The sequence below is a fragment of the Somniosus microcephalus genome, chromosome 5 (genome assembly GCF_052327205.1).
Source record: "Somniosus microcephalus isolate GS21.2 chromosome 5, FLI_Smic_1.0, whole genome shotgun sequence".
In the NCBI taxonomy this organism is placed as follows: domain Eukaryota; kingdom Metazoa; phylum Chordata; class Chondrichthyes; order Squaliformes; family Somniosidae; genus Somniosus; species Somniosus microcephalus.
The window spans coordinates 290,000,007-290,144,185 of NC_140991.1; positions in this window are offsets into that span (position 1 = coordinate 290,000,007).

Below are 144,179 nucleotides of genomic sequence, written 5' to 3' on the forward strand. Positions count from 1 at the left end.
TTCATCATGTTCTATCTGTGCTCGGTGTAAACCGAATTTCTTTAAGCCTCAACGAGCTCATCTTATAAAGGCTACTTCTCCTTTTGAACGTTTGAATGTTGATTTTAAGGGACCTCTTCCTTCAGCTCCTCAAAACCGATATATATTTACTGTTGTGGCCGAGTTTTCAAGGTTCCCTTTTGCTTTTCCTTGTGCAGATGTATCAGCTGCTACAGTTATTAAATGTTTGACTCAACTTTTTGTCATCTTTGGGATGCCTGCGTATATCCATTCAGATCAGGGAAGTTTTTTTATGTCTTCCCAGTTGAAGGAATACCTTCAGAGTCGGGGAATTTCTACTAGTAGAACTACCCCGTATAATCCCCAGGGTAATGGACAGTGCGAACGATACAATGGGGTGATCTGGAAGGCAGTTATGTTGGCGTTGACATCCCGGAACCTTAAGAATACACAGTGGGAAATGGTGCTGCCTGATGCCCTGCATTCCATTAGATCATTGCTTTCAATGGCTACTAATGTGACCCCCCATGAAAGGCTCTTTTACTATCCGCGGAGATCTACTACGGGATATTCGGTACCTTCATGGCTTACTATGCAGGGACCTGTGTTGCTTCGACGTCATGTTAGATTGTCAAAATATGACCCCTTGGTGGAGGAGGTGGAGCTGTTGGAGGCAAATTCCCAATATGCTCATATTTGATTCCAAGATGAGAAAGAAAGTACTGTTTCAATTAAAGACTTGGCTCCTTGTGGGGGCCAGCCCTCTTCTGAGAATATTAATAATGGTTATGATTCGGATAATGTGGATGCTGTTACAGATACTATGAATATTTCCAATCTGATTGCAGATAATCATACTTCTATTAGCCAGCCTTTGATAGATGTTTATGACCATCCTAGTTCATCTTCTGATGGGATTTCTAATCCGGAAACCGTTGAGAATCGGGATATGGATAGCCTTCCTGTTGAAGATACTTCTGTGCCTTCTGGCGTGGGAGGGCAAGGAATTTCACCAAGGTTAAGAAGGTCGACACGAACAAGATATCTGGTCGACCGATTGAAAATGGACTTTTAAATTGATAGTAATGTTTTAAAAATTGTTGAAATATTATAGTATATTGTTTTAGTTGAGAGATACTTAATACTTATGCGTAATGTTATTATTTGTTGTTGTTCATTTAGTATTGTGTTATGCAAATAGTTGTATTCTCGTGCATAGTTTAGTTGTAAATAATTAATTGTAAATTGTAAAAGTTATTAGGTTGGAGTATATTTTAAAAGGAAGGGTGAATGTGGTGGTTATTCCTTGATTAGTAAAAGTATTGTGATTCGTTGTTTGTTAACTGCCTTGGGATATGTGTTGTAATCTCATTGGTAGTTGATGATCACATGATGTGTTGTGGCTGCCTTAAATTCAGTCCTTTTCTAGCTTAGTTGGGACTGGATGTGGAAAGATATGCTGCTGATTTTAAAGTTAATAAAGCCTAGCTTTGGAAGGCAAATCTATTCTTTATTTCAACCATATTGGCCGCAAGCTTTGGCTCGCAAAGGCCCTTTACCTTCAGATCCATCTGTGAGAGGAGAAGGGTCCAGCGTGCAATGCGGATGCTGCTGACTGTCCCATCTTTAATCCTCCCATCCAAAAGCATCTGAGTGGGTGTGTGGTGTGTGAGGAGGGTGATGGGAGAGGTGCCTGCGAAGATCCGGGATTTCTTCACAGCCCAATATGTGGCTAAAAGGTGCCTTTCACATATTGAGTAGCTCCTCTCTACATCGGTGAGTATTCTGGAGGAATAGACCATGGGTCTCAGCCTACCGTGCCACTCTTGGAGCAGCACAGCACTCAGGCTACCCCACTGGCTGCTACCTCCAGAAAAAACTCCCTTTTCCCATCTATCACTCCGAGGGCTGGTGCGGTCTGCAGGTCTCCCTTTAACTTAACAAATGCCACCTGGCACCCCTCATCCCAGGACCACTCCATTCCCTTGTGTAGGAGATGGAGCTCTGTTACTTCTGAGGTGAGGCAGGCATTCTCTTCCCGCAGTCTCATCTCGTTACTCTTAGCTTCTGTAATTTGGCACTTTAGGAACTCTATCTTGTGCCTCGCATGGCTTTTGCCCTCACTAGCTTCTTGGCTGAGGTGTGCGTTTTCCTCCTGTGGCCTCATCTCACTGTCCCTAGCCTCTGTGACTTTCTGCACAAGGCGCTCTATCTGTGCCTGGCCTTTCGTGACCTCTAGTGTGAGGCGTGCATTTTCTTCTCGCACCCTCATCCCACTATCTCTGGCCTCATACATCTCTTTTATGAGGCGTTGTACCTCCGCCTGGCATTTTTCAAACTCTGACTCCCGATTCTTGGCCTCTGTAACCTCCTCCCGCATCCAATTCTCACCCTTCTTAACCCAGCCACCTATACCATAATAGGTCAGCTTACACGCTGCCACTAACTTCTGCAGAGCTACCCACAGACTGAAAGCAAGAAAAGCAGGAGCTGATGCTTTCTCCAGATCCAGACCACTTATCATATCAAAAACTGCCTCCAGTCCTGCTGCGGTCGCCAATTTGTAGGAGGGCATCCTTTACCTGGTTTACGGTAATTTACCTGGTCAGGCAGCCTTTTTCCACTGCACTGTGACCAATTCCAATCAGCAGTTTCGAATCAATAAACCACCCCTTCCAGTTCTGACTGGAGGAACTTATAATTAATGATATATTAAAACGGACAAATGGTCTGGATGCAAGAAAGTCAAATTTTATTAAAGCTATGAAACTACACCACACGATAAAAGTAATCACGGTAAAATTGCTTAAATAGGGGAGGAAAAACAGACACAACGAGGGAAATCGACTAAAATACAATTCTAATGAAATCCCCACTTTACTCCCACCCCTAAGCCTATCCTAAGTCGCCTTGTGGAAGGCCAGAAAAATATATGCTCACCACTGCAATGCCAGCTCCGTGTCCCACGAGATCTTCACTGCCCTGAAGTAAAGAAACACCCCAGTGTTTTAAAAGTAAACTGCTGGTGTTTTACTTCTTCAGACAGACTCCATGCTGTAGAGGGCACACGGAGGCAAGCCAGAGAGAGAGAGATGCCCCTGAGAAGCTATCTCTTATACCCCAATTTTGGGGCCGAAATGTTCCCGCCCAGATCCGGAAGTTTCTGGGCTAAAACAAAAGGGATACAACTGTCCCCATTGTCCAGTAATGGGTGATTCAAACCCATTCAATTTTAAACTGTTCCTTTCCTCAGTCCAAATGTCTCTTCTGTGCTGAGTTCATTGTGTGTGATGGGCTATTGAACCATTTCTGTTCATCCTGTTGGGTTTTGAATGGGGCTGTATTACTATGTAAGCAGCCTGGAAGGCTATAGTAAACAGAAGCCATTGTCCTGTGGTCACTGAAACCACAGCCTAAGTGGTTTAATCCCTTGTGTACACAAAGTAGCAGTTTCTGTAAACAAACATCGATTGTCTCTGCAGGGAGGGGAAACTCCCCTTTTGATTGACAGAATTTGACTGCCATTGCTTCACAGACACAGAAAACTGCTTCCAGGTCCTTTGTCCTTGGCCACGCAGTCTGACGGCCATTTTATCCCTGGGCAATTTACCAAACTCAAGAGTACATTTTTAAAATAAAAATGTACTGTCTTAAGTTGTGCGTTTTTTATTACAAAGTTGTTTGATTCCGGTGTTGTCCAACTGCTGCCTAGCTTAACGCAGCCTTCTTGCGGTTCTGGGTATGTTTTAAAACATTGTCCAACCCAGAGACAATTTTAATCAAGCAAAGTCTTCATCCACGATGTGGATTAATATTTCCCGATCTTCAGGGGCTGAGGGGATTTTGTGAACCCCTACACAGCACTGGCTGACACAACGCAACGGCTTAGTGCTGCAATTCAGTCACTGGCTGCTGCAATCCAATCTCAGACCACTCTCATGCAGTCTCAGATTGATATAACGCAAGCACTGACTGCTGCCATCGTCGCTGGTTCGGCCACATTGACCCGGGTCTCTCACAGTGCCACAGCAGGCCAGCAATCTTTGCTCCAGCAGATTGCTCCAGATGCTGAGGTGCTGCCCCGTGGGAGTGCCAGTGTGTCGGTCAAGCAGGAAGGTGCTGTCCTCTCTCAGGGTGACAGTATTCCTGCTCCCACCACTGTCACTTCCCCATTGCACTTGCCACTGCCTGCAACACAGCCAGCCCAGACTGCTGCCGCCTCCTTTTTATAGAGGGCATTTGTCACCTCCCGAATACAGAAATGGACAGTGAACTGGGATATATTGGTGATATCCCCAGCAGCTGCTTGAAAGGAGCCAGTGGCATAAAAATTCAGAGCCACTGTCACCTTCACTGCCACCGACAGAGACGTCCTGGTCCTCAGTTGAGGCTGAAGATCTGGTTGCAGCAGGTGGCAGAGCTCAGTGACCACTTCCTTGGTGAAGCACAGCCTGTGCAAACACTGCTTCTCAGACAAATGAATGTAGGAGAATTGTTCCCAGAACACCCTGGGAGGGTAAGGTCTCCTGTGCAGAGGCCTGTTGGCCCTCCTCCCTCTGGCCATGTTTGCCACTCTCTCTCTGTGAGCTCGATTTTGCCATTGGGGGTGGGTTCAATCTGATCCCCATCGCCTCTCCTCACCAGCACTCTGCTTTGCCAACCTCTTCCTCCACATCCTACTTGACCCTTATATTCCTGCACCCTTACCCATTCCCTCTCTCTCTATGGTCACATTCACTTAACTATTCGACCATGCAATCCTCACACTCCCTATCACTGTGATGCACTGACAATAACTTACAACACACAGGGAGGGCCATTTGTCTCATTCTAAGCATCTATACTATGGATCCTCTACAGTCACTCCTTCATTCTCACTCAAACTCCACTTGTGTCCCTCATTGCAGGAAAAGAGAGCCCACAATAAGAGGGAAAGAGCGAGGACAGGAGGCGGGCCACCCTCAGAAGCCCAGCTCACCAGTTCAGAGGAGATCGCCGGAGTGGAGGATGATTCGCAAGTGGGGGACGGACAGACGGGCGCATCACAGCAAGCTGGTGACAGAATAGTTTAGCATCTCTCTCATAGGCATTGCATCAGTGACTGATAATGATTCTGATGCTATAACAGGTTGACTTATGATCATCTGCACAATTCAATGTGCATGCAACCTTTACCACACATCTCTAACTCTTTCCTTTACTCCCCCACAGGACCATCGAGAGCCCCCGTCCCCACTGTCCAGGAGGAACAGCCTGAAGGTCTGTTTTCTATGCTCAATAGCTGACCATCGCTCCTCAAGAGATGTCAGACTATTCTGAACAATGACCATGTTTTCAATACCCTGGCAACTAAGCTCCTCCATGGCCATAGCCATCCTCTCCTCTACGGTAGCCATCCTCTCCTCTACGGTAGCCAGCCTTACCACAGAGTTTGCCATCCTTTCCATGGTGATGCGTTCATGTGCGAATGCCTCCACAAAGGCTCTGTTCATGTTCGCGATGGACTCCTCCATTCGCTCCACACTCGCAGCGACCCTGGAGACAAAACCTGCCAGAGACTCCTGCACCTGTTCCTGGAGTTCCAGTACCGCTCTCCTTCTGGGTGGACCCAGAGGCACAGGGTCGACATGCAGCTGAGCTGAGCTGGCAGAGTCCTGCACCCTCCGACGAAGACTCTCCACTGCTGTCCCTGTCTCCCCCATCTGCTGATGCTCACTTGTGATCTGTGATACACCAGGTAACAACATACTCTATCTCACGAAGGTCCCACCGAGGTGTGTTTGCACTGGTGCTGGGTGCACTGAATTCTGCTGATGCTGCGCCCTCAGAGGTTGCAGCTTCCTCTGAGGAGTCTTGAGGCTCAGGCTGTTCATCATTCTGTCATCTCAAGTTCACCTGCCATCTATTACATCAGCATCAGTGCCATTGAAACTATTTCACCTTGGTCCACAAAATCCCACAAGGATCAGCCCCAACACCAGCAGCACCAGGCGCACCAACAACACCCGCCTTATCCGCAATCAACTGATGCTACACAGGACACAGGGCATCAGCACCCGACCACATTGCTGCCCGGGAAGCCAGGGATGGCCTCACCGTGGCCAGGTTTACTTCACTTGAGGCTGCCACATGATGCGCTAAGTTGGCACCACCCCACACCAACACCATAAAGCATCCCTACAATGCCCAAGCCATTCCTTTCACACTCATCACCATTGCGGGGGTGTACCGTTATGTCTTACCATTCATTGCAACTCACTAAGCCACTTCCAAAGATGCACACAAATCTGTCCAAGAACGCAAAATGTTGAAAATAAAGGTTTCAATGTTTGACACCACATTAACAGAAACTTTACATGAACATTGCATATAACACCCAAGTGCCTACCCTTGCATTGTGTTCGTTGGTATGATTGCACTAGGATGAGTGTGAGTGTGAGGGTGGCTAGTGAGATGAGGATGTGATAATGTAGATAGAGAGGGATGGGTGGAGGTGCAAGGTAAGTTGGTGTGAGTATGGATGAGCAAGAGTAGGGTAGGGAAGGCAGGATAAGGTTGAGTGTGGCTTTGTACTAACGTTTCGTGATCGACTGAGATCATTGAAATGTTTGTGGTACTGCACCCAGGTCTTCCTGACCACATCCCAGCTTGTGCCCTCCTCTGCAATGTGCAACCAGGCTGTGTTGATCTCCTGGGAAGGTCTCTTCCGTCCATAGGAAGGGAAGAGGACCTCCTTGTGTGCTGTGACTCCCTCCATATGCTTATATATGAGAGAAACTGGGTGCAGCACTGTAGAACACTGACAGCACCAATGTCAAATAAAAGTTGGTCATGGTCCCTTTAAGGAAACCAGCTGATGACATGTCATCAAATTATGTCACCAGACCGGCTTCCTCTAATTGGCCAGGAAACTCACTGGGCGGGCTTAAACAGCCCCATCAAGGGAAATTCATTCTACAGAGCGGGATGGAGTGAGCAGTGGGGTCGGGACGTTGCCCGCCACGGACCCACCGATGTTCATAAAATTGCAGCCTTGGAATGGTGTCAGCACAGAAGGAGGCCATTCGGCCTGTTGAGCCCATGCCAGCTCTCTGCAGGGGCAGTTCAGCTAGTCCCACTCCCCCGCCCTTTCCCCGTAGCTCTGCAAATTTTTTCCTTCAGGTACTTATTCAATTCACTTTTGAAAGCCACGATTGAGTCTACCTCCACCACCCTTTCAGGCAGTGCATTTCAGACCCTAACCGCTTGCTGCATAAAAAAGTTTTTCCTCATGTCACCTTTGGTTCTTCTGCCAGTCACCTTCAACCTGTGTCCTCTCCTTCTCGATCCTTCCACCAATGGGAACAGTTTCTCTCTGTCTACTCTGTCTAGCCCCCTCATGATTTTGAACACCTCTATCAGTTCTCCTCTCAACCTTCTCTGCTCTAAGGAGAACAACCCTAGCTTCTCCAGTCTATCCACATAACTGAAGTCCCTCATCCCTGGAACCATTCTTGTAAATCTTTTCCGCACCCTCTCTAAGTCCTTCACATCCTTCCTAAAGTGCGGTGCCCAGAATTGGACACAATACTCCAGTTGAGGCCAAACCAGTGTTTTATAAAGGCTCATCATAACTTCCTGGCTTTTGTACTGTCTCTATTTATAAAGCCCAGGATCCCGTATGCTTTTAAACTGCTTTCTCAACCTGCCCTGCCACCTTCAACGATTTGTGCACATATACTCCCAGGTCTCTCTGTTCATGCACCCACTTTAGAATTGTATCCTTTAGTTTATATTGACTCTCCTCATTCTTCCTACCAAAATGTATCACTTTGCACTTTTCTGCGTTAAATTTCATCTGCCACATGTCCCCCATTTCACCAACCTGTCTGTGTCCTCTTGAAGTCTATCACTATCCTCCTCACTGTTCGTTATACTTCCAAGTTTTGGGTCATCTACAAATTTTGAAATTGTGCCCTGTACACCCAAGTCCAAGTCATTAATATGTATCAAGAAAAGCAGTGGTCCTAGTACCGACCCCTGGGGAACACCACTGTGTACATTCCTCCAGTCCGATAAACAACCATTCATCACTACTCTCTGTTTCCTGTCACTTAGCCAATTTCATATCCATGCTGCCACTGTCCCTTTTATTCCATTAGCTTCAACTTTGCTGGCAAGCCTATTATGTGGCACCTCATCAAATACCTTTTGGAAGTCCATGTACATCATGTCAACCACATTGCCTCTCTGTTGCCTCATCAAAAAACTCGATCAAGTTAGTTAAACATGATTTGCCTTTAACAAATCCATGCTGGCTTTCCTTAATTAATCCACACGTGTCCAAGTGACTGTTAATTTTGTCCCAGATTATCGTTTCTAAAAGCTTCCCCACTACCGAGGTTAAACTGACTGGCCTGTAGTTGCTGGGTTTATCCTTACACCCTTTTTTGAACAAGGGTGTAACATTTGCAATTCTCCAGTCCTCTGGCACCACCCCCGTATCTAAGGAGGATTGGAATATTATGGCCAGTACCTCCGCAATTTCCACCTTTACTTCCCTCAGCATCCTAGGATCTGGAGACTTATCTACTTTAATACAGCCAGCCTTTCTAGCACCTCCTCTATCAATTTTTATCCCATCCAATATCTCAACTACCTCCTCTTTCTCTATGACTTTGGCAGCATCTTCTTCCTTCGTAAAGACAGATGCAAAGTACTCATTTAGTGCCTCAGCCATGCCCTCTGCCAGGTCTCCATTTGCTCCTAATCAGCCCCACCCCTCCTTTTATTACCTGTTTACTATTTATATGCCTATGGAAGACTTTTGGATTCCCTTTTATGTTAGCTGCCAAACTATTCTCATACCCTCTCTTTGCCCCTCTTATTTCCTTTTTTCTTTCCCCTTTCTATATTCAACCTGGTTCTCACTTGTATTCTCAACCTAACATTTGTCATATGCCCCCTTTTTCTGCTTCATCTTGCTCTCTATCACTTTCATCAACCAGAGAGCTCTGACTTTGGTTGCCCTACCTTTCCCTCTCGTGGGAATGTACCTCGACTGTACTGGAACCATCCCCTCTTTAAAGGCCTATTGTTCGATTACAGTTTTGCCTGCCAATCTTTGATTCCAATTTACCTGGGCCAGATCCATTCTCAACCCACTGAAATTGACCTTCCTCCAGTTAAATAATTTTCATAGCTAATCTAAACCTTATGATACTAAGATCACTGTTCCCTAAATGTTCCCCTACTGACACTTGCTCCACTTGCTCCACCTCATTCCCTAGAACCAGATCCAGCAATGCTTCCTCTCTCGTTGGGCTGGAAATGTACTGACCAAGAAAGTTCTCCTGAACACACTTTAGAAATTCTTTCCCCGCTCTGCCCTTTACTATCCCAGTCTATATTAGGACAGTTGAAATCCCCCATTATCACTACTCTATAGTTCTTGCACCTCTATATCCTTCAAATTTGCTCCTCTATATCCTTCCCACTCATTAGTGACCTATAGAATACACCTAGTAGTGTAATGGTGCCTCTATTATTTCTTAACTCTAACCAAATAGGTTCTGTTCTTGACCCCTCCAGAACATCCAGCACTAATATTCTCCTTAATCAATACTGCCATCCCACCTCCTTTCTTTCCTTCCCTATCTTTCCTGAACAACTTACATGCAGGAATATTTAATACCTAATCCTGCCCTTTTTTGAGCCAGGTCTCCGTTATCGCCATGACATCATATTCCCATGTGGCTATTTGCGCCTGCAGCTCACCACCTTATTTACCATGCTTCGTGCATTTACACACACGCACTGTAAACCTATCTTAGACCTTCTTGTATTCCCTCTTAGTGTGATGGTATACTCTCCACTTGCCTGGATGAGTGCAGCTGCAACAACACTCAAGAAGCTCGACACCATGCAGGACAAAGCAGCCCGTTTGATTGGCACCCCAGAGGAACCATCACCCTCCCCAGTATTCAGTACTGAGGGCTGGAAATTACTGTACTGAATACTTTCTCCTGCTTATGTTTTATTTTTTTTCCAGATAAGAAGGGCACTACCTGAAACCTCATTCCTTTTATTACTCTTCACAGATTCTGACTGACCTGCTGGGTGCTTCCAGCATTTTCAGTTTTTAATTGCGATCTAATTATATGTCACACAAACCAACTTCCCCAGTGCTTTCAGCTTTAATGAACACCAGACAATTACCTCACACTGCATCCATTTGTGCCACCACTTGTTAATGACCATATTCCACGCTCACCACCAAATAAACAGACTGCTTCAAACCCCCTCCCCAACACTGCAACATTAAAAATCCATGACCTCCGTAAATTTACGACAAACATGCCACAAATCCCAGACTAGCCGGCCACATTCCATCCCCAACTCCACTGCTGCACACAGGCCACCGATCTTGGGTTGCCAATTTTGGTTGGACATATTCCTGGAGGCCTTGTCAGATGACCTCCTGCCTCCAACCGGCCTGCCCCCGCACTCCTGTCATTGGCCGCCTGACATGTCAATCCTCGCGGTGCACCGCCTTCCCACGCCAATCGGAAAGCGAATTGACTCTTCATTATCTGATTGGATGATTCTTGACCATCAGTCAAGCAGCCTTTGTCCCCCCCCGCCTCATGTCCAATATTTTTTTATAACAATAAACAAAAGTGTTCCAAGAAATGTTTTAGTTTTTTAAATAAAAGCACAATTTTTTTTAATGCCCTTATGATTTTCTCCAGGGTTGCTGGAGACTCCAAGGCAATCCCAGAGGGTTGGCAACCCGACACCTCCCCAATCTCTACCTGTATATAAAATACTGGGTTATTTTAGGGTGGACCCTCGCAGTCTCCCGATACACGTTCCTCCTACATCATGAATTTTAAGGACAGAAGATGGAAAGTGGTTTGGTACATCAGTATTCTATGACTGCTTTTATCTGAAATCAACTGAATTCTAAAAGGATTTTCTAATGCCTCACAGTATATTGCATTACTAATTAGTATTTAAATGCTCTCTCGTACTTGTACAGATACGCCAGTATTTAGTCTATCTTGCAATAAAATTGTGCTGCACTTCATTCAGGAAACAATGAGGTAAACTGGTATGATGTAAAGAGTGTAGCGTTTCTGTTTAAGGCAATTAATCAGGAGTAATATCTGAAATGAAAGAAAATGCTTTAGTCGGGGAACAGACGAGACTCTTGGCAATAAAGAAGTGATGAACACATGCTACGAGGTACTGAGTCCAGTGCAAGCTGCTGCATATAATACTCTGATTGATTGCTTATAGATTTTAGCATGGCCAGCTTTTATCTCCTTCTCTGACCCATTATAAATATTCAGGCAGTGCAGCCCACTTTCTACTTGTGTTGTGTCGGGATAATTGATAACTTAATCACTCACTCAAAAAGCAACAAAACTAGCTGGGAGAACCTGCCGCTTCAGGGTTGCTGTTCCAACCAGCGCCAAGTGTAGACTGGCACACAAGGAGAAGTTGATTGCAAGGATATCAAATGGACAGATAACCGCTGTGTAACAATAAGGATTTTCACAGCCAGCCCCAAAAAAGCCAGCATTTCCATTTAAATTCATCTACACACACACAATACTAATCAAGAACTGGCTCCAGACAATTTAAGAGAGTCATATAGTGTACTGAGAATGTTTTTGCCAAGCTGAATGAACCCCATACATTATTGAAGTGCGACAGGATTAGAAAGCTTACAAGAAACCTTACTTCCAAATCAGTCAAACTGTCGCTATTCCATTAACAGCAGGGTTTACGTTAACTGATTGTATTATTTCAGAAAAGTACAGCATACTGCTCATTTTTCAGCCTTTTCGCAAATAAAATATCTATTGTAATGTTAGAACGCAGGAAATAATGCACATAAATTTTCTCCAGCTTAATCACAAACCATCATAACTTTCCAGAAGGGAAGGAGCCAATAATGGGGATGCAGTTGGGGCAGTGTGGTCTTGGGTTTGCAGCAGGTAACTACAGACTGCGGGAAGGGAATTCTCCTCTTCAGGGAGGAGATCCTGTGTCAGGATTCATTCCATCCGTGGACTCCCCGAGCCACTCCCTCCATCAAGAGAGAGCCCACCAATGCAATGGGGATGCCGCTGAAGGACCAGAAGAGGTGGTGAGGGGCCCTAAAGGGTCAGAAGTGTCCCACAGATCCCACAGTGGAGGCTCCCACTGAAGGACTCAGCCAAGACCGAGGGGCCGACTGCAGGGAGAGGAGCTACAAGGCCTTCTCCCTCCATTGTGGGAACTCAGGGCCTTTACCACCACTCCTGGGGCCTAGCGCCACCCTCCACATGGCAGCACCAGGAAGCAGCGCTAAGTAGGAAGAACAGGAGGCCAATTTGTCAGGATCTCATTCCTACCTCCCCCCCCACCCCACCTCGTTGCATTTGCATATAGCGGTTGAGGAAGAAGTGAGTAGCTGCAGTCTCTGCTGGGACTGGAAGGGAAACCCCCATCAGGGCAGAAGGCCTCACCACCTGAATTTCTCATCATTCTCAGCTGTGGTCCACAGCTCTCCAATATGTACAAATTAAATAATGAATACATCAAGGCCGATAGAAGTTTCTGCCAAGCCGAGAAGTCTATGTTCGCGGATCCTATCACTCTTAAACCTAAAATTAACATCTGAATGAGGAGATGAAAATTGCATCACTCCCATAGAAAGCTTTGTCCATTTATCATTAACTACTTTCTACAGTCAAGATAGCATTCAATCTAGCCAATTAATTTGTCATTAAATCTTCATCAGAAGCCTGAAATTCAGAATCTCACTAAAAGCCTTCTAAAATCCAAGTATATTACATCCACTGTTACAGTAATTTCTTCAAGAATTCCAATAGATTTGAGAGCCGCAACCTATCCCTTCTAAAACCATTGGTTAGTACCTTTCCTGAAGATAGAAGGATCTATCTAATTTGGCCAATGAAGATGCTTGGAGCCATATATTTAAACGTATGGGTATTCAAGCACTTCAGACAACTCTGCAGTAACAAATGCTGAAACCTATCAACTATAGTTCAATAAACAGCACATTAAATTACCAGAGAATTGGGAAGAACAAAAAGGGATTTCACACTCTTCATGCTATGGATGTATCTTTCAAACCACATAGGCTTTCCTTTCAAGACGTAACTTACCAGCGGTGGCAAACTACCAGTAAATCACCTGCTTGTCCTTGTTTCCTGACAGTAACTACCAGGTTACAATGGTTGAATATCCAACCAGTGACCATGTGCTAGTGTTAAAAGCTCAGGAGGCAGCCAGTGCTGGTAGGAAAAGGAGGAATCTTATTTGGACAGAAAATAAGGCCACTTTTAAATACAAAAATGTTTCAGTTACCTTTTGATAAGATTAATTCAGGTGGAAAAGACCCATCAGCCCATTTGACCTCGTCATTCCAGGACAATATTGGCCCAAAGGTTGTTGTGGGGGGCCAATGAATGGCACCTGCTGTTAGTCAGACTTGCCCTTGCCCATTTAATGTCAACATTGGCCCAGAAATTCGGGTCGGGGGCTTCCCGCGGGTGCAAGCCCCCGACCTGCACTTAACTAGCACGCTGGCCGTTGAGCTGTGGGGCCCCGTGGAATTCCGATCCTGGGCCTGCTCCAACTGCCGGCGCGCAGTGCTTGCATATCCCAGGGGTGCAATTAGTTTGATGCATCCCCTGGGATCACGTGGGCCATGGGGAGCCAATCGGAGCAGGGAATGCCCATTCATAAGTTTGACAGGAAGTGCTGTCAAAGCTTATAAATACTATGGGCCCCAAAAAACACTAAATCTTCAAATAATTTTTTTTTTTAATCACATTTTTAAAATAAACTATAAATTACATGAAATAACTATTTTAAACAATAATTTAAATTTTTGAAAAAATTAATTTTATTTTCTAACGGGGCTAAAAATAAACTTACCTTGCTTTAAATTATTTAAAAATAATAAACCTGTGGAAAAAATGTTTTAATTTTAATTAATTCACCACTTACCTTGTAAAAAGCAGGCCTTACGCCTACTTTTTAAATGTATAACTTCTGCAGACTTACCCTCCCGGGAAAACCTGCAAAAAAAACTTAAGTTCAATGCGCACGCGCAGCCTCTCCTGCGCACACGTTTGACTTCTGAACCCCTTCTTTCAGGGGAATGGAAGTGCCGGTTTCCCACGCATGCGCAGTGCATGCAGGAAACCGGCACTTCCATTGGGCTTACGGGTGAGTACCCCGTGCGTACTCACCCGTGGAGACCCGAATTTCTGGGCCAATATTTGTCCCTGCAAGTTGCTGGAAGTGAGAGATAGAAACAGTGCAGCGCCCTCTACAGGGCATCTGGGATCTGAGTGGACAGGGAAAGCAATTGTGTATCTCCTTAACCAATCAGATTGAAGGACTGTGAAAAGTAACAACAAAACTTTAATTTTAATATTTTGTTTCACATCTCCAACAATGATTAAAACCTGAAGGAATGAGACTCCGCAGTTGTAAGAGTTAATTTTCAGTGCCAGAGAGGTTGACTGGCAGTAATTAACATTTATCATGCCATGAACAGAGTACTTAGACTGAAATGGACAAGCCCTAACTTTCTGTGGTGAATTCAGTTTGTATCGAGTTTGCAAGTACACCAAATTCACGCCGCTCAATGCATTTGAATGGTGAGGCAAACAGTGAGATGACATTTCTGCGAAGCCAATGATGGAGCGGCGCATCTCTTACGGCAACTTTTGGATTTCTGCAGTTAATCGCACAGCTGCCCTCGCCTGAGGTTGCTGTAGCACTTGCGCACAAATAACAGCAGGTGCCATTAGCCTCACTGTTATTTTGACAGCAAATTAAGGGCCATTACTATATCTAACTGTTGTATCCGTGTGTTAATAGAGACACGGAAGGCAGGAGTTGGTTTCACAGGTGTTTACTGAACAAAGTCTGGAGGTGAACTAACAGATACAAGACAATATACAGGCTTATATAGCCCGAGTGGCCATTACCGGCATTACAGTACACAGGGGGCTCTTAAAGGCACATACACCACACTAGCAGTTTCTAAAATGAGGATGGTATCCTGACCATCTCCCCTCCTGCCCACCTGAATAAGGCTGTTTTAAACTATGCTTGGAATCCCAGCTAGCAGAGGATGGCTCCATCCAAGTGGGAGTGAGTGGAAAGAGAAGGTAGACTGAAGAAGACCAATGGCCACCTGTGCTAAGTATCTGCTCCAGGGAGGAATTAATGTAAAGCATTGAACACCAGCCTTTGATGTGACTCTGATTCAAGCCTGGAAATCTATAGCCCAGGGAGGCCCAGGCAACTAGAATCCCAACAGGCTAACAAGGAAACTCACAGTCAGACAGTACATTTACCCCTTACTGAGGGGGATCAGTTAGAAGGAATGGTAGTAGTCTCAACATCTGACAGTAAGCACTAAGCATGGCGGGGTGGCACTGTACCAGGTCCAGCTGCCAATATTCGCACACTAGATGATGCATGAAATAAATAGCCTATACCTGATGAACGCTGAGCTGAGGTTTAGTTTTTCCTTGGTTACAGGAGCCCAGCATAAGGTGGCAATAGATGAAGAATTGAGCATGTATGTGTAGGGCAGCATGGTTAGGACATGGTTACTTGGTACATGTGGTTTCATCCTTTAGGAAACGGTGTAGATGTGGCACTCCTTGGAATTGGTGAGAGGACACCAGCCTTTCCTGCTGCACCACTGATGCTGATGCTAGTTCATTGGCATTCTCACCCTCTTAACTTGACATGGCTTTGCCAACCTTATAGTCGAGCTGCCTGCTGAAGGCTCTGTTCAGGGTGAAGCTACGGAGCATGCAGCTAATGACAATTATTCTGGAAACCCTGGAGAGTTATCTATCGTAAGGCTGCTCTTATTGGTCCAGATATATTCAAAATATCCATGAATATATTCATGTTTGATAATTCTGGTTGCAGAATGACCTTTGTTGCACCTGTATTCTGTTTCTGGTTGTAGTCAGCACATGGAGGTCAGGAGCTAGGGCTCTCATCGTATTGGTGCCATCCGTCCACTTTCCATTGCCTTTCAAATAAGGATGGCACAGATAACTGGCGCAAAATGAAGGCAATCTGGGAGATCCTGGGGAAGCAGGTATTGTCCTGTATGATTCAGGGCTGGTGGGCACATGTCAATTCCACACTGAGATAAAAACAAAACCTCACCATTGTGCACAAGACTTTAACTATTAGCATGGATTGTAAGGAAAGGGCCTCTGGAAATAAACAGTAGATCTACAGAAGTGTTTTATCTTCTCAGCTTGCTGTTGGTCGGTTTCAAGAGTGATGAATTCAATGATCCTGCTGAATAATGTCCTCGAGACATCTCTGAATAGAAGACTGGTTGACGGTGCTGATGCACCCTGGAATAGACTGGAAGGAGCCAATGGCAGAAAAGTGGAGGGTGTTTGTTAGCTTGACAGTCACTGGAAACGCCGTCCCAATGTTTGCGGTCGTCTGAAGCTCTACTTGGAACAAATCTCATAGTCGTTCAACTGCCTTTCCGCTAAATCTGAGCCTCTTGTGACCATGAACCTCAATTGTCAGGAAGTCTGTGGGTGGCATGGTAGGAGGGACAGAATTCCTCTGGTCCCTCTTATGTCTCTAGGAGCACCTCTCTGCCTTTGTTTGCCCTCTTCCCACGATTTCCATCAGCACAATGCTGGACACCAATAGCAATTACTAGGGAGCTTGATTGGCTTGAGAACCACATCCAGAATTCATGATACAACACATGCAGTAGTTGTTAATAATACAGTTACAGAAACGTGTTACAGGTTACATTCAAGAAGTCGACTGAGGACGGTAACTGTAGATATCAATAAGCACCAAGCTCCTAAATTTCAATGTTTCAGTTCATACATAGCAAAGTCATCTCTGGAAGTATCCCAGTTGTGTTTTCACAATCAGTAACAGTTCTCATACCGCTGTTTGCCTGAGGCAAGAATCCAAATCCTCAGCCATGCAAATCCAACATCTCAAATTGCAAAAAGAAATTGGATGGTCTCCAACACTCATTTCACATGGGCACGTTGAAGAGGCAATGCGTTAAAATGGCAATTTAGTTTACTCTCTTTATGCGCCAATAATGGGACTCATTTTCCTTTTTGCTTTCAAGGAATGTCCATTGCCTGAATATAAAGGTCAGAAAAAAGGGGGTGAAGTCCCCTTAAACAGTGCCTCTGCCCCTTTATATTGCACCTGGTCCGGGCCAAGCAGCAGCGAGCTGAAGAGGAGCCCCAGCGTCAGTTTTAAATTGCTTTCATTCTCCCAGTGGACCTTCCGGCCTTTGGGCTCTTCTAGCTGCTGCTCTCCAACAGGCAAGGTCAGCGTCCCAGGTCTAGGCAGGTGCAGTGACCTTTAGGTGCGCTGACCCTGCCCAGTGTTGGGACAGGGTGAGAGGCAATTGGTCCTAACGCGTGGATATGCATTGCTAATGTCATTAGCACACCTTCAGGTTGAGAATGTTCTCCATACGCTGGGTAACGCAGCAGCACTCAGCGAGTGGGAAGTACACTGGGAAATCACGCCCCTGCTTACAAGTGGCGGAAGACTGCAGTTTCTGAGCTAAGAGGTGGAAGTTTTTTAAATTGTCATCCTTGTTTTCAAATCCCTCCATGGCTTAGCCCCTTCCTACTTCTTTAACCTCCTCCAGCCCTACAGCCCTCCGAGATCTCTACGTTCCTCCAATTCTGGCCGCTTGCGCATCCCCAATTTTAATCGCTCCACCATTGATGGCCGTGGCTTCAGCTGCCTGGACCCTAAGCTCTGCAATCCCCTCCCTAAGCCTTTCCACCTCAGTACCTCTCTCTCCTCCTTTAAAATGCTCCTTAAAACCTATCTCTTTAACCAAGCTTTTGGTCATCTGTCCTAATATCTCCTTATGTGGCTCGCTGTCAAACTTTGTTTGATAATGCTCCTGTGAAGCGCCTTGGGACATTTTACCATGTGGAATGCGCTACATAAATACAAGCTGTTGTATACGATGAGCACTCTGAAGGGAAGTATGAAAGATTTCATTAACATAGCCTGATTTATGTAGCTGTAGGCTATTAAATTGTGTTTACAGTTGAATGATGCACTGGTAAGACTATTGGCTAGAACTTATAGTTTCATGGGTCTCTGATAAGGGAGCTGGCTGTAATTCTGTAAAAGTGGGGAGCAGGTGCATGACTATCACTGTCCCAAAATCCAAACTACAGAAGTAGGAAATGTGCAAGTGCCATATGAGACTGAGATACACACCTGGGATGATTCTCCTGCATAATTTCAATGGGTCTGTTGAGGTTCTCAGCCAGCTGCTGGTGATAGCTAGAATGCTGTAGTAGAAATCTAGAGCTCTCTCCCCACAAAAAGGCTGACAATGCTGAGGGACAATTGGAGCTTTCAAGACTGAGGTCGATAGATTTTTGTTAGGTAAGGATATCGAGGGATATGGATCAAAGGCGGGTAAGTGGGGTAGAGGTAGAGATCAATCATGATCTGATTGAATGGCGGGTTGAATGGATTACTCCTGCTCTTAAAAATAAAAGAAAGACCTGCATTTATATAGCGCTTTTCACAACCTCAGGACATCCCACAGTGCTTTACAGCCAACCAAGTATGTTTGAAGTGTAGTCCCTGCTGTAATGTAGGAAATGCAGCAGCCAATTTGTTCATAGCAAGGTCCCACAAACAGCAATGTGATAATAACCAGATAATCTGTCTTTTTAGTGATGTTGGTTGAGGGATAACTATTGGCCAGGACACTAGGAAGAACACTCCTGCCCTTCTTCGAAATAGTGCCGTGGGAACTTTTACGTCACCTCAGCGGGCAGACGAGGCCTCAGTTTAACGTCTCATGTGAAACAGGGCACCTGCGACAGTGCAGCACTCCCTCAGTACAGGAAACTCTTTTTTATCCGACACTGACAGGACCAGCGTGGTGCCAGTTGATCAAAAAGTCCGGATTACAGAGAGGTATACTTACCAAGGTACGAGAGCCCTGTACACGGCCACAGGTGCAGGAGCCCCGGTTACACGGCACTTGTGTAGGAGTTCCGGTTACACGGCCACAGATCCAGGAGTCCCTGTTGCACGGCAACAGGTGCAGGAACCCCGGTTACACAGCCACAGATCCAGGAACCCCGGTCACACGGCCACTAATATACAGTAAAACTCACCTGAACCTACTCCTGAATTTTGACGGTTAAGATAGATTTCCAGATATTTAGGTGCCAGTTAAAAGAGAGTTTCCTGTACTGCCCTGGAGTGTCAGCCCAGGTTTTGTGCTCAAGTCTCTGGAGTGGGACTTGAACCCACAACCTTCTGACTCAGAGGCGAGAGTGCTACTGACTGAGCAAGTGGGAGAAGGTCAGTGTCAGCAATCTGACAAACTCCATTGCAGGTCGCATGCGGGCACCTAGAATCACTGCCTCCTGGCGAACCGTGGCTGAGTCATTACTTTGACTGCAGTACTGCCAGCTGTAGCTCAGGCTGATGGGCTGCTGCAAAGCTCTTACATATCAAAAATGACAAATTTATCTGAATGTAATTGCCTCATTAAATTGTTTGGAGGTCCACATTACTGATTCATTGACAAAAAATGATGAAAAAGGAGCACAATTGACTGTCACTGGTAAATTGAATGTGAAGAATTGCAAGCGTTGCAAACCCAAAAGAATTGGCGAATGTTTTGAAATCTGAGATAAAAGAACATTTGGTATTTTGAGCTGTTTTACAGTATTCAGTTCCTGTGAAGTTTCTCCAGTAATCTCTTTGTTTTGCTGGTAGAAATGGTGAACTGCAAACCAGGTCTCAGATTAATCAGAATTAAATGAGGATAACAGGCGCAATCACATCCCCTTATGACAAATCTCAGCTGAGCTGAACAAATATTCCCCTTCGGACGTGGGTGGCATTGATCAGTTGGAGATGAACCTTGAATAATTCAGGATGCTCATTGATGTTCCTGCTTCTAAAAAAAAGGTTGGAAACTTCTGCTGGCTGTCAGACAAAAGAGTAATTGGTTCGGGCGACTTTACTGTCACGCTGTGTCTGTTCATCCAGCGACTGGAAATCTGCATTGAAAGTAAGAAGCTACTGCAGCAAGTGTCCTCGGCTGCACCGAGACTGGAAGCTGAGACAGCCATAGATCAAGCCTGATGTTTCCTTTTACCAGAATGCCCAAGATGTCTGTTTGGCGCGGAAATAGGCTGAAATAAAAAGAGACTTTGTGTTCACCCACCCTCTTCTGGTTAGTCTCATAACAGAGCGTGAAACGGCTTTGCGACAGTCTTACCTACCTGTCATTCTGCCCACCAGTCTTTCTGCCCACCTATCCACTGGTCTACCTTTCTTTCTGCCCATCTGCCTTTCTACCTAACAGTCTACCTATCTTTCTGCAGTTCTGCCCATCTGTCTACCTGTCTTTCTGAGGAAAAGTCTGTTTTACTGATGATCAGACTACCTGTCTACCTGTCTTTATGATGACGAGTCTAGCTGTCTTTCTGATGACCAGTCTAGCTGTCTTTCTGATGTCCAGTCTAGCTGTCTTTCTGATGACGAGTCTAGCTCTCTTTCTGATGACCAGTCTAGCTGTCTTTCTGATGAGCAGTCTAGCTGTCTTTCTGATGACCAGTCTAGCTGTCTTTCTGATGAGCAGTCTAGCTGTCTTTCTGATGACCAGTCTAGCTGTCTTTCTGATGACCAGTCCAGCTGTCTCTCTGATGACCAGTCTAGCTGTCTTTCTGATGAGCAGTCTAGCTGTCTTTCTGATGACCAGTCTAGCTGTCTTTCTGATGAGCAGTCTAGCTGTCTTTCTGATGACCAGTCTAGCTGTCTTTCTGATGACCAGTCCAGCTGTCTCTCTGATGACCAGTCTAGCTGTCTTTCTGATAACCAGTCTAGCTGTCTTTCTGATGACAAGTCTAGCTGTCTTTCTGATGACCAGTCTAGCTGTCTTTCTGATGACCAGTCTAGCTGTCTTTCTGATGACCAGTCTAGCTGTCTTTCTGATGACCAGTCTAGCTGTCTTTCTGATGACCAGTCTAGCTGTCTTTCTGATGACCAGTCTAGCTGTCTTTGTGATGACCAGTCTAGCTGTCTTTCTGATGACCAGTCTAGCTGTCTCTCCGATGACCAGTCTAGCTGTCTTTCTGATGACCAGTCTAGCTGTCTTTCTGATGACCATTCTAGCTGTCTTTCTGATGACCAGTCTACCTGTCTTTCTGATGAGCAGTCTACCTGTCTTTCTGATGACCAGTCTAGCTGTCTTTCTGATGACCAGTCTAGCTGTCATTCTGATGACCATTCTAGCTGTCTTTCTGATGACCAGTCTACCTGTCCTTCTGATGACGTCTAGCTGTCTTTCTGATGACCAGTCTAGCTGTCTCTCTGATGACCAGTCTAGCTGTTTTTCTGATGACCAGTCTAGCTGTCTTTCTGATGACCAGTCTAGCTATCTTTCTGATGACCAGTCTAGCTGTCTTTCTGATGACCATTCCACCTGTCTCTATGATGACCAGTCTAACTGTCTTTCTGATGACCAGTCTAGCTGTCATTCTGATGACGAGTCTAGCTGTCTTTCTGATGACCAGTCTAGCTGTGTTTCTGATGACCATTCTACCTGTCTTTCTGATGACCATTCTACCTGTCTTTCTGATGACCAGTCTAGCTGTCTTTCTGATGACCAGTCTACCTGTCTTTCTGATGACCAGTCGACCTGTCTCTCCGATGACAAGTCTAGCTGTCTTTCTGATGACCAGTCTAGCTGTCTTTCTGGTGACCAGTCTAGCTGTCTCTCTGATGATCAGTCTAGCTCTCTTTCTGATGACCAGTCTAGCTGTCTTTCTGATGACCAGTCTAGCTGTCTTTCTGATGACCAGTCTAGCTGTCTCTCTGATGACCAGTCTAGCTGTCTTTCTGATGACCAGTCTAGCTGTCTTTCTGATGACCAGTCTAGCTGTCTCTCTGATGACCAGTCTAGCTGTCTTTCTGATGACCATTCTAGCTGTCTTTCTGATGACCAGTCTACCTGTCCTTCTGATGACGTCTAGCTGTCTTTCTGATGACCATTCTACCTGTCTTTCTGATGACCAGTCTAAATGTCTTTCTGATGACCAGTCTAGCTGTCTTTCTGATGACCAGTCTAGCTGTCTTTCTGATGACCAGTCTAGCTGTCTTTCTGGTGACCAGTCTAGCTGTCTTTCTGATGACCATTCTACCTGTCTCTCTGATGACCAGTCTAACTGTCTTTCTGATGACCAGTCTAGCTGTCTTTCTGATGACCAGTCTAGCTGTCTTTCTGATGACCAGTCCAGCTGTCTTTCTGATGACCAGTCTAGCTGTCTTTCTGATGACCATTCTATCTGTCTTTCTGATGACCATTCTACCTGTCTTTCTGATGACCAGTCTAGCTGTCTTTCTTATGACCAGTCTAGCTGTCTTTCTGATGACCAGTCTAGCTGTCATTCTGATGACCAGTCTAGCTGTCCTTCTGAGAACCAGCCGAACTGCCTTTCTGATGACCAGCCTAGCTGTCTCTCTGATGACCAGTCTAGCTGTCTTTCTGATGACCAGTCTAGCTGTCTTTCTGATGACCAGTCTAGCTTTCTTTCTGAAGGCCAGTCTAGCTGTTTTGCTGATGACCAGTCTAGCTGTCTTTCTGATGACCAGTCTAGCAGTCCTTGTGATGACCAGTCTAGCTGTCTTTCTGATGACCAGTCTAGCTGTCTTTCTGATGACCAGTCTAGCTGTCATTCCAATGAGCAGTCTAGCTGTCTTTCTGATGACCAGTCTACCTATCTATCTGATGACCAGTCTAGCTGTCTCTCCAATGACCAGTCTAGCTGTCTTTCTGATGACCAGTCTAGCTGTCTTTCTGATGACCAGCCTAGCTGCCTTTCTGATGACCAGTCTAGCTGTCTCTCTGATGACCAGTCTAGCTGTCTTTCTGATGACCATTCTAGCTGTCTTTCTGATGACCAGTCTACCTGTCCTTCTGATGACGCCTAGCTGTCTTTCTGATGAACATTCTATCTGTCTTTCTGATGACCAGTCTAACTGTCTTTCTGATGACCAGTCTAGCTGTCTTTCTGATGACCAGTCTAGCTGTCTTTCTGATGACCAGTCTAGCTGTCTTTCTGATGACCAGTCTAGCTGTCTTTCTGGTGACCAGTCTAGCTGTCTTTCTGATGACCATTCTACCTGTCTCTCTGATGACCAGTCTAACTGTCTTTCTGATGACCAGTCTACCTGTCTTTCTCATGACCAGTCTAGCTGTCTTTCTGATGACCAGTCTAGCTGTCTTTCTGATGACCAGTCTAGCTATCTTTCTGATGGCCAGTCCAGCTGTCTCTCTGATGACCAGTCTAGCTGTCTTTCTGATGACCAGTCTAGCTGTCTTTCTGATGACCAGTCATGCTGTCTTTCTGATGACCAGCCTAGCTGTTTTTCTGATGACGAGTCTAGCTGTCTTTCTGATGACCAGTCTAGCTGTCTTTCCGATGAGCAGTCTAGCTGTCTTTCTGATGACCAGTCTAGCTGTCTTTATGATGACCAGTCTAGCTGTCTTTCTGATGACCAGTCTAGCTCTCGTTCTGATGACCAGTCTAGCTGTCTCTCTGATGACCAGTCTAGCTGTCTTTCTGATGACCAGTCTAGCTGTCTTTCTGATGACGAGTCGAGCTCTCTTTCTGATGACCAGTCTAGCTGTCTTTCTGATGAGCAGTCTAGCTGTCTTTCTGATGACTAGCCTAGCTGTCTTTCTGATGTCCAGTCTAGCTGTCTTTCTGATGACCAGTCTAGCTGTCTTTCTGATGACCAGTCTAGCAGTCTTTCTGATGACCAGTCTAGCTGTCTTTCTGATGACCAGTCTAGCTGTCTTTCTGATGACCAGTCTAGCTGTCTTTCTGATGACCAGTCTAGCTCTCTTTGTGATGACCAGCCTAGCGGTCTTTATGATGACCAGTCTAGCTGTCTGTCCGATGACCAGTCTAGCTGTCTTTCTGATGACCAGTCTAGCTGTCTTTCCGATGACCATTCTAGCTGTCTTTCTGATGACCAGTTTACCTGTCTTTCTGATGACCAGTCTACCTGTCTTTCTGATGACCAGTCTACATGTCTCTCCGATGACCAGTCTAGCTGTCTTACTGATGACCAGTCTAGCTGTCTTTCTGATGACCAGTCTAGCTGTCTTTCTGATGACCAGTCTACCTGTCTTTCTGATGACCAGTCTACCTGTCTTTCTGATGACCAGTCTACCTGTCTCTCCGATGACCACTCTAGCTGTCTTTCTGATGACCTGTCGAGCTGTCTTTCTGATGACCATTCTAGCTGTCTTGCTGATGACCAGTCTTCCTGTCCTTCTGATGACGTCTAGCTGTCATTCTGATGGCCAGTCTAGCTCTCTCTCTGATGACCAGTCTAGCTGTCCTTCTGATGACCAATCTAGCTGTCTTTCTGATGACCAGTCTAGCTTTCTTTCTGATGACCAATCTAGCTGTCTTTCTGATGACCAGTCTAGCTGTCTTTCTGATGACCATTCTACCTTTCTCTATGATGACCAGTCTAACTCTCTTTCTGATGACCAGTCTAGCTGTCTTTCTGATGACCAGTCTAGCTGTCTTTCTGATGACCAGTCTAGCTGTCTTTCTGATGACCAGTCTAGCTGTCTTTCTGATGACCATTCTACCTGTCTTTCTGATGACCAGTCTAGCTGTCTTTCTGATGACCAGTCTACCTGTCTATCTGATGACCAGTCTACCTGTCTCTCCGATGACCAATCTAGCTGTCTTTCTGATGACCAGTCTAGCTGTCTTTCTGATGACCAGTCTAGCTGTCTCTCTGATGACCAGTCTAGCTCTCTTTCTGATGACCAGTCTAGCTGCCTTTCTGATGACAAGTCGAGCTGTCTTTCTGATGACCAGCCTAGCTGTCTTTCTGATGACCAGTCTTGCTGTCTTTCCGATGACCAGTCTAGCTGTCTCTCTGATGACCAGTGTAGCTGTCTTTCTGATGAACATTCTAGCTGTCTTTCTGATGACCAGTCTACCTATCCTTCTGATGACGTCTAGCTGTCTTTCTGATGACCATTCTACCTGTCTTTCTGATGACCAGTCTAACTGTCTTTCTGATGACCAGTCTAGCTGTCTTTCTGATGACCAGTCTAGCTGTCTTTCTGATGACCAGTCTAGCTGTCTTTCTGATGACCAGTCTAGCTCTCTTTCTGGTGACCAGTCCAGCTGTCTTTCTGATGAACATTCTACCTGTCTCTCTGATGAACAGTCTAACTCTCTTTATGATGACCAGTCTAGCTGTCTTTATGATGACCAGTCTAGCTGCCTTTCTGATGACCAGTCTAGCTGTCTTTCTGATGACCAGTCTAGCTGTCTCTCCGATGACCAGTCTAGCTGTCTTTCTGATGACCAGTCTAGCTGTCTTTCTGATGACCAGTCTAGCTGTCATTCTGATGACCATTCTAGCTGTCTTTCTGATGACCAGTCTACCTGTCCTTCTGATGACGTCTAGCTGTCTTTCTGATGACCAGTCTTGCTGTCTCTCTGATGACCAGTCTAGCTGTTTTTCTGATGACCAGTCTAGCTGTGTTTCTGATGACCATTCTACCTGTCTTTCTGATGAACATTCTACCTGTCTTTCTGATGACCAGTCTAGCTGTCCTTCTGATGACCAGTCTACCTGTCTTTCTGATGACCAGTCTACCTGTCTCTCCGATGACATGTCTAGCTGTCTTTCTGATGACCAGTCTAGCTGTCTTTCTGGTGACCAGTCTAGCTGTCTCTCTGATGATCAGTCTAGCTCTCTTTCTGATGACCAGTCGAGCTGTCTTTCTGATGACCAGTCTAGCTGTCTTTCTGATGACCAGTCTAGCTGTCTCTCTGATGACCAGTCTAGCTGTCTTTCTGATGACCAGTCTAGCTGTCTTTCTGATGACCAGTCTAGCTGTCTCTCTGATGACCAGTCTAGCTGTCTTTCTGATGACCATTCTAGCTGTCTTTCTGATGACCAGTCTACCTGTCCTTCTGATGACGTCTAGCTGTCTTTCTGATGACCATTCTACCTGTCTTTCTGATGACCAATCTAACTGTCTTTCTGATGACCAGTCTAGCTGTCTTTCTGATGACCAGTCTAGCTGTCTTTCTGATGACCAGTCTAGCTGTCTTTCTGATGACCAGTCTAGCTGTCTTTCTGGTGACCAGTCTAGCTGTCTTTCTGATGAGCATTCTACCTGTCTCTCTGATGACCAGTCTAACTGTCTTTCTGATGACCAGTCTAGCTGTCTTTCTGATGACCAGTCTAGCTGTCTTTCTGATGACCAGTCCAGCTGTCTTTCTGATGACCAGTCTAGCTGTCTTTCTGATGACCATTCTATCTGTCTTTCTGATGACCATTCTACCTGTCTTTCTGATGACCAGTCTAGCTGTCTTTCTTATGACCAGTCTAGCTGTCTTTCTGATGACCAGTCTAGCTGTCATTCTGATGACCAGTCTAGCTGTCCTTCTGAGAACCAGCCTAACTGTCTTTCTGATGACCAGCCTAGCTGTCTCTCTGATGACCAATCTAGCTGTCTTTCTGATGACCAGTCTAGCTGTCTTTCTGATGACCAGTCTAGCTTTCTTTCTGAAGGCCAGTCTAGCTGTTTTGCTGATGACCAGTCTAGCTGTCTTTCTGATGACCAGTCTAGCTGTCCTTGTGATGACCAGTCTAGCTGTCTTTCTGATGACCAGTCTAGCTGTCTTTCTGATGACCAGTCTAGCTGTCATTCCAATGAGCAGTCTAGCTGTCTTTCTGATGACCAGTCTACCTATCTATCTGATGACCAGTCTAGCTGTCTCTCCAATGACCAGTCTAGCTGTCTTTCTGATGACCAGTCTAGCTGTCTTTCTGATGACCAGCCTAGCTGCCTTTCTGATGACCAGTCTAGCTGTCTCTCTGATGACCAGTCTAGCTGTCTTTCTGATGACCATTCTAGCTGTCTTTCTGATGACCATTCTAACTGTCCTTCTGATGACGTCGAGCTGTCTTTATGATGACCATTCTATCTGTCTTTCTGATGACCAGTGTAACTGTCTTTCTGATGACCAGTCTAGCTGTCTTTCTGATGACCAGTCTAGCTGTCTTTCTGATGACCAGTCTAGCTGTCTTTCTGATGACCAGTCTAGCTTTCTTTCTGGTGACCAGTCTAGCTGTCTTTCTGATGACCATTCTACCTGTCTCTCTGATGACCAGTCTAACTGTCTTTCTGATGACCAGTCTACCTGTCTTTCTCATGACCAGTCTAGCTGTCTTTCTGATGACCAGTCTAGCTGTCTTTCTGATGACCAGTCCAGCTGTCTTTCTGATGGCCATTCCAGCTGTCTCTCTGATGACCAGTCTTGCTGTCTTTCTGATGACCAGTCTAGCTGTCTTTCTGATGACCAGTCTTGCTGTCTTTCTGATGACCAGCCTAGCTGTTTTTCTGATGACGAGTCTAGCTGTCTTTCTGATGACCAGTCTAGCTGTCTTTCCAATGATCAGTCTAGCTGTCTTTCTGATGACCAGTCTAGCTGTCTTTATGATGACCAGTCTAGCTGTCTTTCTGATGACCAGTCTAGCTCTCGTTCTGATGACCAGTCTAGCTGTCTCTCTGATGATCAGTCTAGCTGTCTTTCTGATGACCAGTCTAGCTGTCTTTCTGATGACGAGTCGAGCTCACTTTCTGATGACCAGTCTAGCTGTCTTTCTGATGAGCAGTCTAGCTGTCTTTCTGATGACTAGCCTAGCTGTCTTTCTGATGTCCAGTCTAGCTGTCTTTCTGATGACCAGTCTAGCTGTCTTTCTGATGACCAGTCTAGCTGTCTTTCTGATGACCAGTCTAGCTGTCTTTCTGATGACCAGTCTAGCTGTCTTTCTGATGACAAGTCTAGCTGTCTTTGTGATGGCCAGTCTAGCTGTCTTTCTGATGACCAGTCTAGCTGTCTTTCTGATGACCAGTCTAGCTCTCTTTGTGATGACCAGCCTAGCGGTCTTTATGATGACCAGTCTAGCTGTCTGTCCGATGACCAGTCTAGCTGTCTTTCTGATGACCAGTCTAGCTGTCTTTCCGATGACCATTCTAGCTGTCTTTCTGATGACCAGTCTACCTGTCTTTCTGATGACCAGTCTACCTGTCTTTCTGATGACCAGTCTACATGTCTCTCCGATGACCAGTCTAGCTGTCTTACTGATGACCAGTCTAGCTGTCTTTCTGATGACCAGTCTAGCTGTCTTTCTGATGACCAGTCTACCTGTCTTTCTGATGACCAGTCTACCTGTCTTTCTGATGACCAGTCTACCTGTCTCTCCGATGACCAGTCTAGCTGTCTTTCTGATGACCAGTCTAGCTGTCTTTCTGATGACCATTCTAGCTGTCTTTCTGATGACCAGTCTACCTGTCCTTCTGATGACGTCTAGCTGTCATTCTGATGGCCAGTCTAGCTCTCTCTCTGATGACCAGTCTAGCTGTCCTTCTGATGACCAATCTAGCTGTCTTTCTGATGACCAGTCTAGCTTTCTTTCTGATGACCAATCTAGCTGTCTTTCTGATGACCAGTCTAGCTGTCTTTCTGATGACCATTCTACCTATCTCTATGATGACCAGTCTAACTGTCTTTCTGATGACCAGTCTAGCTGTCTTTCTGATGACCAGTCTAGCTGTCTTTCTGATGACCAGTCTAGCTGTCTTTCTGATGACCAGTCTAGCTGTCTTTCTGATGACCATTCTACCTGTCTTTCTGATGACCATTCTAGCTGTCTTTCTGATGACCATTCTACCTGTCTATCTGATGACCAGTCTACCTGTCTCTCCGATGACCAGTCTAGCTGTCTTTCTGATGACCAGTCTAGCTGTCTTTCTGATGACCAGTCTAGCTGTCTCTCTGATGACCAGTCTAGCTTTCTTTCTGAAGGCCAGTCTAGCTGTTTTGCTGATGACCAGTCTAGCTGTCTTTCTGATGACCAGTCTAGCTGTCCTTGTGATGACCAGTCTAGCTGTCTTTCTGATGACCAGTCTAGCTGTCTTTCTGATGACCAGTCTAGCTGTCATTCCAATGAGCAGTCTAGCTGTCCTTCTGAGAACCAGCCTAACTGTCTTTCTGATGACCAGCCTAGCTGTCTCTCTGATGACCAATCTAGCTGTCTTTCTGATGACCAGTCTAGCTGTCTTTCTGATGACCAGTCTAGCTTTCTTTCTGAAGGCCAGTCTAGCTGTTTTGCTGATGACCAGTCTAGCTGTCTTTCTGATGACCAGTCTAGCTGTCCTTGTGATGACCAGTCTAGCTGTCTTTCTGATGACCAGTCTAGCTGTCTTTCTGATGACCAGTCTAGCTGTCATTCCAATGAGCAGTCTAGCTGTCTTTCTGATGACCAGTCTACCTATCTATCTGATGACCAGTCTAGCTGTCTCTCCAATGACCAGTCTAGCTGTCTTTCTGATGACCAGTCTAGCTGTCTTTCTGATGACCAGCCTAGCTGCCTTTCTGATGACCAGTCTAGCTGTCTCTCTGATGACCAGTCTAGCTGTCTTTCTGATGACCATTCTAGCTGTCTTTCTGATGACCAGTCTAACTGTCATTCTGATGACGTCGAGCTGTCTTTATGATGACCATTCTATCTGTCTTTCTGATGACCAGTGTAACTGTCTTTCTGATGACCAGTCTAGCTGTCTTTCTGATGACCAGTCTAGCTGTCTTTCTGATGACCAGTCTAGCTGTCTTTCTGATGACCAGTCTAGCTTTCTTTCTGGTGACCAGTCTAGCTGTCTTTCTGATTACCATTCTACCTGTCTCTCTGATGACCAGTCTAACTGTCTTTCTGATGACCAGTCTACCTGTCTTTCTCATGACCAGTCTAGCTGTCTTTCTGATGACCAGTCTAGCTGTCTTTCTGATGACCAGTCCAGCTGTCTTTCTGATGGCCATTCCAGCTGTCTCTCCGATGACCAGTCTTGCTGTCTTTCTGATGACCAGTCTAGCTGTCTTTCTGATGACCAGTCTTGCTGTCTTTCTGATGACCAGCCTAGCTGTTTTTCTGATGACGAGTCTAGCTGTCTTTCTGATGACCAGTCTAGCTGTCTTTCCAATGATCAGTCTAGCTGTCTTTCTGATGACCAGTCTAGCTGTCTTTATGATGACCAGTCTAGCTGTCTTTCTGATGACCAGTCTAGCTCTCGTTCTGATGACCAGTCTAGCTGTCTCTCTGATGACCAGTCTAGCTGTCTTTCTGATGACCAGTCTAGCTGTCTTTCTGATGACGAGTCGAGCTCACTTTCTGATGACCAGTCTAGCTGTCTTTCTGATGAGCAGTCTAGCTGTCTTTCTGATGACTAGCCTAGCTGTCTTTCTGATGTCCAGTCTAGCTGTCTTTCTGATGACCAGTCTAGCTGTCTTTCTGATGACCAGTCTAGCTGTCTTTCTGATGACCAGTCTAGCTGTCTTTCTGATGACCAGTCTAGCTGTCTTTCTGATGACAAGTCTAGCTGTCTTTGTGATGGCCAGTCTAGCTGTCTTTCTGATGACCAGTCTAGCTGTCTTTCTGATGACCAGTCTAGCTCTCTTTGTGATGACCAGCCTAGCGGACTTTATGATGACCAGTCTAGCTGTCTGTCCGATGACCAGTCTAGCTGTCTTTCTGATGACCAGTCTAGCTGTCTTTCCGATGACCATTCTAGCTGTCTTTCTGATGACCAGTCTACCTGTCTTTCTGATGACCAGTCTACCTGTCTTTCTGATGACCAGTCTACATGTCTCTCCGATGACCAGTCTAGCTGTCTTACTGATGACCAGTCTAGCTGTCTTTCTGATGACCAGTCTAGCTGTCTTTCTGATGACCAGTCTACCTGTCTTTCTGATGACCAGTCTACCTGTCTTTCTGATGACCAGTCTACCTGTCTCTCCGATGACCAGTCCAGCTGTCTTTCTGATGACCAGTCTAGCTGTCTTTCTGATGACCATTCTAGCTGTCTTTCTGATGACCAGTCTACCTGTCCTTCTGATGACGTCTAGCTGTCATTCTGATGGCCAGTCTAGCTCTCTCTCTGATGACCAGTCTAGCTGTCCTTCTGATGACCAATCTAGCTGTCTTTCTGATGACCAGTCTAGCTTTCTTTCTGATGACCAATCTAGCTGTCTTTCTGATGACCAGTCTAGCTGTCTTTCTGATGACCATTCTACCTATCTCTATGATGACCAGTCTAACTGTCTTTCTGATGACCAGTCTAGCTGTCTTTCTGATGACCAGTCTAGCTGTCTTTCTGATGACCAGTCTAGCTGTCTTTCTGATGACCAGTCTAGCTGTCTTTCTGATGACCATTCTACCTGTCTTTCTGATGACCATTCTAGCTGTCTTTCTGATGACCAGTCTACCTGTCTATCTGATGACCAGTCTACCTGTCTCTCCGATGACCAGTCTAGCTGTCTTTCTGATGACCAGTCTAGCTGTCTTTCTGATGACCAGTCTAGCTGTCTCTCTGATGACCAATCTAGCTCTCTTTCTGATGACCAGTCTAGCTGTCTTTCTGATGACAAGTCGAGCTGTCTTTCTGATGACCAGCCTAGCTGTCTTTCTGATGACCAGTCTTGCTGTCTTTCCGATGACCAGTCTAGCTGTCTCTCTGATGACCAGTGTAGCTGTCTTTCTGATGAACATTCTAGCTGTCTTTCTGATGACCAGTCTACCTGTCCTTCTGATGACGTCTAGCTGTCTTTCTGATGGCCATTCTACCTGTCTTTCTGATGACCAGTCTAACTGTCTTTCTGATGACCAGTCTAGCTGTCTTTCTGATGACCAGTCTAGCTGTCTTTCTGATGAGCAGTCTAGCTGTCTTTCTGATGACCAGTCTAGCTGTCTTTCTGGTGACCAGTCCAGCTGTCTTTCTGATGAACATTCTACCTGTCTCTCTGATGAACAGTCTAACTCTCTTTATGATGACCAGTCTAGCTGTCTTTCTGATGACCAGTCTAGCTGTCTTTCTGATGACCAGTCTAGCTGTCTTTCTGATGACCAGTCTAGCTGTCTCTCCGATGACCAGTCTAGCTGTCTTTCTGATGGCCAGTCTACCTGTCTTTCTGATGACCAGACTAGCTGTCTTTCTGATGACCAGTCTAGCTGTCATTCTGATGACCATTCTAGCTGTCTTTCTGATGACCAGTCTACCTGTCCTTCTGATGACGTCTAGCTGTCTTTCTGATGACCAGTCTTGCTGTCTCTCTGATGACCAGTCTAGCTGTTTTTCTGATGACCGGTCTAGCTGTCTTTCTGATGACCATTCTAGCTGTCTTTCTGATGACCAGTCTAGCTGTCTTCCTGATGACCAGTCTAGCTGTCTTTCTGATGACCAGTCTAGCTGTCTTTCTGATGACCATTCCACCTGTCTCTATGATGACCAGTCTAACTGTCTTTCTGATGACCAGTCTAGCTGTCGTTCTGATGACGAGTCTAGCTGTCTTTCTGATGACCAGTCTAGCTGTGTTCCTGATGACCATTCTACCTGTCTTTCTGATGACCATTCTACCTGTCTTTCTGATGACCAGTCTAGCTGTCTTTCTGATGACCAGTCTACCTGTCTTTCTGATGACCAGTCTACCTGTCTCTCCGATGACAAGTCTAGCTGTCTTTCTGATGACCAGTCTAGCTGTCTTTCTGATGACCAGTCTAGCTGTCTTTCTGATGACCAGTCTAGCTGTCTTTCTGATGACCAGTCTAGCTGTCTCTCTGATGACCAGTCTAGCTGTCTTTCTGATGACCAGTCTAGCTGTCTTTCTGATGACCAGTCTAGCTGTCTCTCTGATGACCAGTCTAGCTGTCTTTCTGATGACCATTCTAGCTGTCTTTCTGATGACCAGTCTACCTGTCCTTCTGATGACGTCTAGCTGTCTTTCTGATGACCATTCTACCTGTCTTTCTGATGAGCATTCTAACTGTCTTTCTGATGACCAGTCTAGCTGTCTTTCTGATGACCAGTCTAGCTGTCTTTCTGATGCCCAGTCTAGCTGTCTTTCTGATGAGCAGTCTACCTGTCTTTCTGATGACCAGTCTACCTGTCTTTCTGATGACCAGTCTACCTGTCTCTCCGATGACCAGTCTAGCTGTCTTTCTGATGTCCAGTCTAGATGTCTTTCTGATGACCATTCTAGCTGTCTTTCTGATGACCAGTCTACTTGTCATTCTGATGACGTCTAGCTGTCATTCTGATGGCCAGTCTAGCTCTCTCTCTGATGACCAGTCTAGCTGTTTTTCTGATGACCAGTCTAGCTGTCCTTCTGATGACCAATCTAGCTGTCTTTCTGATGACCAGTCTAGCTTTCTTTCTGATGACCAATCTAGCTGTCTTTCTGATGACGAGTCTAGCTGTCTTTCTGATGACCATTCTATCTGTCTCTATGATGACCAGTCTAACTGTCTTTCTGATGACCAGTCTAGCTGTCTTTCTGATGACCAGTCTAGCTGTCTTTCTGATGACCAGTCTAGCTGTCTTTCTGATGACCAGTCTAGCTGTCTTTCTGATGACCATTCTACCTGTCTTTCTGATGACCAGTCTAGCTGTCCTTCTGATGACCAGTCTACCTGTCTTTCTGATGACCAGTCTACCTGTCTCTCCGATGACCAGTCTAGCTGTCTTTCTGATGACCAGTCTAGCTGTCTTTCTGATGACCAGTCTAGCTGTCTCTCTGATGACCAGTCTAGCTCTCTTTCTGATGACCAGTCTAGCTGTCTTTCTGATGACCAGTCGAGCTGTCTTTCTGATGACCAGCCTAGCTGTCTTTCTGATGACCAGTCTTGCTGTCTTTCTGATGACCAGTCTAGCTATCTCTCTGATGACCAGTCTAGCTGTCTTTCTGATGACCAGTCTAGCTGTCTTTCTGATGACCAGTCTAGCTGTCTCTCTGATGACCAGTGTAGCTGTCTATCTGATGACCATTCCAGCTGTCTTTCTGATGACCAGTCTACCTGTCCTTCTGATGACGTCTAGCTGTCTTTCTGATGACCATTCTACCTGTCTTTCTGATAACCAGTCTAACTGTCTTTCTGATGACCAGTCTAGCTGTCGTTCTGATGACCAGTCTAGCTGTCTTTCTGATGAGCACTCTAGCTGTCTTTCTGATGACCAGTCTAGCTGTCTTTCTGGTGACCAGACCAGCTGTCTTTCTGATGAACATTCTACCTGTCTCTCTGATGAACAGTCTAACTCTCTTTATGATGACCAGTCTAGCTGTCTTTCTGATGACCAGTCTAGCTGTCTTTCTGATGACCAGTCTAGCTGTCTTTCTGATGACCAGTCTAGCTGTCTTTCTGATGACCAGTCTAGCTCTCTTTGTGATGACCAGTCTAGCTGTCTTTCTGATGACCAGTCTAGCTGTCTGTCCGATGACCAGTCTAGCTTTCTTTCTGATGACCAGTCTAGCTGTCTTTCTGATGACCATTCTAGCTGTCTTTCTGACGACCAGTCTACCTGTCTTTCTGATGACCAGTCTACCTGTCTTTCTGATGACCAGTCTACATGTCTGTCCGACGACCAGTCTAGCTGTCTTACTGATGACCAGTCTAGCTGTCTTTCTGATGACCATTCTAGCTGTCTTTCTGATGACCAGTCTACCTGTCTTTCTGAAGACCAGTCTACCTGCCTTTCTGATGACCAGTCTACCTGTCCCTCCGATGACCAGTCTAGCTGTCTTTCTGATGACCAGTCCAGCTATCTTTCTGATGACCATTCTAGCTGTCTTTCTGATGACCAGTCTTCCTGTCCTTCTGATGACGTCTAGCTGTCATTCTGATGGCCAGTCTAGCTGTCTTTCTGATGACCAGTCTAGCTGTCTTTCTGATGACCAGTCTAGCTGTCTTTCAGATGACCAGTCTAGCTGTGTTTCTGATGACCAGTCTAGCTGTCTTTCTGATGACCATTCTATCTGTCTTTCTGATGACCAGTCTAGCTGTCTTTCTGATGACCAGTCTACCTGTCTTTCTGATGACCAGTCTACCTGTCTCTCCGATGACCAGCCTAGCTATCTTTATGATGACCAGTCTAGCTGTCTTTCTGATGATCAGTCTAGCTGTGTCTCTGATGACCAGTCTAGCTCTCTTTCTGATGACCAGTCTAGCTGTCTTTCTGATGACCAGTCGAGCTGTCTTTCTGATGACCAGCCTAGCTGTCTTTCTGATGACGAGTCTAGCTGTCTTTCTGATGACCAGTCTAGCTGTCTCTCTGATGACCAGTCTAGCTGTCTTTCTGATGACCAGTCTAGCTGTCTTTCTGATGACCAGTCTAGCTGTCTCTCTGATGACCAATCTAGCAGTCTTTCTGATGACCATTCTAGCTGTCTTTCTGATGACCAGTCTACCTGTCCTTCTGATGACGTCTAGCTGTCTTTCTGATGACCATTCTACCTGTCTTTCTGATGACCAGTCTAACTGTCTTTCTGATGACCAGTCTAGCTGTCTTTCTGATGACCAGTCTAGCTGTCTTTCTGATGACCAGTCTAGCTGTCTTTCTGATGACCAGTCTAGCTGTCTTTCTGGTGACCAGTCTAGCTGTCTTTCTGATGACCATTCTACCTGTCTCTCTGATGACCAGCCTAACTGTCTTTCTGATGACCAGTCTAGCTGTCTTTCTGGTGACCAGTCTCGCTGTCTTTCTGATGACCAGTCTAGCTGTCTTTCTGATGACCAGTCTAGCTGCGTTTCTGATGACCATTCTACCTGTCTTTCTGATGACCATTCTAGTAGTCTTTCCGATGACCAGGCTACCTGTCTTTCTGATGGCCAGTCTAGCTTTCTTTCTGATGACCAGTCTAGCTGTCTTTCTGATGACCAATCTAGCTTTCTTTCTGATGGCCAGTCTAGCTGTTTTGCTGATGACCAATCTAGCTGTCTTTCTGATGACCAGTCTAGCTGTCTTTCTGATGACCAGTCTAGCTGTCTTTCTGATGACCAGTCTAGCTGTCATTCTGATGACCAGTCTAGCTTTCATTCCAATGAGCAGTCTAGCTGTCATTCTGATGACCAGTCTACCTGTCTTTCTGATGACCAGTCTAGCTGTCTTTCTGATGACCGGTCTAGCTGTCTTTCTGATGACCAGTCTAGTTGTCTTTCTGATGACCAGTCTAGCTGTCTCTCTGATGACCAGGCTAGCTGTCTTTCTGAAGACCAGTCTAGCTGTCTTTCTGAAGACCAGTCTAGTTGTCTTTCTAATGACCAGCCTAGCTGTCTTTCTGATGACGAGTCTAGCTGTCTTTCCGATGAGCAGTCTAGCTCTCTTTCTGATGACCAGTCTAGTTGTCTCTCTGATGACCAGTCTAGCTGTCTTTCTGATGACCAGTCTAGCTATCTTTCTGATGACGAGTCTAGCTCTCTTTCTGATGACCAGTCTAGCTGTCCTTCTGATGACCAGTCTAGCTGTCTTTCTGATGACCAGTCTAGCTGTCTTTCTGATGACCAGTCTCGCTGTCTTTCTGATGATCAGTCTAGCTGTCTTTCTGATGACCAGTCAAGATGTCTTTCTGATGACCAGTCTAGCTGTCTTTGTGATGACCAGTCTAGCTGTCTTTCTGATGACCAGTCTAGCTGTCTTTCTGCTGACCAGTCTAGCTGTCTTTGTGATGACCAGTCTAGCTGTCTTTCTGATGACCAGTCTAGCTGTCTCTCCGATGACCAGTCTAGCTGTCTTTCTGATAACCAGTCTAGCTGTCTTTCTGATGACCATTCTATCTGTCATTCTGATGACCAGTCTACCTGTCTTTCTGATGACCAGTCTACCTGTCTTTCTGATGACCAGTCTACCTGTCTCTCCGATAACCAGTCTAGCTGTCTTTCTGATGACCAGTCTAGCTGTCTTTCTGATGACCAGTCTAGCTGTCTCTCTGATGACCAGTCTAGCGGTTTTTCTGATGACCAGTCTAGCTGTCTTTCTGATGACCAGTCTAGCTGTCTTTCTGATGACCAGTCTAGCTGTCTTTGTGATGACCAGTCTAGCTGTCTTTCTGATGACCATTCTACCTGTCTCTATGATGACCAGTCGAACTGTCTTTCTGATGACCAGTCTAGCTGTCTTTCTGATGACCAGTCTAGCTGTTTTTCTGATGACCAGTCTAGCTGTCTTTCTGATGACCATTCTACCTGTCTTTCTGATGACCAGTCTAGCTGTCTTTCTGATGACCAGTCTACCTGTCTTTCTGATGACCAGTCTACCTGTCTCTCCGATGACCAGTCTAGCTGTCTTTCTGATGACCAGTCTAGCTGTCTCTCTGATGACCAGTCTAGCTCTCTTTCTGATGACCAGTCTAGCTGTCTTTCTGATGACCAGTCGAGCTGTCTTTCTGATGACCAGCCTAGCTGTCTTTCTGATGACCAGTCTTGCTCTCTTTCTGATGACCAGTCTTGCTCTCTTTCTGATGACCAGTCTAGCTGTCTCTCTGATGACCAGTCTAGCTGTCTCTCTGATGACCAGTGTAGCTGTCTATCTGATGACCATTCTAGCTGTCTTTCTGATGACCAGTCTACCTGTCCTTCTGATGACGTCTAGCTGTCTTTCTGATGACCATTCTACCTGTCTCTCTGATGACCAGCCTAACTGTCTTTCTGATGACCAGTCTAGCTGTCTTTCTGATGACCAGTCTAGCTGTCTCTCTGATGACCAGTGTAGCTGTCTATCTGATGACCATTCTAGCTGTCTTTCTGATAACCAGTCTAACTGTCTTTCTGCTGACCAGTCTAGCTGTCTTTCTGATGACCTGTCTAGCTGTCTTTCTGATGAGCACTCTAGCTGTCTTTCTGATGACCAGTCTAGCTGTCTTTCTGGTGACCAGTCCAGCTGTCTTTCTGATGAACATTCTACCTGTCTCTCTGATGAACAGTCTAAATCTCTTTATGATGACCAGTCTAGCTGTCTTTCTGATGACCAGTCTAGCTGTCTTTCTGATGACCAGTCTAGCTGTCTTTCTGATGACCAGTCTAGCTGTCTTTCTGATGACCAGTCTAGCTCTCTTTGTGATGACCAGTCCAGCTGTCTTTCTGATGACCAGTCTAGCTGTCTGTCCGATGACCAGTCTAGCTGTCTTTCTGATGACCAGTCTAGCTGTCTTTCTGATGACCATTCTAGCTGTCTTTCTGACGACCAGTCTACCTGTCTTTCTGATGACCAGTCTAGCTGTCTTTCTGATGACCAGTCTAGCTGTCTTTCTGGTGACCAGTCTAGCTGTCTTTCTGATGACCATTCTACCTGTCTCTCTGATGACCAGCCTAACTGTCTTTCTGATGACCAGTCTAGCTGTCTTTCTGATGACCAGTCTACCTGTCTCTCCGATAACCAGTCTAGCTGTCTTTCTGATGACCAGTCTAGCTGTCTTTCTGATGACCAGTCTAGCTGTCTCTCTGATGACCAGTCTAGCGGTTTTTCTGATGACCAGTCTAGCTGTCTTTCTGATGACCAGTCTAGCTGTCTTTCTGATGACCAGTCTAGCTGTCTTTGTGATGACCAGTCTAGCTGTCTTTCTGATGACCATTCTACCTGTCTCTATGATGACCAGTCGAACTGTCTTTCTGATGACCAGTCTAGCTGTCTTTCTGATGACCAGTCTAGCTGTCTTTCTGATGACCAGTCTAGCTGTCTTTCTGATGACCATTCTACCTGTCTTTCTGATGACCAGTCTAGCTGTCTTTCTGATGACCAGTCTACCTGTCTTTCTGATGACCAGTCTACCTGTCTCTCCGATGACCAGTCTAGCTGTCTTTCTGATGACCAGTCTAGCTGTCTCTCTGATGACCAGTCTAGCTCTCTTTCTGATGACCAGTCTAGCTGTCTTTCTGATGACCAGTCGAGCTGTCTTTCTGATGACCAGCCTAGCTGTCTTTCTGATGACCAGTCTTGCTCTCTTTCTGATGACCAGTCTTGCTCTCTTTCTGATGACCAGTCTAGCTGTCTCTCTGATGACCAGTCTAGCTGTCTCTCTGATGACCAGTGTAGCTGTCTATCTGATGACCATTCTAGCTGTCTTTCTGATGACCAGTCTACCTGTCCTTCTGATGACGTCTAGCTGTCTTTCTGATGACCATTCTACCTGTCTCTCTGATGACCAGCCTAACTGTCTTTCTGATGACCAGTCTAGCTGTCTTTCTGATGACCAGTCTAGCTGTCTCTCTGATGACCAGTGTAGCTGTCTATCTGATGACCATTCTAGCTGTCTTTCTGATAACCAGTCTAACTGTCTTTCTGCTGACCAGTCTAGCTGTCTTTCTGATGACCTGTCTAGCTGTCTTTCTGATGAGCACTCTAGCTGTCTTTCTGATGACCAGTCTAGCTGTCTTTCTGGTGACCAGTCCAGCTGTCTTTCTGATGAACATTCTACCTGTCTCTCTGATGAACAGTCTAAATCTCTTTATGATGACCAGTCTAGCTGTCTTTCTGATGACCAGTCTAGCTGTCTTTCTGATGACCAGTCTAGCTGTCTTTCTGATGACAAGTCTAGCTGTCTTTCTGATGACCAGTCTAGCTCTCTTTGTGATGACCAGTCCAGCTGTCTTTCTGATGACCAGTCTAGCTGTCTGTCCGATGACCAGTCTAGCTGTCTTTCTGATGACCAGTCTAGCTGTCTTTCTGATGACCATTCTAGCTGTCTTTCTGACGACCAGTCTACCTGTCTTTCTGATGACCAGTCTAGCTGTCTTTCTGATGACCAGTCTAGCTGTCTTTCTGGTGACCAGTCTAGCTGTCTTTCTGATGACCATTCTACCTGTCTCTCTGATGACCAGCCTAACTGTCTTTCTGATGACCAGTCTAGCTGTCTTTCTGATGACCAGTCTCGCTGTCTTTCTGATGACCAGTCTAGCTGTCTTTCTGATGACCAGTCTAGCTTCGTTTCTGATCACCATTCTACCTGTCTTTCTGATGACCATTCTACCTGTCTTTCTGATGACCAGTCTAGCTGTCTTTCTGATGACCAGTCTAGCTGTCTTTCAGAAGACCAGTCTTGCTGTCTTTCTGATGAGCAGTCTAGCTGTCTATCTGATGACCAGTCTAGCTGTCTTTCTGATGACCATTCTAGTAGTCTTTCCGATGACCAGTCTACCTGTCTTTCTGATGGCCAGTCTAGCTTTCTTTCTGATGACCAGTCTAGCTGTCTTTCTGATGATCAATCTAGCTTTCTTTCTGATGGCCAGTCTAGCTGTTTTGCTGATGACCAGTCTAGCTGTCTTTCTGATGACCAGTCTAGCTGTCTTTGTGATGACCAGTCTAGCTGTCTTTCTGATGACCAGTCTAGCTGTCATTCTGATGACCAGTCTAGCTGTCATTCCAATGAGCAGTCTAGCTGTCATTCTGATGACCAGTCTACCTGTCTTTCTGATGACCAGTCTAGCTGTCTTTCTGATGACCAGTCTAGCTGTCTTTCTGATGACCAGTCTAGTTGTCTTTCTGATGACCAGTCTAGCTGTCTCTCTGATGACCAGTCTAGCTGTCTTTCTGAAGACCAGTCTAGCTGTCTTTCTGATGACCAGTCTAGCTGTCTCTCTGATGACCAGTCTAGCTCTCTTTCTGATGACCAGTCTAGCTGTCTTTCTGATGACCAGTCGAGCTGTCTTTCTGATGACCAGCCTAGCTGTCTTTCTGATGACCAGTCTTGCTCTCTTTCTGATGACCAGTCTAGCTGTCTCTCTGATGACCAGTCTAGCTGTCTCTCTGATGACCAGTGTAGCTGTCTATCTGATGACCGTTCTAGCTGTCTTTCTGATGACCAGTCTACCTGTCCTTCTGATGACGTCTAGCTGTCTTTCTGATGACCATTCTACCTGTCTTTCTGATAACCAGTCTAACTGTCTTTCTGCTGACCAGTCTAGCTGTCTTTCTGATGACCTGTCTAGCTGTCTTTCTGATGAGCACTCTAGCTGTCTTTCTGATGACCAGTCTAGCTGTCTTTCTGGTGACCAGTCCAGCTGTCTTTCTGATGAACATTCTACCTGTCTCTCTGATGAACAGTCTAAATCTCTTTATGATGACCAGTCTAGCTGTCTTTCTGATGACCAGTCTAGCTGTCTTTCTGATGACCAGTCTAGCTGTCTTTCTGATGACCATTCTATCTGTCTTTCTGATGACCAGTCTAGCTCTCTTTGTGATGACCAGTCTAGCTGTCTTTCTGATGACCAGTCTAGCTGTCTGTCCGATGACCAGTCTAGCTGTCTTTCTGATGACCAGTCTAGCTGTCTTTCTGATGACCATTCTAGCTGTCTTTCTGACGACCAGTCTACCTGTCTTTCTGATGACCAGTCTAGCTGTCTTTCTGATGACCAGTCTAGCTGTCTTTCTGGTGACCAGTCTAGCTGTCTTTCTGATGACCATTCTACCTGTCTCTCTGATGACCAGCCTAACTCTCTTTCTGATGACCAGTCTAGCTGTCTTTCTGATGACCAGTCTCGCTGTCTTTCTGATGACCAGTCTAGCTGTCTTTCTGATGACCAGTCTAGCTGCGTTTCTGATCACCATTCTACCTGTCTTTCTGATGACCATTCTACCTGTCTTTCTGATGACCAGTCTAGCTGTCTTTCTGATGACCAGTCTAGCTGTCTTTCAGAAGACCAGTCTTGCTGTCTTTCTGATGACCAGTCTAGCTGTCTATCTGATGACCAGTCTAGCTGTCTTTCTGATGACCATTCTAGTAGTCTTTCCGATGACCAGTCTACCTGTCTTTCTGATGGCCAGTCTAGCTTTCTTTCTGATGACCAGTCTAGCTGTCTTTCTGATGACCAATCTAGCTTTCTTTCTGATGGCCAGTCTAGCTGTTTTGCTGATGACCAGTCTAGCTGTCTTTCTGATGACCAGTCTAGCTGTCTTTGTGATGAGCAGTCTAGCTGTCTTTCTGATGACCAGTCTAGCTGTCATTCTGATGACCAGTCTAGCTGTCATTCCAATGAGCAGTCTAGCTGTCATTCTGATGACCAGTCTACCTGTCTTTCTGATGACCAGTCTAGCTGTCTTTCTGATGACCGGTCTAGCTGTCTTTCTGATCACCAGTCTAGTTGTCTTTCTGATGACCAGTCTAGCTGTCTCTCTGATGACCAGTCTAGCTGTCTTTCTGAAGACCAGTCTAGCTGTCTTTCTGCTGACCAGTCTCGTTGTCTTTCTGATGACCAGCCTAGCTGTCTTTCTGATAACGAGTCTAGCTGTCTTTCCGCTGAGCAGTCTAGCTGTCTTTCTGATGACCAGTCTAGCTGTGTTTCTGATGACGAGTCTAGCTGTCTTTCTGATGACAATCTAGCTCTCTTTCTGATGACCAGTCTAGTTGTCTCTCTGATGACAAGTCTAGCTGTCTTTCTGATGACCAGTCTAGCTGTCTTTCTGATGATGAGTCTAGCTCTCTTTCTGATGACCAGTCTAGCTGTCTTTCTGATGAGCAGTCTAGCTGTCTTTCTGATGACCAGTCTAGCTGTCCTTCTGATGACCAGTCTAGCTGTCTTTCTGATGACCAGTCTAGCTGTCTTTCTGATGACCAGTCTCGCTGTCTTTCTGATGACCAGTCTAGCTGTCTTTCTGCTGACCAGTCTAGCTGTCTTTGTGATGATCAGTCTAGCTGTCTTTCTGATGACCAGTCTTGCTGTCTCTTCGATGACCAGTCTAGCTGTCTTTCTGATAACCAGTCAAGCTGTCTTTCTGATGACCATTCTATCTGTCTTTCTGATGACCAGTCTACCTGTCTCTCCGATAACCAGTCTAGCTGTCTTTCTGATGACCATTCTAGCTGTCTTTCTGATGACCAGTCTAGCTGTCTCTCTGATGACCAGTCTAGCGGTTTTTCTGATGACCAGTCTAGCTGTCTTTCTGATGACCAGTCTAGCTGTCTTTCTGATGACCAGTCTAGCTGTCTTTGTGATGACCAGTCTAGCTGTCTTTCTGATGACCATTCTACCTGTCTCGATGATGACCAGTCGAACTGTCTTTCTGATGACCAGTCTAGCTGTCTTTCTGATGACCAATCTAGCTGTCTTTCTGATGACTAGTCTAGCTGTCTTTCTGATGACCATTCTACCTGTCTTTCTGATGACCAGTCTAGCTGTCTTTCTGATGACCAGTGTACCTGTCTTTCTGATGACCAGTCTACCTGTCTCTCCGATGACCAGTCTAGCTGTCTTTCTGATGACCAGTCTAGCTGTCTCTCTGATGACCAGTCTAGCTCTCTTTCTGATGACCAGTCTAGCTGTCTTTCTGATGACCAGTCGAGCTGTCTTTCTGATGACCAGCCTAGCTGTCTTTCTGATGACCAGTCTTGCTGTTTTTCTGATGACCAGTCTAGCTGTCTCTCTGATGACCAGTCTAGCTGTCTTTCTGATGACCAGTCTAGCTGTCTCTCTGATGACCAGTGTAGCTGTCTATCTGATGACCATTCTAGCTGTCTTTCTGATGACCAGTCTACCTGTCCTTCTGATGACGTCTAGCTGTCTTTCTGATGACCATTCTACCTGTCTTTCTGATAACCAGTCTAACTGTCTTTCTGCTGACCAGTCTAGCTGTCTTTCTGATGACCAGTCTAGCTGTCTTTCTGATGAGCACTCTAGCTGTCTTTCTGATGACCAGTCTAGCTGTCTTTCTGGTGACCAGTCCAGCTGTCTTTCTGATGAACATTCTACCTGTCTCTCTGATGAACAGTCTAACTCTCTTTATGATGACCAATCCAGCTGTCTTTCTGATGACCAGTCTAGCTGTCTTTCTGATGACCAGTCTAGCTGTCTTTCTGATGACCAGTCTAGCTGTCTTTCTGATGACCAGTCTAGCTCTCTTTGTGATGACCAGTCTACCTGTCTTTCTGATGACCAGTCTACCTGTCTTTCTGATGACCAGTCTACATGTCTGTCCGACGACCAGTCTAGCTGTCTTACTGATGACCAGTCTAGCTGTCTTTCTGATGACCATTCTAGCTGTCTTTCTGATGACCAGTGTACCTGTCTTTCTGAAGACCAGTCTACCTGTCTTTCTGATGACCAGTCTACCTGTCTCTCCGATGACCAGTCTAGCTGTCTTTCTGATGACCAGTCTAGCTATCTTTCTGATGACCATTCTCGCTGTCTTTCTGATGACCAGTCTTCCTGTCCTTCTGATGACGTCTAGCTGTCATTCTGATGGCCAGTCTAGCTCTCTCTCTGATGACCAGTCTAGCTGTTTTTCTGATGACCAGTCTGGCTGTCCTTCTGATGACCAGTCGAGCTGTCTTTCTGATGACCAGTCTAGCTTTCTTTCTGATGACCATTCTAGCTGTCTTTCTGATGACCAGTCTAGCTGTCTTTCTGATGACCATTCTACCTGTCTCTATGATGACCATTCTAACTGTCTTTCTGATGACCAGTCTAGCTGTCTTTCTGATGACCAGTCTAGCTGTCTTTCAGATGACCAGTCTAGCTGTCTTTCTGATGACCAGTCTAGCTGTCTTTCTGATGACCAGTCTACCTGTCTTTCTGATGACCAGTCTACCTGTCTCTCCGATGACCAGCCTAGCTGTCTTTCTGATGACCAGTCTAGCTGTCTTTCTGATGATCAGTCTAGCTGTGTCTCTGATGACCAGTCTAGCTCTCTTTCTGATGACCAGTCTAGCTGTCTTTCTGATGACCAGTCGAGCTGTCTTTCTGATGACCAGCCTAGCTGTCTTTCTGATGACGAGTCTAGCTGTCTTTCTGATGACCAGTCTAGCTGTCTTTCTGATGACCAGTCTACCTGTCTTTCTGATGACCAGTCTACCTGTCTCTCCGATAACCAGTCTAGCTGTCTTTCTGATGACCAGTCTAGCTGTCTTTCTGATGACCAGTCTAGCTGTCTCTCTGATGACCAGTCTAGCGGTTTTTCTGATGACCAGTCTAGCTGTCTTTCTGATGACCAGTCTAGCTGTCTTTCTGATGACCAGTCTAGCTGTCTTTCTGATGACCAGTCTACCTGTCTTTCTGATGACCAGTCTACCTGTCTCTCCGATAACCAGTCTAGCTGTCTTTCTGATGACCATTCTAGCTGTCTTTCTGATGACCAGTCTAGCTGTCTTTCTGATGACCATTCTACCTGTCTCTATGATGACCATTCTAACTGTCTTTCTGATGACCAGTCTAGCTGTCTTTCTGATGACCAGTCTAGCTGTCTTTCAGATGACCAGTCTAGCTGTCTTTCTGATGACCAGTCTAGCTGTCTTTCTGATGACCAGTCTACCTGTCTTTCTGATGACCAGTCTACCTGTCTCTCCGATGACCAGCCTAGCTGTCTTTCTGATGACCAGTCTAGCTGTCTTTCTGATGATCAGTCTAGCTGTGTCTCTGATGACCAGTCTAGCTCTCTTTCTGATGACCAGTCTAGCTGTCATTCTGATGACCAGTCGAGCTGTCTTTCTGATGACCAGCCTAGCTGTCTTTCTGATGACGAGTCGAGCTGTCTTTCTGATGACCAGTCTAGCTGTCTTTCTGATGACCAGTCTACCTGTCTTTCTGATGACCAGTCTACCTGTCTCTCCGATAACCAGTCTAGCTGTCTTTCTGATGACCAGTCTAGCTGTCTTTCTGATGACCAGTCTAGCTGTCTCTCTGATGACCAGTCTAGCGGTTTTTCTGATGACCAGTCTAGCTGTCTTTCTGATGACCAGTCTAGCTGTCTTTCTGATGACCAGTCTAGCTGTCTTTGTGATGACCAGTCTAGCTGTCTTTCTGATGACCATTCTACCTGTCTCGATGATGACCAGTCGAACTGTCTTTCTGATGACCAGTCTAGCTGTCTTTCTGATGACCAGTCTAGCTGTCTTTCTGATGACCATTCTACATGTCTTTCTGATGACCAGTCTAGCTGTCTTTCTGATGACCAGTCTACCTGTCTTTCTGATGACCAGTCTACCTGTCTCTCCGATGACCAGTCTAGCTGTCTTTCTGATGACCAGTCTAGCTGTCTTTCTGATGACCAGTCTAGCTGTCTCTCTGATGACCAGTCTAGCTCTCTTTCTGATGACCAGTCTAGCTGTCTTTCTGATGACCAGTCGAGCTGTCTTTCTGATGACCAGCCTAGCTGTCTTTCTGATGACCAGTCTTGCTGTTTTTCTGATAACCAGTCTAGCTGTCTCTCTGATGACCAGTCTAGCTGTCTTTCTGATGACCAGTCTAGCTGTCTCTCTGATGACCAGTGTAGCTGTCTATCTGATGACCATTCTAGCTGTCTTTCTGATGACCAGTCTACCTGTCCTTCTGATGACGTCTAGCTGTCTTTCTGATGACCATTCTACCTGTCTTTCTAATAACCAGTCTAACTGTCTTTCTGCTGACCAGTCTAGCTGTCTTTCTGATGACCAGTCTAGCTGTCTTTCTGATGAGCACTCTAGCTGTCTTTCTGATGACCAGTCTAGCTGTCTTTCTGGTGACCAGTCCAGCTGTCTTTCTGATGAACATTCTACCTGTCTCTCTGATGAACAGTCTAACTCTCTTTATGATGACCAGTCCAGCTGTCTTTCTGATGACCAGTCTAGCTGTCTTTCTGATGACCAGTCTAGCTGTCTTTCTGATGACCAGTCTAGCTGTCTGTCCGATGACCAGTCTAGCTGTTTTCTGATGACCAGTCTAGCTGTCTTTCTGATGACCATTCTAGCTGTCTTTCTGACGACCAGTCTACCTGTCTTTCTGATGACCAGTCTACCTGTCTTTCTGATGACCAGTCCACATGTCTGTCCGACGACCAGTCTAGCTGTCTTACTGATGACCAGTCTAGCTGTCTTTCTGATGACCATTCTAGCTGTCTTTCTGATGACCAGTCTACCTGTCTTTCTGAAGACCAGTCTACCTGTCTTTCTGATGACCAGTCTACCTGTCTCTCCGATGACCAGTCTAGCTGTCTTTCTGATGACCAGTCTAGCTATCTTTCTGATGACCATTCTAGCTGTCTTTCTGATGACCAGTCTTCCTGTCCTTCTGATGACGTCTAGCTGTCATTCTGATGGCCAATCTAGCTCTCTCTCTGATGACCAGTCTAGCTGTTTTTCTGATGACCAGTCTGGCTGTCCTTCTGATGACCAGTCGAGCTATCTTTCTGATGACCAGTCTAGCTTTCTTTCTGATGACCATTCTAGCTGTCTTTCTGATGACCAGTCTAGCTGTCTTTCTGATGACCATTCTACCTGTCTCTATGATGACCATTCTAACTGTCTTTCTGATGACCAGTCTAGCTGTCTTTCTGATGACCAGTCTAGCTGTCTTTCAGATGCCCAGTCTAGCTGTCTTTCTGATGACCAGTCTAGCTGTCTTTCTGATGACCAGTCTACCTGTCTTTCTGATGACCAGTCTAGCTGTCTTTCTGATGACCAGTCTACCTGTCTTTCTGATGACCAGTCTACCTGTCTCTATGATGACCATTCTAACTGTCTTTCTGATGACCAGTCTAGCTGTCTTTCTGACGACCAGTCTAGCTGTCTTTCTGATGATCAGTCTAGCTGTGTCTCTGATGACCAGTCTAGCTCTCTTTCTGATGACCAGTCTAGCTGTCTTTCTGATGACCAGTCGAGCTGTCTTTTTGATGACCAGCCTAGCTGTCTTTCTGATGACGAGTCTAGCTGTCTTTCTGATGAACAGTCTAGCTGTCTCTCTGATGACCAGTCTAGCTGTCTTTCTGATGACCAGTCTAGCTGTCTTTCTGATGACCAGTCTAGCTGTCTCTCTGATGACCAGTCTAGCAGTCTTTCTGATGACCATTCTAGCTGTCTTTCTGATGACCAGTCTACCTGTCCTTCTGATGACGTCTAGCTGTCTTTCTGATGAACATTCTACCTGTCTTTCTGATGACCAGTCTAACTCTCTTTCTGATGACCAGTCTAGCTGTCTTTCTGATGACCAGTCTAGCTGTCTTTCTGATGACCAGTCTAGCTGTCTTTCTGATGACCAGTCTAGCTGTCTTTCTGGTGACCAGTCTAGCTGTCTTTCTGATGATCTTCTACCTGTCTCTCTGATGACCAGCCTAACTGTCTTTCTGATGACCAGTCTAGCTGTCTTTCTGATGACCAGTCTCGCTGTCTTTCTGATGACCAGTCTAGCTGTCTTTCTGATGACCAGTCTAGCTGCGTTTCTGATGACCATTCCACCTGTCTTTCTGATGACTATTCTACCTGTCTTTCTGATGACCAGTCTAGCTGTCTTTCTGATGACCAGTCTAGCTGTCTTTCAGAAGACCAGTCTTGCTGTCTTTCTGATGACCAGTCTAGCTGTCTATCTGATGACCAGTCTAGCTGTCTTTTTGATGACCATTCTAGTAGTCTTTCCGATGACCAGTCTACCTGTCTTTCTGATGGCCAGTCTAGATTTCTTTCTGATGACCAGTCTAGCTGTCTTTCTGATGACCAATCTAGCTTTCTTTCTGATGGCCAGTCTAGCTCTTTTGCTGATGACCAGTCTAGCTGTCTTTCTGATGACCAGTCTAGCTGTCTTTGTGATGACCAGTCTAGCTGTCTTTCTGATGACCAGTCTAGCTGTCATTCTGATGACCAGTCTAGCTGTCATTCCAATGAGCAGTCTAGCTGTCATTCTGATGACCAGTCTACCTGTCTTTCTGATGACCAGTCTAGCTGTCTTTCTGATGACCGGTCTAGCTGTCTTTCTGATGACCAGTCTAGTTTTCTTTCTGATGACCAGTCTAGCTGTCTCTCTGATGACCAGTCTAGCTGTCTTTCTGAAGACCAGTCTAGCTGTCTTTCTGATGACCAGTCCAGTTGTCTTTCTGATGACCAGCCTAGCTGTCTTTCTGATGACGAGTCTAGCTGTCTTTCAGATGAGCAGTCTAGCTGTCTTTCTGATGACCAGTCTAGCTGTCTTTCTGATGATGAGTCTAGCTGTCTTTCTGATGACAATCTAGCTCTCTTTCTGATGACCAGTCTAGCTGTCTCTCTGATGACCAGTCTAGCTGTCTTTCTGATGACCAGTCTAGCTGTCTTTCTGATGACGAGTCTAGCTCTCTTTCTGATGACCAGTCGAGCTGTCTTTCTGATGAGCAGTCTAGCTGTCTTTCTGATGACCAGTCTAGCTGTCCTTCTGATGACCAGTCTAGCTGTCTTTCTGATGACCAGTCTAGCTGGCTTTCTGATGACCTGTCTCGCTGTCTTTCTGATGACCAGTCTAGCTGTCTTTCTGATGACCAGTCTAGATGTCTTTCTGATGACCAGTCTAGCTGTCTTTGTGATGACCAGTCTAGCTGTCTTTCTGATGATCAGTCTAGCTGTCTTTCTGCTGACATGTCTAGCTGTCTTTGTGATGACCAGTCTAGCTGTCTTTCTGGTGACCAGTCTAGCTGTCTCTCCGATGACCAGTCTAGCTGTCTTTCTGATAACCAGTCTAGCTGTCTTTCTGATGACCATTCTATCTGTCATTCTGATGACCAGTCTACCTGTCTTTCTGATGACCAGTCTACCTGTCTTTCTGATGACCAGTCTACCTGTCTCTCCGATAACCAGTCTAGCTGTCTTTCTGATGACCAGTCTAGCTGTCTTTCTGATGACCAGTCTCGCTGTCTTTCTGATGACCAGTCTAGCTGTCTTTGTGATGACCAGTCTAGCTGTCTTTCTGATGACCATTCTACCTGTCTCTATGATGACCATTCCACCTGTTTTTCTGATGACCATTCTACCTGTCTTTCTGATGACCAGTCTAGCTGTCTTTCTGCTGACCAGTCTACATTTCTTTCTGATGACCAGTCTACCTGTCTCTCTGATGTACAGTCTAGCTGTCTTTCTGATGACCAGTGTAGCTGTCTTTCTGATGACCAGTCTAGCTGTCCCTCTGATGACCAGTCTAGCTCTCTTTCTGATGACCAGTCTAGCTTTCTTTCTGATGACCAGTCTAGCTGTCTTTCTGATGACCAGCCTAGTTGTCTTTCTGATGACGAGTCTAGCTGTCTTTCTGATGACCATTCTAGCTGTCTTTCTGAAGACCAGTCTACCTGTCCTTCTGATGACGTCTAGCTGTCTTTCTGATGACCATTCTACCTGTCTTTCTGATGACCAGTCTAACTGTCTTTCTGATGACCAGTCTCGCTGTCTTTCTGATGAGCAGTCTAGCTGTCTTTCTGATGACCAGTCTAGCTGTCTTTCTGATGACCAGTCTAGCTGTCTTTCTGATGACCAGTCTAGCTGTCTTTCTGATGACCATTCTACCTGTCTCTCTGATGACCAGTCTAACTGTCTTTCTGATGACCATTCTACCTGTCTTTCTGATGACCATTCTACCTGTCTTTCTGATGACCAGTCTAGCTGTCTTTCTGATGACCAGTCTAGCTGCCTTTCTGATGACCAGTCTAGCTGTCTTTCTGATGACCAGTCTAGCTGTCCTTTTGACAACCAGTCTAACTGTCTTTCTGATGACCAGTCTCGCTGTCTATCTGATGACCAGTCTAGCTGTCTTTCTGATGATCATTCTAGCTTTCTTTCTGATGACCAGTCTATCTGTCTTTCTGATGGCCTGTCTAGCTGTCTTTCTGATGACCAGTCTAGCTGTCTTTCTGATGACCAGTCTAGCTTTCCTTCTGATGGCCAGTCTAGCTGTTTTGCTGATGACCGGTCTAGCTGTCTTTCTGATGACCAGTCTAGCTGTCTTTCTGATGACCATTCTAGCTGTCTTTCTGATGACCAGTCTAGCTCTCTTTCTGATGACCAGTCTAGCTGTCATTCCAATGAGCAATCTAGCTGTCTTTCTGATGACCAGTCTACCTGTCTTTCTGATGACCAGTCTCGCTGTCTTTCTGATGACCAGTCTAGCTGTCTTTCTGATGACCAGTCTAGCTGTCTTTCTGATGACCAGTCTAGCTGTCACTCTGATGACCAGTCTAGCTGTCTTTCTGATGACCAGTCTAGCTGTCTTTCTGATGACCAGTCTAGCTGTCTTTCTAATGACCAGCCTAGCTGTCTTTCTGATGATGAGTCTATCTGTCTTTCTGATGACCAGTCTAGCTGTCTTTCCGATGAGCAGTCTAGCTATCTTTCTGATGACCAGTCTAGCTGTCTTTCTGATGACCAGTCTAGCTGTCTTTCTGATGACCAATATAGCTCTCTTTCTGATGACCAGTCTAGCTGTCTCTCTGATGACCAGTCTGGCTGTCTTTCTGATGACCAGTCTAGCTGTCTTTCTGATGGCGAGTCTAGCTCTCTTTCTGATGACCAGTCTAGCTCTCTTTCTGATGAGCAGTCTAGCTGTCTTTCTGATGACCAGTCTAGCTGTCTTTCTGATGACCAGTCTAGCCGTCTTTCTGATGACCAGTCTACCTATCTTTCTGCTGACCAGTCTAGATGTCTTTCTGATGACCAGTCTACCTGTCCTTCTGATGACCAGTCTAGCTGTCTTTCTGATGACCAGTCTAGCTGTCTTTCTGATGCCCAGTCTAGCCGTCTTTCTGATGACCAGTCCAGCTGTCTTTCTGATGACCAGTCTAGCTGTGTTTCTGACAATCAGCCTAGCTGTCCTTCTGACGACCAGTCTAGCTGTTTTTCTGATGACCAGTCTAGCTATCTTTCTGATGACCAGTCTAGCTGTCTTTCTGATGACCAGTCTAGCTCTCTTTCTGATGACCAGTCTAGCTGTCTTTCTGATGACCAGTCTAGCTGTCTTTCTGATGATCAGTCTACCTGTCTTTCTGATGACCAGTCTATGTGTCCTTCTGATGACCAGTCTAGCTGTCTTTCTGATGACCAGTCTAGCTGTGTTTCTGATGACCAGTCTAGCTGTCTTTCTGGTGACCAGTCTAGCTGTCTTTCTGATGATCAGTCTAGCTGTCTTTCTGATGACCAGTCTACCTGTCCTTCTGATGACCAGTCTAGCTGTCTTTCTGATGACCATTCTACCTGTCTCTCTGATGACCATTCTAGCTGTCTTTCTGATGACCAGTCTAGCTCTCTTTCTGATGATCAGTCTAGCTGTCTTTCTGATGAGCAGTCTAGCTGTCTTTCTGATGACCAGTCTAGCTGTCTTTCTGATGACCAGTCTAGCTGTCTTTCTGATGACCAGTCTAGCTGTCTTTCTGATGACCAGTCTAGCTGTCTTTCTGATGACCAGTCTGGCTGTCATTCCAATGAGCAGTCTAGCTGTCTTTCTGATGACCAGTCTACCTGGCTTTCTGATGACCAGCCTACCTGTCTCTCCGATGACCAGTCTAGCTGTCTTTCTGATGACCAGTCTAGCTGTCTTTCTGATGACGAGTCTAGCTCTCTTTCTGATGACCAGTCTAGCTGTCTTTCTGATTACCAGTCTAGCTGTCTTTCTGATGACCAGCCTAGCTGTCTTTCCGATGACCAGTCTAGCTGTCTTTCCGATGAGCAGTCTAGCTGTCTTTCTGATGTCCAGCCTAGCTGTCTTTCTGATGACCAGTCTAGCTGTCTCTCTGATGAGCAGTCTAGCTGTCTTTCTGATGACCATTCTGGCTGTCTTTCTGATGACCAGTCTACCTGTCCTTCTGATGACGTCTAGCTGTCTTTCTGATGACCATTCTACCTGTCTTTCTGATGACCAGTCTAACTGTCTTTCTGATGACCAGTCTAGCTGTCTTTCTGATGAGCAGTCTAGCTGTCTTTCTGACGACCAGTCTAGCTGTCTTTCTGATGACCATTCTACCTGTCTTTCTGATGACCATTCTACCTGTCTTTCTGATGACCAGTCTAGCTGTCTTTCCGATGAGCAGTCTAGCTGTCTTTCTGATGACCAGTCTACCTGTCTTTCTGATGACCAGTCTACCTGTCTCGCCGATGACCAATCTAGCTGTCTTTCTGATGACCAGTCTAGCTGTCTTTCTGATGACGAGTCTAGCTCTCTTTCTGATGACCAGTCTAGCTGTCTTTCTGATGACCAGTCTAGCTGTATTTCTGACGATCAGCCTAGCTGTCTTTCTGATGACCAGTCTAGCTGTCTCTCTGATGACCAGTCTAGCTGTCTTTCTGATGACCAGTCTAGCTGTCTTTCTGATGACCAGTCTAGCTGTCTTTCTGATGACCAGCCTAGCTGTCTTTCTGATGGCGAGTCTAGCTGTCCTTCTGATGACCAGTCAAGCTGTCTTTCTGATGACCATTCTAGCTGCCTTTCTGATGACCAGTCTACCAGTCCTTCTGATGACATCTAGCTGTCTTTCTGATGACCATTTTACCTGTCTTTCTGATGACCAGTCTAGCTGTCTTTCTGATGACCAGTCTAGCTGTCTTTGTGATGACCAGTCTAGCTGTCTTTCTGATTACCAGACTAGCTGTCTTTCTGATGACCAGTCTACCTGTCTTTCTGATGACCAGTCTAGCTGTCTTTCTGATGACCAATCTAGCTGTCTTTCTGATGATCATTCTACCTGTCTTTCTGATGACCATTCTACCTGTCTTTCTGATGACCAGTCTAGCTGTCTTTGTGCTGACCAATCTACCTGTCTTTCTGATGACCAGTCTAGCTGTCTTTCTGATGACCAGTCTAGCTGTCTCTCTGATGACCAGTCCAGTGGTTTTTCTGATGACCAGTCTAGCTGTCTTTCTGATGACCAGTCTAGCTGTCTTTCTGATGACCAGTCTAGCTGTCTTTGTGATGACCAGTCTAGCTGTCTTTCTGATGACCATTCTACCTGTCTCGATGATGACCAGTCGAACTGTCTTTCTGATGACCAGTCTAGCTGTCTTTCTGATGACCAGTCTAGCTGTCTTTCTGATGACCAGTCTAGCTGTCTTTCTGATGACCATTCTACCTGTCTTTCTGATGACCAGTCTAGCTGTCTTTCTGATGACCAGTCTACCTGTCTTTCTGATGACCAGTCTACCTGTCTCTCCGATGACCAGTCTAGCTGTCTTTCTGATGACCAGTCTAGCTGTCTTTCTGATGACCAGTCTAGCTGTCTCTCTGATGACCAGTCTAGCTCTCTTTCTGATGACCAGTCTAGCTGTCTTTCTGATGACCAGTCGAGCTGTCTTTCTGATGACCAGCCTAGCTGTCTTTCTGATGACCAGTCTTGCTGTTTTTCTGATGACCAGTCTAGCTGTCTCTCTGATGACCAGTCTAGCTGTCTTTCTGATGACCAGTCTAGCTGTCTCTCTGATGACCAGTGTAGCTGTCTATCTGATGACCATTCTAGCTGTCTTTCTGATGACCAGTCTACCTGTCCTTCTGATGACGTCTAGCTGTCTTTCTGATGACCATTCTACCTGTCTTTCTAATAACCAGTCTAACTGTCTTTCTGCTGACCAGTCTAGCTGTCTTTCTGATGACCAGTCTAGCTGTCTTTCTGATGAGCACTCTAGCTGTCTTTCTGATGACCAGTCTAGCTGTCTTTCTGGTGACCAGTCCAGCTGTCTTTCTGATGAACATTCTACCTGTCTCTCTGATGAACAGTCTAACTCTCTTTATGATGACCAGTCCAGCTGTCTTTCTGATGACCAGTCTAGCTGTCTTTCTGATGACCAGTCTAGCTGTCTTTCTGATGACCAGTCTAGCTGTCTTTCTGATGACCAGTGTAGCTCTCTTTGTGATGACCAGTCGAGCTGTCTTTCTGATGACCAGTCTAGCTGTCTGTCCGATGACCAGTCTAGCTGTCTTTCTGATGACCAGTCTAGCTGTCTTTCTGATGACCATTCTAGCTGTCTTTCTGACGACCAGTCTACCTGTCTTTCTGATGACCAGTCTACCTGTCTTTCTGATGACCAGTCCACATGTCTGTCCGACGACCAGTCTAGCTGTCTTACTGATGACCAGTCTAGCTGTCTTTCTGATGACCATTCTAGCTGTCTTTCTGATGACCAGTCTACCTGTCTTTCTGAAGACCAGTCTACCTGTCTTTCTGATGACCAGTCTACCTGTCTCTCCGATGACCAGTCTAGCTGTCTTTCTGATGACCAGTCTAGCTATCTTTCTGATGACCATTCTAGCTGTCTTTCTGATGACCAGTCTTCCTGTCCTTCTGATGACGTCTAGCTGTCATTCTGATGGCCAATCTAGCTCTCTCTCTGATGACCAGTCTAGCTGTTTTTCTGATGACCAGTCTGGCTGTCCTTCTGATGACCAGTCGAGCTATCTTTCTGATGACCAGTCTAGCTTTCTTTCTGATGACCATTCTAGCTGTCTTTCTGATGACCAGTCTAGCTGTCTTTCTGATGACCATTCTACCTGTCTCTATGATGACCATTCTAACTGTCTTTCTGATGACCAGTCTAGCTGTCTTTCTGATGACCAGTCTAGCTGTCTTTCAGATGACCAGTCTAGCTGTCTTTCTGATGACCAGTCTAGCTGTCTTTCTGATGACCATTCTACCTGTCTTTCTGATGACCAGTCTAGCTGTCTTTCTGATGACCAGTCTACCTGTCTTTCTGATGACCAGTCTACCTGTCTCTATGATGACCATTCTAACTGTCTTTCTGATGACCAGTCTAGCTGTCTTTCTGATGACCAGTCTAGCTGTCTTTCTGATGATCAGTCTAGCTGTGTCTCTGATGACCAGTCTAGCTCTCTTTCTGATGACCAGTCTAGCTGTCTTTCTGATGACCAGTCGAGCTGTCTTTCTGATGACCAGCCTAGCTGTCTTTCTGATGACGAGTCTAGCTGTCTTTCTGATGAACAGTCTAGCTGTCTCTCTGATGACCAGTCTAGCTGTCTTTCTGATGACCAGTCTAGCTGTCTTTCTGATGACCAGTCTAGCTGTCTCTCTGATGACCAGTCTAGCAGTCTTTCTGATGACCATTCTAGCTGTCTTTCTGATGACCAGTCTACCTGTCCTTCTGATGACATCTAGCTGTCTTTCTGATGAACATTCTACCTGTCTTTCTGATGACCAGTCTAACTCTCTTTCTGATGACCAGTCTAGCTGTCTTTCTGATGACCAGTCTAGCTGTCTTTCTGATGACCAGTCTAGCTGTCTTTCTGATGACCAGTCTAGCTGTCTTTCTGGTGACCAGTCTAGCTGTCTTTCTGATGATCTTCTACCTGTCTCTCTGATGACCAGCCTAACTGTCTTTCTGATGACCAGTCTAGCTGTCTTTCTGATGACCAGTCTCGCTGTCTTTCTGATGACCAGTCTAGCTGTCTTTCTGATGACCAGTCTAGCTGCGTTTCTGATGACCATTCCACCTGTCTTTCTGATGACCATTCTACCTGTCTTTCTGATGACCAGTCTAGCTGTCTTTCTGATGACCAGTCTAGCTGTCTTTCAGAAGACCAGTCTTGCTGTCTTTCTGATGACCAGTCTAGCTGTCTATCTGATGACCAGTCTAGCTGTCTTTTTGATGACCATTCTAGTAGTCTTTCCGATGACCAGTCTACCTGTCTTTCTGATGGCCAGTCTAGATTTCTTTCTGATGACCAGTCTAGCTGTCTTTCTGATGACCAATCTAGCTTTCTTTCTGATGGCCAGTCTAGCTCTTTTGCTGATGACCAGTCTAGCTGTCTTTCTGATGACCAGTCTAGCTGTCTTTGTGATGACCAGTCTAGCTGTCTTTCTGATGACCAGTCTAGCTGTCATTCTGATGACCAGTCTAGCTGTCATTCCAATGAGCAGTCTAGCTGTCATTCTGATGACCAGTCTACCTGTCTTTCTGATGACCAGTCTAGCTGTCTTTCTGATGACCGGTCTAGCTGTCTTTCTGATGACCAGTCTAGTTTTCTTTCTGATGACCAGTCTAGCTGTCTCTCTGATGACCAGTCTAGCTGTCTTTCTGAAGACCAGTCTAGCTGTCTTTCTGATGACCAGTCCAGTTGTCTTTCTGATGACCAGCCTAGCTGTCTTTCTGATGACGAGTCTAGCTGTCTTTCAGATGAGCAGTCTAGCTGTCTTTCTGATGACCAGTCTAGCTGTCTTTCTGATGATGAGTCTAGCTGTCTTTCTGATGACAATCTAGCTCTCTTTCTGATGACCAGTCTAGCTGTCTCTCTGATGACCAGTCTAGCTGTCTTTCTGATGACCAGTCTAGCTGTCTTTCTGATGACGAGTCTAGCTCTCTTTCTGATGACCAGTCGAGCTGTCTTTCTGATGAGCAGTCTAGCTGTCTTTCTGATGACCAGTCTAGCTGTCCTTCTGATGACCAGTCTAGCTGTCTTTCTGATGACCAGTCTAGCTGGCTTTCTGATGACCTGTCTCGCTGTCTTTCTGATGACCAGTCTAGCTGTCTTTCTGATGACCAGTCTAGATGTCTTTCTGATGACCAGTCTAGCTGTCTTTGTGATGACCAGTTTAGCTGTCTTTCTGATGATCAGTCTAGCTGTCTTTCTGCTGACATGTCTAGCTGTCTTTGTGATGACCAGTCTAGCTGTCTTTCTGGTGACCAGTCTAGCTGTCTCTCCGATGACCAGTCTAGCTGTCTTTCTGATAACCAGTCTAGCTGTCTTTCTGATGACCATTCTATCTGTCATTCTGATGACCAGTCTACCTGTCTTTCTGATGACCAGTCTACCTGTCTTTCTGATGACCAGTCTACCTGTCTCTCCGATAACCAGTCTAGCTGTCTTTCTGATGACCAGTCTAGCTGTCTTTCTGATGACCAGTCTCGCTGTCTTTCTGATGACCAGTCTAGCTGTCTTTGTGATGACCAGTCTAGCTGTCTTTCTGATGACCATTCTACCTGTCTCTATGCTGACCATTCCACCTGTTTTTCTGATGACCATTCTACCTGTCTTTCTGATGACCAGTCTAGCTGTCTTTCTGCTGACCAGTCTACATTTCTTTCTGATGACCAGTCTACCTGTCTCTCTGATGTACAGTCTAGCTGTCTTTCTGATGACCAGTGTAGCTGTCTTTCTGATGACCAGTCTAGCTGTCCCTCTGATGACCAGTCTAGCTCTCTTTCTGATGACCAGTCTAGCTTTCTTTCTGATGACCAGTCTAGCTGTCTTTCTGATGACCAGCCTAGTTGTCTTTCTGATGACGAGTCTAGCTGTCTTTCTGATGACCATTCTAGCTGTCTTTCTGAAGACCAGTCTACCTGTCCTTCTGATGACGTCTAGCTGTCTTTCTGATGACCATTCTACCTGTCTTTCTGATGAACAGTCTAACTGTCTTTCTGATGACCAGTCTCGCTGTCTTTCTGATGAGCAGTCTAGCTGTCTTTCTGATGACCAGTCTAGCTGTCTTTCTGATGACCAGTCTAGCTGTCTTTCTGATGACCAGTCTAGCTGTCTTTCTGATGACCATTCTACCTGTCTCTCTGATGACCAGTCTAACTGTCTTTCTGATGACCATTCTACCTGTCTTTCTGATGACCATTCTACCTGTCTTTCTGATGACCAGTCTAGCTGTCTTTCTGATGACCAGTCTAGCTGCCTTTCTGATGACCAGTCTAGCTGTCTTTCTGATGACCAGTCTAGCTGTCCTTTTGACAACCAGTCTAACTGTCTTTCTGATGACCAGTCTCGCTGTCTATCTGATGACCAGTCTAGCTGTCTTTCTGATGATCATTCTAGCTTTCTTTCTGATGACCAGTCTATCTGTCTTTCTGATGGCCTGTCTAGCTGTCTTTCTGATGACCAGTCTAGCTGTCTTTCTGATGACCAGTCTAGCTTTCCTTCTGATGGCCAGTCTAGCTGTTTTGCTGATGACCGGTCTAGCTGTCTTTCTGATGACCAGTCTAGCTGTCTTTCTGATGACCATTCTAGCTGTCTTTCTGATGACCAGTCTAGCTCTCTTTCTGATGACCAGTCTAGCTGTCATTCCAATGAGCAATCTAGCTGTCTTTCTGATGACCAGTCTACCTGTCTTTCTGATGACCAGTCTAGCTGTCTTTCTGATGACCGGTCTAGCTGTCTTTCTGATGACCAGTCTAGCTGTCTTTCTGATGACCATTCTAGCTGTCTTTCTGATGACCAGTCTAGCTCTCTTTCTGATGACCAGTCTAGCTGTCATTCCAATGAGCAATCTAGCTGTCTTTCTGATGACCAGTCTACCTGTCTTTCTGATGACCAGTCTAGCTGTCTTTCTGATGACCAGTCTAGCTGTCTTTCTGATGAACAGTCTAGCTGTCTCTCTGATGACCAGTCTAGCTGTCTTTCTGATGACCAGTCTAGCTGTCTTTCTGATGACCAGTCTAGCTGTCTCTCTGATGACCAGTCTAGCAGTCTTTCTGATGACCATTCTAGCTGTCTTTCTGATGACCAGTCTACCTGTCCTTCTGATGACGTCTAGCTGTCTTTCTGATGAACATTCTACCTGTCTTTCTGATGACCAGTCTAACTCTCTTTCTGATGACCAGTCTAGCTGTCTTTCTGATGACCAGTCTAGCTGTCTTTCTGATGACCAGTCTAGCTGTCTTTCTGATGACCAGTCTAGCTGTCTTTCTGGTGACCAGTCTAGCTGTCTTTCTGATGATCTTCTACCTGTCTCTCTGATGACCAGCCTAACTGTCTTTCTGATGACCAGTCTAGCTGTCTTTCTGATGACCAGTCTCGCTGTCTTTCTGATGACCAGTCTAGCTGTCTTTCTGATGACCAGTCTAGCTGCGTTTCTGATGACCATTCCACCTGTCTTTCTGATGACTATTCTACCTGTCTTTCTGATGACCAGTCTAGCTGTCTTTCTGATGACCAGTCTAGCTGTCTTTCAGAAGACCAGTCTTGCTGTCTTTCTGATGACCAGTCTAGCTGTCTATCTGATGACCAGTCTAGCTGTCTTTTTGATGACCATTCTAGTAGTCTTTCCGATGACCAGTCTACCTGTCTTTCTGATGGCCAGTCTAGATTTCTTTCTGATGACCAGTCTAGCTGTCTTTCTGATGACCAATCTAGCTTTCTTTCTGATGGCCAGTCTAGCTCTTTTGCTGATGACCAGTCTAGCTGTCTTTCTGATGACCAGTCTAGCTGTCTTTGTGATGACCAGTCTAGCTGTCTTTCTGATGACCAGTCTAGCTGTCATTCTGATGACCAGTCTAGCTGTCATTCCAATGAGCAGTCTAGCTGTCATTCTGATGACCAGTCTACCTGTCTTTCTGATGACCAGTCTAGCTGTCTTTCTGATGACCGGTCTAGCTGTCTTTCTGATGACCAGTCTAGTTTTCTTTCTGATGACCAGTCTAGCTGTCTCTCTGATGACCAGTCTAGCTGTCTTTCTGAAGACCAGTCTAGCTGTCTTTCTGATGACCAGTCCAGTTGTCTTTCTGATGACCAGCCTAGCTGTCTTTCTGATGACGAGTCTAGCTGTCTTTCAGATGAGCAGTCTAGCTGTCTTTCTGATGACCAGTCTAGCTGTCTTTCTGATGATGAGTCTAGCTGTCTTTCTGATGACAATCTAGCTCTCTTTCTGATGACCAGTCTAGCTGTCTCTCTGATGACCAGTCTAGCTGTCTTTCTGATGACCAGTCTAGCTGTCTTTCTGATGACGAGTCTAGCTCTCTTTCTGATGACCAGTCGAGCTGTCTTTCTGATGAGCAGTCTAGCTGTCTTTCTGATGACCAGTCTAGCTGTCCTTCTGATGACCAGTCTAGCTGTCTTTCTGATGACCAGTCTAGCTGGCTTTCTGATGACCTGTCTCGCTGTCTTTCTGATGACCAGTCTAGCTGTCTTTCTGATGACCAGTCTAGATGTCTTTCTGATGACCAGTCTAGCTGTCTTTGTGATGACCAGTCTAGCTGTCTTTCTGATGATCAGTCTAGCTGTCTTTCTGCTGACATGTCTAGCTGTCTTTGTGATGACCAGTCTAGCTGTCTTTCTGGTGACCAGTCTAGCTGTCTCTCCGATGACCAGTCTAGCTGTCTTTCTGATAACCAGTCTAGCTGTCTTTCTGATGACCATTCTATCTGTCATTCTGATGACCAGTCTACCTGTCTTTCTGATGACCAGTCTACCTGTCTTTCTGATGACCAGTCTACCTGTCTCTCCGATAACCAGTCTAGCTGTCTTTCTGATGACCAGTCTAGCTGTCTTTCTGATGACCAGTCTCGCTGTCTTTCTGATGACCAGTCTAGCTGTCTTTGTGATGACCAGTCTAGCTGTCTTTCTGATGACCATTCTACCTGTCTCTATGATGACCATTCCACCTGTTTTTCTGATGACCATTCTACCTGTCTTTCTGATGACCAGTCTAGCTGTCTTTCTGCTGACCAGTCTACATTTCTTTCTGATGACCAGTCTACCTGTCTCTCTGATGTACAGTCTAGCTGTCTTTCTGATGACCAGTGTAGCTGTCTTTCTGATGACCAGTCTAGCTGTCCCTCTGATGACCAGTCTAGCTCTCTTTCTGATGACCAGTCTAGCTTTCTTTCTGATGACCAGTCTAGCTGTCTTTCTGATGACCAGCCTAGTTGTCTTTCTGATGACGAGTCTAGCTGTCTTTCTGATGACCATTCTAGCTGTCTTTCTGAAGACCAGTCTACCTGTCCTTCTGATGACGTCTAGCTGTCTTTCTGATGACCATTCTACCTGTCTTTCTGATGACCAGTCTAACTGTCTTTCTGATGACCAGTCTCGCTGTCTTTCTGATGAGCAGTCTAGCTGTCTTTCTGATGACCAGTCTAGCTGTCTTTCTGATGACCAGTCTAGCTGTCTTTCTGATGACCAGTCTAGCTGTCTTTCTGATGACCATTCTACCTGTCTCTCTGATGACCAGTCTAACTGTCTTTCTGATGACCATTCTACCTGTCTTTCTGATGACCATTCTACCTGTCTTTCTGATGACCAGTCTAGCTGTCTTTCTGATGACCAGTCTAGCTGCCTTTCTGATGACCAGTCTAGCTGTCTTTCTGATGACCAGTCTAGCTGTCCTTTTGACAACCAGTCTAACTGTCTTTCTGATGACCAGTCTCGCTGTCTATCTGATGACCAGTCTAGCTGTCTTTCTGATGATCATTCTAGCTTTCTTTCTGATGACCAGTCTATCTGTCTTTCTGATGGCCTGTCTAGCTGTCTTTCTGATGACCAGTCTAGCTGTCTTTCTGATGACCAGTCTAGCTTTCCTTCTGATGGCCAGTCTAGCTGTTTTGCTGATGACCGGTCTAGCTGTCTTTCTGATGACCAGTCTAGCTGTCTTTCTGATGACCAGTCTAGCTCTCTTTCTGATGACCAGTCTAGCTGTCATTCCAATGAGCAATCTAGCTGTCTTTCTGATGACCAGTCTACCTGTCTTTCTGATGACCAGTCTAGCTGTCTTTCTGATGACCAGTCTAGCTGTCTTTCTGATGACCAGTCTAGCTGTCTTTCTGATGACCAGTCTAGCTGTCACTCTGATGACCAGTCTAGCTGTCTTTCTGATGACCAGTCTAGCTGTCTTTCTGATGACCAGTCTAGCTGTCTTTCTAATGACCAGCCTAGCTGTCTTTCTGATGATGAGTCTATCTGTCTTTCTGATGACCAGTCTAGCTGTCTTTCCGATGAGCAGTCTAGCTATCTTTCTGATGACCAGTCTAGCTGTCTTTCTGATGACCAGTCTAGCTGTCTTTCTGATGACCAATATAGCTCTCTTTCTGATGACCAGTCTAGCTGTCTCTCTGATGACCAGTCTGGCTGTCTTTCTGATGACCAGTCTAGCTGTCTTTCTGATGGCGAGTCTAGCTCTCTTTCTGATGACCAGTCTAGCTCTCTTTCTGATGAGCAGTCTAGCTGTCTTTCTGATGACCAGTCTAGCTGTCTTTCTGATGACCAGTCTAGCCGTCTTTCTGATGACCAGTCTACCTATCTTTCTGCTGACCAGTCTAGATGTCTTTCTGATGACCAGTCTACCTGTCCTTCTGATGACCAGTCTAGCTGTCTTTCTGATGACCAGTCTAGCTGTCTTTCTGATGCCCAGTCTAGCCGTCTTTCTGATGACCAGTCCAGCTGTCTTTCTGATGACCAGTCTAGCTGTGTTTCTGACAATCAGCCTAGCTGTCCTTCTGACGACCAGTCTAGCTGTTTTTCTGATGACCAGTCTAGCTATCTTTCTGATGACCAGTCTAGCTGTCTTTCTGATGACCAGTCTAGCTCTCTTTCTGATGACCAGTCTAGCTGTCTTTCTGATGACCAGTCTAGCTGTCTTTCTGATGATCAGTCTACCTGTCTTTCTGATGACCAGTCTATGTGTCCTTCTGATGACCAGTCTAGCTGTCTTTCTGATGACCAGTCTAGCTGTGTTTCTGATGACCAGTCTAGCTGTCTTTCTGGTGACCAGTCTAGCTGTCTTTCTGATGATCAGTCTAGCTGTCTTTCTGATGACCAGTCTACCTGTCCTTCTGATGACCAGTCTAGCTGTCTTTCTGATGACCATTCTACCTGTCTCTCTGATGACCATTCTAGCTGTCTTTCTGATGACCAGTCTAGCTCTCTTTCTGATGATCAGTCTAGCTGTCTTTCTGATGAGCAGTCTAGCTGTCTTTCTGATGACCAGTCTAGCTGTCTTTCTGATGACCAGTCTAGCTGTCTTTCTGATGACCAGTCTAGCTGTCTTTCTGATGACCAGTCTAGCTGTCTTTCTGATGACCAGTCTGGCTGTCATTCCAATGAGCAGTCTAGCTGTCTTTCTGATGACCAGTCTACCTGGCTTTCTGATGACCAGCCTACCTGTCTCTCCGATGACCAGTCTAGCTGTCTTTCTGATGACCAGTCTAGCTGTCTTTCTGATGACGAGTCTAGCTCTCTTTCTGATGACCAGTCTAGCTGTCTTTCTGATTACCAGTCTAGCTGTCTTTCTGATGACCAGCCTAGCTGTCTTTCCGATGACCAGTCTAGCTGTCTTTCCGATGAGCAGTCTAGCTGTCTTTCTGATGTCCAGCCTAGCTGTCTTTCTGATGACCAGTCTAGCTGTCTCTCTGATGACCAGTCTAGCTGTCTTTCTGATGACCATTCTGGCTGTCTTTCTGATGACCAGTCTACCTGTCCTTCTGATGACGTCTAGCTGTCTTTCTGATGACCATTCTACCTGTCTTTCTGATGACCAGTCTAACTGTCTTTCTGATGACCAGTCTAGCTGTCTTTCTGATGAGCAGTCTAGCTGTCTTTCTGACGACCAGTCTAGCTGTCTTTCTGATGACCATTCTACCTGTCTTTCTGATGACCATTCTACCTGTCTTTCTGATGACCAGTCTAGCTGTCTTTCCGATGAGCAGTCTAGCTGTCTTTCTGATGACCAGTCTACCTGTCTTTCTGATGACCAGTCTACCTGTCTCGCCGATGACCAATCTAGCTGTCTTTCTGATGACCAGTCTAGCTGTCTTTCTGATGACGAGTCTAGCTCTCTTTCTGATGACCAGTCTAGCTGTCTTTCTGATGACCAGTCTAGCTGTATTTCTGACGATCAGCCTAGCTGTCTTTCTGATGACCAGTCTAGCTGTCTCTCTGATGACCAGTCTAGCTGTCTTTCTGATGACCAGTCTAGCTGTCTTTCTGATGACCAGTCTAGCTGTCTTTCTGATGACCAGCCTAGCTGTCTTTCTGATGGCGAGTCTAGCTGTCCTTCTGATGACCAGTCAAGCTGTCTTTCTGATGACCATTCTAGCTGCCTTTCTGATGACCAGTCTACCAGTCCTTCTGATGACATCTAGCTGTCTTTCTGATGACCATTTTACCTGTCTTTCTGATGACCAGTCTAGCTGTCTTTCTGATGACCAGTCTAGCTGTCTTTGTGATGACCAGTCTAGCTGTCTTTCTGATTAGCAGACTAGCTGTCTTTCTGATGACCAGTCTACCTGTCTTTCTGATGACCAGTCTAGCTGTCTTTCTGATGACCAATCTAGCTGTCTTTCTGATGATCATTCTACCTGTCTTTCTGATGACCATTCTACCTGTCTTTCTGATGACCAGTCTAGCTGTCTTTGTGCTGACCAATCTACCTGTCTTTCTGATGACCAGTCTAGCTGTCTTTCTGATGACCAGTCTAGCTGTCTCTCTGATGACCAGTCCAGTGGTTTTTCTGATGACCAGTCTAGCTGTCTTTCTGATGACCAGTCTAGCTGTCTTTCTGATGACCAGTCTAGCTGTCTTTGTGATGACCAGTCTAGCTGTCTTTCTGATGACCATTCTACCTGTCTCGATGATGACCAGTCGAACTGTCTTTCTGATGACCAGTCTAGCTGTCTTTCTGATGACCAGTCTAGCTGTCTTTCTGATGACCAGTCTAGCTGTCTTTCTGATGACCATTCTACCTGTCTTTCTGATGACCAGTCTAGCTGTCTTTCTGATGACCAGTCTACCTGTCTTTCTGATGACCAGTCTACCTGTCTCTCCGATGACCAGTCTAGCTGTCTTTCTGATGACCAGTCTAGCTGTCTTTCTGATGACCAGTCTAGCTGTCTCTCTGATGACCAGTCTAGCTCTCTTTCTGATGACCAGTCTAGCTGTCTTTCTGATGACCAGTCGAGCTGTCTTTCTGATGACCAGCCTAGCTGTCTTTCTGATGACCAGTCTTGCTGTTTTTCTGATGACCAGTCTAGCTGTCTCTCTGATGACCAGTCTAGCTGTCTTTCTGATGACCAGTCTAGCTGTCTCTCTGATGACCAGTGTAGCTGTCTATCTGATGACCATTCTAGCTGTCTTTCTGATGACCAGTCTACCTGTCCTTCTGATGACGTCTAGCTGTCTTTCTGATGACCATTCTACCTGTCTTTCTAATAACCAGTCTAACTGTCTTTCTGCTGACCAGTCTAGCTGTCTTTCTGATGACCAGTCTAGCTGTCTTTCTGATGAGCACTCTAGCTGTCTTTCTGATGACCAGTCTAGCTGTCTTTCTGGTGACCAGTCCAGCTGTCTTTCTGATGAACATTCTACCTGTCTCTCTGATGAACAGTCTAACTCTCTTTATGATGACCAGTCCAGCTGTCTTTCTGATGACCAGTCTAGCTGTCTTTCTGATGACCAGTCTAGCTGTCTTTCTGATGACCAGTCTAGCTGTCTTTCTGATGACCAGTGTAGCTCTCTTTGTGATGACCAGTCGAGCTGTCTTTCTGATGACCAGTCTAGCTGTCTGTCCGATGACCAGTCTAGCTGTCTTTCTGATGACCAGTCTAGCTGTCTTTCTGATGACCATTCTAGCTGTCTTTCTGACGACCAGTCTACCTGTCTTTCTGATGACCAGTCTACCTGTCTTTCTGATGACCAGTCCACATGTCTGTCCGACGACCAGTCTAGCTGTCTTACTGATGACCAGTCTAGCTGTCTTTCTGATGACCATTCTAGCTGTCTTTCTGATGACCAGTCTACCTGTCTTTCTGAAGACCAGTCTACCTGTCTTTCTGATGACCAGTCTACCTGTCTCTCCGATGACCAGTCTAGCTGTCTTTCTGATGACCAGTCTAGCTATCTTTCTGATGACCATTCTAGCTGTCTTTCTGATGACCAGTCTTCCTGTCCTTCTGATGACGTCTAGCTGTCATTCTGATGGCCAATCTAGCTCTCTCTCTGATGACCAGTCTAGCTGTTTTTCTGATGACCAGTCTGGCTGTCCTTCTGATGACCAGTCGAGCTATCTTTCTGATGACCAGTCTAGCTTTCTTTCTGATGACCATTCTAGCTGTCTTTCTGATGACCAGTCTAGCTGTCTTTCTGATGACCATTCTACCTGTCTCTATGATGACCATTCTAACTGTCTTTCTGATGACCAGTCTAGCTGTCTTTCTGATGACCAGTCTAGCTGTCTTTCAGATGACCAGTCTAGCTGTCTTTCTGATGACCAGTCTAGCTGTCTTTCTGATGACCATTCTACCTGTCTTTCTGATGACCAGTCTAGCTGTCTTTCTGATGACCAGTCTACCTGTCTTTCTGATGACCAGTCTACCTGTCTCTATGATGACCATTCTAACTGTCTTTCTGATGACCAGTCTAGCTGTCTTTCTGATGACCAGTCTAGCTGTCTTTCTGATGATCAGTCTAGCTGTGTCTCTGATGACCAGTCTAGCTCTCTTTCTGATGACCAGTCTAGCTGTCTTTCTGATGACCAGTCGAGCTGTCTTTCTGATGACCAGCCTAGCTGTCTTTCTGATGACGAGTCTAGCTGTCTTTCTGATGAACAGTCTAGCTGTCTCTCTGATGACCAGTCTAGCTGTCTTTCTGATGACCAGTCTAGCTGTCTTTCTGATGACCAGTCTAGCTGTCTCTCTGATGACCAGTCTAGCAGTCTTTCTGATGACCATTCTAGCTGTCTTTCTGATGACCAGTCTACCTGTCCTTCTGATGACGTCTAGCTGTCTTTCTGATGAACATTCTACCTGTCTTTCTGATGACCAGTCTAACTCTCTTTCTGATGACCAGTCTAGCTGTCTTTCTGATGACCAGTCTAGCTGTCTTTCTGATGACCAGTCTAGCTGTCTTTCTGATGACCAGTCTAGCTGTCTTTCTGGTGACCAGTCTAGCTGTCTTTCTGATGATCTTCTACCTGTCTCTCTGATGACCAGCCTAACTGTCTTTCTGATGACCAGTCTAGCTGTCTTTCTGATGACCAGTCTCGCTGTCTTTCTGATGACCAGTCTAGCTGTCTTTCTGATGACCAGTCTAGCTGCGTTTCTGATGACCATTCCACCTGTCTTTCTGATGACCATTCTACCTGTCTTTCTGATGACCAGTCTAGCTGTCTTTCTGATGACCAGTCTAGCTGTCTTTCAGAAGACCAGTCTTGCTGTCTTTCTGATGACCAGTCTAGCTGTCTATCTGATGACCAGTCTAGCTGTCTTTTTGATGACCATTCTAGTAGTCTTTCCGATGACCAGTCTACCTGTCTTTCTGATGGCCAGTCTAGATTTCTTTCTGATGACCAGTCTAGCTGTCTTTCTGATGACCAATCTACCTTTCTTTCTGATGGCCAGTCTAGCTCTTTTGCTGATGACCAGTCTAGCTGTCTTTCTGATGACCAGTCTAGCTGTCTTTGTGATGACCAGTCTAGCTGTCTTTCTGATGACCAGTCTAGCTGTCATTCTGATGACCAGTCTAGCTGTCATTCCAATGAGCAGTCTAGCTGTCATTCTGATGACCAGTCTACCTGTCTTTCTGATGACCAGTCTAGCTGTCTTTCTGATGACCGGTCTAGCTGTCTTTCTGATGACCAGTCTAGTTTTCTTTCTGATGACCAGTCTAGCTGTCTCTCTGATGACCAGTCTAGCTGTCTTTCTGAAGACCAGTCTAGCTGTCTTTCTGATGACCAGTCCAGTTGTCTTTCTGATGACCAGCCTAGCTGTCTTTCTGATGACGAGTCTAGCTGTCTTTCAGATGAGCAGTCTAGCTGTCTTTCTGATGACCAGTCTAGCTGTCTTTCTGATGATGAGTCTAGCTGTCTTTCTGATGACAATCTAGCTCTCTTTCTGATGACCAGTCTAGCTGTCTCTCTGATGACCAGTCTAGCTGTCTTTCTGATGACCAGTCTAGCTGTCTTTCTGATGACGAGTCTAGCTCTCTTTCTGATGACCAGTCGAGCTGTCTTTCTGATGAGCAGTCTAGCTGTCTTTCTGATGACCAGTCTAGCTGTCCTTCTGATGACCAGTCTAGCTGTCTTTCTGATGACCAGTCTAGCTGGCTTTCTGATGACCTGTCTCGCTGTCTTTCTGATGACCAGTCTAGCTGTCTTTCTGATGACCAGTCTAGATGTCTTTCTGATGACCAGTCTAGCTGTCTTTGTGATGACCAGTTTAGCTGTCTTTCTGATGATCAGTCTAGCTGTCTTTCTGCTGACATGTCTAGCTGTCTTTGTGATGACCAGTCTAGCTGTCTTTCTGGTGACCAGTCTAGCTGTCTCTCCGATGACCAGTGTAGCTGTCTTTCTGATAACCAGTCTAGCTGTCTTTCTGATGACCATTCTATCTGTCATTCTGATGACCAGTCTACCTGTCTTTCTGATGACCAGTCTACCTGTCTTTCTGATGACCAGTCTACCTGTCTCTCCGATAACCAGTCTAGCTGTCTTTCTGATGACCAGTCTAGCTGTCTTTCTGATGACCAGTCTCGCTGTCTTTCTGATGACCAGTCTAGCTGTCTTTGTGATGACCAGTCTAGCTGTCTTTCTGATGACCATTCTACCTGTCTCTATGATGACCATTCCACCTGTTTTTCTGATGACCATTCTACCTGTCTTTCTGATGACCAGTCTAGCTGTCTTTCTGCTGACCAGTCTACATTTCTTTCTGATGACCAGTCTACCTGTCTCTCTGATGTACAGTCTAGCTGTCTTTCTGATGACCAGTGTAGCTGTCTTTCTGATGACCAGTCTAGCTGTCCCTCTGATGACCAGTCTAGCTCTCTTTCTGATGACCAGTCTAGCTTTCTTTCTGATGACCAGTCTAGCTGTCTTTCTGATGACCAGCCTAGTTGTCTTTCTGATGACGAGTCTAGCTGTCTTTCTGATGACCATTCTAGCTGTCTTTCTGAAGACCAGTCTACCTGTCCTTCTGATGACGTCTAGCTGTCTTTCTGATGACCATTCTACCTGTCTTTCTGATGACCAGTCTAACTGTCTTTCTGATGACCAGTCTCGCTGTCTTTCTGATGAGCAGTCTAGCTGTCTTTCTGATGACCAGTCTAGCTGTCTTTCTGATGACCAGTCTAGCTGTCTTTCTGATGACCAGTCTAGCTGTCTTTCTGATGACCATTCTACCTGTCTCTCTGATGACCAGTCTAACTGTCTTTCTGATGACCATTCTACCTGTCTTTCTGATGACCATTCTACCTGTCTTTCTGATGACCAGTCTAGCTGTCTTTCTGATGACCAGTCTAGCTGTCTTTCAGATGACCAGTCTAGCTGTCTTTCTGATGACCAGTCTAGCTGTCTTTCTGATGACCATTCTACCTGTCTTTCTGAAGACCAGTCTAGCTGTCTTTCTGATGACCAGTCTACCTGTCTTTCTGATGACCAGTCTACCTGTCTCTATGATGACCATTCTAACTGTCTTTCTGATGACCAGTCTAGCTGTCTTTCTGGTGACCAGTCCAGCTGTCTTTCTGATGATCTTCTACCTGTCTCTCTGATGACCAGCCTAACTGTCTTTCTGATGACCAGTCTAGCTGTCTTTCTGATGACCAGTCTCGCTGTCTTTCTGATGACCAGTCTAGCTGTCTTTCTGATGACCAGTCTAGCTGCGTTTCTGATGACCATTCCACCTGTCTTTCTGATGACCATTCTACCTGTCTTTCTGATGACCAGTCTAGCTGTCTTTCTGATGACCAGTCTAGCTGTCTTTCAGAAGACCAGTCTTGCTGTCTTTCTGATGACCAGTCTAGCTGTCTATCTGATGACCAGTCTAGCTGTCTTTTTGATGACCATTCTAGTAGTCTTTCCGATGACCAGTCTACCTGTCTTTCTGATGGCCAGTCTAGATTTCTTTCTGATGACCAGTCTAGCTGTCTTTCTGATGACCAATCTAGCTTTCTTTCTGATGGCCAGTCTAGCTCTTTTGCTGATGACCAGTCTAGCTGTCTTTCTGATGACCAGTCTAGCTGTCTTTGTGATGACCAGTCTAGCTGTCTTTCTGATGACCAGTCTAGCTGTCATTCTGATGACCAGTCTAGCTGTCATTCCAATGAGCAGTCTAGCTGTCATTCTGATGACCAGTCTACCTGTCTTTCTGATGACCAGTCTAGCTGTCTTTCTGATGACCGGTCTAGCTGTCTTTCTGATGACCAGTCTAGTTTTCTTTCTGATGACCAGTCTAGCTGTCTCTCTGATGACCAGTCTAGCTGTCTTTCTGAAGACCAGTCTAGCTGTCTTTCTGATGACCAGTCCAGTTGTCTTTCTGATGACCAGCCTAGCTGTCTTTCTGATGACGAGTCTAGCTGTCTTTCAGATGAGCAGTCTAGCTGTCTTTCTGATGACCAGTCTAGCTGTCTTTCTGATGATGAGTCTAGCTGTCTTTCTGATGACAATCTAGCTCTCTTTCTGATGACCAGTCTAGCTGTCTCTCTGATGACCAGTCTAGCTGTCTTTCTGATGACCAGTCTAGCTGTCTTTCTGATGACGAGTCTAGCTCTCTTTCTGATGACCAGTCGAGCTGTCTTTCTGATGAGCAGTCTAGCTGTCTTTCTGATGACCAGTCTAGCTGTCCTTCTGATGACCAGTCTAGCTGTCTTTCTGATGACCAGTCTAGCTGGCTTTCTGATGACCTGTCTCGCTGTCTTTCTGATGACCAGTCTAGCTGTCTTTCTGATGACCAGTCTAGATGTCTTTCTGATGACCAGTCTAGCTGTCTTTGTGATGACCAGTTTAGCTGTCTTTCTGATGATCAGTCTAGCTGTCTTTCTGCTGACATGTCTAGCTGTCTTTGTGATGACCAGTCTAGCTGTCTTTCTGGTGACCAGTCTAGCTGTCTCTCCGATGACCAGTCTAGCTGTCTTTCTGATAACCAGTCTAGCTGTCTTTCTGATGACCATTCTATCTGTCATTCTGATGACCAGTCTACCTGTCTTTCTGATGACCAGTCTACCTGTCTTTCTGATGACCAGTCTACCTGTCTCTCCGATAACCAGTCTAGCTGTCTTTCTGATGACCAGTCTAGCTGTCTTTCTGATGACCAGTCTCGCTGTCTTTCTGATGACCAGTCTAGCTGTCTTTGTGATGACCAGTCTAGCTGTCTTTCTGATGACCATTCTACCTGTCTCTATGATGACCATTCCACCTGTTTTTCTGATGACCATTCTACCTGTCTTTCTGATGACCAGTCTAGCTGTCTTTCTGCTGACCAGTCTACATTTCTTTCTGATGACCAGTCTACCTGTCTCTCTGATGTACAGTCTAGCTGTCTTTCTGATGACCAGTGTAGCTGTCTTTCTGATGACCAGTCTAGCTGTCCCTCTGATGACCAGTCTAGCTCTCTTTCTGATGACCAGTCTAGCTTTCTTTCTGATGACCAGTCTAGCTGTCTTTCTGATGACCAGCCTAGTTGTCTTTCTGATGACGAGTCTAGCTGTCTTTCTGATGACCATTCTAGCTGTCTTTCTGAAGACCAGTCTACCTGTCCTTCTGATGACGTCTAGCTGTCTTTCTGATGACCATTCTACCTGTCTTTCTGATGACCAGTCTAACTGTCTTTCTGATGACCAGTCTCGCTGTCTTTCTGATGAGCAGTCTAGCTGTCTTTCTGATGACCAGTCTAGCTGTCTTTCTGATGACCAGTCTAGCTGTCTTTCTGATGACCAGTCTAGCTATCTTTCTGATGACCATTCTACCTGTCTCTCTGATGACCAGTCTAACTGTCTTTCTGATGACCATTCTACCTGTCTTTCTGATGACCATTCTACCTGTCTTTCTGATGACCAGTCTAGCTGTCTTTCTGATGACCAGTCTAGCTGCCTTTCTGATGACCAGTCTAGCTGTCTTTCTGATGACCAGTCTAGCTGTCCTTTTGACAACCAGTCTAACTGTCTTTCTGATGACCAGTCTCGCTGTCTATCTGATGACCAGTCTAGCTGTCTTTCTGATGATCATTCTAGCTTTCTTTCTGATGACCAGTCTATCTGTCTTTCTGATGGCCTGTCTAGCTGTCTTTCTGATGACCAGTCTAGCTGTCTTTCTGATGACCAGTCTAGCTTTCCTTCTGATGGCCAGTCTAGCTGTTTTGCTGATGACCGGTCTAGCTGTCTTTCTGATGACCAGTCTAGCTGTCTTTCTGATGACCATTCTAGCTGTCTTTCTGATGACCAGTCTAGCTCTCTTTCTGATGACCAGTCTAGCTGTCATTCCAATGAGCAATCTAGCTGTCTTTCTGATGACCAGTCTACCTGTCTTTCTGATGACCAGTCTAGCTGTCTTTCTGATGACCAGTCTAGCTGTCTTTCTGATGACCAGTCTAGCTGTCTTTCTGATGACCAGTCTAGCTGTCACTCTGATGACCAGTCTAGCTGTCTTTCTGATGACCAGTCTAGCTGTCTTTCTGATGACCAGTCTAGCTGTCTTTCTAATGACCAGCCTAGCTGTCTTTCTGATGATGAGTCTATCTGTCTTTCTGATGACCAGTCTAGCTGTCTTTCCGATGAGCAGTCTAGCTATCTTTCTGATGACCAGTCTAGCTGTCTTTCTGATGACCAGTCTAGCTGTCTTTCTGATGACCAATATAGCTCTCTTTCTGATGACCAGTCTAGCTGTCTCTCTGATGACCAGTCTGGCTGTCTTTCTGATGACCAGTCTAGCTGTCTTTCTGATGGCGAGTCTAGCTCTCTTTCTGATGACCAGTCTAGCTCTCTTTCTGATGAGCAGTCTAGCTGTCTTTCTGCTGACCAGTCTAGCTGTCTTTCTGATGACCAGTCTAGCCGTCTTTCTGATGACCAGTCTACCTATCTTTCTGCTGACCAGTCTAGATGTCTTTCTGATGACCAGTCTACCTGTCCTTCTGATGACCAGTCTAGCTGTCTTTCTGATGACCAGTCTAGCTGTCTTTCTGATGCCCAGTCTAGCCGTCTTTCTGATGACCAGTCCAGCTGTCTTTCTGATGACCAGTCTAGCTGTGTTTCTGACAATCAGCCTAGCTGTCCTTCTGACGACCAGTCTAGCTGTTTTTCTGATGACCAGTCTAGCTATCTTTCTGATGACCAGTCTAGCTGTCTTTCTGATGACCAGTCTAGCTCTCTTTCTGATGACCAGTCTAGCTGTCTTTCTGATGACCAGTCTAGCTGTCTTTCTGATGATCAGTCTACCTGTCTTTCTGATGACCAGTCTATGTGTCCTTCTGATGACCAGTCTAGCTGTCTTTCTGATGACCAGTCTAGCTGTGTTTCTGATGACCAGTCTAGCTGTCTTTCTGGTGACCAGTCTAGCTGTCTTTCTGATGATCAGTCTAGCTGTCTTTCTGATGACCAGTCTACCTGTCCTTCTGATGACCAGTCTAGCTGTCTTTCTGATGACCATTCTACCTGTCTCTCTGATGACCATTCTAGCTGTCTTTCTGATGACCAGTCTAGCTTTCTTTCTGATGATCAGTCTAGCTGTCTTTCTGATGAGCAGTCTAGCTGTCTTTCTGATGACCAGTCTAGCTGTCTTTCTGATGACCAGTCTAGCTGTCTTTCTGATGACCAGTCTAGCTGTCTTTCTGATGACCAGTCTAGCTGTCTTTCTGATGACCAGTCTGGCTGTCATTCCAATGAGCAGTCTAGCTGTCTTTCTGATGACCAGTCTACCTGGCTTTCTGATGACCAGCCTACCTGTCTCTCCGATGACCAGTCTAGCTGTCTTTCTGATGACCAGTCTAGCTGTCTTTCTGATGACCAGTCTAGCTGCCTTTCTGATGACCAGTCTAGCTGTCTTTCTGATGACCAGTCTAGCTGTCCTTTTGACAACCAGTCTAACTGTCTTTCTGATGACCAGTCTCGCTGTCTATCTGATGACCAGTCTAGCTGTCTTTCTGATGATCATTCTAGCTTTCTTTCTGATGACCAGTCTATCTGTCTTTCTGATGGCCTGTCTAGCTGTCTTTCTGATGACCAGTCTAGCTGTCTTTCTGATGACCAGTCTAGCTTTCCTTCTGATGGCCAGTCTAGCTGTTTTGCTGATGACCGGTCTAGCTGTCTTTCTGATGACCAGTCTAGCTGTCTTTCTGATGACCATTCTAGCTGTCTTTCTGATGACCAGTCTAGCTCTCTTTCTGATGACCAGTCTAGCTGTCATTCCAATGAGCAATCTAGCTGTCTTTCTGATGACCAGTCTACCTGTCTTTCTGATGACCAGTCTAGCTGTCTTTCTGATGACCAGTCTAGCTGTCTTTCTGATGACCAGTCTAGCTGTCTTTCTGATGACCAGTCTAGCTGTCACTCTGATGACCAGTCTAGCTGTCTTTCTGATGACCAGTCTAGCTGTCTTTCTGATGACCAGTCTAGCTGTCTTTCTAATGACCAGCCTAGCTGTCTTTCTGATGATGAGTCTATCTGTCTTTCTGATGACCAGTCTAGCTGTCTTTCCGATGAGCAGTCTAGCTATCTTTCTGATGACCAGTCTAGCTGTCTTTCTGATGACCAGTCTAGCTGTCTTTCTGATGACCAATATAGCTCTCTTTCTGATGACCAGTCTAGCTGTCTCTCTGATGACCAGTCTGGCTGTCTTTCTGATGACCAGTCTAGCTGTCTTTCTGATGGCGAGTCTAGCTCTCTTTCTGATGACCAGTCTAGCTCTCTTTCTGATGAGCAGTCTAGCTGTCTTTCTGCTGACCAGTCTAGCTGTCTTTCTGATGACCAGTCTAGCCGTCTTTCTGATGACCAGTCTACCTATCTTTCTGCTGACCAGTCTAGATGTCTTTCTGATGACCAGTCTACCTGTCCTTCTGATGACCAGTCTAGCTGTCTTTCTGATGACCAGTCTAGCTGTCTTTCTGATGCCCAGTCTAGCCGTCTTTCTGATGACCAGTCCAGCTGTCTTTCTGATGACCAGTCTAGCTGTGTTTCTGACAATCAGCCTAGCTGTCCTTCTGACGACCAGTCTAGCTGTTTTTCTGATGACCAGTCTAGCTATCTTTCTGATGACCAGTCTAGCTGTCTTTCTGATGACCAGTCTAGCTCTCTTTCTGATGACCAGTCTAGCTGTCTTTCTGATGACCAGTCTAGCTGTCTTTCTGATGATCAGTCTACCTGTCTTTCTGATGACCAGTCTATGTGTCCTTCTGATGACCAGTCTAGCTGTCTTTCTGATGACCAGTCTAGCTGTGTTTCTGATGACCAGTCTAGCTGTCTTTCTGGTGACCAGTCTAGCTGTCTTTCTGATGATCAGTCTAGCTGTCTTTCTGATGACCAGTCTACCTGTCCTTCTGATGACCAGTCTAGCTGTCTTTCTGATGACCATTCTACCTGTCTCTCTGATGACCATTCTAGCTGTCTTTCTGATGACCAGTCTAGCTTTCTTTCTGATGATCAGTCTAGCTGTCTTTCTGATGAGCAGTCTAGCTGTCTTTCTGATGACCAGTCTAGCTGTCTTTCTGATGACCAGTCTAGCTGTCTTTCTGATGACCAGTCTAGCTGTCTTTCTGATGACCAGTCTAGCTGTCTTTCTGATGACCAGTCTGGCTGTCATTCCAATGAGCAGTCTAGCTGTCTTTCTGATGACCAGTCTACCTGGCTTTCTGATGACCAGCCTACCTGTCTCTCCGATGACCAGTCTAGCTGTCTTTCTGATGACCAGTCTAGCTGTCTTTCTGATGACGAGTCTAGCTCTCTTTCTGATGACCAGTCTAGCTGTCTTTCTGATTACCAGTCTAGCTGTCTTTCTGATGACCAGCCTAGCTGTCTTTCCGATGACCAGTCTAGCTGTCTTTCCGATGAGCAGTCTAGCTGTCTTTCTGATGACCAGTCTAGCTGTCTTTCTGATGACCAGTCTAGCTGTCTTTCTGATGTCCAGCCTAGCTGTCTTTCTGATGACCAGTCTAGCTGTCTCTCTGATGACCAGTCTAGCTGTCTTTCTGATGACCATTCTGGCTGTCTTTCTGATGACCAGTCTACCTGTCCTTCTGATGACGTCTAGCTGTCTTTCTGATGACCATTCTACCTGTCTTTCTGATGACCAGTCTAACTGTCTTTCTGATGACCAGTCTAGCTGTCTTTCTGATGAGCAGTCTAGCTGTCTTTCTGACGACCAGTCTAGCTGTCTTTCTGATGACCATTCTACCTGTCTTTCTGATGACCATTCTACCTGTCTTTCTGATGACCAGTCTAGCTGTCTTTCCGATGAGCAGTCTAGCTGTCTTTCTGATGACCAGTCTACCTGTCTTTCTGATGACCAGTCTACCTGTCTCGCCGATGACCAATCTAGCTGTCTTTCTGATGACCAGTCTAGCTGTCTTTCTGATGACGAGTCTAGCTCTCTTTCTGATGACCAGTCTAGCTGTCTTTCTGATGACCAGTCTAGCTGTATTTCTGACGATCAGCCTAGCTGTCTTTCTGATGACCAGTCTAGCTGTCTCTCTGATGACCAGTCTAGCTGTCTTTCTGATGACCAGTCTAGCTGTCTTTCTGATGACCAGTCTAGCTGTCTTTCTGATGACCAGCCTAGCTGTCTTTCTGATGGCGAGTCTAGCTGTCCTTCTGATGACCAGTCAAGCTGTCTTTCTGATGACCATTCTAGCTGCCTTTCTGATGACCAGTCTACCAGTCCTTCTGATGACATCTAGCTGTCTTTCTGATGACCATTTTACCTGTCTTTCTGATGACCAGTCTAGCTGTCTTTCTGATGACCAGTCTAGCTGTCTTTGTGATGACCAGTCTAGCTGTCTTTCTGATTACCAGACTAGCTGTCTTTCTGATGACCAGTCTACCTGTCTTTCTGATGACCAGTCTAGCTGTCTTTCTGATGACCAATCTAGCTGTCTTTCTGATGATCATTCTACCTGTCTTTCTGATGACCATTCTACCTGTCTTTCTGATGACCAGTCTAGCTGTCTTTGTGCTGACCAATCTACCTGTCTTTCTGATGACCAGTCTAGCTGTCTTTCTGATGACCAGTCTAGCTGTCTTTCTGATGACCAGCCTACCTGTCTTTCTGATGACCAGTCTAGCTGTCTTTCTGATGACCAGTCTACCTGTCTTTCTGATCACCAGTCTAGCTGTCTTTCTGATGACCAGTCTAGATGTCTTTCTGATGACCATTCTAGCTGTCTTTCTGATGACCAGTCTAGCTGTTTTTCTGATGACCAGTCTAGCTGTCTTTCTGATGAACATTCTACCTGTCTTTCTGATGGCCAGTCTAGCTGTCTTTCTGATGAACAGTCTACCTGTCTTTCTGCTGACCAGTCTAGATGTCTTTCTGATGAGCAGTCTACCTGTCTTTCTGATGACCAGTCTAGCTGTCTTTCTGATGACCGGTCTAGCTGTCTTTCTGATGACCAGTCTAGCTGTCTTTCTGATGACCAGTCTAGCTGTGTTTCTGATGATCAGTCTAGCTCTCTTTCTGATGACCAGTCTACCTGTCTTTCTGCTGACCAGTCTAGATGTCCTTCTGATGACCAGTCTACCTCTCTTTCTGATGACCAGTCTATCTGTCTTTCTGATGAACAGTCTAGCTGTCTTTCTGATGACCAGTCTAGCTGTCTTTCTGATGACCAGTCTAGCTGTGTTTCTGATGATCAGTCTAGCTGTCTTTCTGATGACCAGTCTAGCTGTCTTTCTGATGACCAGTCCAGCTGTCTTTCTGATGACCAGTCTAGCTGTGTCTCTGACAATCAGTCTAGCTGTCCTTCTGACGACCAGTCTAGCTGTTTTTCTGATGACCAGTCCAGCTGTCTTTCTGATGACCAGTCTAGCTGTCTTTCTGATGACCAGTCTAGCTGTCTTTCTGATGACCAGTCTAGCTGTCTTTCTGGTGACCAGTCTAGCTGTCTTTCTGATGATCAGTCTAGCTGTCTTTCTGATGACCAGTCTACCTGTCCTTCTGCTGACAAGTCTAGCTGTCTTTCTGATGACCATTCTACCTGTCTCTCTGATGACCATTCTAGCTGTCTTTCTGATGACCAGTCTACCTGTCTTTCTGATCACCAGTCTAGCTGTCTTTCTGATGACCAGTCTAGATGTCTTTCTGATGACCATTCTAGCTGTCTTTCTGATGACCAGTCTAGCTGTTTTTCTGATGACCAGTCTAGCTGTCTTTCTGATGACCATTCTACCTGTCTTTCTGATGGCCGGTCTAGCTGCCTTTCTGATGAACAGTCTACCTGTCTTTCTGCTGACCAGTCTAGATATCTTTCTGATGAGCAGTCTACCTGTCTTTCTGATGACCAGTCTAGCTGTCTTTATGATGACCAGTCTAGCTCTCTTTCTGATGACCAGTCTAGCTGTGTTTCTGATGATCAGTCTAGCTTTCTTTCTGATGACCAGTCTAGCTGTCTTTCTGATGACCAGTCCAGCTGTCTTTCTGATGACCAGTCTAGCTGTGTTTCTGACAATCAGTCTAGCTGTCCTTCTGATGACCAGTCTAGCTGTTTTTCTGATGACCAGTCTAGCTGTCTTTCTGATGACCTGTCTAGCTGTCTTTCTGATGACCAGTCTAGCTGTCTTTCTGATGGCCAGTCTAGCTGTCTTTCTGATGACCAGTCTAGCTGTCTTTCTGATGATCAGTCTACCTGTCATTCTGATGACCAGTCTACGTGTCCTTCTGATGACCAGTCTAGCTGTCTTTCTGATGACCAGTCTAGCTGTGTTTCTGATGACCAGTCTAGCTGTCTTTCTGGTGACCAGTCTAGCTGTGTTTCTGATGATCAGTCTAGCTGTCTTTCTGATGACCAGTCTACCTGTCCTTCTGATGACCAGTCTAGCTGTCTTTCTGATGACCATTCTACCTGTCTCTCTGATGACCATTCTAGCTATCTTTCTGATGACCAGTCTAGCTCTCTTTCTGATGATCAGTCTAGCTGTCTTTCTGATGAGCAGTCCAGCTGTCTTTCTGATGACCAGTCTAGCTGTCTTTCTGATGACCAGTCTAGCTCTCTTTCTGATGACCAGTCTAGCTGTCTTTCTGATGACCAGTCTAGCTTTCTTTCTGATGGCCAGTCTAGTTGTTTTGCTGATGACCAGTCTAGCTGTCTTTCTGATGACCAGTCTAGCTGTCTTTGTGATGACCAGTCTAGCTGTCTTTCTGATGACCAGTCTAGCTGTCTTTCTGATGACCAGTCTGGCTGTCATTCCAATGAGCAGTCTAGCTGTCTTTCTGATGACCAGTCTACCTGGCTTTCTGATGACCAGCCTACCTCTCTCTCCGATGACCAGTCTAGCTGTCTTTCTGATGACCAGTCTAGCTGTCTTTCTGATGACGAGTCTAGCTCTCTTTCTGATGACCAGTCTAGCTGTCTTTCTGATTACCAGTCTAGCTGTCTTTCTGATGACCAGCCTAGCTGTCTTTCCGATGACCAGTCTAGCTGTCTTTCCGATGAGCAGTCTAGCTGTCTTTCTGATGACTAGTCTAGCTGTCTTTCTGATGACCAGTCTAGCTGTCTTTCTGATGTCCAGTCCAGCTGTCTTTCTGATGACCAGTCTAGCTGTCTCTCTGATGACCAGTCTAGCTGTCTTTCTGATGACCATTCTAGCTGTCTTTCTGATGACCAGTCTACCTGTCCTTCTGATGACGTCTAGCTGTCTTTCTGATGACCATTCTACCTGTCTTTCTGATGACCAGTCTAACTGTCTTTCTGATGACCAGTCTAGCTGTCTTTCTGATGAGCAGTCTAGCTGTCTTTCTGACGACCAGTCTAGCTGTCTTTCTGATGACCATTCTACCTGTCTTTCTGATGACCATTCTACCTGTCTTTCTAATGAAGAGTCTAGCTCTCTTTCTGATGACCAGTCTAGCTGTCTTTCTGATGTCCAGTCTAGCTGTATTTCTGATGACCAGCCTAGCTGTCTTTCTGATGACCAGTCTAGCTGTCTCTCTGATGACCAGTCTAGCTGTCTTTCTGATGACCAGTCTAGCTGTCTTTCTGCTGACCAGTCTAGCTGTCTTTCTGATGACCAATCTAGCTGTCTTTCTGATGACCAGTCCAACTGTCTTTATGATGACCAGTCTAGCTCTCTTTCTGATGACCAGTCTAGCTGTCTCTCTGATGACCAGTCTAGCTGTCTTTCTGATGACCATTCTAGCTGTCTTTCTGATGACCAGTCTACCTGTCCTTCTGATGACGTCTAGCTGTCTTTCTGATGAACATTTTACCTGTCTTTCTGATGAGCAGTCTAACTGTCTTTCTGATGGCCAGTCTAGCTGTCTTTCTGATGACCGGTCTAGCTGTCTTTCTGATGACCATTCTACCTGTCTTTCTGATGACCATTCTCCCTGTCTTTCTGATGACCAGTCTAGCTGTCTTTGTGATGACCAGTCTACCTGTCTTTCTGATGACCAGTCTAGCTGTCTTTCTGATGACCAGTCTAGCTGTCTTTCTGATGACCAATCTAGCTGCGTTTCTGATGAGCAGTCTAGCTGTCTTTCTAGTGACCAGTCTAGCTGTCTTTCTGATGATCAGTCTAGCTGTCTTTCTGATGACCAGTCTAGCTGTCTCTCTGATGACCAGTCTAGCTGTCTTTCTGATGACCAGTCTAGCTGTCTTTCTGATGACCAGTCTAGCTGTCCTTTTGATGATCAGTCTAGCTGTCTTTCTGATGACCATTCTACCTGTCTCTCTGATGACCAGTCTAGCTGTCTTTCTGATGACCATTCTAGCTCTCTTTCTGATGATCAGTCTAGCTGTCTTTCTGATGACCAGTCTAGCTGTCTCTCTGATGACCAGTCTAGCTGTCTTTCTGATGACCAGTCTCGCTGTCTTTCTGATGACCAGTCTAGCTGTCTTTCTGATGACCAGTCTCGCTGTCTTTCTGATGACCAGTCTAGCTGTCTTTCTGATGACCAGTCTAGCTGTCTTTCTGATGAGCAGTCTAGCTGTCTTTCTGATGACCAGTCTAGCTGTCTTTCTGATGACCAGTCTAGCTCTCTTTCTGATGACCAGTCTAGCTGTCTTTCTGATGACCAGTCTAGCTTTCTTTCTGATGGCCAGTCTAGTTGTTTTGCTGATGACCAGTCTAGCTGTCTTTCTGATGACCAGTCTAGCTGTCTTTGTGATGACCAGTCTAGCTGTCTTTCTGATGACCAGTCTAGCTGTCTTTCTGATGACCAGTCTGGCTGTCATTCCAATGAGCAGTCTAGCTGTCTTTCTGATGACCAGTCTACCTGGCTTTCTGATGACCAGCCTACCTGTCTCTCCGATGACCAGTCTAGCTGTCTTTCTGATGACCAGTCTAGCTGTCTTTCTGATGACGAGTCTAGCTCTCTTTCTGATGACCAGTCTAGCTGTCTTTCTGATTACCAGTCTAGCTGTCTTTCTGATGACCAGCCTAGCTGTCTTTCCGATGACCAGTCTAGCTGTCTTTCCGATGAGCAGTCTAGCTGTCTTTCTGATGACTAGTCTAGCTGTCTTTCTGATGACCAGTCTAGCTGTCTTTCTGATGTCCAGTCCAGCTGTCTTTCTGATGACCAGTCTAGCTGTCTCTCTGATGACCAGTCTAGCTGTCTTTCTGATGACCAGTCTAGCTGTCTTTGTGATGACCAGTCTAGCTGTCTTTCTGATGACCAGTCTAGCTGTCTTTCTGATGACCAGTCTGGCTGTCATTCCAATGAGCAGTCTAGCTGTCTTTCTGATGACCAGTCTACCTGGCTTTCTGATGACCAGCCTACCTCTCTCTCCGACGACCAGTCTAGCTGTCTTTCTGATGACCAGTCTAGCTGTCTTTCTGATGACGAGTCTAGCTCTCTTTCTGATGACCAGTCTAGCTGTCTTTCTGATTACCAGTCTAGCTGTCTTTCTGATGACCAGCCTAGCTGTCTTTCCGATGACCAGTCTAGCTGTCTTTCCGATGAGCAGTCTAGCTGTCTTTCTGATGACTAGTCTAGCTGTCTTTCTGATGACCAGTCTAGCTGTCTTTCTGATGTCCAGTCCAGCTGTCTTTCTGATGACCAGTCTAGCTGTCTCTCTGATGACCAGTCTAGCTGTCTTTCTGATGACCATTCTAGCTGTCTTTCTGATGACCAGTCTACCTGTCCTTCTGATGACGTCTAGCTGTCTTTCTGATGACCATTCTACCTGTCTTTCTGATGACCAGTCTAACTGTCTTTCTGATGACCAGTCTAGCTGTCTTTCTGATGAGCAGTCTAGCTGTCTTTCTGACGACCAGTCTAGCTGTCTTTCTGATGACCATTCTACCTGTCTTTCTGATGACCATTCTACCTGTCTTTCTAATGAAGAGTCTAGCTCTCTTTCTGATGACCAGTCTAGCTGTCTTTCTGATGTCCAGTCTAGCTGTATTTCTGATGACCAGCCTAGCTGTCTTTCTGATGACCAGTCTAGCTGTCTCTCTGATGACCAGTCTAGCTGTCTTTCTGATGACCAGTCTAGCTGTCTTTCTGCTGACCAGTCTAGCTGTCTTTCTGATGACCAATCTAGCTGTCTTTCTGATGACCAGTCCAACTGTCTTTATGATGACCAGTCTAGCTCTCTTTCTGATGACCAGTCTAGCTGTCTCTCTGATGACCAGTCTAGCTGTCATTCTGATGACCATTCTAGCTGTCTTTCTGATGACCAGTCTACCTGTCCTTCTGATGACGTCTAGCTGTCTTTCTGATGAACATTTTACCTGTCTTACTGATGAGCAGTCTAACTGTCTTTCTGATGGCCAGTCTAGCTGTCTTTCTGATGACCGGTCTAGCTGTCTTTCTGATGACCATTCTACCTGTCTTTCTGATGACCATTCTCCCTGTCTTTCTGATGACCAGTCTAGCTGTCTTTGTGATGACCAGTCTACCTGTCTTTCTGATGACCAGTCTAGCTGTCTTTCTGATGACCAGTCTAGCTGTCTTTCTGATGACCAATCTAGCTGCGTTTCTGATGAGCAGTCTAGCTGTCTTTCTGGTGACCAGTCTAGCTGTCTTTCTGATGATCAGTCTAGCTGTCTTTCTGATGACCAGTCTAGCTGTCTCTCTGATGACCAGTCTAGCTGTCTTTCTGATGACCAGTCTAGCTGTCTTTCTGATGACCAGTCTAGCTGTCCTTTTGATGATCAGTCTAGCTGTCTTTCTGATGACCATTCTACCTGTCTCTCTGATGACCAGTCTAGCTGTCTTTCTGATGACCATTCTAGCTCTCTTTCTGATGATCAGTCTAGCTGTCTTTCTGATGACCAGTCTAGCTGTCTCTCTGATGACCAGTCTAGCTGTCTTTCTGATGACCAGTCTCGCTGTCTTTCTGATGACCAGTCTAGCTGTCTTTCTGATGACCAGTCTCGCTGTCTTTCTGATGACCAGTCTAGCTGTCTTTCTGATGACCAGTCTAGCTGTCTTTCTGATGAGCAGTCTAGCTGTCTTTCTGATGACCAGTCTAGCTGTCTTTCTGATGACCAGTCTAGCTCTCTTTCTGATGACCAGTCTAGCTGTCTTTCTGATGACCAGTCTAGCTTTCTTTCTGATGGCCAGTCTAGTTGTTTTGCTGATGACCAGTCTAGCTGTCTTTCTGATGACCAGTCTAGCTGTCTTTGTGATGACCAGTCTAGCTGTCTTTCTGATGACCAGTCTAGCTGTCTTTCTGATGACCAGTCTGGCTGTCATTCCAATGAGCAGTCTAGCTGTCTTTCTGATGACCAGTCTACCTGGCTTTCTGATGACCAGCCTACCTGTCTCTCCGATGACCAGTCTAGCTGTCTTTCTGATGACCAGTCTAGCTGTCTTTCTGATGACGAGTCTAGCTCTCTTTCTGATGACCAGTCTAGCTGTCTTTCTGATTACCAGTCTAGCTGTCTTTCTGATGACCAGCCTAGCTGTCTTTCCGATGACCAGTCTAGCTGTCTTTCCGATGAGCAGTCTAGCTGTCTTTCTGATGACTAGTCTAGCTGTCTTTCTGATGACCAGTCTAGCTGTCTTTCTGATGTCCAGTCCAGCTGTCTTTCTGATGACCAGTCTAGCTGTCTCTCTGATGACCAGTCTAGCTGTCTTTCTGATGACCATTCTAGCTGTCTTTCTGATGACCAGTCTACCTGTCCTTCTGATGACGTCTAGCTGTCTTTCTGATGACCATTCTACCTGTCTTTCTGATGACCAGTCTAACTGTCTTTCTGATGACCAGTCTAGCTGTCTTTCTGATGAGCAGTCTAGCTGTCTTTCTGACGACCAGTCTAGCTGTCTTTCTGATGACCATTCTACCTGTCTTTCTGATGACCATTCTACCTGTCTTTCTAATGAAGAGTCTAGCTCTCTTTCTGATGACCAGTCTAGCTGTCTTTCTGATGTCCAGTCTAGCTGTATTTCTGATGACCAGCCTAGCTGTCTTTCTGATGACCAGTCTAGCTGTCTCTCTGATGACCAGTCTAGCTGTCTTTCTGATGACCAGTCTAGCTGTCTTTCTGCTGACCAGTCTAGCTGTCTTTCTGATGACCAATCTAGCTGTCTTTCTGATGACCAGTCCAACTGTCTTTATGATGACCAGTCTAGCTCTCTTTCTGATGACCAGTCTAGCTGTCTCTCTGATGACCAGTCTAGCTGTCTTTCTGATGACCATTCTAGCTGTCTTTCTGATGACCAGTCTACCTGTCCTTCTGATGACGTCTAGCTGTCTTTCTGATGAACATTTTACCTGTCTTTCTGATGAGCAGTCTAACTGTCTTTCTGATGGCCAGTCTAGCTGTCTTTCTGATGACCGGTCTAGCTGTCTTTCTGATGACCATTCTACCTGTCTTTCTGATGACCATTCTCCCTGTCTTTCTGATGACCAGTCTAGCTGTCTTTGTGATGACCAGTCTACCTGTCTTTCTGATGACCAGTCTAGCTGTCTTTCTGATGACCAGTCTAGCTGTCTTTCTGATGACCAATCTAGCTGTCTTTCTGATGACCAGTCTAGCTGTCTTTCTGATGACCAGTCTAGCTGTCTTTCTGATGACCAGTCTAGCTGTCTTTCTGATGATCAGTCTACCTGTCTTTCTGATGACCAGTCTACCTGTCCTTCTGATGACCAGTCTAGCTGTCTTTCTGATGACCAGTCTAGCTGCGTTTCTGATGAGCAGTCTAGCTGTCTTTCTGGTGACCAGTCTAGCTGTCTTTCTGATGATCAGTCTAGCTGTCTTTCTGATGACCAGTCTACCTGTCCTTCTGATGACCAGTCTAGCTGTCTTTCTGATGACCATTCTACCTGTCTCTCTGATGACCAGTCTAGCTGTCTTTCTGATGACCAGTCAAGCTCTCTTTCTGATGATCAGTCTAGCTGTCTTTCTGATGACCAGTCTAGCTGTCTCTCTGATGACCATTCTAGCTGTCTTTCTGATGACCAGTCTAGCTGTCTTTCTGATGACCAGTCAAGCTCTCTTTCTGATGATCAGTCTACCTGTCTTTCTGATGACCAGTCTAGCTGTCTTTCTGTTGACCATTCTAGCTGTCTTTCTGATGACCAGTCTAGCTGTCTTTCTGATGACCAGTCTACCTGTCCTTCTGATGATCAGTCTAGCTTTCTTTCTGATGACCAGTCTAGCTGTCTTTCTGGTGACCAATCTAGCTGTCTTTCTGATGACCAGTCAAGCTGTCTTTCTGATGAGCAATCTAGCTGTCTTTCTGGTGACCAGTCTAGCTGTCTTTCTGATGACCAGTCTAGCTGTCTCTCTGATGACCAGTCTAGCTGTCTTTCTGATGACCAGTCTAGCTGTCTTTCTGATGACCAGTCTAGCTGTCTTTCTGATGACCAGTCTAGCTGTCTTTCTGATGACCAATCTAGCTGTCTTTCTGATGACCAGTCTAGCTGTCTTTCTGATGACCAGTCTAGCTGTCTTTCTGATGACCAGTCTAGCTGTCTTTCTGATGATCAGTCTACCTGTCTTTCTGATGACCAGTCTACCTGTCCTTCTGATGACCAGTCTAGCTGTCTTTCTGATGACCAGTCTAGCTGCGTTTCTGATGAGCAGTCTAGCTGTCTTTCTGGTGACCAGTCTAGCTGTCTTTCTGATGATCAGTCTAGCTGTCTTTCTGATGACCAGTCTACCTGTCCTTCTGATGACCAGTCTAGCTGTCTTTCTGATGACCATTCTACCTGTCTCTCTGATGACCAGTCTAGCTGTCTTTCTGATGACCAGTCAAGCTCTCTTTCTGATGATCAGTCTAGCTGTCTTTCTGATGACCAGTCTAGCTGTCTCTCTGATGACCATTCTAGCTGTCTTTCTGATGACCAGTCTAGCTGTCTTTCTGATGACCAGTCAAGCTCTCTTTCTGATGATCAGTCTACCTGTCTTTCTGATGACCAGTCTAGCTGTCTTTCTGTTGACCATTCTAGCTGTCTTTCTGATGACCAGTCTAGCTGTCTTTCTGATGACCAGTCTACCTGTCCTTCTGATGATCAGTCTAGCTTTCTTTCTGATGACCAGTCTAGCTGTCTTTCTGGTGACCAATCTAGCTGTCTTTCTGATGACCAGTCAAGCTGTCTTTCTGATGAGCAATCTAGCTGTCTTTCTGGTGACCAGTCTAGCTGTCTTTCTGATGACCAGTCTAGCTGTCTCTCTGATGACCAGTCTAGCTGTCTTTCTGATGACCAGTCTAGCTGTCTTTCTGATGACCAGTCTAGCTGTCTTTCTGATGACCAGTCTAGCTGTCTTTCTGATGACCAGTCTAGCTGTCTTTCTGATGACCAGTCTAGCTGTCTTTCTGATGACCAGTCTAGCTGCGTTTCTGATGACCAGTCTAGCTGTCTTTCTGGTGACCAGTCTAGCTGTCCTTTTGATGATCAGTCTAGCTGTCTTTCTGATGACCATTCTACCTGTCTCTCTGATGACCAGTCTAGCTGTCTTTCTGATGACCATTCTAGCTCTCTTTCTGATGATCAGTCTAGCTGTCTTTCTGATGACCAGTCTAGCTGTCTCTCTGATGACCAGTCTAGCTGTCTTTCTGATGACCAGTCTCGCTGTCTTTCTGATGACCAGTCTAGCTGTCTTTCTGATGACCAGTCTCGCTGTCTTTCTGATGACCAGTCTAGCTGTCTTTCTGATGACCAGTCTAGCTGTCTTTCTGATGACCAGTCTAGCTGTCTTTCTGATGACCAGTCTAGCTGTCTTTCTGTTGACCAGTCTACCTTTTTTTTGTAACAACTTGTCTGCAAATCTCTCTGTGATTTCCTCAAAACAAATGAAGATAAAGCAATACCAAAAAGTAGGAGTCTATTGATTATTGTGACCTTGATCCTTCTATAATGCAAATATATGCAGCTATGATGACAGGAGTAATCGTGTATACAGTGAAAGAAACTCTCCCAAGTCTTGACTTTCTCATTAAGAAAGAAAGAAAGACTTGCATTTATATAGCGCCTTTCACGACCACCGGACGCCTCAAAGTTCATTACAGTCACTGAAGTACCTTTGAAGTACTTTTTAAGCAGCCATGACATTCAAATTGAACTCCTGTGTTGACAAATTTAAGGATCACAGCAAGAAAACACATACAGGTCACTTTGTTTTAATTCAAGGTTCAAATCCTCGTCTAATATGATAAATCAAAACTGCTGCTGACTGATGCTTATCCCTTGTGGCTCCATGTGAAATTCAATGTTATGGGGAAGGCAATATTGCTGTTAGTGAAGGTTTTATTGATGCTTCTGTAGAATTAACAGTTTTAGTTTTAGATCTACCTTCACAGGCCCCTAATATTTGCATTTTCACAGAGCTGAAAGATTTTGATTATAGGCTGTGATCTGAGATTCACTTCACTGCCAAGAAGGCACAAATGTATCTGTCACTTGTAGCTGCACAGAATATGAACCTACACTAAATTATCAATTCCGATTAGCCAAACCTCAGCTATGTCTGCATTACCAAAACTATCAACAACAACTTACCTTTGTAAGTGTCAGCCGTGGCTCAGTCGTAGCTCTCTCGCCTCTCAGTTAGAAGGTTGTGGGTTCAACTTCCACTCCAGAGACCTGAACATGTAATCCAAGCCAACACTCCCGATGCAGTACTGAGGGAGTGCTGCACTATTGGAAGGGCAGCACTGAGGGAGTGCTGCACTATTGGAAGGGCAGCACTGAGGGAGTGCTGCACTATTGGAAGGGCAGCACTGAGGGAGTGCTGCACTATTGAAAGGGCAGTACTGAGGGAGTGCTGCACTATTGGAAGGGCAGCACTGAGGGACTGCTGCACTATTGAAAGGGCAGTACTGAGGGAGTGCTGTACTATTGGAGGGGCAGTACTGAGGGAGTGCTGCACTATTGGAAGGGCAGCACTGAGGGAGTGCTGCACTATTGGAAGGGCAGTACTGAGGGAGTGCTGCACTATTGAAAGGGCAGTACTGAGGGAGTGCTGCACTATTGGAAGGGCAGTACTGAGGGAGTGCTGCACTATTGGAAGGGCAGTACTGAGGGAGTGCTGCACTATTGAAAGGGCAGCACTGAGGGAGTGCTGCACTATTGGAAGGGCAGCACTGAGGGAGTGCTGCACTATTGGAAGGGCAGCACTGAGGGAGTGCTGCACTATTGGAAGGGCAGCACTGAGGGAGTGCTGCACTATTGGAAGGGCAGTACTGAGGGAGTGCTGCACTATTGGAAGGGCAGCACTGAGGGAGTGCTGCACTATTGGAAGGGCAGCACTGAGGGAGTGCTGCACTATTGGAAGGGCAGTACTGAGGGAGTGCTGCACTATTGGAAGGGCAGTACTGAGGGAGTGCTGCACTATTGGAAGGGCAGCACTGAGGGAGTGCTGCACTGGCGGAGGCTCTGCCTTTCATATCAGATGTAAAAGATCTGATGGCACTATTTGAAGAAGAGCAGGGTAGCTCTTCCAGTGTCCTGGCCAACAGTTATCCCTCAATCCATATCATTAAAACAGATATCCAGTATCTTGTTGCTGTTTGCGGGAGCTTGCTATGTGCAATTTGGCTATAAAGTGCTTTGGGAGGTCCTGAGGTAGGGAAAGCTGCTATAGAAGTACAAGTTCTTTCTTTTCTATTCCATTCCTATCCAGGCCCAGGAGCCCTGTATTTCCTATCCTGAACCATTGATGTGCAATCATAATAATTAGAGTATTAATTTAAGACAGCAGTCACTCACCAAGGGTGATATACAGTGAAAAGCCCCAGAAGAATAGAGAGTGATGTTGATTTCCTACATCATGTTGACACATATAATAGTCAATAACACTAACCACTGGGGACAGATGGGAGGAACTGAACTCACGACAGCTAACAAATGTTACAGATACAGAATGCATTCAGACATATGATTGAAGCTCAGTATTTTGTTCAGTTTCACATTCTTAAGATATTTAAAATGAAAAATCTATTTCATCATGTAAAAGGTCACTTTACATAAGGACTAGATTTTCCCCTTGTTGTTTATCAATGGGGAAATCTCGTGCTCAGTGATGCAGTAAGACAAACTATAACAGGCCCTTGGGGGGGTCATGACAAGTGTCATATTTGAAAAAAAATTAAACCTGCTCCTCTCTTCCTTTTTCTCCATGAGTCCAGACCTTAAGCGGTTTTGATCCTAACCCAATTGCTAGATGGACGGTTCGAATCGCCCCCGCCTTACGAAAGTTCTATACCCGGGAATTATTATTCAGAGTGTAAATGGAATAAGTCACGGACAGGAATGCTTCGGTGAAAAATCAGACTTATATTTATTTGGTCTAACATACACTGGCTAAAACATGCACTACTAAACGAAATCACTGTCTGTGTGGAGAATAAAATCCAGGTTACAAACAACATACATACAGTACACAACTGGGGACTATAACAAGCAGTAATTCCCTTGTTGCTATGGTGGACTCTAACTCCACCCCTACCAATGAATTTACCCAGTCGCATAAGCCCCTTCGCCTGGCTGAACCAAACGAAGCTCCCGCCCCAGAATAGCCCAAAAACTTCACTTCTGAGAAAAACCCTGAGCCCTTACACCTCACCCAGCTCGCCTGGGATATCTGGTTACCGGCTTGGGGCACTCGAGACCATGCTTACCACCACACACAGTCAGTCTCGATCGCTTCGCTCAGCGGCTTCTTCCTCTGATGCTTCTTGGTGGAGCGAGAGAGCGAGAGAGAGAAAGAATGGTGGAAAAGAATTTATCTTTATAGGAGTCTGGCTACCCCTATCTTTCCCGCCAAGCTTTAAAATCCTTTTGTTTCTAAGCACTCTGGTGCTTAATCAGTGATGGGTCATCATCGGACCCATGAGTATTCTGTGATTGGATTAATGGCCCTAAGTCTGGGACATATCTTTCGGTCTTTGTGTTGGGAAAAACTGGCTCCTCTTCAGCTGGCTGAGGCCAGTGAGTTCATTGTTCTGCTTCTCTTCTGAGATGGAGGTGAGAAGTGCTTTTGCATATTAGAGTGGCTTTCTAATAAGTTCACGTTCAATGGCCCCCTTCCTTTTTCCAGGACTGTCGGGCGAACCCATACATTCTGGATGACTGACAGTTCTTTTGTCACAGCCAACTGCCATGCATTCTCTGGAGTTTTTAGCAGTTTTATCAACTTGTCCTGCCACCTTCAAAGATTTGTGTATGTGAACCCCCAGGTCCCTCTGTTCCTGCGCCCCCCCTTTAAAATTTTACCGTTTACTTTATATTGCCTCCCCTCATTTTTTCTTCCAAAATGCATCACTTCACACTTCTCTGCATTAAATTTCATCTGCCATGTGTCTAGCCATTCATATACCTCTCCCACCCTGCCTGCTCTTTATTTTCAAAAGGTTAAAATGAAAATTGCTCATCTAAAGTGAACCAAAATCAATTTGTTTTGCTGAACTGCTCAAACTGCTAGGCCGTTGAGATTATGTTGTGGGAAATTAGTCGACCAGCACTTAATACATTCGTCTGAAATCTGAAATTCTTCTCCATCACTTTAGCTGAGATGGTAACCAGTTCAACATGAATGGGTTAATGCCTCTGCTAAAATAGAAGAGGCAGTAATTTCAGATAAGCCTGTTAAGCACTCATCAGCTATCGTCCCACGGCCTCATTCCAGGGGCTAGTTTCTCTGAAAATTCTGACATATTTGGCTTGTCATTTTCATTCGGTTCTTGTAATCACTTGCGTCAGTGTAGGCAATTGTTGCAATTACATGTCACCAGGACTTAAATGTACAGAAATAAGCACCGCAATCATTAACCACTGAGCCCCTGTGAGCTACCTGCAGACTTGCATCATGTGAGAGACCATCTTGGAATTAATGATTCGATTGAGAACAGACTCTAATGAGTTGAAAAAGACTAAGGAGGTCTTACAGAAAAGATAGTCTGTCCCATAAATCCAATTAAATACTTTTTAAAGAACATGAATATTTTCAGTGAGGTCTACAGGAGATGTCCTTCCATACATGTCTATATGCTATCCCCTATATATACTGTCAAGCTCCAGTAAATCGCAAGGCTTTTGCATATAAGATTACAGAGGTGTTTCCTTATTACACTCAACTTAGCAGACCAATGAGTGTAGTATGTGATTTAATATATATAGAAATAACAGTTAAGTACAAATGGTAAATTAAGAGACATGCACAACAGGGAGATGAAATAATGGAGTGGAACAAAGAGGCTTGTAGAAATATTATCATCCAGGTGAGGTCTGCATTTCCATGGCAGAGCATATTTATCTATATAGCATATTATAAAACTTATGTCTGCACACATTTTCTGTCAGCTTTGTCCATTATAAATTCTTATGTCCACATTTATAATGGAAAATGTCTATGTAAACTTGTTGCACTGTAATTACAGCCTCCCACCAGTAGTGGTGCTATAATATCTCCACTGGCAGGATGGCGTAATTATAGTGTGACAAATTTACATAGGCTGGAGGTTAGAGAGGGGGTCGAGGGCTGCAGATTGGAGGCCTCGGGGGATTGGAGATCAGAGGCCTCGTGGGGGTAGTCAGAGGACTCGGGGGTGGAGGTCAGAAGGAGATCAGAAGGATGGGAGGTTGTCCAATTGCAGGGGGATGGCAAGGCAGGAATGCTGGATCTAGCAGGTAAGTGGAAAGGCACTTACCTCCTGGATCCAGTAGTTCTCGCCTTCCTTTAGCTGGCGGGTTCCCAGGACCTGGGAAACCCGGCCAGCCAGAGCTAAATTTAAAATGGTGCTTCCAAATGAGCCACGCAGCCTCATTATAATATTTAAAGTACCAACCTGCCTCCTGGTGAAATGTTTGGTTGCCCGACCCCTGTCCCACCTCTGTTAAAACCAGAAGTGGTCGGGTTGGAGGCAGGCTGTGGTCAGGATTTTGTTTTTTAGGCCGCAAAATTCGGTACCTTAGCATAGGCAGTTAAGGCCGGTTTTGAGAAAAAATGGTGGCCTCCTCGCTTCCGCCCACTTCCGACATGGCCCGCACTGGTCGCCATCTTGGTGAGGGCGATGGCGCGGGCGGGACTTGCATGTGACGGCAATACGCAGAGTAGGTAGATTGTGATGTCAGTCAGCGTGTAACACTGATTTGACGCATGACCTGCCATTTTCAACGTCGCCACTCCAAATGACGCCCTCTCCAAAACACGCACAATGGAATGTGCATTCAGCTGTACGAGGGACCCCCCACCCACGCAATTTAAAGGGATACATCCAACTTGCAAGTAGGTTGATTATTTCTTTTGCACTGGCTCTTGCAGGGTTTATATGAATACGGGGTTGCTGGAAGACATGTATAATATTAGTAAAGTGTGCAGAGAGCGCTGCTGGACATTGGGAAGATGTTGGCTGCTACTAGAAGCCCTCTGACAACACCACTTGCTCCCAGTCATGGGGGCTCTACTTTCAATCCCCCTCGCGCTGCAGCATGACAGGGAGGTGGAGCAGAGGCAGCAAAGACAAGCTGCTTGCAGAGGGAGAAGGAGGAGGGCTCTCAGCAGGTGGCATTACATACCTAGCATCTTCAGGGAGCACTTCTCCTACCTGCACCTAAGCCAGGAGCAGTGTGTTCGGCAGCTCCATTTCACCAAGGAGGTGGTCACAGAACTCTGCCACCTCTTGTAACCAGACCAGCAGCCTTGGAGCAGGGCGATGACTGCTCTGCCAGTGGCCCTCAAGGTGACCATGGCCCTGAATTTTTTGCCAGAAAATCCTTCCAGGCTGGAACAGGCGACATAGCAAATAGCTCACAGTTTGTCGTCCATCGCTGCATCCGAGGGGTCTCAGAGGCTCTGTACTCTAGGAGAAGGCATGCCCATGGCTTTGCCAGGATATTGAGCTTCCCCATGGTGCAGGGTGCCATTGACTGCACACACATGGCTTTGCAGGCGCCGCATATCAATGCTGACATGTTCCGTAACCACAAAGGCTACCACTCAATTAATGTGCAATTGGTGTGCGACCACGCACAGCACATCATGATGGTGAATGCCCGGTATCCTGGCAGCAGTCATGATGCTTTCATCCTGCGCCAGTCCGCTGTGCCAGCAATCTTCCAGCCACAACATTGAACCCGAGGGTATCTGCTCGGAGACAAGGGCTAGCTGCTCTACACTTGGCTGCTGACTCCCCTCTGCAACCCCACCACTTGTGGCCAGCAACCATATAATGACAGCCACTCTGCCACGAGGAACCTCATCAAGCAGGCCATCGGGGTGCTCAAGCAACAGTTCCACTGTCTTGACCACTCGGGAGGAGCTCTCCAGTACTCAGGTGTCCCAATTCGTGGTGGTCTGCTGCATCCTCCACAACTTGGTCATCATGAGGGCACAGTCCTTTCCACCACGGGTTCCACAACCACCTCAAGAGGAGGAGGAGGAAAAGGAGGAGGAAGTGGAGGAGGAGGAAGACAGCCTGCAAATCCCTGTTCCAGACAGGCTGTCCGCGAGCGCAACATCAGATATGGTTTCCCTGAATGAAACCCCAGATCTCCGTTGCTCAACACTTCCCCACCTTACCATTCCTCTGTCATAGAACATCACAGCATCCTCTTGGCCACAATGCTGAAATGATAGCCACCACAAAAAAAACATTCCAAATATAATTTATAAATGATTAATTCCAATATCACATTACAAAGTCAACTGATCACCCTTGTGCATTCCCTTAGTGTCAGTCTTTTGTGTGCTTTTGCCTATTCTAGCACTCCTATGAAGTGCTACCCCAGTGGTTGCTGCATGGCTGGTGGAAAGTTGCTGACTTTCCGTGGGGGACACTGCAGATGGCCTTGCAGGATGACCTCGAGCAGCACTGAGCCTAAAAGGTGCGGGTGTAGACTGCACCACCTCGGCATGGGCGGTAGCAGTCTGGGCTGACTGGCTGACAGGCAACTGCAATGGCACTGGTGGAGTAGCAGTGGTGGAAGTATGAATGCTGTCCTCCTGAGAGAACAGCGGGCTCTTGCTCCATGGAGCCACTGTCACTCCTCCTGGGCAGCACCTCAGCGTTCTTAGCCATCTGTTGGAGCACAGATTGTTGAATTGCTGTGAGACCCTGCAAGCCCCTTTCCACACTTGTAAACCCAGCCATGATGGCAGCAGTCTGATCTTGCATGGCAGCAAACTGAGCCTGCAAAACAGAAGCCTGAGCTTTCACTGCAGCACTCAGACATTGGGGGTGATTTTCACTCAGAAGTCGGGAAGGAGGCGGGACTACAACTTTTGGGGTTGTAGTCCCGCCTCCATCAAGATGCGGCCAATCCACGCGATTTTCACTTGATTGACCTTGTTGAGCCCGCCCAGTGGGCTCAGCAGGCCAATTAAGGGCCACCCGGCAACAGGTGACGTCACAGACTGAAATTTCATCTGTCAAGGCATTTTGATGGATGAAATATCAGTGTTTCACAGCTGTTTGAAGCTGTCAAACACTGACAGTCTTACTTCTAACCTGAGTCCTTCTACACAGACTCAGTTAGAAATCTCTCCGGCACAGAAAGCTGCAGGCTGTCACTTTTGACAGTTTGCAGCCGTTCTGCTTTCTGTGCCGGTGAGATGATGGACTCCCGAAACCTAGAGGAAGGAAGGCTAAAAAGGTAAGTACAGGTAATTTAAACTTCTTTACACACTTTAGACACACCAAACACACTTACCTTTGCACTCATGCACCCATCACTCACCTGAATACCGACATCTCGACCCCTCCAAGTCCTTCAACCCAGCGACCCGCCTCCTCTAACTTGGTGTGGTTTGGAGCCATCGGGAATCCCACACTTCAAGCTTTAAAATATGGATTAGGCCAAAAACTGCCTGTTAACTACCTGTTAACAGGCAGTTAATTGTCACTAATCTCTTCCCGCCTCTGGTAGGCGGGTCCCAGTGCGGGGCAGGTACTCGCCTCCTTTGAAACTTACATGGAGGCGGGTTTGGGACGGGATGTTGTCGAGACCCCCGAATTCGGGAATTTAACCCCCGCACGCCTCCAATCCCGACTCCACGGGTCAGTTAAAATTGAGGCCCTTGGGTTGCTTCCTCTTGTACTTCCATCCTGGAAATCAGGGGCTCCAAGCTCCGTGCAAAGCCCCATGCAATGTTGGAGTCAGGTTCCTCCATAGTCCTTGACAATGACAAGAGGCTCTCTGGCAGGCCTGCCATTGCACCAAGCATTTCTGAGTGCATGCCCATCACCCTTCTTCTGAAGGCCGCCCCGTCAAAATCTTCATCTGAGTTCCCTGCAGCAGAACCCGTGTGTGACCACGCCATCCAGGGAGATGGCACCCGCACTACCCTTTCCCCCTGGTCTGCCTACAGCCCACTCATGCCCGGTGACTCACCACGTGCAGGTCCTGCCTTTTTACTACCCTCTAAAGTTTGTGCAATGTCATTTTCTGAGCTGGTGCCTGGGAGTGTCAGATCAATTGATGGTGTCTCTTCTCCATCACTCTCCTCCTCTCTTTCTTCCTGCACAGGCTGAGCTGGTGGCAGTTCTTGAGTATCGAAAGGAGAAAGGCACAAGTGTCGGGTTGTGGTGAGGGGAGGGGGGACAACCAAGATGTGCATGCTTACACCATCAGCAACTAGTAAGTCAGAAGAGGTTATGGGATGAGGGGGAAGTGGGATGTGATAAGAAGGATTAGGTGTGAGCATACCGTCATCATCAATGCTTTCAGCCTTGCCAATTGCCATGGCCTCAGTGATGACCCCTCCAATTATCTCTGGAACTTCTCCTCCAGCTGGGACAGCTTCTGCAGCCATGCTTGCCCCCTGCCCATTAGCTCCTACTTGCACCAGTTGTGAGCCATCTTGGCCTGCAAGAGAAAGGGAAGTGTGTCAGTAATTGTGGTCCAATATGTTTGGGTGATGTGCTTGTCATGGTTGAATAGCTGGCATTGTGTGCAAGGTATGAGATGTGGGTTTGAGGCTTGCAACAGTGGTAAGTGCGTGAGGGTGAGGTGAAGCTATGATTGTGAGGTATGAGTCGTGATTGCTGGAGATTGTTGGTAGGTGAGTGATGGGGTGTGGTGCATTAAGCAGTGTGTGAGGCTAGTGGTGCAGTTGTTGGGATATGACATTTGAAGATGCATTCGCTCACCTTAACCACTCGTGTGAGGTCATTAAACTTCTTCCGGCACTGGATCTAGGTCCTGAGGGAAAGACTGGTGGCACTGACCACTTCAGTGATCTCCTTCCACTGCCTTCGAACTGTATGTCTGGAAGGCCTCCAGACCCCCTACGGGTAGAGGACCTGCTCCTCCTATAGACGCCCTGCACCAAGGCCTCCAGTGCTGCATCGGTGAACCGAGGTGCCCTTTCTCTGCCCTGTTGTGACATTGCCAAATTCGCCTTTACGCAGTGCCAAGTACTTCTTTCACAAAACACCTCCCCTTTAAGATATGCAGGCATCCTTTCACTCTGCAGGTGACCTTTCAATACACAGCAGACTTCCCCATGATATTGGGCCCCCTGTTGAGCACTGAGGCAACCAGCAGCACGTTTAGTGCTGGGCTCAGCGCTTCAATCATGTTACTGTGCAGGCAGCACAAATTTTGCATGCTGCTTGCATTACTTTCAACGGACACAGGCAAATAACGCATCGTGATCCCTGCTCCCGTTTTCGGGCCTTATCCAATTTAGCCCCAAATAACGCTTTAACCTCCCATCTGACCCCAATCCACCTGTTTTTTGGGGTTGTGATTCCACCCATACTGTAGTTATTTTACCCAGTTTAGTTCAGTAAAGATTGTGTAGTCAAGAAAAGGTTAACCTCCTAAACTATACATGAAACACTTTACATGAGAAGACAGTGTAATTATTATACTAATATATAAAGTGTGTACGCGTGAGCATGTGTGTATGTTTTTTTTAAATCAATTGACCTTTGCAACGTACTGGGACTTCCGATACATCACAGTTGGACACTACTATTTACCACCTCTCAAATGTACCCTCAGTCCCAAAGCAACCTTGTCAATAATAATAATTTATTAAACCATTAACTCTAATGGCAACTTGCCAGCGATATTTATCCTGTGCACTGTGTTGGCTAGGTCAGTGTGCCATGGCTCAGCAAATTAAATGAATTGGCAAAAGGACAGATAGGGTGTACACATCAATTCAACGGCAGGTACTCATGCTGCCCAGTGATGGGCCTTTTTTTGGCATTCCTGTATCCACATTTGAAAATTGGTCAAACAGTGCACGCTTCAATGAAATTAATCTTCTGCCATTTCAAGCAAGCTAATATAGCTGATTGTTTGAACACCACAAGAATATTACTGGAAGGAACATCAAACACCAGGACTCACTTGCACTCAACTTACTTAATTAACTGCTTTTGCATCTGGAAATAATTGTAACCTGGTTAGTCCTAATTCCCATAATTCTTGATGCTGGTACAAGTAGAAATGTATAACGTTGAAAGTCAATGCTGCACACTCTCCACTTTTCACTGGAGATGGTTGCCAATCCAGCAGCATGTTTTTTTCTTGTTGCCGCACCTTTCAGTTCTGATTTAGAATGCAGACTGGCCATTTAAAGCTGCAGGCTCATCTAACGGAGAGCTGCCATTGTTTGTCGCCTTCACCTGATCATACCCTTCTTACAGAGGTTGAAACCAAATACGAGGCCAAGGAAGTTCCACTATTGGGACTTCCTAAAGTGATCTCATCCTCACCCCAGAGGAGGAAATTCAGAACGAGATCTACCTCCCATACCTCTCTCAGTATTCGTAATGTGGCAAGTGGGCATGGAGGAAGGAATGCTCAACACACCTGTGTTACTTCCAGTTAGCTAGTAAACTCATAGATTAAGTAGATAGTTGCACTGTAAAGCATGCAAAAGGGTGAGAGAAGCTGGAGTCACGGAAGTACACTGTTGAATGTCTGTCTAAGTCATAGGAATTTCTGGAGGAATGGTTTGTAAAAGCTTGCTCTGTTCCCATGTCACCACAGCCAGTAGGTACTGGACTGAATACTGATCAAGGTGATTCTGTGCCATCCTGGTGCCTACACCATTAATTCAGCCCATGTTCTGCTGAATACAATAGGAATAACAGGGTTTATGAATTAAGCTGAGACCCTGCCCTCTAATGTTCTGCTACAACTATAAATTAAACATTTCTAATCCCTATTTCTTTCATGTTTTCCATTAGTATTTGAATTCTATTCAATGTGAGTCTAACACAAAATCTGCAAGTTCGAGTAAAAGGTTCTATACTTACTGAACAAAGTTAAGGTCACACCTGCTGTCATAGAAAAAGAATAAATTTCCTTTCAGCAAAATAGTTATACTGGAGATGCCCAACCGCAAAGAGTTGAACTGTTGAAGGGCATGAACTGTCTACATTTAGCTCTATTGTAGGACGTACTCTGTCTCAACCAGTAACTGACAGGTATTGTTTTACATGAACTTAATATCAGCTGGAATGTCTGCTTGATAATAAGATGCAGAAACCATATGGAATGACAGGTACTGCATGGATTTAGCCTCCCTGTCAGATTTCAGGTTGCAGTTGTCACTGTGATTATACAGGACACTTTCACTTGACAGTCAAGGGAGTTTCACCCTACGAGAAAATGATCTGAAACTGCTCTCAACAGCAGTATTTGGATTTAAGAGACAAAAAAAACCCAAAGCTGATCTTTGTATGAACATTTCATTGTCTTGAAGTACGATGAAGTTGAAAGATTTATGACAGCATGAGTACAAGACATTTGAGTTGCACTCGTTAGCAATGTCACTGAGGCATTTGTTTCATGTGAGAAGAGTGTGGGACTTTGATAAACTGCTGTGTCTTTCTCTATCACACATTGGTTCAGTAAAGAGCTATAAGAACTGAAGGAAAAGTATTCTGGAAAGTATTTAGGGAAAGTTCAGTTTCCCCCTTTTGAAATGTGGATTAACCCCAATTCTTTGATCCGTGAGGATCGTGGAGAAAGTGAGGGTGACAGGGTTGATCTAAATCACATTCATAAAATCATACAGCACAGGAGGAGGTTCTTCATCCCATGATGCCTGTGCCGGCTCTTTGAAAGAGTTATCCAATTAGTCTTACCCCCCTTCTCTTTTCCTTTGGCCTTGCAATTCGTTCCTTTTCCAGGATAACATTTCAGTTGTATCAGGCCACCTCCTCATTAGGTCTTTTAGATATTTTCAGATCATTTATCCCAACAACTATTGAAGATGTTCTGCACATTCTGTAGTTCACTAACATTTTTAAATTGTTGTTCTGAAAATCTATGGATAATTTGCATTGGTTTTGTAACTCTACAAAATAGCAGAATGGTCAAACTAGTGCCAGCTTGCTGGATATGTTACCCTAGTCCCCCTACCCCTAAAGGCACAGACTCATCCTCACACTGTCCAAAGGCTCTGACATCCCTCTGGAAACAGACGGTCATTCTCCTGTCCAACTCTACAGAATCTAAGCCCTTCATTGTTTTATAAACCTCAATCAGATCCTTCTAGCTGTGCTGTAAGAGGTGCCTTCTTTCCCATGAGATGCTAAGCCGAAGCACTGCCTGTCCTCTCAGGTGTATGTAAAAGATCCCATGGCACTATTCGAAGAAGAGTAGGGAAGTTCTCCCGGTATCCTTGCAAATATTTATCCCTCAACCAACACCACTAAAACAGATTATCTGGTCATTATCCTATTGCTGTTTGTCGGAATTTGCTGTGCGCAAATTAGCTGACTACTTGACTTGTCACATTGCTTGTGGATTATCAGTGATTTATCAACTAGGTTCTTCTCATGCTCCAGAACCTTTAACATGAGAAGAACCTAGTTGATATGCAAGTATGCACCACATACACTTGCCCAGATCCAAATGCACAACTCTGCATTTATCCACATTGAAAAACACTACCACATGAAGGGTCCATCTACCTGATTTATCTAAAGCAGCCTGTAACCTACTTATTTGATCTAACTTCCTAGCTCCTGTACTCATTTTTGTGTCATTTGCAAACTTGTGAATGTGTCCAATAGTGCCCTCATCCAAACCATTAATGGAGATGATGAATAGCAATGGTCCCAACACAGACCCCTGTGGGACTCCACTGGTTACTTGGCCCTGTGCTGAAAAGGTTGCTAAGTATAATCTATCACCCTTAATCTTAATCTATAACCCCAACCCTAAACCATAATGTGAACCAGCCTTTCTCTCTTCAGACGCCAATGACCTTTTTTGTGTATTTTTGTCACTTTTTGTTTTGACTTAAGAATGTTATTATTTTTTTATTGCTTAGCTTTCTTTCTGTTCTATCCTCCATCACAGAACATGTATATACACCATTGCTATATCAGAAACTTCAAATAAATTCCATCAAAACAACAGAGGTAAGCCACCCACCCCCCACCCCCCCCCCCACAATACACACACACACACACACACACATATTACTGGCAGGAGTGATGCCTGCATGGTTCAACAGCCCTTGCTCCTAGACACACCAAGCAGATGATAACCACCTGTGATTCCCAAAGGTAGACCAGGCTTCCAATTATCCTGGCCAATATTTATCCCTCAATCAACGTCACTAAAACCAATTATCTGGTCATTATCACATTGCTGTTTGTGGGAGCTTGCTGTGCGCAAATTGGCTGCCGCGTTTCCTACTTTACAGCAGTGACTACACTTCAAAACGTACTTCTTTGGTTGTAAAGTGCTTTGGGACATCCGGTGGATGTGAAAGGCGCTATATAAATGCAAGTCTTTCTTTCTGTCTTTCCCCAACTCTCTCAACTATCTCCTCTTTAATAGTAAAATATTCACAGATACCTGTTTGGAGGTCCTGCATTTTCCTTTTTAAAAAGAGTAACTTTTTCCAATTTATTCCCCTCTTCTTCTGAAGACACAAAGAATGCTGGGCTATAAAGCTCAACAAGTTGCGCGGTACCCCAAGTGTTAATTCTTCATGCATTTTTAACATGTTACAGTCATGCACTGAATGGTTTCTGTATGTTGCATGTTAATGCAGGGTGAGACACATTTTATCATGACAATGATGCTGTTTAGATAGAAATTGTAATTTTAACAAGATTTTTGTGCGAACAACTTGAGAGGTATAAGTGGGCAGTGGAGCATCTGTCGTGTGTACAGTTGGTCTCCAATTATTTTTAAAAAGACATTGACAGTGACTGTCCTCAGGGTCTGATTTATATTAAAGTGTACGCTTGTCACAAAATGTCATTGTTTCGTGGTTTGTTCCTATTCCCTGCATTTCATCACGTTTTACTTTCAGGATCGTGGTAATTTATATTGACAGATTTATCAATGCAGTCATGTCAAGGGGTCAGAGGCGCTGTCTCAAGAGAAGTAACAGCAATGCCTCTGGTGCTATGGAAGACATGACAGAGAAAAGTGGGAAGAAAAAAACCTCTTCTGATGAATAGAACATAAATTTTCATATAAAAATAGATGAACTAGACTGAACTTTGACTTCTACTTTCTGCTGCAATCCGTCCCAATTTCATCTTCAAGGTAGGATAAAACAGGATGGAAAACATCACTTTTAAACATCCTCAGCCCCCCACCATCTTGGGCTATCAGAGAGGGGGAAAATAGCAAGGCTGTAGGCAGCTCCACTGCCATGCGGTGATGCTGGTAATCGAAGAAATGTATTGGTCTTTGCCGAGTCTGAAATACATCAATTCACAGGGTAGTCCTCCAGGATTGGAAGGATGTACCTAATATTCAATCCTATTCATTATGGGGTGTCTGCAGACTGACACAGCCAATACAAAAGCTCTGCCCCTTTGACGAGAGGATTTACTGTCATGTCCAGGAGCTGTTTCATGATTGTGTAAGTGGGGGTTGTGATCAGTGTATGTAACAAAAACAGGAGGGTAGAAGTTGCATCCCCTGTGGGGGGGAGGGGCTGGGGTCAGGGTGAGGGGGTGGGGTGGGTGGTAAGGTTTCTGGTGAAATTATGGTGGAGGACTTGGAATTTGAAATGGAACCAATATCTCTTGTGTTTCTGACCCATTCACACAGGTGAAGCAAATTCCACATAAAGGGCACGGGCATATTTCAAAGTGCTTATCCCAAGAAGTACAAGGCCACAGAGGAAATACTAGAGGCACAGAGTGGTAGGAGCGCATCCAAGGCCTTGTATCCACTTGAGCCTGCTCCGAGATTCCAATCCCTGGGCAGGACCTGTTGAGTCAGTGCAGGTGTGGCGGTCCCGGCTCCTATTATTTAAATAACACCATTCCTGGGATTTGGGACAAGGCCACAGCAAAGTCAAAGCAACAAATGCAGATTCTACCCCATTGCACTTCTGGTGGTGCAATAACTGGAATTTTTATCCGAGGGTTTCAATCAGTGCAGAATTATTATTTGCTAATTTTAGACAAGAAGCTCTTGAGGTAATGCTCCTTCTGACACAGTCAGAGATATTATAACACAGCTTCCTCCAAGAACTAAGCGATACCATGGGAATCCAAGGACCCAGCTCAGTGACAAACGGAGAAATGAATGCCTCACATAGCATTTCAGATTGCTTTTGCTCTTCTGTATAATTAATACTTTCACACATTCTACAGAGTATGATGAGAAATGCTAAAAGTCAGGACAGAAATTTAATCATCAACATTAAAACAGAATATTGGTCTGGGGGCAGAAGCGGAGGATCCAGCCTCAAAGAGCTAATTGCTAATTGCAGCTCATTTGCATAAGTACAGAACAAACTTGTCATTGCATTGAGGAGACCCAGTACGAGTATGTTTTTACATCGCATCTATTGTAACGCGCACTTGGTGATGTCACTGCTCCAGGTAGCTGAGTAACTCACGATTCGCCATTCCATGAAATATATAAAAGAGAAAACTGGGGATAAAATTGTTTTTTCTGGACATTCCAGTTATTACAGTAATATTAACACTTAAATTACCAGTGGTGATAGAATGCCCATGACGATGTTACTGGGAGCCCTGCAGTTGTGCTTCAGTTGCAGCCAATGGGTAAGCTTGTGCTGGGGGTGTTCCCAGGCCACCCGAGTTGCCCCGGACAGGAAAAACTGCTGTTTCCTGGGCCTGAATGGAAATAGTATAATTCAGGTCCAGCGCAGGCAAGGTGGGAGGGCGGGGGGGGGGGGCGGCGGGGGGTAGGGGGCGGGGGATGAGAGAGGGACCAGGAATAATGGGGGAGAAATTGGTCCTTGTTGCACCTGTTTAACAAGAACAAAAAAAACTTGCATTTATATGGCGCCTTTAATGTAGTAAAATGTCCCAAGACGCTTCACAGGAGCATTATCAAACAAAATTTGACACCAAGCCACATATGGTGATATTAGAGCAGATGACCAAAAGCTTAGTGAAAGAGGTAGGTTTTAAGGAGCATCTTAAAGGAGGAAAGAGAGGTAAAGAGGCAGAGAGGTTTAGGGAGGAAGGTCCAGAATTAGGGTCGAGGCAGCTGAAGGCACGGCCAGCCTATGGTTGAACGATTGTAATCGGGGAAGCGCAAGAGGCCAGAATTGGAGGAGTGCAGATATCTTAGAGGGTTGTAGGGTTGGAAGAGGTTACAGAGATAGGGAGGTATGAGGCCATGGAGGGATTTGAAAACAAGCATAAAATCGAGGCGCTGCTCAACCGGGAGCCAATGTAGGTATATGAGCACAGGGGCGATGGGTGAACGGGACTTGGTGCGAGTTAGGATATTGTCAGCAGAGTCAGGATGAACTCAAGTTTATGGAGTGTAGAAGATGGGAGGCCGACCAGGAGTGCGTTGGAATAGTCAAGTCTAGAGGTAACATCAGGCAGAAAACGGGGGCCAATAGGACCAATATTATGGGGCTATCTCCTATGCCCCAAGGATGCCTGGAATAAGTCCCACACCATATTGGCATTGGATAATAATGTAATGATAGACTCCTCCCACTCTCCTCACTCTCTTTTAGGATTACAACTGGTTTGATTTTTACTCCCAGTGTGCAGGACCAGGTTAGATGTGGTAACCATGGGTCTCATACTCTACATGTAGCTACTTGGTTCTGAGCTACCCCTGCCCCCGAACCATGACTGTGCCCCATGTTACTTGCAAGGTTTGAGCTGTTTATCTAGAATACGGTAGTGCAGTGGTTATGTTACTAGACTAATAATCCAGTCGAACATATGTTCAAATCCCACCATGGCAGTTTGAGAATTTTAATTAAGTTTTAAAAAACTGGTATCAATAAAATGAACCATGAAACTGTCATATTGTCATAAAAATCCAAACGGTTCACTAAAGTCATTTAGGGAAGTAAACCTGCCATCCTTACCCGGTCTGGCTTATATGTGACTCCAGTCCCACACCAACATGGTTGACTCTTAACTGCCCTCTGATGTGGCCTCGCGAGATACTCAGCTCTATCAGGCTGCTACCAAGAAGGTCCGCTAGCCCCTTGTCAGGGCAACTAGGGAATGGACAATAAACGCCAGCCTTGCCAGCAACGCCCACATCCCGAGAATGTTTTTTTTTAATGTAATTTTGGTATGTGGGAGGGAGACACGTGTCTACCTGTTGATGTCAAGGGAAACATCAGCTTTGATTTTCCTGTTACTGCTCAGTTGTTAGAGGAGGTCGCGAATGTTGAAGACTCTTTCTGCCTTTGCATCAGCTACGGGTGTATGAAAGTGAGTGCGTGACGAAACCGGATCTCAGCTACCTGTTTACTGTTGCAGTGCACAGCATTGTGACTGACTTCTGCAATGGCCTCTGGAAGGCCCTTGTGATGTAAAGCTTGAGCTGGCCGTGATGTTTGCTGTCAGTGATGTTGCAGTGTGGATTGTTGACATTGCCTGAAGTGGGGTTTTTAATTTGCTTAATAGTCTCATTTAAAACTTTGTTTTTTTTAATGTTGAAATTAATGCCCAGAGGAAAATATATCCTCTGCCTATAAAAAAAACTTATGCCAAATTTAATTATGAAGCTTTTTTTGCTTCACAAAGCACTTTTGTCTGGCTAATCGGGAGGTCAGATTTAACAAACTCTAAAATGTAACTTTTATATTTATTACTGATCCACTTACCTAATTTGATTCATGTAGGTCAGATGTGAAATTATAAAAGGTTAAAAGATCGGCTTTGAACAGTTTTCTATCCCGCTAATTCTACGGTGTAAATTTGCCCGTTGATTTAACTGAAACAATTCATTTATAATGGTACAATAGCAATAACTCAAAAGTGTAAAATATTTCAAAGTATAAAGTAAAGCTTTTTTTTAAACTGGAATCATAGAATCAGAGAATGGTTACAGCACAGAAGGAGGCCATTCGGCCCGTCGAGCCCATGCCAGCTCTCTGCAAGAGCACCTCAGCTAGTCTCACTCCCCCACCCTTTCCCCGCAGCCCTGCAAATGCTTTTCCTTCAGGTACTTATCCAATTCCCTTTTGAAAGCCATGATTGAATCTGCCTCCATCACCCTCCCAGACAGTGCATTCCAGACCAAAACCACTCGCTGCGTAAAAAATGGTTTTCCTCATGTCGCCTTTGGTACTTCTGCCAATCACCTTAAATCTGTGTCCTCTGGTTCTCGACCCTTCCGCCAATGGGAGAAGTTTCTCCCTATCTAGTCTGTCTAGACCCCTCATGATTTTGAACACCTCTATCAGATCTCCTCTCAACCTTCTCTGCTCCAAGGAGAACAACCCCAGATTCTACAGTCTATCCACATAACTGAAGTCCCTCATCCCTGGAACCATTCTTGTAATCTTTTCCGCACCCTCTCTAAGGCCTTCACATCTTTCCTAAAGTGCGGTGCCCAGAATTGGACGCAATACTCCAGTTGAGGCTGAACCAGTGTTTTATAAAGGTTCATCATAACTTCCTTGCTTTTGTACTCTATGGGCAGGATTTTCATTGAGTCGTGGAGGCGGGATTGGAGGCGTGTGGGGGGTTAAAATCTTGAAATCGGGGGGGCACGAACCCATCCCGCCCCCAACCCGCCTCCATGCCAGTTTCAAAGGAGTTGGGTACCCGACCCGCACTGGGACCCGCCTTCCCGAGGCGGGAAGGGGATTAGTGCCAATTAACTGCCTGTTAACAGGTAGTTAACAGGCATTTTTAGCCTAATCCCTATTTTTATTGGTGAAGTGTGGGATTCCAGACAGCTCCAAACCACGCCAAGTTAGCAAGGTGGCCGTCGGGATGAAGGGCTTGGAGGGGTCAAGATGTCCAGTATTCAGGTGAGTGATGGGTGCATGAGTGCAGAGGTAAGTGTGTTTGGTGTGTCTAATGTGTTTAAAGGAGTTTTACTTACATGTACTGACCTTTACAGCCTTCCTTCCTTCAGGTCTCGGGAGCCCCTCATCTCACTGGCACAGAAAGCAGAATGGCTGCGATCTGTCAAAATCTGCAGCATTCAGCTTTCTGTTCCAGAGAGATCTCTAAATCATCCTGAGAGGAAGGAATTAACTTAGAGTACAGATTGTCAGTGTTTGACAGCTTCAAACAGCTGTGAAACGCTGATATTTCATCTGTCAAAAGCTCTTGACAGATGAAATGTCTTTCTGTGATGTCACCTTTTGCCGGGTGGCCCTTAATTGGCCTGCTGAGCCCACTGGGTGGGCTCAACAAGGTCAATCAAGTGAAAATCGTGTGGGTTGGCCACAACTCAATGGAGGCGGGGCTACAACCCCGAAAGTTGTAGTCCCACCTCCAACACACCCCCTCAATGAAAATCCAGTCCTATGCCTCTATTTATGAAGCCCAGGATCCCATATGCTTTTTTAACTGCTTTCTCAACCTGCCCTGCCACCTTCAATGATTTGTGCACATATACCCCCAGGGATCTCTGTTCCTGTATCCCCTTTAGAATTGTACCCTTTAGTTTATATTACCTCTCCTCATTCTTCCTACCAAAATGTATCACTTCGCACTTTTCTGTGTTAAATTTCAACTGATATGTGTCCGGCCATTCCACCAGCCTGTCTATGTCCTCTTGAAGTCTATCACTATCCTCCTCAATGTTCACTATACTTCCAAGTTTTGTGTCATCTGCAAATTTTGAAATTGTGCCCTGTACACCCAAGTCCAAGTCATTAATATACATCAAGAAAAGCAGTGGTCCTAGTACCGACCCCTGGGGAACACCACTGTATACCTTCCTCCAGTCCGAAAAACACCTCTACGCTCTGTTTCCTGTCACTTAGCCAATTTTGTATCCATGCTGCCATGGGCTCCTGTTTACAGCTGTCTGGTTCAGTCACTGTCCAATTTTAGATGAAACCTGCAATATTTGAAATATCTAACTCACGCTTCCCATTTAATCTGCTGTCTGAAGCATAATAAAATATTTCTTACACATTTCTTTTATTAGCTTTTTGGGCTCATAAAACGATGGCTGATTATGTTGCAGAGGGCCCATTTACCATTTGCTGTTCTGATTCAGATCAAAGAAATATGATGTTAGTCTAAAAATGCAAGCTATTTTTGTTGTTGCAGTAGTGAACCGTGATGTGAGTCATCCATAACTTCCCACTGATGGTTTTAATTTATTCCTTGTAGAGAATCATAGAATGTTACAGCACGCAAACAGGCCATGAATTAATTACTAAAGCACCATTCACCGTATCTTAATTCACACAGCTATTATGTTTAACAATAAACATGTACATAATAGGAGGGCGAGCAGTGGTGGACCCTCTCAAGATGAACCAGTAACACCATGAGAAATTACTTTTCCTTTCTGTCTCTTTTTTCACTCTCACCTTAATCCACTCTTCCTTTTCCCTCCCTTTATTCCCCTTTCTGTACCTGATTTAATTCTATTTCACCCTCTTCCTCCATCATGCCGCTGTTTCTTTCTCAATCATTAAATCCCATTAGTTAAGGAGAGACACTGTTGGTCCCTGCCATTCACTAAGGTCCCAGATGCCCTGTCGCCCTTGCCGCACCATTATCAGCCCGCACTTCCAGCAAGTTACGGTGGAGCACATACAGCGAGGCGCCCCACTCCAGCAAGATTTGGTCTTTTACTGATTCACTGCCCCAATTTTAACTCCGGACAGGTTTTGAGTTTTTTGCTGCCGAAGTAAGTTGGAAATTCACCCACAGCTGCAGAAATCAGGCCAGGCTGTTTCAACTCCCAGACCTCACTAACACATCACCAGGCGGGTAGCAGTGTAAAGAGGAGTAAAATTGAAGGTGGCCGTTTTCGGTTCTGGGGGCCTCTCATGACAATGTCAACTGTGGCTCAGTTGGCCGCCTCTGATGTCAGAAGGTTGTGGGTTCAAGTCCCACTCCAGGGACTTGCGTACATAAAGCTAGGTTGACACTCCAGTGCAGTGCTGAGGGAGTGCTGCACTGTCGGAGGCACCGTCTTTCGGATGAGATGTTAAACCGAGGCCCCGTCTGCTCTCTCAGGTGGACATAAAAGATTGCACGGCACTGTTTCGAAGAAGAGCAGGGGAGTTATCCCCGGTGGCCTGGCCAATATTTATCCCTCAACCAACATAACAAAAACAGATTATCTGGTCATTATCACATTGCTGTTTGTGGGACCTTGCTGTGCGCAAGTTGGCTGCTGCATTTCCCACATTACAACAGTGACTCCACTTCGAAAATTACTTCATTGGCTGTAAAGTGCTTTGAGGCATCCGGTGGTCATGAAAGGCGCTATATAAATGCAAGGCTTTCTTTCAATCTCTCATTTGGGAAGAGGGTGATTCTAAAGCAAGGGAGGCTTAAGCTTTCCTCATGGGCCCCGGACGAACACTCGGTCTCCTCTTGGCTCCACAAAAGAAAAACACTTCCCTTTCTCGTCCTCTTCTGGGGCTGATACTCTCATGCCTCGGGTTGGCCAGGTGGGAAAGCAGCAGAAGTTTCCCCGCTTTGGACCCGAGTTAAAATTGCAGTCAGGTTCCCACTGACGTCGTCATGACCCAATGTGCATATGTAAAGTAAGACCCCGTTGATTCTGGGCAGGTGTCCTTGCCATCTGCTCAGGAAAGCAAGTTACTATCATAGACAGTGGGATCTAAGCAACTCTTGGGCGCGTAATTAACTGGGGGCATTTTAACTGCCCGCCCGCACAATTTCCACTGGGCTGGTAGGGTTAATTCACCCCCCCCACCACCCTGCACCCCTCACACCAAAGAAAAGGAGAAGAAATACAAAAACTTTTGTGACGCTAAATATTAGAGGGTTCACTGGGTCAAGAATATAAGATGGTCACTAATAAATCTAATAAGGAATTCAGGATAACCCAGAGAGTGGTGAGAATGTGGAAATTGCTACCACATGGAGTGGTTGAGGTGAATAGCATAGAAGCATTTAAGGGGAAGCTAGACAAACACATGGGGGTGAAAGGAATAGAAGGATATGCTGATAGGGTTAGATGAAGTCGGGTGGTATATCTTTGATATAATCCACAAGTCTTGTAGTATTCATAACCAGACGAAAATAAGACAGCTTCTAATCAGTCTATAAAAAGCTAGGCTACAGGGCAATCGATACCAGCTAAAGAGCATCTCCCACAAGGATTCCACTGCTAAATGCCAACAGAAATTTCTGTCCAATTCCACTTGAGTTCAACAGCTCTCCTCTTGGCTGTGCAGGTTCGATACTTTCAAAAGTTAAACTGGAGCATTGTGTCAGAATGCAGAGTGTTAGAGCTGGAACAGGCTGTGCCCTGGATCACCGGGAAGCAGGTTCACAGCTGCCTACATGATGAGTAACAGCTTTAATCACGGCAACATGGGAAGGTAGCAAGCAATAGCTCATCCCTGTCTCTTTTTAAGAAGGAAAGACTGAAGGGTCAGTTGCCCTGGGCCATTCTCACTTTATCCATTAATGGATGACTGAGTGATGAGTTGGAACAGGTCTCCAGCCCATCCTTTCAGTAGGGGTGAGGTATAAAGCTGCATGGAGACAAACAGAAAAGCAAATGTGGAAGAAAGAAAGGAATTGCCAAAAGAAAGGCTGATGTGTAAGGGGGGTAAGCATTTTGAAAGTATTTACACCACAGATATGCTGCTTTCAGTTGTGAACCAAATTAGAAGGTCATCAACACAAAGGCCTGAATTTTCCTATCTGCACTGACTAATTCTCAGATAGTTTCATGGAGACTGGAGTCGGAAATGTCAGGTTTGCTTCCCAACTTATCTTCCCTTGTGTAGGACCAGCGGCAGTTGAAATGCCCATCTCAATCAGGCTGATGCTTCATTTTAACATTAGTTTTGGGACTGTCGGTCCTGCACAGCATTCCCCAACATTCCAGGATCCCGGATGGTGGCATAGGAATACACATTTGAAATAGGTGTCCAGGTTTGCTACATGCCTGGAGATCATGGAGACGGGATGTATCCGAGCTATTTTTCTTTTTTTCTCTCACTGTTGGCATTTAGATGCTCATGAATCTTTGCACAAATACTGTAAATTATTTCTTATTTCCACCCCGCCCCCGCGTCACTACCAACACCAATGGTTTCCCAATGGGAATTCCCCTGTGTGGAAAGAGAATCTACAGAGAGGTGCCAGGGAGCTCAGGCTGCACAAGAGATGGTCTATGACCCCCTGCCAGTACTCATGTACTCACATCTACCCACAGTGTTTAAAATATCGTGCTTCATAAAGACCATTAGTCCTGGTGAAGCTCTTCTTCTCAAAGGAAGCTGCGACTTCAGACCCCCCGATGACATCACTAAGAGATGTGAAAGTCTGACTAACTAATGTAGGATGCTACATCAGCAACACCCCAATCACAATATGCCCAGCTTTCAGTGAAAGTGCATGAACAAAGGCATGCCAGCGTGATCAAAGGTCAGCATACCCCATTATCGGCACCTACCAAGATACCACTATTTCTGGCGGCCTTGGAACACCTATCACTGTCCTGACCAATATTTATCCCTCAATCAACTGATGATCTGGTTATTTATCACATTGCTGTTTGTGGGAGCTTGCTGTATGCAAATTGGTTGCCCCATTTCCGACATTACAACAGTGACTATGTTTCAAAGGTATTTAATTGGTTGTATAGAGCTTTGCAACATCCTGAGGTCATGAAAGTGTAGGAATTAACAGCGGGGTTGGGGTTATTGTCTCTGGTCAGTCAGAAGCCTCTGACCTGCTCCAGGGACCCCCATGTGGTTTTGAAGCGCTCCCCTATTCCTGGTTCTGACCGCCGGACTTATTCGATAGCGATGTAGACAGAAAACGTGACTCGTGGTTTGGGTGCAAAACAGGCCAGTATTTATTGAAACAAAAAGAAACAACTTAAAAATAAACAATACAACACTCCTATGCTCGATACAGCACTTTTACTCAATGCAGTACACTTAGTGTCCACTAAAGCGCTCTTTGCTCAGTGCAACACCCTTTTAATAGCACTTTTAATATAGAAACACATTGCTCACTACAGCACCTTTGCTTAGTGGCTTTTACTTAAAAAAACACTTTAATACAGCTACTCTCAGTGTTCACTGAAGCACTTCTTTGCTTAGTGCAACACCCTTTTAATAGCACTTTCAATATAGAAACACCTTGCTCACTGCAGCACCTTTGCTTAGTGGCTTTTACTTAAAACAGCACTTTAATACAGCTACTCTCAGTGTTCACTGAAGCACTTCTCTGCTTAGTGCAACACCCTTTTTAATAGCACTTTCAATACAGAATTCAGTGTTCACTACAGCACTTCTCTGCTAGTGCAACACTGTTACTTAAATAGGGGAGGAGAGAACGGACACAATGAGGGAAAATCGACTAAAATCACAGTTCTAACAAAATTCCCACTTAATTCCCACTCCCATACCTATTCTAAGTTGCCTTGTAATGGGCCAGAAAAATATATGCTCACCAATGAAAAACGCCGGCTCCGTGCCCTGCGATCTTTGATCTTCACTGCCCCGAAGTAAAAACACCCCAGTATTTTAAAAGTAATCTGCTGGTGTTCCACTCCTTTAGGCAGGCTCCCACATTGTAGAGAGCACGGAGGTGAGGCCACAGAGAGCGAGATGGCTTCTGAGAAGCTATCTTTTATACCCCATTTGGGGCCCGCCCAAATCCGGATGTATCTGGGCTAAACAAAAGGGATCCAAACTGTCCCCATTGTCTTGTAATGGGTTTGGATGAATCACCCATTCATTTAAACTGGTTTTTTTCAGTTCAAATGTGTCCTCATTGTCTCTGATGGGCTTTTGAATAAAGCTGCAGTTGAAATGTGTCCTCATTGTATGTGATGGGCTTTTGAATAAAGCTGCAGTGGTTTGAAAAAAAAATGTCTATTTCCTTGATTGCTTAAGTAAACAAAAGGCTTTGTCCTGTGGTAAAACTGAAACCGCAGTCAAGTGGTTAATCCTTTGAATAAATAAACACAGTTTCTGTTGATTGTCTCCTGCAGGGAGGGGAACTCCCCTTTGATTGGCAGATTGACTGCTCCATTGAACCTTTCTCACAGACACAGCAGGCTGCCTTTTCAAGTCCTTTTGTCTTCTGCCATGTGGTCTGATGGCCATTTTGATCCCTGGATTTTTAAAGGTATATTACCCAGGTATTCTTTTAATCAAAATTCAATCTTCAGAACTGTAGGAAATCTCAAAATTATTGCGAAACCCCTACAAAAGGCATTATATAACTGTAAGTTCTTTCTTTCTATCTAGCAATAGTGGCGGGGACAGGTCATCTCAAGAGCTAGGTCAGCCGCGAGGCTGCATAGATATTTGCAGCTGGCACATGGTGCGACAGTAATGTCCAGCTGTGGCCTAGCACTTGACTCCGCCCCTCTGCCAGTGGAAATGGTGCAGTGTTGCATGCATCACCCACAACACCTGGGATCAGACACAGGAGAAGTTGACATACATTAGAAAACTGCCAAGGTAAGCCTACCCAATGGCTCAATTTAGCAGGAACACAGCCTACATATGCATGCCGCAAAGTGATGGCCCACACCAGGGCCTCACAGCTCTATAGTTGCTCTCTGTGCACACCTGTAGGGTACACATCACAGCCCCTAGTGCTCGGTGATTCTGCAGCCATGGAAACTGGCACAGAATCAATGCCCTGCCCCTTTACTCAGCCAGTGCTGCTGTACTTTGTGACTTCAGTCACAAGCCCATCGATGGTTGGGCCAATGCCATGGCAAAAATCCAGCAGGCAGTAATCTGTGACTTTTGCCACTAAAATTCAGAAAAAATACTTCCATTTCCTTCCGTTCAGCCTGTAGTAATGGCAGAGAATTCCCAATAATGCAGTTCCCCCACATCCTGGATTCCCGATATTCATTCCCGACACACGCACCAGTGTGCTAATTTGTAAAATCTACCCCATTATATTTTATGTCTCAGTGAAAAAATACGGTGCAAGTGACATTGGTTTCAATTCCATGGATAGAAATAAACCAATTCAGGGTATATTTTACAAAATTCCGCTCACAAATCATGTACTGTGCCCTAATTCATTACGTGAAGCTCTGCGCGTGGAGCACAATCCATAAGATCTACACCCTTTAAAGTTTGCTTAAAATTACAAGACAGATTACAGCTTTGAAATTGCAAATCTTGCTTGGTGAGAGCATAAACCGGAAAATTGGACATGAAGCTTGTTCTGCCCAATTCACCTCTCCCAGCTTTTCCGGCTGTCACACTGAACAATTGGAGAATGGGGAGTGCCATGAAGCAGCCGTGTTGATCTCTGTATCCAAGTCTCTGATTAGTGCTCCCACTGGTCAAGGTTCTCTGTCGGGAGGAGAGACTCACAATTTCTTTCAACTCTTCAAAGAATGCAGCATTCAGTCTGATGCACAGTAAATTCAGTCTTCAGATTAGTTCAATGCTGCACTTTCAGAGCAACTTGTGGATCACCTGGGCATGACTGAGAAAACCATTATGTTCTTGCCTTGTGTTATTGCCTTTTCTATCACCGTGCGGAATGCACGGAGGTGGCCCCAGTGAATCAGAGACTGTGCGAATTGTTCAATAAGAGAGGTCTCTGATTAAGACAGACAACAGAGTATAGAATAATGTAAAAAGTAATTTATTTCATGGTATTTACAGCTATCATTATGTGCGCCTCACTTTCCACATTGTGACTGTGCCACAGCATAGAATGTGTTCCCCAGGGCTGCCTCTGCAAATAAGCGGTCCTGAAGGGAGATGGTACCAGCGAAGAAAAAAGATATGGGAAAAGGAGTTGCTCCAAAATGCATCAAGTTACAGTCAATAACATAATTGAACTTCAGGTGACCTACCTATCCTCAGTTTCTTCAAGCCCTTATTTATTATTGCTTATTCATTCACAAAGCGTTTGAAAAATCAGCATTCCGATTGGTTGAAGGCATTGAGTACGCAACAGTGTCAGCCGTGGCTCAGTGGGTAGCACTCTCGCCTCTGAGTCAGACAGTTGTTGGTTTAAGCCCCACTCCACAGACTTGAGAAGATAATCCAGGCTGACACTCCAGTGCAGCACTGAGGGAGTGCTGCACTGTCGGAGGTTCCGTCTTTCAGAGAAGACCTTAAACCGAGGGCCCTGTCTGCTTTCTCAGGTGCACGTAAAAGATCCCATGGTGCTATTTTGAAGAAGAGCAGGGGAGTCCTCCTCGTGGCCTGATCTATATTTATCTCTCAAACAAAACGTAAACATTAACGGAGAGTACTCAACTGTTGTTTGAGCCGGGCTAATCATCACCGAAAGCTACAAAGGAAGGATTAGCAAAACCATGGCTGGAATTTTCATGCTGCCGTGTGTGTGGGATTGAAAGCGGGTCGGGAGTAAAAGTGGAAATAAATCGGAGTGCGTTGGGAACCCACCGTCATCCCGCCTCCTCGCGCCTTTAACTCGGACACGCTTGCCAGCACGGCACTTGAACAGCAGAGGCGGCCAACCTAATTTAGATCATTATTACCTTGTTGTCAGACCATTAACCATGCTTTTAACCAGCCCTTTTGCATTTCACCGCATGACCACGGGAATCACGCAGCTCAGCAACCACGTCTGCCAAGCTGAGGTGAAAGTTCTGTGGCCATTGATGGAGGTCATTAATGCAGAGCATGGAAAACACAATAAATACTGACACCTGTTCACTTTCCAAAGGGGAATGCTATTGCTGAGTGCATTTTCAGCACAGATTTAGATGTCTAGAGTTTGCAAATCTTTTCTGCAAATTTGGAAACCACTCTCACCTCATTGCTACTTCTTCTTCTTAGGCAGTCCCTCTGAACCGAGGATGTCTTGCTTCCACACTAAAAATTAGTTCTCAGGTGACTGATGAGTCCAATGCGGGACCCACAGTCTCTGTCACAGATGGGGCAGACGGTGGTGGAAGGGGCAGGTGGGTGGGGAGCTTGGGTTGACGTGCGCTCCTTCCGCTGTTTGCGCTTGGTTTCCGCTTGCTCCTGGCAAAGAGACTCGAGGTGTTCGGCGCCTTCCCGGATGCTTCTCCTCCACTTTGTGCGGTCTTGGGCCAGGGATTCCCAGGTGTCGGTGGGGATGTTGCACTTTTTCAAGGAGGCTTTGAGGGTATCCTTGAAGCATTTCCTCTGCCCACCTGGGACTCTCCTGCCGTGTCGGAGCTCCGAGTAGAGCGCTTGATTGGTGTCAATCTATCACACCATTGACAGATTTCTTCCCTGATCTATACTTGACCTGCCATCTATCACATCAGCATGGGTGCCGTTTATACTGTCTCACCTTGGTCCTCACAATCGGACCACGGTGAGCCTCAACACCAGCAGCAGCAGGCACACCAGCAGGAGCAACAACAACGCCACCAACCTTCTCCTCAAAAACCTGATGCTCCACAGGACAGAGATAATCAGCGCAGGGCTGCACCATGCCGTAGGCGATACCCGCAACACACGGTATACAGGCAAAGGATGAGCTTCCTCAACATGATGGAGCAGCAGTGTCAAAGGAGGCTCAGGCTATCGTGCCAGGTTGTCACAGACATTTGTGATGTGCCTCAATAAATCCGAGACTCGATGTTAGCGAAACAAAACAAGGCTTTTATTGACTTAGAAGGTAACACACAGAGGAGAGGTATCTTCCATCCAGAGGTCTGCCATACTGGATGTGATGCAGGCTGGGCCAGCTTACATAGGGGCCAGGTATGGGCGGAGCCCTACACACAGTACAATACAATGGTGAGGAAACGGAACTGAGGTAAGGGAAATGAAACTGAAAACAACCACAGTCACAGGCAGAGAATACCAATGAGTGATGAATGGAATATTTCATCACATTCACCCCTTCTATAGATTTAGTCTGTTCGGGGGTTTGATAGTTCTCTGCGACCGACGTGGCTGTTGTGGTGCCGCGGGTGTCGGCTGGGTGTCCCCGGTGGCCTCCTGGGTCTCTGCCGGGGGTGCCGCCAGGGTTGTTGAAGGGGTAGTTGGTGGGGGTACCGTTGGTCGATGTTCTTCCGGGGGTGATGAAAGAGTAGTGGGTGGGTAAGAGTTGCTGTGATCGTTGTTGCTGCTGTTGTCGTGGTTGTTGTCGTTACCAGCTGGGGCGACATCTTTTATGGACACGGTGTCCTCCCTTCCGTCGGCGTGCCGGACATACGCGTATTGGGGGTTGGCATGGAGTAGGTGCACTGACTCCACGAGAGGGTCCATCTTGTGGCCCCTCACATGCCTTCGCACGAATACCGGACCCGGGGTGGAGAGCCATGACGGCATGGATACGCCTGAGGTGGATTTCCGGGGAAAGACAAACATTCACTCATGAGGCGTGGCATTAGTGGCAGTACACAATAGCGACCGTATCGAATGGAGCACATCTGGGAGGACTTCCTGCCAGCGGGAGATAGGGAGGCCCTTGGTCCTTAGAGCTAGAGTGACTGCTTTCCATACTGTCCCGTTCTCTCGCTCCACTTGACCGTTGCCCCGGGGGTTGTAGCTGGTGGTACGGCTCGTGGTGATCCCCCTGGACAGCATGTACTGGCGTAGCTCTTCACTCATGAAGGACGCCCCCCTATCCGTATGGATGTAGCTCGGCATACCGAACAGGCAGAACAGGCTGTTGAGGCATTTAATGACCGTGGCGCTGGTCATGTCTGGGCAGGGGAGGGCGAATGGGAAACGGGAGTATTCGTCCACAATGTTCAGGAAGTAAACATTGCGGTCGACGGACGGGAGGGGGCACTTGAAATCTAAGCTGAGCCGCTCAAAGGGCCGTGTAGCTTTGATTAAGTGGGCTCTATCTGGGCGGTAGAATCGAGGCTTGCACTCAGCGCAAGTGCGGCAGTTCCTGGTCAGAGACCGAACTTCCTCAATCGAGTAGGGTAAGTTGCGGGACTTTATGAAGTGGAACAGCCACGTGACCCCTGGGTGGCAGAGGTCGTTGTGGAGGGTCTGTAGTCGATCCTTGGTGGCGCTGGCACACATCCCTCGTGAGAGGGCGTCGGGGGATTCATTAAGGGCCCCTGGCCGGTAAATGATGTCATAATCGAAGGTGGAGAGCTCGATCCGCCACCTAAGAATCTTATCATTTTTAATCTTCCCCCTCTGTTTATTATTGAACATGAACGCTACTGACCGCTGGTCGGTAAGTAGGGTGAAGCGTTTGCCGGCTAGGTAGTGGCGCCAGTGGCGCACTGCCTCCACGGCGGCTTGGGCCTCCTTTTCCACGGAGGAGTGTCTGATCTCGGGCCCTTGGAGGGTCCTCGAGAAGAAAGCTACGGGCCGCCCCGCCTGGTTGATGGTGGCCGCCAAGGCAAAGTCAGACGCATCACTTTCCACTTGAAAGGGAGTGTTCTCGTCCACTGCCTGTAGCGTGGCCCGCTCAATATCCCGCTTAATGCTTTTGAAGGCGGCGTGGGCCTCAGCAGGGAGTGGAAAAGAGGATGCTTTCAAGAGGGGGCGGGCTTTGTCGGAGTAGTTGGGGACCCATTGGGAATAATAAGAAAATAACCCCAGGCACCTTTTCAGGGCTTTGGGAGTGTTGGGCAGGGGCAGCTCCCGTAGGGGGCGCAATCGGTCGGGGTCTGGTCCGATTTCCCCATTCTCTACCACGCTGCCTAGTATGCAGAGGCGCGTGGTGTTGTAAACGCACTTGTCCTCGTTGTAGGTGAGGTTGAGTTTTTGTGCGGTTTTCAGGAACCTCTCGAGGTTCGAGTTGTGATCCTGCTGGTTGTGACCGCAGATGGTGATGTTGTCGAGGTAGGGGAAGGTTGCCTGCAAGTGGTGGTCATCGACCATGCGGTCCATCTCCCTCTGGAAGACCGAGACCCCATTCGTCACCCCAAAGGGGACTCTGAGGAATTGGTAGAGGCGTCCGTTCACCTCGAAGGCAGTGTACGGGCGGTCCTCTGGTCTGATAGGGAGCTGGTGGTACGCTGACTTGAGGTCGATGGTGGAGAACACCCGGTATTGGGCGATTTGGTTCACCATTTCTGATATGCGGGGTAGCGGGTAGGCGTCTAGTTGGGTGTACCTGTTGATCGTTTGGCTATAGTCGATCACCATCCGTTTCTTCTTGCTACCCCTTACCACTACCACTTGGGTGTGCCACGGGCTGTTGCTGCGTTCAATAATGCGCTCTTTCAGGAGCCTGTCTACCTCGGTCGCGATAAACCGCCTGTCCTCCCAGCTGTACCTCCTGCTTTTGGTCGCTATTGGCCGGCAGTTAGGGGTAAGGTTTGCGAATAGCGAAGGCGGCTTTACCTTCAGGGTAGCCAGACCGCACACTGTGAGGGGCGGCTGGGACCCACCGTAATTGAGCGTGATGCTTTGGTGGTAGCACTGGAAATCCAGGCCCAAGATCACGCTCGCACATAGATTCTTCATGGTTAGTACTTTAAAATTATCGTATACAGTTCCGTTAACAGACAATTGTACCGTGCAGTAACCCATAATGGTCGATGTCTGGGTTTTATCAGCCATAGAGATGGTACCCTGAGTAGGGACCACCTTTAGGGAGAGTTGTTGTGCCAGTTCAGGGTGGATAAAACTCTCCGTGCTTCCACTGTCAATTAAACATTTAACCCCGCACCCGTTTACCTCGATGTCCACCATTGATTTGGATAGCGGGTGCGGCCTGGTCTGGTCCACTGTGACCGATGCCACTGTAGGGCCCTGATCGAGACAAGATGGCGTCCACGCTGTCTGCTCACAAGATGGCGGACCCCACGAGGTCGGGCAAGATGGCGTCCAAGATGGCCGCTCCCACGGCGCACACGCGGCGGTGGTGGGTTTTCCGGTGGGGTTTCCTCTGCACACCTTCCCAAAGTGCCCCTTCTTACCGCACTTAAAGCAGGTGGTGCCTTTCGCCGGGCACAGGTTTCTGGTGTGCTTCGGCTGCCCGCAGAAGTAGCAGTTGGGTCCCCGACGCGTCGCGGCTGTCGTAGGGCTTCTGGGGGGAGAGCGGGGCCCCGACGGTGTCGGGCTGCCGGGCGGGGAAGATGCCTTCCAAGATGGCGGCGCCCCTGGTGCACACGTGGCGGCGTGGACGGCGCGGGCTGAAGAGTAGGCGTCCGAGTTTCTCTGGGCCACATCCAGGGATCGCGCTATGTCCGCAGCCTGTTTCAGGTCCAGTCCCGTTTTTTTCCAGCAGTCTCTGCCGGATGTAAGTGGAGCTGAGGCCTGTGATAAAGGCATCGCGAACAAGCTCATCAGTGTACACTGCGGCTTTTACAGCTTGGCACTTGCAGTCTTTGCCAAGCGTTTTCAGGGTGCCTAGGAACTCCTCCACCGATTCCCCAGGTCGCTGTGCGCGAGTAGCGAGCAGATGCCTAGCATACACCTCATTCGTAGGCTGCTGGTAATGCGCCTTTAAGATGTCACAGGCGGCCGGGTACGTGTCGGCGTCTTGGATGAGGGGGTAAACCCGGTGGCTTACCCAATTCCGCAGAATTCTGAGTTTCATACTCGCAGCGTCCGTAGCATCTTTGATGGCTGCGGAATTGTCCAGGAAGAATTCCATACACATAAACCAGTGTCCGAAGTGTGCCGATGCGTCCGAAGCATGCTGGTCCAAATCCAAACGTTTGGGTTTCAGGAGTTGATCCATTGTGTTGAAAATTAAGTCAATAAAATTGATGTGCCTCAATAAATCCGAGACTCGATGTTAGCGAAACAAAACAAGGCTTTTATTGACTTAGAAGGTAACACACAGAGGAGAGGTATCTTCCATCCAGAGGTCTGCCGTACTGGATGTGATGCAGGCTGGGCCAGCTTACATAGGGGCCAGGTATGGGCGGAGCCCTACACACAGTACAATACAATGGTGAGGAAACGGAACTGAGGTAAGGGAAATGAAACTGAAACCAACCACAGTCACAGGCAGAGAATACCAATGAGTGATGAATGGAATATTTCATCACAATTTGCAGCTTGCTGGAGCAAGACCTGCAGCCCAGAGGGGTGGGTGGACACTCCTTACCAATGGCTGTCAAAGTCACCAACGTCCTCAACTTCTTTGCCTCAGGTTCCTTCCAGGGATCTGCAGCAGACATTTGCGGCATCGCGCAGTCGGCCACCCACAGATGTATCACACAGGTCACCGATATCATGTTTGACAAGTCAGCCAATTATATTAACTTTGCCACTGATGACGTCAGTGTTACTGAGCTGCATCAGTCCACCCTCCCTCAGCTCTTTGCACTGCCAAACAGACTTACCAGCTGGCTGCTTGAAGACAAGAGCTATCCACTGGAGACTTGGCTCATGACACCCTTGAGGAGGCCACGTATTAAGACCAAGGAGCGTCATAATGAGAGCCACATCTCCACCAGACGCGTCATTGCGCAAACAATAGGCATGCTGAAGATGCGCTTCAGATGCCTTGACAGATCTAGAGGAGCCCTTCGGTACGCACCAGCCAGGGTTTCCAGAATTGTGGTCATCTGTTGCACGCTGCACAACATAGCGCAGCAATGAGGAGTAGCGCTGCATGAGGAGGAGGAGGAGGAGGAGGAGCATCAGCTGGAAGACGAGGAGGAGGAGCAGGAGGAACCTAAGGTCCAGAAGCCAGCAGCACCCAAGCACATTGCTGCCCGGGAGGCCACGGACGGTCTCAGCAGGGCCAGATTTACTTAACTTCCTGCATTACACCCATATGGCTGCCACATGCTGTGACAGGTTCCCCCCCAACCCCCTCCACCGCCCCAACAACACCATAAAGCATCCCTACAATGATCAAGCCATTCCTTTCATATTGAACCTGATTGCTGTAGGTAACGTTATGTCTGACCATTCACTCCAACTCACTAAGCCACTTTCAAAGTAACAGACAAAAATAGGCCTGACCGGAAAGTGGTGAAAATAAATAATTTTATATGTGACATAAGAGTAACAGAACCTTAACAGAAACAGTTCTTTAAACACCCATGTGCTTACCCTTGTGCATCTACTTCTGTGTCATTTTCCTTTTACACGTGCTTCTATGAGGTGCATCCCCTGTGGCTTCAGCAGAGGTGGAGGTAGCCTGCTCACTTCCCTGCTGTGATTGTGTAGACACTTTTTGTGGACGTCCTCTGGGTTTAGGAGCCTCTGATGGCCCCGCCAAAGTCTGCTCCTCCTGCGACTATGCAGGAGCAGACTCGGCCATCGCAATTCCAGGAGGCATCTGGGGCTCCAACTGAGGGGGAGGCAGCGGGGGAGAAGTGTGAGCGCTTTGAGAGGAGCCCCCACTTCCATGCCCCCTCTCACCATCATTCCTCTCATGAGCCACCCGCACTTCCCTGCTAGCAAGGAGCTGAAGAGCACCTTGGTGCACAGCAGTTGGACCATGAGGACCCAAGTCTACGTTGACATCCCTCCTAGAGAGGAGGTCTATGAGCATCTGCCATCTGTTCTCCATAGATAACATGTGTTACTGTGAGTGGCGCATTAGCTGCTCCATGCAGGTGGCCATCCTTTCCATGGAGGAGCCTACAGTCGCCATTGCCTGCGACACAGTGGTGCTCATGTTGGAGACGGACTCCTTCATTCTCAGCACATTTGTAGACATCGCAGTCACAAAACCTGTCGGGAGCACCCTGAACTTCTTCCTGCACCTCCAGGATCGCCCTTTTTCTTGATGGCCCCCAAGGCTCAGCTTCTGCATGCAGCTGAGCAGAGCTGGAAGCTTCCTGCGCCCTCCAGCGAGGAGTCTCCAAAGTTGTCCCTGTCATCACCATCTGCTCTTGCTCATTTGTGATTTGTGAGACACCGGGTGATAACTCTACTCTATCTCGCGTAGGACCCATCGAGGTGTGCGTATCTACGTTGCTGCTGGGTGCGCTTTTGTCTGGCGACAGTGCACCCTCGACTTCCTCTTCCTCCTGGACAGTGGTTGGGGGGGCTCTTGATGGACCTGTGGGAGAGTAAAGAAATTAGTTAAAAATGTTGTATTAAGAATGGGTAACGATAACATTATGCACATGATGAACATTCACTGGCTGCTGACATCAGTTCCCATATGAGTGACTGCTGTATGTCATTTGGCTGTATGAGATGTAATTCTGTCACCAGATTGCTGCGATGTCCCTCTCTCTCCACCTCCCAATTCAATTCAATTCAATTCAAATCGCTTTATTGGCATGACAAGGTACATCTTATGTTGCCAAAGCATCGAAAAACATTCATGGTTGTACACAAAAATACAGATCTATCCATACAGTGTATAAACAGATATATCCCTGAGTGTATAAATATACATTCATATAATTTGTATATACTCTTTTCTTATATTTAGTGGTTGTCCCTCTGTTTATGGCAAGCTGTAACATAGTGTGCCGCTAAGGTTACACAATTTCTCTCTTCCCCTAGTAGGTATGGGAGTTTTTGGTCGTCATTCAAATTTCTGAATTCCGGGCATATTTTTGTGAATTTTGGGTAGAAATTCTCCCTTATGCCCTGATATTTTCTACAAGCTGTGAGGAAGTGCATCTCTGTCTCTACCACTCCCTGGCTGCAGTGAGAGCATATCCTGTCCTCTCTTGGTAGCCGGGTCTGCCTGTGTCTACCTTTTTCGATCGCCAGGCTATGTTCACTAAGTCTGTACATTGTCAAGGTTTTTCTCAGTTTGCTATCCTTTACCCTGGTCAGGTAATCAGCCATGTTGTATTGTCTGTTTAGGGCCAAGTAGCAATTGAGTTTGCTTTGGGTTTTTGTTGTTTCTGCCCAATATGACAGATATTTTTCCTTTTGCTTAGCGACGATTGTGTTGGGTCGAATTCTTTGTGTTACGCTGTCACTGTCCTGGGGCTGGTTATTGTTAGTAGTGTTAGTAGTTACTTCACTGAGTCCCAGGACTAGTTGACTGAGGGTATTCTTCTTTATGGTCCTCTCTTGGCATTTCAGGGCTTCGTAATGATAGCATTGGGGGTTACTCATTTCTAGGTGTTTCCAAAATTTGGTGGCTCTTTTTTGGATCGTGATTATTAATGAATATTGGCCTAGTTCTGCCCTGCATGCATTGTTTATGTTTTTCCTTTGAGTCCGGAGGATACCTTTACAGAATTCTGCATGTAGGATCTCAATTGGGTGTTTGTCCCATTTTGCAAATTCTTGTTGTGTTAGCGGTCCCCACACCTCACTGCCATAGAGTGCAATTGGTTCAATTACTGATTTGAAAATTTTGAGCCGAATGCTAATTGGGATTTCTATTTGGATTGATTTTTTAATGGCATAGAAAGCCCTTCTTGCTTTCTCTTTCAGTTCATTCACAGCCAGATGAAAATTTCCCGTAGAACTGATTTTTAAGCCCAAGTATGTGTAGTTAGTGGTTTGTTCAATTTTGGTTGTTCCTAGTGTGAAATTTATTTTGGGTCCCTGATGTCTGGATCTTTGCTGGAACTCAAGGACTTTGGTTTTTTGGGGATTTATTGTCAGGGCCCAGGTCTGGCAGAACGACTCCAGCAGATCCAGGTTCTGCTGTAGACCCTCCTTAGTTGGTGACAGCAGAACCAGGTCATCTGCATAGAGGAGGAATTTAACCTTGGATTCATATAGGGTGAGGCCGGGTGCTGTAGATTGTTCAAGTAGTTTTGCCAATTCATTTATGTAAATATTAAAGAGTGTCGGTGAGATGGGCGAGCCCTGCGTCACCCCCCGCCCCTGTGGGAAGTATTTTGTTTGTTTGTCTCCAATTTTAACTGCACCTTTGTTGTTTGTATACATTGATTTAATTACATCATATGTTTTTCCCCCTACCCCGCTTTCAATAAGTTTCAGGAATAAACCGTCGTGCCAGATGGAATTGAAAGCCTTCTGGAAATCTATAAAGCATGTGTAGATTTTGCTTTTGTTTTGATGAACGTGTTTGTCAATTAGGGTCTGTAGGGTGAAGATATGATCTGATGTTCTATAGTTTGGCAGGAATCCAATTTGGCTTTTACTCAAGACATTGTGCACCTCAAGGAAGTTTATAAGTCTTTTGTTTATGATATGACAGAATACCTTCCCCAGGTTACTGTTTACACAGATACCTCGATAGTTATTTGGGTCGACTTTGTCCCCACTTTTGTATATGGGCGTTATGAGTCCTTTGTCCCAGATATCAGGGAAGTAACCGACACTCAGAACCAAGTTGAAGCGTTTTAGGATAGCCAGTTTCATTTTATCGTCTGTGTGTTTAATCATCTCGCTTAGTATGCCGTCTGCACCGCAAGCTTTTCCTGGTCGCAGGTCCTTGAGTTTTTCAACTAGTTCTTTTTCTGTTATTGTGGAGTCTAGTGGGTTTTGGTTATCTTTTATGGCCATTTCGAGCTTTTCCAGTTTTTTGCCAGCTGCTCTGCAACTCCTGAGACGTCCAGGGCCACCTCCTCTGCTGGAGTCAACGTGGCGAATGATGGAGGGCCACCTCCGGTTCTCTCCCTCTCCCTCTTATTGTGGGCCCTCTTTTCCTGCAAGGAGTGAAAGAAGAGATGTGCGAGTGAGAGTGATGGCATGAGTGTAAGGAATGTGTGGGTTACATCTTTAGAGGGTGACTATAAGGGAGTGCGGTGGCAAATGCCAAAATGCCAATGCAAAGGGGCCTCCTTTTGTGTTGTCAGTTGGTATGATTTCATTATGATGAGGGTGAATGTGAGCAGTGGCTAGTAAAATAGGGATGTGATAATGTAGATAGAGAGAGGGATGGGTGGACATGTAAGGTGTGTTGGTGTGAGTAAGGATGTGCAGGAGTAGGCTTGGGAAGGCAGAGTGATGGGGATGTGATAAGAAGCACAGCAGGATGAGGTTGAGTGTGGCTTTGCACTCACCTTTCCTGATCTAATGAGATCATTGAAGTTCTTCTGGCACTGCACCCAGGTCCTCCTCACAACATCCCTGCTGTTCACCTCCTCTGCTATCTCCAGTCATATTATTTTTGTCTCCTGGGAGGTCTCTTGCGCCCATCAGAAGGGAAGAAGACCTCTCTGCGTGCTCTGCCTCCCTCCACAAGAGTATGTAGGGAGTCATCAGAAAACCTGGGTGCAGCCCTCTGTCACTGTGCAGCCATGTGTGCGAGGTTAAGCAAGACACAAATGCTGAAATGTACTGCCTGCACACTCCTAGATGAACCTTTAAATGCAATGTGGCCAAGGCTCCTTTAAATATCCCGGCTGGAAATGAGTCATCGATGACGCCATCAGACCCGCACCATTTAATAAGGCCGGGAAACGCGCAGGCCTGCCTTAATAGCCGCCATTAAGGGAATGTCGCTCTGAGGAGCGGGATGAAAAGGAGAACGGGATCCCAATCCGTCACGCTGACCGCCCACATGCGGCCCGCCCAGGTAAAGAAAATTCCGGCCCATATGGTCCCACAAACATCTAGACCAGCAGTGATTGAATATTACTGATAGATCGACCTGCACTGGACCAGTGAACTGAGAATAGCAGCAAAATCCAAGGACCCCTGTAACAGCCTGATCCCCGGGAGTGACTGGCCCAACCTTCATTTTGCAATACAAGTGGTTTTCCATTTTCTAAATTTGGATTGTCTAATGACAGGATGAGTGACTGTACCAAATGTTCACTTTTACAGTTGAATTAAATTAGGAAACATATGGAGAATGATAAAAGTACAAAAGTTTAAAGTAGTAATAATGATCTAAAAGTTGCCTTGTCCCTGGAGAGCTGTAAAGCTTAAGATCGGGCAATTGTGACAGGCAAAACAGGGGACAAATCTCCATTTGTTATTTACAGTCTTGTTTTTTTTTAATTTGTTTATGGGATGTGGGCGTCGCTGGCAAGGCCAGCATTTATTGCCCATGTTGAATAATATTGAAGGTTAGGTTGATCGCAACCAGAGTTTGACTGTTTTATTCCATGGAATTTATGAGGCACGAGTCGAACTCCTGTGGCAGTGCACCCTGTGTCAGCAGATACACATCCTCAGGAGCCCTCCTGTTGTAACTTTGGCAGAAACTCATTTACCCGTCTATCCTGGGTTTCTGTGATCGTCTGGCATTCAAATGAGAAAACCCCATCCCAAGTAAATTCAAACAATAGGGGTTGGGTTGGACTGCCTCCCCTGATGCCCACCTCCTAATTTATGGTCTGTGAGTTGCATCCCCTTCCCCTTCACCTCCCCACTCACACTCTGGATCATAAATCAGATGGGCAGTGGCTGGGGCCGTGGAGTGGGTGAGGGAATAGGCAGGACAGTGGGTGTGGCACACGGTACACCAGCCAGAAGGAATGGGCGTGGGGCCTGCACCATTGCCACAGTCCGGCCTAATTAAGTCAGTGAGCTGCCAACATGAAGCTTGGTAAAGGTCGGGCAAGGCTCATCATAGCTCGTTTCAGCTTCATGGGCAAATGTCAACCAGCTAAATAAGCTCTCTGTCTTTCACATCACAACGGAGGCCTTGGAGGAAGAGGCCAACAACTCTCCATGAGTGCCCCGGCACTGCCTGACCCACAGCTGCCGCCACGTCCTCACCAACTCCATCCTGGCATCTGATCCATGTAAATACCAACACATGAGGAATTAGAGGATCAGAGCATTGTCACCAGGTGACTTACTGAGCATTAGTTAACGTGAAGACCGGAGAGAGGGAAAAGAAAGACTTGCATTTATATAGTGCCTTTCATGACCACTGGACGTTCCAAAGTGCTTTACAGCCAATTAAGTACTTTTAGAAGAGTAGTCACTGCTGTAATGTGGGAAATGCAGCAACCAATTTGCGCACAACAAGGTCCCACAAACAGCAATGTGATAATGACCAGATAATCTGCTTTAGCGATGTTGGTTGAGGGATAAATATTGGCCAGGACATCGGAGATAACTCCCTTGCTCTTCTTCGATATCGTGCTATAGGATCTTTTACGTCCACCTGAGAGGGCAGACGGGGCCTCGGTTTAATATCTCATCCAAAAGACGGCACCTCCGACAGTGCAGCACTCCCTCAGCACTGCACTGAAGGTCAGCCTAGATTTTTGCACTCAAGTCCTGGAGTGGGACTTGAACCCACAACCTTATGATTCAGAGGCGAGAGTGCTACCAACTCAGCCATTGGCTGACTGAGAGTGCTGCTCCTCCACAGATGGGGGAGAAATAACCACCAAAGCCTGAGGAGCCTATGGACCTAGATCTCAGGTGCCCAGTCTTCAATGATTTAGTTGCATTGATCTCATGTGGATACAGTGGAGATGGTTTCCGAGCAAATGGTTGAGATGATTTGCAGGCGTTTTTTTTTACAATCTTCTGAACTGAGAGAGCTTGGGAGATGGCTTCATCATCAAGATGCCAGGAAGAGCTTCTAAGGACATTCGTTTTCCTAACCACTGCCAACCACCCCCCCACAACCACCCCACCCTCAGTGTCAACTCAGGCCTCTAAGGCTCCAGGGGTACCATCCGAGCCACCACCGCTCAACCTCCTCTCACTCAGGGAACAACAACTTGTATTTATATAGTGCCTTTAATATAGTAAAATGTCCCAAGGTGCTTCACAGGAGCATTATCAAACAACATTTTACACCGAGCCACATTGGGACAGGTGACCAATAGCTTGGTCAAAGTGATAGGTTTTAAGGAGAGACTTAAAGGAGGAGAGCGAGGTAGAGAGGTTTAGGGAGGGAATTCAAGAGCTTAGGGCCTAGGCAGCTAAAAGCAAGGCCACCAATGGTGGAGCGATGAAAATTGGGGATGCGCAAGAGGCCAGAATTGGAGGAGCGCAGAGATCTCAGGGGGTTGCAGGGCTGGAGGCGGTTACAGGGATAGGGAGGGGTGAGGCCATGGAGGGATTGGAAAACAAGGATGAGAATTTTAAAGTTGAGGCCTTGCCAAACCGGGAGCAAATGTAGGTCAGCGAGCACTGGGGTGATGGGTGAGCGGGACTTGGTGAGAGCTAGGAGGGGCAGCAGAGTTTTGGACGAGCTCAAGGTGTGAGGTCGGCCAGGTGAGCATTGGGATAGCAGTAGGTTAGGAACCAGAGCAAGTAATATAGCTGGCACAAGAGTTAATCACAGCATTAAGAAAAATAGTTGTAGAGATGGAGAGTGGCTTTTGTTGGCACTTCCTGGTGAATCTTGTTGTATGAAGTAATGGCAGCTTTTAATCACTGGGAGTGATCTGGGCTTGATCAAGCTACATTAGCAATTATTTTTAGATTGGGCTTGAAACAAGAATAATGAAGATATGTGTTATGGCTAAATCAGCATCAAAATAAAAGTATTTTTCTTTTTTTTTCCATACTGTAGTTAGTTAAAATTTAGAATCCTGCATTATGGGCTGGTGCAGTGGATTAGCACACTACCATTTTACCTCTGCGACCACAGCTAAATCCAACCGAGAATGCTGAATAGAAGGATTGAACTCAAAAATAAATTCATCCAGTTCCCAGTGAGTCTGGCTCATCAGCACAAAACTGTCCAAGGCTCAGCCCTTAAATGAAACAAGAAAGATTTCATTGTTTTTTAGCAATTGGATTTTGATTTGTGATTGAAATTTCTGTGGAGATCACAGAGTTTATTTGTTAATGAAATATCAAAGACCCATTCTCCGTATTCATCAATTATTAAACAATTGAAGTATTTCTTTTCAAATGTTTAAAATCTAGTCCCAGCCTTACATCTACCATTTATCAATCGTAATGGTCTGACCTTACCTTCTTGAATGGGAATCTGTGAGCAGCGCATTTAGCAGCAGTAATAGGGTTTAAAACCTCGAGATTCAGCAGTTTTATAGTTCACAGAGGTGTTTTAGCTTTGTGAAAAATACATTAGAAATAGATAGAAATGAGGAAGGCAAACCTCAGAACTCTCGGCACATAAAACAACGACAGTGGAGTCGGTTTTAAACCCCCATCACCAAGCTGGTGGGAACGGTGCGTGGGAAGGGGTTAAAATCATCGGAGCTCACTTACCGGCTAGAAGCAGAAAAATTCCCACCCAGAGACACCTTGGGCCATATTTTGCTGGAGCGGGCCATCTCGTGACTTTAGTTAGTTAGCCTTCTTCGTGCACATTTAGATTTTAAATATATTGGCCCACAAAGTTGCTGCAAGTGCAAGCTGATAAGGGCGCAGCGAGGGCAGCAGGGCATCTGGGACCTTGGTGAACAATAGGACCATGGTATCTCCTTAACCAATGAGATTAAAGGATTGAGAAATAAACAGAGGAAGGACTGAGAAGGAGGGCGAATTAGAGTGGGTGAATTCAATATCAAATCAAGAGAAATAAAGAGAGGGAAAGAAAAATTGGATTAAGAGAGAAAAAGGGATAGAAGGGAAAATAAGAAAAATAAATACATTTCAAACTGGACATTTTTGAAATCTCCTAAAACTATTTACAACCTGAAGGAATGAGACTCCATACTTATAATTGCTTACTTTCCAGGCAAGAGAGGTTGATTCACAGTCATTAACAATTATCACATCATTAAAAGGGTACTTACGCTGTTACTTAGTAAACTTAACTTTCTCTGGTGAGTTTAATGGACAATTAATGTACAAATGCAGCAACTTCATGAAAATCACGGGGAGGTTAAGGGCGTGATGCCGTTTTCCTGAAGCTAACAGTGGAGCGGCACAAATTGACCAGCAACTTGTGGTGATTTGCAATTTGTGGGTTATCTCTTCCTTGCTGCAAGTTGCTGGCTGATTTGCCCATTAATAACGACGTGCGTTGTTCAGATTCCGTTATTTTTTCAGCAAAACCTGGACTCTTACCTTCACTGACTTAGATGGTGGCAAGGCTCCAGCTTCACTTTTCTGTGGACTCCTTGTGGACTAGGAGTACTTAAACCCCACCCACTCACCCCGCCCCCCACCACCCCAGGCCCCACAAGGTGTCCTTGGGCCCCCAGACCAGGTCCTACCTCTGTTTCCCAGTGCCGGCATCTGCTGTCAAAGCCTCTGCCCAGTGCGAACTTCATGTCGGAAACTTTTCCCAAAAGCTCCTGGCCCAATTTCCACTCTCGCCTGCCTGCCATGATGTCACTCCCACTGGTGTTGGACGGGAGACAATGCTGGAATATTTAAATGATGCCCCGGAGTTAAAATGGCCTGGGCTTCACACTGAACTCCCTGTGAAGATTTCCCTCCCACCTCACAATCCCACTCGCGCCAAATGCAAGTTAAAATGGCCTCCCAGCCCTCATGCTGATGTCCCCGCGATGGTTTCCCTCCCACCCCACAAGTTCCAGTATGCACGACGCATACTGCAGTCAGTCGCAATCCAAATCGGAACGAGGCATCATGTCCCCAATTTGCATTGGCAATGTGACTAATGCCCATTTTAGGCATCCTGGACAACTATAGAGTGCCCTAACCAATATGGCGTGCAGCGTATACCCGGTGTGGAATGAGCGCGCGCGCGCGCTACCCATCATATTGGACCCTTCAGTGCCCGTTTTTTCAGCTTAAAATTGGGCACTGCACATCCAATTACTAGGCCCAAGGTTTCATTCTTGTGGCTTCTGATGCTTTCTTAGCCGTATAATGTGTTGCTGCCTTGTAACAAGCACTGATCTCTGCATTAACCTTTGTGTATATTTAACATTTATGAAGGTTTTAAGAGCCATAATGAAATGATTACGAACCATTTTGAATACCTATTAACAATGTGTGATTGCTGATTGCCTATTCTCAATGATCATCTATCAAAGATCAGACAGTCCTTTAGCTCATTACTTACATGAACTATGACTTTTCAGCTTATATTTCAGGTTCACAGGCACAACAGTGCAAAGTACGACTTTGGCAAGATTTAAGTAGCAAGAAATCCCCAAACATTCACTTATAAACATCAATAAACATCTACGAGAAGCTTTCAGGGATTCTGCCAAAATGATTATGAATTGTTTCTCAAAAAACCTATGAATTCAATGAACACTCATTAAAGTTCATCAGGTAAAGTGTGAAAGTTCAGAACTGTTCGAATGCAAATTTCTGTGAGTAGCACTCAATTTTTATTAATGAATATTTATTACAAATATCTAGCTCGCACTGTATTCATTTGTGAACAATTCACTCTTCTTGACAACAGTAAGTTTAAGAATACTCAAAATCCTTGGTATAGTAATTGAAACTTCAAACACACATCTTATATGATTTATCTACAATCTTCTGTTTATTCAATGAAGACTGCTGGAAAGGAAACCTAACAGTTACCTTTGGCATATAGCTGGAGATTAAATGACATATTCTGATCGTTTGTCTGTGAAGTTGTCACAGTTTAATTTATTGAACAAGTTAATTTACAGAATTTCATAAAACTGAGACAAAGCTTTATGAAATTAAGATTTAAACAACAACCTGCATTTATAATGTCACCTTTAATGTAATAAAACTTCCCAAAGCACTTCACAGGAGTGTTATCAGACAAAATTTGACACGAGCCACATAACAAGATATTTGGACAGGTGAGCAAAAACTTGGTCAAAGAGGTAGGTTTTAAAGAGAGACTTAAAGGAGGAGAGGGAGTTGGAGAGGTTAGGGTGGGGATTCCAAAGCTAAGGATCTGGACAGCTGAAGGCGCGGCCACTAACGGTGCGAAGGAAGTTGGGGATGCACAAGAGGCCAGAATTGGAGGAGTGCAGAGATTTCAGAGGGTTGGAAGGTTGGAGGAGGTTACAGAAATAGGGAGGGGTGAGGCCATGGAAGGATTTTAAAACAAGGATTAGAATTTAAAATTCAAGATGTTGGTGGAAGGGAGCTAATGTAGGTCAGTGAGCACAGGGGTGATGGGTGAGCGGGAATTGGTGCGAGTCAGAAACAGCAAGATGAAAAGATCCCTATACCAACTTTCTCACTTAGGAAGTGTATCAGTAGATGATTCAAAACCCAACAAATTTTTAACTTAGCTCATTTCTAATTTAAAAGAATTAGTGATTGGGTTGGTCTATTGGAACCACATGGCACATGTCTCTATAGCCATTTGGCATAACAAGATCATAGCTTACTTCAAACATATTTTGACATGCATCCTTTTATTCCACATTTAATTTGATTTCTTGTCCGACTCAGAGCTCTTTTCGTCCCACTGGGAATGTCCTAGTCTTCCCGAGTGCGATATGTTCCCCAGTCTTACCATTACCCATTCATGGCCTGACTGTCACCTTCACATCATGGTTCACCAGACTACAGCCTGAATTCAGTCTCAGCCTAGTCTTCAGCCTGCAAACACCGACCTGCTGCTAAGCTATTTCAACCACTCTCAACAACAACAACTTGTATTTATATAGCACCTTTAAAGTAGTAAAACGTACCATGGCTCTTCACAGGAGCGTTATCATACAAAATTTGATGAACTGAGGCAGGGGCGGAGTCAGGCAATATTACGGAAATGGAAATAGGCAGTCTTCGTGATGGTGCGGATATGTGGTCGGAAGCTTATCTCGGGGTCAAATCAGACACCAAGGTCTGGTCCAGCCTCAGACAGTTGCCAGGGAGTGGGATGGAGTTGATGGCTAGGGAACGGAGTTAGTGGCAGGGACCGAAGACAATGGCTTCGGTCTTCCCAAAAGTTAGTTGGAGGAAATTTTCAATTATCCAGTACTGGATGTCGGACAAGCAGTCTGACAATTTAGAGACAGTGGGGGGGTCAAGACAGGTGGTGGTGAGGTAGAGCTGGGTGTCGTCAGTGTACATGTGGAAACTGACGCTGTGTTTTTGGATGATGTCGCCGAGGGGCGGAATGTAGATGAGAAATAGGAGGGGGCCAAGGATAGGTCCTTGTGGCCACAGAGGTAACAGTACGGGAGCGGGAAGAGAAGTCATTGCAGGTGATTATAGATCAGAATGGAAAATATTCACGTGCTTCACCGATTGCCAGATTCACACCTGGCCAAGACTGAGCTCAAGTCTTAGACACAGACTATAGTCTGACCCACCGTCCCACAAAAAGGACAAGAAAGAAAGACATGAGAAGGACAAGAAAGAAAGGAGAAGGAAAAGAACGAAAGAAAGAAAAGATAGAGAAAAAAGAATGAATGAAAGTATGAACGGACAGAATGAAAGAAGAGAAAGAAAAGAAAGTAAAGAAAAAAATTTAAAGAAAGAAAAGGAAAACATAGTACCTTTCACAACCTCAGGCTGTCCCAACGCACTTTACAGCCAATGAAGTGCTTTTGAAGTGTAGGCATCGTTGTAATGTAAGAAACGTGGCAGCCAATTTGTGTACAGCAAGATCCCACAAACATCATTGAGATTAATGCCCAGGTAATCTGTTTTTAGTGATGGTTGAGGGATAATTATCGTCCAGGACACCAAGAATACCCCTCTGCTCTTCTTCGAAAAAATGCCATGGGACCTGTTACATGCACCCGAGAGAACAGACTTGGTTTAATGTCTCACCTAAAAGACGGCACCTCCAACAATGCAGTGCCCCCTCAGTACTGCACAGGAGTGTCAGCCTGGATAATGTGCTCAAGTCTCTGGAGCAGAGACATGTCTATCGCCCAGTGTTGCTCAGGTACAAGGGAAGGGAAGTAGTTTAGCTGATGGATTCCCACCATATGAATATACCTCCCCATGCTTGTGCACAGTCTATGTCAGTAATGGCAGAGGAAGGTGAGGGGCTGGTGGAGTTGCTCCCAAAGAATTTCTCACGAGGACCTTCTGGAGTTGGGCTGGGCATCTAGTGAAGTTGCAGTGGAAATCCTGCCCGATGTATGGCCTGCTCTGAGGTTACAAGCAGTAGTTACTCGGAATTGTTCAAATCAATTACATGTTGATTGCTTTTAGCAAATGTGTGGATCAACTAGAGGTCAAATTGCTTTCTTTCTCCTTTTGCTCAATTACAGCCTACATAATTCTGTCAATTAGATCAATGAGTTATTTTCTGTTACTGGGGAAGTTTTTCAGTAGATTGCAAATGTTGAGTTTTTTTTCACATATGATTCTCTCCAGCAGTGGGTGACTGCAACATTAACCTGATGATTTTCATATAGAAAAGTCCAACACTTGCCGGGTGACAGACAAACGCATTGTATATATTGCACATAAAAATTAAACACCAACAGACTTCCCATGGTGTAGTTTACAAAAAGCTAGGACTCACGCTGTTGCAAGTGGGAATCGTCTGTTGGAGTGTAGGATGGAGAAAGGATGCATTCTGATTAATTTGAAAAGGATGCTGCACAGACAGTTGATAAGCTCATGAAAAAGATGTAATTAACATTTCCCTTAACCACTGTTAATAATGATTATTTTGTTTAAACCATATTGAAATTTTCAAGAGCGATAGATTTTTATTAGTACGGGTATCAAGGGATATGGCTAGAAAGCAGGTACATGGAATTAAGGTGCCAATCAGCCATGATCTATTTGAATGGCAGAATATGTTTGAGCAGCCAAATGGCCTACTCCTGCTCCTATGTTCCGTTCAATTGGTAAAGCCAAAGGAAGCTCGATGTTTGCTTTTTTAACAGGGGCCAAAATCTCCAGGCACTGGTACAAACTATGCTAGTTCTTGTGGAGCAGGGAACAGTTGGCCTTTCCGCTCAAACGCTATCACACTGGACTACTTGCACCAGTGCCAATTTCCTCCATTGTAGCTGGAATTGGTGTGGCCATAAATATCAGTTAGTCCTTTATGTCAACCATTCTGATAGACCACATAAATGAATGAAGAAAAGTTCTACGGATTCGGATTGCTGAAACTTCTGTGGGCAAAATATATTTTACTCACAAATCAATTTATAGTGTTTTTGCCTCCAGATTAGAATCAATTACAATTTTTATTCACTGGTTAACAGAGCTTGAGGCTGCCTATAGGTTAAAATTTATTTGATGGATCAATTGTCTTCCTTAAAATTCCTATAAATCTGGACCGTTTCGCCTTACTTTGAACTGTGGTAAGTTAGATTGCTCGGATATTAAACCAACTGAAGTCAGTGCCTTTCTGTGTTAGGTGCAAAATGTACTAGGAGGTTTCAGTCACACAGAAATTAAAACAAAAAAAATGAACTGCAGAAGAAAACTTGAATGCCAAAATTGTATTCCAATTTATTCAAACTTTTTTTATTAGTTCCTGAGATGTGGGCATGGTTGCCAAGGCCCACATTTATTGCCCATCCCTAATTGCCCTTGAGAAGGTGGTGGTGAGCCGCCTTTTTGAACCACTGTAGTCCGCATGGTGAAGGTACTCCCACAGTGCTGTTAGGGAGGGAGTTCCAGGATTTTGACCCAGCGACTATGAAGGAACGGCGATATATTTCCAAGTCAGAATGGTGTGTAACTTGGAGGGGAACTTGGAGGTGATGCTGTTCCCATGCGCCTGCTGCCTTTGTCCTTCTAGGTGGTAGAGGTCATGGGTTTGGGAGGCGCTGTCGAAGAAGCTTTGGCGAGTTGCTACAGTGCATCTTGTAGATGGTACACACTGAAGCCACGGTACGCCGGTGGTGGAGGGACTGAATGTTTAAGGTGGTGAATGGGGTGTCAATCAAGCAGGCTGCTTTGTCCTGGATGGTGTTGAGCTTCTTGAGTGTTGTTGGAGCTGCACTCATCCAGGAAAGTGGAGAGTATTCCATCACATTCCTGGTTTGTGCCTTGTAGATGGTGGAAAGGCTTTGGGGAGTCAGGAGGTGAGACATTCGCTGCAGAATACCCAGCCTCTGACCTGCTCTTGTAGCCACAGTATTTATGTGGCAGGTCCAGTTAAATTTTTTGGTCAGTTTGGTGACCCCCAGAATGTTGATGTTGGGGGATTCAGCAATGGTAATGCTGTTGAATGTCAAGGGGTGGTGGTTAGACGCTCTCTTGTTGGAGATAGTCATTGCCTGGCACTTGTGTGGCATGAATGTTACTTGCCACATATCAGCCCAAGCCTGAATGTTGTCCAGTTCTTGCTGCATGTGGGCATGGATTGATTCATTATATTGAGCACAGCTGGACGCGCAGACCTAGAAACTGGTTTGCTCTGGCCTGCTGATCTCTGCACTGGAAGGGGTAGGCCTGAGGCCCATCCGATATTGGGTCTTGACCTTGTAGACAGCAAGGACACCCCAGGCACCTGGCCAGTGAAGAGGATTTCAATTTAAGGCCACTACATCACCAGCAGTTGTCCCCAGGTAGGGCCTGTGAGAGGGGGCGATCGGGAGGGAGGAAGGGAAGGGCCCGAGCAGAGACCAGCAACAGTCTTGTGCACTGCTAAGGCCCGGGAGGAATTTTCCTGCTCCTCCCGGCTCCACATGCAGGTAAGTACCTTTTTGAAACCTACCTTTTTGGTGGCAGCTTCAGGTGTTCCCTTTGATGAACAGATAATTTGTTTTTAGGTGTTGGTTGAGGGATAAATATTGGCCAGGACACCATGGAGAACTCCACTGCTCTTCTTCGAAATAGTACCAGGGGATCTTTTATGTCCACTGGGGGTGCAAACGGGGCTTCGGTTTAACATCTCATGCAAAAGCCGGCACCTCTGATAGTACAGCACTCCCTCAGTACAGCACTGGAGTGTTTGTAGCCTATGTGCTGAAGTCTCTGGAGTGGGACTTGAACCCACAACCTTTGGACTCAGATTCATAGGCCTGGATTTTGCATTGAGGTAACGGTGAGGCTAACAGCACTCAGGACTGCCTAAGAAGAGAAGAAATATTGGCCAGGACACCAGAGAGAACTCCCGTGCTCTTCTTCAAATAGTGCCGTGGGATCTAATATATCCACCTGAAAGGACAGATGGGGCCTCGATTTAATCTCTCATCGAAAAATGGCACATCTAACGGTGCAGCACTCCCCCAAGTATCAGCCTAGATTATGTGTTCAGGCCCTGGAGTGGGCATTTGACCCCACAACCTTCTGATCCAAAGGCGAGAGTGCTTCCACTGAGCTATGGATGGCAGCTTAAAAATTCAAAATACAAAACCTGTAAAGGAAGATTTCACCTGCATTCTTAGTTGTTAAATGGTTTAGAAATGGTTTAATAATTCTGTTACACAGCGTGTAGTGGAACTCGTCCTCCATTAAAAAAGCATGTGGGATCCTTGGCTTTATACATAGAGGCATAGGTACAAATGCTAAACCTTTATAAATCACTGGTTCGGCCTCAACTGGAGTATTGTGTCCAATTCTCGGCACCACACTTTAAGAAGGATGTCAAGGCCTTGGAGAGGGTACAGAGGAGATTTACCAGAATGATACCAAGAATGAGGGACTTCAATTATGTGGAGAGACTAGAGAAGCTGGGATTGTTCCCCTTAAAGCAGAGAAGTTAAAGGGGAGATTTAATAGAGGTGTGCAAAATGATGGTTTTGACGGATGGGTCAGTAACACAGATATAAGATAATTGGCAAAAGAACCAGGAGGGAGTTGAGATATTTTTCTACACAATGAGTTATGATTTGGCATGTACTGCTTGAAAGGGCAATGGAAGCAGATTCAATAGTAATTTTCAAAAAGGGAATTGGAGATATACTTGAAAAGGAAAAATTGCAGGGCTATGGGGAAAGAGCATGGGAAAGAGACTAATTGGACAGCTCTTTCAAAGAGCTGGCACAGGCACAATGGGCCAAATGGCCTCCTTCTGTGCTGTATTATTCTTCAATTCTTTTTTGTTAATTCATTCACGGGATGTGGGCACTGTTGGCAAGGCCAGCATTTATAGCCCATTCCTAACTGCTCTTGAGAAGGTGGTGGTGAGCCACCTTCTTAAACTGCTGCAGTCCATGTGGTGAAGGCACTCCCATAGTGCTGTTAGGTAGGGAGTTCCAGGATTTTGGCCCAGCGACGATGAAGGAACGGCAATATATTTCCAAGTCAGGATGGTGTGTTGCTTAGAAGTGATGGTATTCCCACATGCCTGCTGCCCTTGTCCTTCTAGATGGTAGAAGTTGTGGGTTTTGGAGGTGCTGCTGAAGAGGCCTTGGCAAGTTGCTGCAGTGTGCACCATCTACAAGAAATCAAATCAATCCAGACAACGCACAGATTCATAGGCCTGGATTTTGCATTGCGGTAACGGTGAGGCTGACAGCACTCAGGATTAATTAATGATCTCATGGTAAAGGATCTTCTAGGGAAGAGTGATCATAACATGATAGAATTCCACATTCAGTATGAAGGTGAGAAACTTGGGTCTGAAACTAGAGTATTAAACTTAAATAAAGGCATTTACAATGGTATGAGGAGAGAGAGATGGTTAAAGTGGACTGGGAAAATAGATTAGAAGGTAAGACAGTAGAAAAACAGTGGCAGACATTTAAAGAGATATTTCATGACTCACAACAAAGATATACAGTATTTCAGTGAGAAAGAAAGACTCGAAGAGAAGGATGAACCAACCATGGCTAACCAAGGAAGTTAAGAATGGTATCAAATTGAAAGAAAAGGCGTACAATGTTGCAAAGATTAGTGGTAGGCCAGAATATAGGGAAAATTTTAGAAACCAGCAAAGGATGACTAAAAAAATAATAAAGAGGGAGAAAATAGCTTATGAGAGTAAACTAGCATAGATAAAAAGGAAGAGAGTAGCAAAAGTAAACGTTGGTCCTTTAGAGGACACGACTGGGGAAATAATAATGGGAAACAAGGAAATGGCAGAGACATTGAACAAATATTTTGTATCTATCTTCACAGTAGAGGACACTAAAAAATCCCAGTAATAGTAGAAAATCAAGGGGCAAAAGGGAGGGAGGAACTTAAAACAATCAATATCACTAGAGAAAAAGTGCTAGACAAACTTATGGGTCTAAAGGCTAACAAGTCTGCCAGACCTGATGGCCTGCATCCTACTGTATTAAAAGAAGTGGCTACAGAGATAGTGGATGCATTGGTTGTAGTTTTCCAAAATTCCCTTGACTCTGGAAAAGTCCCAGCGAATTGGAAAACCACAAATGTAATGCCCTTATTCAAAAAAGGAGGGAGACAGAAAGCAGGAAACTATAGGCCAGTTAGCCTAACATCTGTCATTGGCAAAATGCTCGAATCCATTATTAAGGAAGTAGTAGCAGGGCATTTAGAAAATCATAGTACAATCAAACAGAATCAACATGGTTTTATAAAAGGGAAATCGTGTTTGATAAATCTATTTGAGTTCTTTGAGGATGTAACGAGCAGGATGGATAAAGTGGAACCAATAGATGTAGTGTTTTTGGATTTCCAAAAGGCATTCGACAAGTTGGCACATAAAAAGTTACTGCATAAGATAAGAGCTCATGGTATTGGAGATGACTGGATAGAGGATCGGCTAACTAACAGAAAACAGAGAGTCGGGATAAATGGGTCATTTTCAGGATGGCAATCTATAACTAGTGGGGTGCCACAGGGATCAGTGCTGGGGCCTCAATATAGATTAATATAGATTGAACTATTTGCAATCTATATTAATGACTTGGATGAAGGAAGCGAGTGTATTGCAGCCAAATTTGCAGACGATACAAAGATAGGTGGGAAAGCAAGTTGTGAGGAGGACATAAAGGCGGCGATTTTGCCAGCCCTGGGAAGGCGGGTTTGGAGGCAGGACTGCCAGGAAAACGGCAGAATCTGGGGGCGGGTACCCATCCTGCCTCCAACCCGCCTCCGTACCATCTTTCCAGGAGGCGGGTAGCCAACCCGCGCTGGGTCCCGTCTCCTGGAGGCGGGAAGGGGATTACAGCCACTTAACTGCCTGTTAACAGGTAGTTAACAGGCAGTTAAGAGGATTATCCCCATTTTTCCAACAGAGATGCAGGCTTCCCGGTGTCGGGAAACCCCGCCAGGGTCACCGAGGTGAGCAGTGGGTCTGTGGGGGTCGGAGGGGTGCAAAAGTGCGCTGTGAAGGTAAGTGATGGGTGCAAGTGTGGATAGATAAGTATGTGAGGTGAGTGAAAAGTGATAGAAAATGTTTACTTACCTTTGTTCCTTCCTGCAGGCTTCAACAGTTGGTGAACCGGAGAGTCCCACATCTCACCGGCAGAGATGACAGATGGCTGCTGCATTCTCTGATGCAACAACCATCTGATTTCTGCTAACAAAAGAGGTTTGGTGAGTCTTGAATACAAGGACCCATCAAACAACAGAGAATGTCAGTGTTTGACAGCTTCACAGAGCTGTCAATCGATGACAATTCATCTGTCAAAAATGTTTGACAGGTGAAATGTCATACGCTGACATTCTCTGTAACCAGCTTCCCCTTAATTGGCCTGCTGGGGTCAAGGTCAATCAGGGGAAAATAGCATGGGTTGGCCACAAGTCGATGGAGGTGGGGCTAAAACCCGACAGGCAGCAGTCCCGCCTCCAACGCGCCCCCATTGGCAAAATCACCCCCAAAGAGTCTGCAAAGGGATATAGATAGGTTAAGTGAGTGGGCAAGAATTTGGCAGATGGAGTATGATGTGGGAAAATGTGAAATTACCCACTTTGGTAGGAAGAATAGAAAAGAAAAATATTATTTAAATGGAGAAAGACTACAGAATGTGGCGGTACAGAGGGATTTGGGTGCCCTCGTACATGAAACACAAAAAGTTAACATGCAGGTGCAGCAAGTAATTAGGAAGGCAAATGGAATTTTGGCCTTCATTTCATGGGGGAAAGAGTATAAAAGTAGGGAAGTCTTGCTACAACTGTACAGGGTGCTGGTGCGACCACGCCTAGAGTACTGCGTACAGTTTTGGTCCCCTTATTTAAGGAGGGATATACTTGTATTGGAGGCAGTTCAAAGAAGGTTCACTAAGTTGATTCCTGGGATGGAAAGGTTGTCTTATGAGGAAAGGTTGAGCAGGTTGGGCCTATACTCATTGGAGTTTAGAAGAATGAGAGGTGATCTTATTGAGACATATAAGATTCTGAAGTGGTTGGACAGGGTAGGTGCTGAGAGGATGTTTCCCCTTGTGGGGGAATCTAGAAGAAGGAAGCATAGTCTCAGAATAAGAGGTCGCCCATTTAAGACGGAGATGAGGAATTTCTTCTCTCAGAGGGTCGTGAATCTTTGGAATTCTTTATCCCAGGGAGCTATGGAAGCTGAGTCATTGAATATATTCAAGGCTGAGATAGACAGATTTTTGAGCAAGAAGGGACTCAAGGCCAAGTGGAGTTGAGGCCAAAATCGGATCAGCCATGATCTCATTAAATGGCAGAGCAGGCTCGAGGGGCCAAATGGCCTGCTCCTGCTCCTATTTCTGATGTTCTTATGTTCTTATGTTCTCACCGTTATTATGGAATAAATCAGGCAGCAAATTCCAGAGTATTCACATGCGCACTTAAATATGGAAATCAGGAAGTTGCAGTCTGAGTTAACCTGCGCCACCACAGGCTGTGCTATAACAGTATCTCGCCAAGAAACTAAGCATTGAAATCAATATACGGGCAGATAGTTGCAGTACTTAACCACTAGCTACGCACTAAACATGCCAGAAAAAGTTAGATCTGCTGCATTCATGTGTAAGTGAATTTTTAATGGCATGATAAGTCATAATTAGTGCCAAACAACCTCTCCGGCACTGAAAATTTTAATTTACAAGTGTGGAACCTCATTCCTTCAGAATTTAATAAATTCCTGGTTTATACTTCCTGCTTTAGATTCTGCGTGTCTCAGTGAGGATTCTACAATCTGAATGGTTGAAGAGCCATGCTGTTGTTTGACCCTGCTCAAACACACCACAGATGCCCTGTAGAGGGTGCCGTGCTGTTTCAGATGCACAATAACAGCAAGTCTCCCCTCAAAAGCCCTCAAAAACTTTGTGAGCAGCTGTCAGCGTTCTTCTCCTTCTTCTTCTTAAGCAATCCCTCGGAACCGAGGATGACTTGCTTCCACACTAAAAATGAGTTCTCAGTTGACTGATGAGTCCAATGCGGGACCTACGGTCTCTGTCACAAGTGGGGCAGATGGTGGTTGAAGGGGCGGGTGGGTGGGGTGCTTGGGTTGTCGTGCGCTCCTTCCGCTGTTTGTGCTTCGCTTCCGCTTGCTTCCGGCGAAGAGGCTCGAGGTGCTCGGCACCTTCCTGGATGCTTCTCCTTCACTTTGTGCGGTCTTGGGCCAGGGATTCCCAGGTGTCGGTGGGGATGTTGCACTTTTTCAAGGAGGCTTTGATGGTGTTCTTGATGCGTTTCCTCTGCCCACCTGGGGCTCTCTTGCCATGTCGGAACTACGAGTAGAGCGCTTGTTTTGGGAGTCTCGTATCAGGCATGCGGACAATGTGGCCCGTCCATCGGAGCTGATCGAGCATGGTCAAAGTTTTGATGCTGGGGATGTTGGCCTGAGCGAGAACGCTGATGTTGGTGTGCATATCCTGCCAATGGATTTGCAGGATCTTGCGGAGGCAACGCTGGTGGTACCTCTCCAGTGCTTTGAGGTGCCTGCTGTACATGGTCCATGTCTCTGAAGCTTACAGGAGGGCGGGTAGCACTGCTGCTCTGTAGACCATGAGCTTGGTGCTGGGTTTGAGGTCCCGGTCTTCAAACACTCTCTTCCTCAGGTGACCGAAGGCTGCACTGGCACACTGAAGGCAGTGTTGGACTTCGTCATCGATTTCTGCCCTTGTTGACAGTAGGCTCCTGAGGTATGGAAAGTGTTCCACGTTGTCCAAGGCCTCGGCATGGATTTTGATAATTGGGGAGCAGTACTGTGTGGCGTGGGCAGGTTGTTAGAGGACCTTTGTCTTATGGATGTTTAGTGTAAGGCCCATACTCTCATACACTTTGGTGAAGGTGTTGATGATGGTTTGGAGTTCGGCCTCAGAGTGTGCGTAGACGCAAGCGTCATCTGCATACTGTAATTCAATGACAGAGGATGGGATGACCTTGGATCTGGACTGGAGGCGACGGAGGTTGAAAAGTTTCCCGTTTGTTCTGTAGATTAACTCCACTCCAGCGGGGAGCTTACTGAGGGTGAGATGGAGCATTGCAGCAAGGAAGATTGAGAAGAGCGTTCGTGCGATGACACAGCCTTGCTTGACCCCGGTTCGTATGTGAATTGGGTCTGTGGTGGATCCGTTGGTCAGGATCACAGCTTGCATGTCATCGTGAAGCAGGCGGAGGATGGTGACAAACTTTTGAGGGCAGCCGAATTTGAGGAGGACACTCCATAATCCCTCACGGTTGACGGTGTCGAAGGCCTTTGTGAGGTCAAAGAAGGCCATGTACAGCGATTGGTGCTGTTCCCTGCATTTCCCTTGTAGTTGATGCGAGGTGAAGATCATATCCATTGTGTCCCTTAAGTGAGCGGAATCTGCATTGCGACTCTGGGAGGAGCTCTTCAGCCACTGGGAGAAGGCAATTGAGGAGGATTTTTGCGATGACTTTCTCTGTGGCAGACAACAGGGAGACTCCTC